Source organism: Arvicola amphibius, chromosome 12 (assembly GCF_903992535.2).
Source record: "Arvicola amphibius chromosome 12, mArvAmp1.2, whole genome shotgun sequence".
Lineage (NCBI taxonomy): Eukaryota > Metazoa > Chordata > Mammalia > Rodentia > Cricetidae > Arvicola > Arvicola amphibius.
In genome coordinates, this window is record NC_052058.2 from 82,731,056 (window position 1) to 82,875,234 (window position 144,179).

At 42.5% G+C, this 144,179-nt stretch overlaps 1 protein-coding gene and 1 pseudogene across 6 annotated transcripts; one reads left to right on the top strand and one right to left on the bottom strand.

The window, feature by feature from the left end:
• Positions 1-28,528: 28,528 nt before the first annotated feature.
• On the bottom strand, positions 28,529-99,033 carry LOC119827766 (NAD(P)H dehydrogenase [quinone] 1). 6 transcript variants are annotated; one of them, XM_038349629.2, is made up of 8 exons: positions 98,986-99,033; positions 66,248-66,357; positions 46,246-46,322; positions 41,480-41,644; positions 41,278-41,408; positions 38,627-38,740; positions 37,107-37,208; positions 33,618-34,871 (listed from the first exon to the last, which is right to left on the bottom strand). In XM_038349629.2, exons 1-8 carry the CDS (start codon positions 99,001-99,003, stop codon positions 34,566-34,568), a joined length of 1,023 nt encoding a protein of 340 aa, XP_038205557.1. In that variant the 5' UTR covers positions 99,004-99,033; the 3' UTR covers positions 33,618-34,565. The 6 variants fall into 6 exon arrangements, with proteins under 6 accessions (XP_038205556.1, XP_038205557.1, XP_038205558.1 ...); XM_038349630.2 differs by lacking the exon at positions 98,986-99,033 and adding an exon at positions 80,896-80,927; XM_038349628.2 differs by lacking the exons at positions 66,248-66,357; positions 98,986-99,033 and adding an exon at positions 28,529-28,599 and having other exon boundaries at positions 34,545-34,871; positions 46,246-46,405.
• LOC119799662 lies at positions 95,893-95,990 on the top strand (annotated as a pseudogene).
• Positions 99,034-144,179: the final 45,146 nt, after the last annotated feature.

A 144,179-nucleotide genomic window follows, 5' to 3' on the forward strand; every position in this document is an offset into this window, starting at 1 on the left:
GTGTGTGTGTGTGTGTGTGTGTGTGTGTGTGTGTGTGTGTGTGTGTGTGTGTGTGTGTGTGAATCTCCTGTGCCATTTTATTTTGGAAGCATGTGATCTACTTTTTGATTTTGATTTTGCAGGGGATTACAGTTAAGAGGTCGCATGAGTCTCAGAAGAGACCTTTTACTTTGGGTTTTGAAGCAGTTTGGGACTGTAACTGACCATGGGGACTTCTAAAGTTGGACTGAATATATTTTGTGAATTATGATACGGCTATAAGCCTTTGCAGGCCAGGGAGTGGAGTGTGGTGGTTTGAAAAAAAATGGCTCCCAAGGGAAGTGACACTGTTAGAAGGTGTGACCTTGTTAAAGGAAGTGTGTTACTGTGGGGATGGGCTTTGAGGTCTCTTCTGCTCAAGCTTCCTTCCTTGTTATTGAGCTTCTCTGGGTCTTTAAATTATATCATGGCTATCTTTTACTTTACAGCTAAAATCCACTTATTAGTGAGTATATATCATGTTTATGTTTTGGGGTCTGGCTTACCTCACTCAGCATGATCTTTTCTAGTTCCATCCATTTGCCTTCAAGTTTTATGGTGTCATTGTTATTAACAGCTGCATAATGTTCCATTGTGTAAATGTACCACATTTCTCTTTATCCATTCTTTGGTTGAGGAACATCTAGCTTGCTTCCCGGTTCTGGCTATTACAAATATAGCTGCTGTGAACATAGTTGAGCAAATGTCCTTGTAGTATGGTGGAGAGTCTTTGCATATATGCCCAGGAGTTCTATATTTGTGTCTTGATACCTTAAGATCGATTCCCAATTTTCTGAGAAACTATCATATTGATTTCCAAAGTGGCTGTACAAGTTTGCACTCCCACCAACAATGGAGGAGTTTTCCCCTTGCTCTACATCCTCATCAGCATCAGCTGTCACTTGTGTTTTTGATCTTAGATATTCTGATGAGTGTAAGATAGAATCTCAGAATCATTTTGATTTGCATTTCCCTGATGACTAAGGGTGTTGAACATTTTTTAAGTGAGTGTCAGCCATTTGAGATTCCTTTGCTGACAATTCTGTTTATATCTGTACTGCATTTTTAATTCAATTACCATGGCCTGTTGATATATAGTTTCTTGATCCTTTATATATTTTGAATATCAGCCCTCTGTCAGATGTGGGGCTAGTGAAGATCTTTTCCCAATCTGTAGAAATGATGCCTAATGATATTCTGCTATACTCATGTATTGGTGCCTAGCCCACTTGTCATCAGAGACTCTTCACCCAGCAACTGATGGAAACAGATGCAGAGACCCACAGCCAAACAATAGGTCAAGCTCAGACAATCCCACAACGAGGGGAGGGAAGAATTGTAGAAGCCAGAGGGCCAAGGACACCACAATAAAACACATAGAATCAACTAACCCGGCCTCATAGTGGCTCACTCTGAACAGACTGAACAGACAAGCAGGGAGCCTGCATGGGGTGGCATAAGCCCTCTGCTTATAAGTGACAGTTGAGTATCTTGGACTTCTTGTGGGACTCCTAACAGTGGAATCAGGGGCTGTCCCTGATTCTGTTGCTGCTTTTGGGATCCTTTTCTCCTACCAGAATGTCTTGTCCAGCCTTAATAGGAGAGGTGGTGCCTAGTCTCATTACAACTTGATACATAATGGCTGGTTGATGTCCATGAGAGGCCCTACCCTTTCCTGAAGAGACAAAGGAGGAGGAGTGGGTGTAAGGGGATGTGGGGGTCAAGGGATTGGGAGGAGAGGAGGGAGAAAAAACAGTGGTCAGGGTATAAAATAAAAAACATAAATAAATACCAAAAAGGTAGTGGATGACTACAAGGAAGCATCATCTTCTGAACACAGCAGGGTAACTGCACATATGAACTCACCGTGACTGGCAGCATGGGGCAAGCTCAAGCCAGACCAAATGCCAGGATGGAGAGGGGAACTGGGTACACAAGTCCACCCCAGTTATGGAGCCATGGGCAGTTGTTAGCTGATGGGGGGGTGGAAGTGCAGATAATTTTCTCTAAGAGTGTCATCCCTAGAGAGTGAACTACTTTCTAGTGGAAGACCACACATCCAAGAATATTTTGGCAGCACAAATTAAGAATTTTTTCCTACAAGGGAAACAGTGTTGAATGTATAAGGATGAGGGAATGGCCCTGGGAAGAGTTAGGGGAAGGAAGGAGAATATGACTAAAGCACGTTGTATGAAACTCTCAAAGAACTCATCAAAATCATTACTAGTCAGCATTACTGCATTTATTAATTTATGTGTGTCTGTGTGTATGCACACTGCAGTGTATGTGAAGATGACAGAGGGCAACCTGAGAGAGTCAGTTCTCTCCTTCCACCACGTGAATCCTGGGAACCAAGCTCAGGTTATCTGGCTTGGTCATAAGAACCTTTCCCCATTAAGCAATCTCACCCACCTTCCCCGCAAAATCTTAAAACTCATATGGAATCCACAAAAGAGACAAATGTCCACCACAACTCTGACCATAAAGAATAATGCTAGCGATACCACAATACCTGATCTTAAATGATAAAGTCTCAATAATAAAAATGGAATAGTAAAGGCAAAAAAAAAAAGACCCGTGGACCAAAATAATAGAATTAGAAGACCCAGAAGTAAAGCCACACAGGTATAGCCACCTAAATCTGTCAGATGAATATGTCAAAAGCATGCAGTGAAGGCAGCCTCTTTAACAAAGGGTGCTGGGAAAGTGGAATTTCCACACTTAGAGGAATAAAACTAGATCGATATCTTTTACCCTGCACAAAGAAATCAATATAGATCAAATATCTTAATGTAAAACCTGAAACTTTGAAATTGCTGGAGGAAAACACTTCAAGATGTAGGCATCCAAATACTTTCTATAAAGGACTCTAGTTCACACAATGGAATTTTATTTAGATGTAAGGAAATATGAAATCATGACATTTTCATGAATTGAATGGGGTCATTGTGGTAAGCAAAATAAGCCAGACCTGGAAAGAAAAAGCATCGCACGCTTTGTCTCATATGCAGAACCTTGATTTAAAAATTGTATATGTGTGTGAATGTGTGTGTGTGTGTGTGTGTGTGTGTGTGTGTGTGTGTGTGTGTATAATATGAAACTGGAATTAGAACATGAAAAGAAAGAATGGTTGGTACAAAATCAGGAAGAAACTAAAATAAAGATACTATGTGAAAATTAATTAAACTTGATATATTTTTAAAGAACTAATGTCAGAATACAATGCAATATTAATCATTGAAAGGCAAAATGTAAAATGATCTCATTACAAGCAGTTCAAAAGACAGGCCCTTGATAGGCAGATATACAAAGAGAGATTTATTTGTCCATATTATACAATAAATAATGCAATGTGTGTAAATTTCTCTCTTTGTTTGCTGGCTCTAGATGCTGTATTTAACTGTATGTTTGTACAATACACCTTCTCTTTCTTGGTTTATTTTAAGAGTGATTAATATCTCCATCTATTTAACTGAGAAATTTTTGTTGTTGTTTTTGTTTGTTTATTTGTTGTTTTTTTATGTTTGGAGGCTCTGTTGCTATGTGAGCATAGCTCATCATGGATGAACTTCTTCCTCCGGGGGCTCTTGCACTCCCCCTCCCTCTCTTTATCTCTTTATCTTTATATCATTTCATCAGACACTAAAATTGTTAGTCTAGCTATCTTTTATACACTGCACACCTGATGTATTTTTATGATTTGCTTGTTTGAGTCAGGATCTCACTATACAACCCAAGCTGGTTTCCACTGCCTCTGGCTTCCAACTGCTGGCATTATCTATAGATATTTTTAATTGAAGTTTTTTTTAATTTCCTGCCCTTGCCTTTGTATATTTTAATTTGTGCTCCTCTGAGGTCAAATTTTCAATCTCTTTTCAATTTTACTTGGATTTTTGGTTGGTTGGTTGGTTGGTTGGCTTTATTTTCTAACCTCAAAGGAGTGACTTGAACATTCAACCACACTCCCCTGGCCAGAGCTTAGCTGCGTGTCCACACCTAGCACAAGACACTGAGCACAGGCACTCTATTCAAATCTTTTTTGGTAAAGAGAGCAAAGAATTGCTATTGGGGTCTTGATGCATCCAAAGTCTCCCCCAGTGGGAAGCCCGGTCCAGAAACTCCTGCCACCATAAATCTAATCCTTGGTCCTGGATTTCTAGATGACCCTTTCCAACAGATCCAAAACATAAGTGACTCGTGATCCCATAACCACACACCAAAACACAATTAGTCCCTCCCTGTTTTTTCTACATCCAGTTTATAACACCAGAGTGCAAACAAGGCCATCACAACAGTTGTGTCCCTTTAGGGAGGGGAAACTGGTACCAACAGGGAAATCACTCATCCAGAGTTGTTCTCAGATGCTACTTCCTATAACCCCCGACCAGGCCATAGTCCTTGGTAAAGCCATTTGGCACATGCAGTACTGGTTCCCTGGAAGAAATGCTTCATTCAGCATCATTCCTGCCCATACATTTGCTCTCTGGGGTACTGTTTTGCCTGCTGTGCCCTGCTCATATCTACATCACATACGGGAGTTACAGTGATGCTATCAATCGAGCAGTGCAGATCTTTAGCCAACTCACTGCCCGGCCAGGACTCTGGTCAAAGAGTTTCTTGGTGAATTAGGTAGTAAATAAGTGTAGCATTTGCTGGACAAGCTTGTGTTGCTTTGAAAATAGAATTTCCTGAGGTGCTTAGCAGACTTTGAACCCTACTTGTTTTCATGAATTCCATATGCAGGTTTCCACAGCCAAGAATCTTGCCTAGACTTACAATTCATGCCGCAGGTCCTGCCTGTCCCTCCTCCCAGCTTCAGGATGGCTTGTGTGAGGTCACCAATAACACAAGCATGAGTAGGAAGATGAAATTCTTAGAATCTTAGCCACCGGAGTGGCTTGAGCTCTGTGACCTAAAAGGCTTAAAAGAAAGTCAAATAAACTTATCCGAACATATTTACCTCACTAGCTTCTCATTCTGTACATAGGAAATGTTACATTATTCTTCTGCAAGCTTCGACTAAAAGAAGACGTTGCAAATTATTTGGTCTGCCAAAGTAAGCTGAACTTTAACATGTCTGAGAGTAGTTTTTCTATGCCTTCAATGTTCCATGGGGATTTGGCTAGGTATAAAATTGTAGTGCCAATGGAACTCATTTTTTCTTTCCTTTATGACTTTAAAAGTTTTACTCCTTTTTTCTTCTGGCTTGAAATAGTGTTGAGAAATTTTAAGTTGACATTATTCTTTTTCTTTTCCTTTTAAGACTTACTAGAAGTTTCTCAATGTGGTTGTTTTTTTAAAATGTGGTTGGTATGCAACTAATGAAATTTCCCTTGTTTGGCCTATTTAAAATGTTTATATCTCAGATGCCAATCTTTTACTTCCTGGCTTTTGTGTGAACTTTGAAACTGAAGTATAATATATGTAGCCTAAAGCATATAAGAGTTAGGCACACAGCTCAGTGAACATTCTGATGTCCTCATCACCACCCCAGCTCAAGAGATTCCCAACATCCCAGCTTGCTGTGAGAATGTCTCTTGGTAATTTCAGAAGCTACACCCATAAATTCTTACCAACATGGCTGCCTACTCATGAGCCGAGCAAGGACAACACCAATAGACAAGACAAAGTGGACAGGGAAAGACCCCAAGGCAACAAACCTACCAAAGAACTACATGCCACCAAGGAATGCTAAGAATGGAAGAAATAATCTCCCCCAGCACAGAATGCAATAATTGGTTATCCAACACCAAATGGTGAGCTCTGAAAATATACACACAAGTAGCATTATACAGACTGAGCAGGTTATATTTTGAAATGTGTGTGTGTGTGTGTGTGTGTGTATTCATGTAACAGCAATTAATGAAAAAAGAGGTCATTATTTTGAAAGAGACCAAGGAGGAGTCTATGAAAAAGTTTGGGGGAGAAAAGGTAAGGGGAAATGGTGAAATACAGTATAATCTCAAAAACTAAAAGAAATCATAAAAAAAAAGATTCTCTCAAGATCGTAGAAGAGGAAATAATTTTAACTTCTATCATCATTTATTACTGTTTCTGTTATTGTATAAATAGAATAACACAGTATGTACCCTCTCAGATCTTTTTCACTTGGCATCATAGTGTGACAGACTCACTCATCTTGTGAGGGGAAACAGTTTATTCTTTCATAGCTGCTAAGCACTCCATCTTAGGACCATTCTCGCAATTTATTTTAGTTTCTCTTTTGATAGACATTTGAGAGGCTTCAGGTTAGGACCATTATAAACATCACAATAAGACTTTTCGTGTCTGCTAAATACACATATGTGTGCACTTAGATTGAGTACAAACCTAGGGGTGAAATTTCTGAGTTGCAATGTATGCATAGGATTAGCTCTAGTGGGTATTGTCAAACAACCTACTAAAGTGGCTGAATTCATTTAGAGTCTTGCCAACAATACATAAGGGTTAAATTGTAACAAGATGTTGAATTCTGCTAATTTTGCATGGTGGATATATGATGTTTATTGAATTATTGTTCAGTCCTATATGTTTGAAGACTCCAAACTTTTAGTAGAAGTAAAAATTTTGAAAGTGAAGGTAATCTCAGGAAGAATGTTCAATACAATAAGGTGAGATGACTTGACTGGCATGCCCCTCCCCCTGTTGTGGCAGGATGTATGTGAAGGGGAGGAAGTGAAAAGAGATACTATTTGGACTCAGGGTCCTTTGACTAAGAAAACATAGAAACTACGTGAGTAAGTTCAAGTTCTACTCAAGACTCCTCTGAGTTTCTTTGTAGGTGCTCTACACACGAAATTACCCTTTTAGCAGGGTCCTCCAATGGCCTACTTTCCACTCAAAGTCAAGAAGCATTTATGGGACCCCTAAGAGAAAAACCAAAAGGAATTCTGGGAGTGGGGGGAAAGCACAAGGGAGAGCAGATGAAAAGACTTCAAACAAAAGAGTGGTTCTTAATCCACTGTCTGGCTGTGCCTGGATAGGACAAGGAGTGGAATGAGGAGTCCTAGGGATCAGATGGCTGTCTAGCTCCGTGCCTTGAACCATAACAGGAATGTGGCTGTCCTAGGCGAAGGAAAACACCATTTTGTGTATATTAGTCTGGTGGTAGGCTTGTTTACAGTGCGCTTTGCAATCTGGTCAGAGCAGAGCCAATGGTTGTACTTAAATCAGCATTTCTGGGGTAAGCTCTGGGAATGCGTTCCACAAACAAGCTTCCTTGATGATGCTGGTGGGCAGCCAAGTTCGGGAACCACTAATATGTAATCTTTTGTATCCCTGACTTTTGGCCCATATACTTGAATAATTGAAAGTCACTAAACCATGGATACTTCTGGCTCTTTCTTGGAGGTCAAGAAAAGTTCATTCAGGGGGCTGTGGGTTCATCTGGACCTGCAGACAAGATGTGATTTGCCTGCATCTATGATGAGAGAGCTCTGCAGCATTCAGTCCCAGCTGGATAGGAATGAGCTGACCCAAGCCACCGGGCCCACCAAGAGACAGCACCTCTAACCCTCCAACTCTAGAACACAGCCTGTGTTCATTTGAAAGCTGCAGGAAGGCACTGCCTTTTCAACAGATAAGCATTTTGTTGGTCACTTTCAAGGGCTTTCCAGGAAAGCTGAAGAGAATACTGGATTAAAAAAATAATACTTAAAGGGGGAGGACTTGTTTGTTAAATTAGGTGTCCATCATTCGATGTTTCAGAGCATTCGATCTAGTATTACAAACATTCTGCCCCATCCAAGCAGGGCATTGTATTCTTTCTTTCCTGCTAGAAAATTCTCTCCAAACAAAATCACCTTTTCTGACATCAAACAATAATCACTCCTCATTCTTTTATTTGCTTTCTTTTCCCTGCATTTTTCTGAAGATTTGGAAAGTCTTTTGATCCAGCAAAAATCTGCATACAGTAGTTACCTGTGTGTTTCTTCCACATGGCATAATGTTTCAGGTACTGGGAACTTGGACATATAATAAAAGATTTAGTGTTGGCAAATATCCAGTGTGGTAAAGGTCATGATCAACTTTTAACAGCTTCGAAACCAAAATCCCAGCGAGGTTCTTCTGCCTGGCAACCCATGTAGCTGTGCGAGAGTCTCTCTCCCCAGGCAGGTCTTAGGGTGTGACATTTCCGTCTCTTGCCACGATGTGAGAGGTTTTTAAGTTGTATTCCCTGGAACCTTAGCATTCCTGCAGGAATCGACAAATGTTAAGATAAGGTTTGTTTATTTTGCTGAGCTATTACAAATCAAATTTCAATGAGGCAAATATTGATATCCATTAACTTGTGCGATCAGGTTCATTGGCTTTTGTGCCCTACAATGAAGTAAAAGTTCATCTATCAACCACATTTAAACTTTGTATAAATGCACTGATAACTGGATTTTTGTGTCTACCCCATTCAGCTCTAAAACCACCACCTTGTTAAGAAGTTCAACACCTCTGCATTTCAGCATCACTGGGAAGTCCTCAGCCTCGTTTACCAGATATAACAGCAGAACTGGGCACAGCTGCCTGACCCTCCTTTCTTTTTCATTTTTAATTTGCTTTATTTAGATTTATTTATTTTATGTGTGTCTTAGTGTTAGATTGATGTGAAGAGACACCATGACCACAGCAGCTCTTATAAAAGAAGCATTTAACTGGGACTTGCTTGTATTCAGAGATTTAGTCCGTTACTGTGAAGGCGGGAAGCATGGAAGTATGTAAGTAGACATGGCGCTGGACTGTGAGTTCTACATTTGGATCTGCAGGCAGCAGGAAGAGAGAGACACCAAACCTGGCTTGAACATTTGAAACCCCAAAGCCCACCCTCAGTGACACACTTCCTCCAGCAAGGCCACATCTACTCCAACAAGGACACACCTCCAAATCCCTCTCAAGTAGCACCACTCCCTAATGGCCATGCATTCAAGTACATGAGCCCACGGGGGGCCGTTCCTATTCAGACCACCACAACATGTATGAGCATTTTGCTCACATGTATGCCTGTGCACCACACACATGCCTGGAACCTTGAAGAGGTACATCAGTTGGGAGCTGCCATGTTGGTGCTGGAAACTGAACCCAGGTCCTCTGCAAGAACAACACATGCCCTTGACCACTGAGCCAACTCTCCAGCCTTGTCTTTCTTTTCTACATGTGGTATCTAGGGCCTTGTGGTTTCTGTTGTTTGGTCCTTCTCAGTTGCCATTGCTAATTCCTTCTCCCCTGTCATGTTGCACTACTACAGAGATTTCCATGTTACCTCCCTTTCTCTAAAACCATCGGACACAGTCATGTCATTAATATCACCCATATGCCGTTAAGTTCACAAATCACACCTCCGGGCCTGTCACTCACAGGAGCACCAGACTTAGACACCTAACCACCTGTCTGAAATCTTCCCTTGTTTGTTCACTAAACATCTTAACTCCTCAACCAGTGAGCGTCTTTACCTACAATTTCTCCCTTTGCCCCGACAGCCACTTTGTCTTCTTCAGCTGCTTCCTTAAAATCTTAACATGATCCTTGATGCATCTGTTTCATATTCTACAATCCAGTTCGCAGAACACTCCACGGGCTTTACTTGAAAATCCATCCAGAGCACAGTGCACTCTTTCCCCTGTTGAATCTCTCCCTCCCCCAGGTCACCATCACGGGTCTCCTCAGTTACTGCAAAAGACCACTGAGCGTGCTCACCACTACCTGCCCAATGCCCCTTTCCCCTGACCCCCACAGATTATCCCCAGGAGAAGAGCCAGAACAATCATGTTAAAAGGTAAGGTAACTCACATCCCTCTACTGTAGTGCTCAAAATGTCCTGTTTCTTGACACCTATAACCACCTTTCCACCTCCCTTCACCCACTCTGCATTAACCACACTGACCCCTGGCTGGTCCTCCATTGACACACCTGTTCCCACATTAGAACTTTGTACTGGAAGGCACCAAGTGGGTACAGAGGAAAGGCCTTTCTCTTCCCAGAAATCAACAAATTCAAGGCTCTGTTCAAAGTCAATTATTTATTGAGGCTTTCCCAAGCTATTCTATTGAAAACTGCAATTTCTTCTTCCCCCATATTCCTTATCTAGTTCACAAGAACATACCATCTTGGAACCCACATGAGGATAATGGATTGCTTCTGTCCCTCATTAGATGTATGCTTCATGAGAGCAGGGGGCATCATGTCATGAGCAAAGTCTCGTGTGTTAAACACCTACAAGGTGTCTGTCACATCATGAGTGATCTGCTGCTAACCAAATGCTTCTTGTTTCACGATGCCAGGCAAAGTGTTTGCCAGCTCTCACCAGCAAAACCGGTGCTCTGAACATATAACGTTCGCTTCTATCTGAAGCTCACTCCTGCTATATATGTCTAGTCATACGTATGAGAATATAGACACTTACACAGCCTTCCAATTTTCATCCACTTAAAGATGGGCACTATTATTTTAAACACAGTTCACTTAAATCAGGCCTATTTTTCAGTGTCATTCAGTACTTTCAAATCTGTCCTTATAAATTGTGATTTTTTTTTATCCAAAAGCAGCATGTATTTCAGGATAAATATGTAAATTCTGAAAATAGCCTGTGGCTTTACTAATTATTAGATGTGTGAAAATAATCATACCATTTTAAGTTATTCAGAAATTAATAACAATTTCAAATCAGTGACAGCTGACCACTGAAGCATTCAGAGGCCCACCAGACCACAGAAACATTATATAAACAATTTGACAATCAGTTTTGTCGTTTGCAGAAGTTGTGAAAGCTTATGGCGTATTTTAATGAGTGACACATTTTTCAAAATCCCTTATCATGATGGTGTGCAAACATCCTGGACAACTCAATAGCACTCTTGATGCTGTACCTTGGGGCTCCACTGACTGCAACTGATAAAACATTACACTTTGACATTTAGCAGATTGGAAAGGTATAAGTGCTTTTGTCTACAATTATAGCCGGTGATTGGAGAGCAAATGACAACTGAACTGCACATGCCAAGTGTGTGGAGCGAAGGTAAATAAAGGAATGAGCGCACCAGGAAAAGCGCAGTCAGCACCCATCATTATTCCTACTGAATAAAATGTTGTACTCCTCTGCCTTGCTTTCTCCATCCATACGAGCAAGGGGCTTGAGAGCCTTGGTTCTGCCATCTATGCGAACAAGGGGATCGAGCTAAGATGCTCGAAGCCCTTGTTTCTCCTCGAGAACACAAACAGAGAAAGCAGAGCACACAGCTAGGTAGGCATGCCCTTGGTGACATTATGTGCTTTAGGTTCTGGTCCCCAGGTTTCATTGAGATGCAGTAACCCCCTCCAAGTGGTATACTGAAGAATTTAATGCAAACTAAAACCTGAATGACCATTATTAATAGAATAAATGAAGTCAGATGAACAGACTTTCTCATCTATGTAGAGCCATCCTTCCTAGTTCATCTGTTTGTCTCGGAGACTAAATTAGAAATTAGGAATTTGACTGACAAGATGAAAATCAGCATTAATGATAAAGCATCATCCATGAGGGACAGTGAAGTGAGCCCAGTGCTGTCTCTTCACATGGGATAGTTTTGCCCCTGTGATCAACTGGCCTTTTGGACCTAAAAGCTCATCATCCTCTACTTACTTGAACATGATTTACTTTCTTAGAGGACTTTTTTTGTAATCTCTGCATAGAATGCTGCCATTCCATTAATAACCACTTCTCATGCATTTTCATTTTGATGTAATATGCAAGTTACCTTGTTAGTATACCTTAGCAATAAATATACTTTCTCCATGTGGGCTAACTTGATCATACCAAACCACAAGTGTATAAGTCATCTTTGCAAGAAGACCTCCCCTAGATATTTTTAATTATTTTTTTTATTTCTGAAATTACAATATAACCACATCATTTCCCCCTTCCCTTCCCTCTCTCTAAAACTTCCCATCCCTCTCAACCTTGTTCTCCTTCAAATTCATGGCCTTTTTTCTCATTAGTTGCTGTTACACCTTCATCAACAGTTACTGCCTGAAGATTGAGAACACATGTTGGGATGGGACCAACTTAGCTTCATTCATAAGCAGCTTCAGAAAAGTGAGTTAACTGCCTCCCATCCCGCTCATCACCTGGAACACAAGAATAATAACACATAATTGTAGGATTTGTTGAAAAGATAAATGAAATAATACGTACAAAGTTCAAAGATTTGGCCGAGTGTAAGGGCTCAACAACAAGCAGACATAGTGCATGACACGTTCAATGTTTTGCATTGCTTTTCCCGCAAGTTGGCCCTTGTCAAGGGGCACACGCACACCTCTGGATGACCGCCCTGAATCTCCAGGCACTGACTTTCTGTGCGCTGACTCCTATGCAAAGCCAAGGGCAGGTGCTCTCTCAAGGGCAATCCGCTCTCCTGAGCTTGAGCCCCACGAGCTGCACGCTCACAGGCTAATAACTACTTACAGCTTTTTGCTCTGCCTGTTCTGACGATGCACTTTGCTATTCCCTCGCGCTGCAAATGCTCCTCTCTTGAACCCATCAGTTCACAAAAACAAGTTCGGCATCCCCTTGTCATATCTAATATGTCAACCATACCATGCAATCCTGTTTTTGTTTAAGCTCATGAGAGTTTAAGAGTGTAGACGGCGCAAACTTCAGCCTTTTAACTCCAAGACCATTTTTCATTATATTTCTTTGTCAGAAGGATCTGTTTGTGTATAATTAAATGTGGCTTTCTTAAACCTTTGCAGTTGGTAGCTTAATGTATTTTTGTTTTATTTCAAGCACAAAGGCTATATTATGCTTTTGTTGGCATTCATGCTAGTTGGCATGCCAGCTACATAATTTTGTTCCCTGCAATATGTCAGCATTTGAGTGCCTTGGGCTCAACAGGTGGTATAAGATAAGGGTTCTGGCAAGTCAAATGGGTAATGCGGTTATTTCTTTTGTCAAATTATAATTAAAAACAGAGCCTGAGTAAAATGAGACTTACATTTCGCCAGTTTAAAGAGAGCTCGGCATGCAGCACCGATCAATGTCTGTAACAAAGGCCCATTAGGGAGGAAGCATACTGTCTGCATACACATACAACACCTTCTGATCCGAAGTCTCACTGCTTGCTGCAGTTTACCGCGTGACCCTGGGTTGGAAGCCCTGTGTCAGGAGGTTTCCATGTAGCTGCAACCAGGAGTATAAACTTCAAGCCATGCCCAGTATGTTAACAGGAAATTTAAGGGCGTGTATCCCCTGCCTTGCAGAACGAAAGAACTTAGAAAAGCTAAGAAACTCTGAATATTTTACTTAAATCATATGCTTTTAATTTTTCTCGATATGGGATCCTGGTCTCTGATGATAAGACAGGAAAGGAGGGTATACCTGCCATGAAGACATTAGAAAGATCCTTACTCCTCTTAAACATGGCTTTATGTCCGATGCTGGGCAATGCCCACAGTGTGTGGTGGCACTGAGGAGCATATACACTTGACTGTTTCTTTGAGAGTCCTCCCAAGTGGAAGCCACGCTGACAGGGGGTTGAATGTGCTGCGTAGGCACTTGCTCCCATATGTTGAGATCCCTCTGAAAGTGACACACCAGGCAGCATCCATACGCCTGCTCTGTTCACAGGAAGAAGTCATATGGCATGGTCCTCCTCCAAGCCAGAGGAACTGGGATTCTGGCTTAAGTCCACTGTGCTGGAATAAAGACATGCTAGAAAATGAATCCATCACGCCATCCTTTTTCTTCCAGAAGTATTGGATTCTAAAACAACAATCCATTTATTTGTGCCTCTATAGGAGGCTCATCTGAAGGATAATCTGAAGGCAATGCCAAAGAAAATATTCATCTCTCCATCTTGTCTGCTTGTCAGAATCATATGTGCTTGACACCAATAGATATGACACAAAATGTTTACTAAACGAAAATCATTTGAAGGGTGAAGCATGCCTCAATGGGAAGCATATAAACCCTTCATCTGACCTTTCTTTTCTGCCCCAAATAAGATAAAATTCAGCTAAGTCCCTCTTTAACTTTTTCTAAACATATAGATTTCCTAATGTCTACATACAAAAAGACTCAGGGAATCTTGTATGTAAATGCTTCTTAGTTCTAAGGTAAGGACTTACATGGTTGACAGACTAAAGCACTGCTATACTGTATGTTTATGTTGACTTTATTTATGCCTGTTGCCTGGCTACACATAGAAAAGGAAAAGATGTCATTCCCAAATAAAAATCCTAAAGTAATTAAATGGTGTATATATAATTTTTAAAATTTTACTTATTTATTTAATGTGTACTAGTGTTTTGCCTGCGTATACTCTGTGTCAGAATGTTAGATCCTCTATAACTGAAGTTAAAGACAGTTGTGAGCTGTCATATGGGTGCTAGGAATTGAACCCAAATCCTCCAGAAGAGCAGCCAGTGCTCTTAACTGCTGAGCTATCTCTCTGGCCCCCTGAGTATATTTTAAGGTTTTGAAAAATTGAGTATATGCCCTATGTTACATTTTACCTATGATTCTGGTCTTTGCAGTATGACTGTCAGGGTGAGCAAATGGGCAAATGATTCTCTGTTAATCTATCCATCTCTACCAATTAGTTTGGAGGGCAGGAGAGATGATGACTCAGCAGGTAAGAGCACTTGCTTGCAAGCATGCGAATTAGTGTTCCAATCCCAGCACCACATAAAAAGTCCAGGTGTGTTGGGGGCAGGAGAGATGCTCAGTGGGTAAGAGTACTTGTTGCTCTCTCAAAGGGCCTGGTTCAATTCCCAGAACCCACAAAATGGCTCACAACCATCCCTAATCCCAATTCCAGGGAATCCAACACCCTCTTCTGAACTCCATGAGCACCAGACACACACATGATACACAGACACACAGGCATGTAAAACACTCATACACATAGAAGAAAATAAAGAAATCTAAAAAGGTTTTAATGGATTTGGACTACACCAGAGGTGTGCAAATGACTGGGGGTAAAGCAGTATTTTTCTCCTTTTTCAAGTAAAATTCCTGCTATCTAAACCTAATCCACACTGTTAAATGGGCCATCTCACATCTCCCATTTGGACTCCCAACTCCTGGCTCTGGAAAGGAAGCTAGAAAACATCCAAGCTTTCACTATTTGGCCAACCAGTGCCGCCCCTCCGGGATCCTACCACTGTGTGACACCGGCATTTGTAGGACACAAAGTTCACCACCGTACATCCCATTCAGATGAAGTAACAGCAGTGTGGTATCCCTGCTTTAGAGATGAGGAAGCTGAACCTCAGCAAGATGAGGCCATCTTGCCTCTGATGAATTAGGGATAAACTGCAGAGCAGAACCTAGAAGCTCTCAGCCTCAACCCTCCGCAGAATGCTCTTTTCCATAGAGTATAGTCTAACCAGGCTTAGTGATTTTAATTTCTGCAAGACCCACAAAAAGTCCCTAGGGGTTTCATCAAAAGCATGAAGACAACGCTTTAGTGGAGTTAGTAGAGAAATGTGATTGCCAAATTCCATAGTTCACACTGAATCCTGGAAACGTGAACCTTTGTCATTTAGCATCACATCAAAGGTAGTTGCTAAGATTAGAAATGCTCATTATCCTTGCAGAACTTAAATCCAGATGTGGACATCAAGTATTTCATACTGGACATTAATCCTGCTCCAGTAGAGAGTGTATGGGGCCAAAGTACTCCTTCCCTTTTCTAAGACACTGAGTGAGAACAAAAGAGAAAAATCTGTCACTGTAAACTGTCAATTCTCTCCAAACATCTTTTTCAACAATACCATTCTAATTATAATTCTCACAAAGTATCTTTAAAAATTGCAATTATTCCAAGTTTGAGTGGAAAACTAATGTGTGAAAATTCTTCAAAACATTGGCAAAAAAAGAGAAAGGAATGTACTGTGGAGTGTTAAACATATTGTGAGCTGCACTAATTAAATCCTTTAAATACCAGTTTGAAATACAGATAGGTAAATAGAAGAGGAAACTTCGAAGTCAATGAAAACCAGCAGTTTTCACACTGTCCTGCCAGGACTCAGGGGGTTCCTGAGGTCCTCCTAGAGAGATGGCACCACCCCAACACTACTCCTGTCCTGACCATGTAGCATTCAGGTGAGACCTGAACATATGACATTGCAACAGTCCTTATTGCTGCACTCATGAGGTAGAGGGAGGTAGATCTGTGTGAGTATGAGACCCTGTCTAAAAAATAAAACAAGAAAGGACGGGGGGATCTTTAGAAGCTACACTTCAGACAAGGGGATAATATTCAGAATTTACAAAGAATTGTAGAAATTAAATACCAGGGAAATAAAACTTCCAATCACCAAATGGGAGAGAGAAAGAGAGAGAGAGAGAGAGAGAGAGAGAGAGAGAGAGAGAGAGAGAGAGAGAGAGAGAGAATAACAAATTGGCTGAAGAGACGGATATGTGAAGCCAGCTGCCTTTTTTGCAAAAACCAATGAAACCTAAAAACAAACTTCCCCATTTCTAATCATTCCTATAATCTACACCCCAACATTTCAGTCCTTCCTTACTCACTGAAAAATAATTCCCAGGCATCGTGCCAGGCATCTAGCTGTAAAACAGAGAGACACAGTCTAGGATTTCCAGTAAGTTCAATGATTCCCTTTATGTGATGGAGTGATCCTCCTTTGTATATGAATCTGAACAGGATGGTGGTGTAGAACAATTCTATATTCTGTCAATTATGTTTTAAATAAATGCTGATTGGCCATTAGCCAGGCAGGATGTATAGGTGGAACAACCAGACCAGAAGTAGAGGTGGGGCAATGAGAAGAGGAGTATTCTGGGAAGAAGGAAGTTCTTCCCTAAGTCTGCCCAGACCACCGAAGAAGTAAGATGTGACCTGCCCCGCTGAAAAAGGTACTGAGTCATGTGGCTAAGACAGATAATAATGGGTTAATATAAGTTATATGAGTTAGCAAGAAGCCTGAGCTAATGAGCCAATCAGTTTATAATATTATGGAGACCTCTGTGTGATTTTCTTTGGGGCTAAATGGCTGCAGGAACTGGGCAGGACAGAAACCCAACAAGCCTGCTCCTCATGTTACAGGATAGAATGTTGATGCCTAACTGGACAGGTGCTCCACGGTGTTCTCTCTGCATAGGCAATTACACTTTCAGGTCCTCACATTGAAACCTCCTCAAATAGCTACAGGTCATGAACTTTGCCTGTCAGAAGCCTGACACACAGCAATAAGAGATAACATTCTATACTTAACAAAACGGGGCAGGGTTCAAACAACTTTAGGGAATGCACAGGAGACTAACTGGGATGAATTGCTTAACTTAGCCTGGAAATAAGACCATTTTATCGTTGTTGATAGAATTTAATTCATTCGATTTAAACTCTTTGTGGCTTAACACAAATTGGTAATAGGTGGGGAGAGGACTAGCATAGTGGAAAGCTAATGTGGTTGAGATCATTACATTTCAAGGTAGGTAGTTTAACCAGTCAGGGTGGCTCATGCCTGCAATTCCAACATTTGGGGAACTAAGGCAGGAGGCTCTTCATGAGTTTGAAACCAGACTGGCTAGAGTAAGCTCCAGGTCAACATGAACAAGAGTGATGCCTTACTTCAAAAAAAAAAAAAGCTTTAATTTAATACTCCATCCCTAAGAAATAGATTTTATTGTCTGGATTTTATATACGAGAACATAAAAGCCAAGCGGTGGTGGTGCACGACTTTAATCCCAGTACTCGGGAGGCAGAGGCAGGCAGATCTCTGTGAGTTTGAGGCCAGCCTGGTTTACAAGAGCTAGTTCCAGGACAGACTCCAAAGCTGCAGAGAAATCCTGTCTCAAAAAACCAAATAATAATAATAATAATAATAATAATAATAATAATAATAATAATAAATAGCTAACCCAAGACCATACAGAGATCAAGTGGTTGCCCATGGTTAGCTGAATCTTATGCCAAATCTCTATCTCTTAGGACATTTTCTATCTGTCCTAGTTAAGGTTTCTATTGCTGTGAGGAGACACTGTGACCATAGCAACTCTTATAAAGGAAAACGTTTAATTGGGTGGCTCTCTTTCAGTTTCAGAGGTTAGCTCATTATCATCATGGTGGGGACATGGTGGCATACAGGCAGACACAGTGCCGGAAGGATGAGAGTCCTGCATCTTGTCCTACAGGCAACTGTAATTAGTGTCTGAGACACTGGGCATATCTTGAGCATGGGAGACTTCAAAGCCTGCCCCCACAGTGACATACTTCCTCCAACAAGGCCACACCTACTCCAACAAACCCATGCCTCTTGATAATGCCACTCCCTGTAGTGACATTTCTTTATATTTTAATAAATAAAGCTCACCTGAAGTTCAGAGAGTAAAACAGCCCCACTGGTCAGCCTTACAAACCAGGCAGTGGTGACACACACCTTTAATCCTAGTAGCCATACTAGTTTGTTATGGAGCCCAGGAGGTAGTGGTGCATGCCTTTAATCTCAGCCCTAGAGGAGACAGCTCTCAGACACAGTCTCATTCTGAGGCAAAATCGCCATTTCAGACTGAGGTAGAGGTAAGAGCTAGTGGCTGCCTGTTTTGCTATTCTGACCTGCAGGTTGAACCCCAATTTCTGTCTCTAGGTTTGTAGTGATGGGAGCGGCGGGCAGGCCTGCTTTTCATCCTGCCTGGCTCCCAGCCACCTGGCTTGCTTATGCCCCAAAATAACAACACACAAACTGTATTCATTTAAACACTGCCTGGCCCATTAGTTTCAGCCTCTTACTCACATCTTGACTAACCCTTATCTAATAATCTGTGTAGCACCATGAAGTGGTGTCTTACCAGAAAGGATTCAGCATGTCTGACCTGGCAGCTGGCTTCATCGCATCTGTCCCAGAGAGGAGAGGCATGGCGGTCTGACTAATTTCCCAGCATTCTGTTCTGTCTACTCCACCCACCTAAGGGCCAGCCTATCAAATGGGCCAAGGCAGTTTCTTTATTAACCAATGAAATCAACAGATAGATAGAAGACACACCTACATCATAGGTTTTTATTAATCGTGCTACAACTCCCTATCAGTTTATAGGGGCCGGTTACATTCAAGCTACCACACAGTCATTTAAGAGTGTGCAGCTATTTCTATATAAAACCCTAACGTTCCTGGCAAACATAGGTTCAGATTCTGTGCTATTCATGCCCCTCCAGCTTCTCTCACACTGTAACCATCATAGAAATTTTCTGAGATTTTTGTTAAAATGTAGATTATGATTCTGTAGGTCTAATATGAAGGCAAAAAGTAACTATTTCTAAAATGCTCCCAACTTGTGTTGGTGTGGCTAGTCCACAGAATATGCTCTGGGAAGGTAATACCTCAGACCACTCCACTGGATGTTATGGGTAAGAAAACTGAGAGTCATTGTAGGAATCAATTTACCAGAGAAAGAGCAAACAAGACCCAAAGTCCACTGCTCCTTGTACTTTCCTATAATCTCTATATCACATAAAATAAAACATTACAGAAGAATATGTAGTGTAACAAGTCTAGTGATAGATTTAAAAATTAGAAAAATGCTCACACTGATACAACTTTCTGCTTTTTATTTTTCAGAAAGAATCAAAATGTTAGGGATTTTTTTTTAAAACCTCAGTTACACATATTCTGGAAAAACATTTGAATTATATTAAGTTTATATGTAAGTTTCAGTTACTGCCAAACAAATAACTTACTATAGAACCATGTGTGAATTACAACAATTTTTAAAAACTGTTCTGGAGCCAGAAGAGATAACTTGATGACTAAGAAAACTTGTTGTTGTCATCACAGAAGACCCAGGTGCAGTTCACAGCACCTGCACAGTGGCTCACAACCAATTATCCAGTAGCTCCAGGGGACCTAAGGCCCCTCTCTGACCCCCACAGGCACAGGCATGCAGATGATATATATACATACATGCAGGCAAATAAGCATACATGTGAAATAAAATAGATACATTTTTATTTAAATATAAGAGCTTATACTTTTATTTTTTCATTTTACTTAAGAAACCACTTTAGTTATTAAAAAAAACTTCTTCAAAGGTTTAAGTCTTTCTTTCAACACAAATACTTCATAGACGTGAAAAAATAATTCACCAAGTCTTAAGTCCCAGAATAAGTAATGTAAGAAAATATAAGCCATTATTAATATGCATAGATAACAAATACATAAATGTAATTGCTTTCCAGATTTCAAGCACATTGCATATTAGGTCATAATTTTTCCATATTTTTTGAACCATAGAAGTAAATTTCCTTCCAAATTTATGCATGCCAGAACTAAATATAAATACCATTTGATATCCACAATAAGGAAAGGAAACTTGAAGAAAAAAATGAAATACCAACCATCAATAAGCCATGGGGATTATTTTACTGTTTTATATTAAATTGCCAAGTAGAGACAAAGTCTTAATTAGAACAATCATCTCATGGAGGTGTGATTCTTAGGCTGATGCAGTTTTAAGTGTTGGACAGCTCAATTTGTCTGAGATACAGCCAAGGCAAAGCTCATATTTCTTTATGGGGAAAAAAGCATAATTAACACTGTAACCACAGGCTAAATAAGTTATTGGCTTTTTTATCTCTTTTGTAAGCATTCATTAAAGTCGCCTTTAAGAAGTATCATAGCAAGCATCTTAAGTCCCTTTAAATTGCCAGTTACCAACATTATAGCACGTGAATTGTCCCAAGCTGACTGAAATCCTCTTACTGACTCTGAAACACCCTTTTGTTTGATTCACAGCTGGCCAGAAGGATGAACAGAATTTGGGACACAGCATGTTTCTATTAACGGACTTCATCATTCCTTCCATCTTCGTCTTGTATTTGCTATCCACTGCTTGTGGAAGGTGCTCTCCAGTAGAGTGGACGGTAGAAGACACCAGTGGTTCGGGTGGCAGAGCAAAGTCCCCAAGACAGGATGACTAAGCTTTTAATCCTAGAGCTCCCATAAGGTCTCCATCCATGGGCAAATTATTCCAACTCTCTCTTTGGCCACTATGGAGCGATAGCTTTTCCTGGGGAAGATGCCACACGCATGCCCAATCACACCAGAGAGGGAACTCACACCAGAACAAAGTATGGACACCACCAGCATGCTACTTGGTGAAACAATGAGTTTTATTGGGGTTACTTACAGGAGCAAAAAGGATTCAAAGACAACTGCCTCACCAAAACTCACCTCAGCATGCACACCAGTTCATAACAGCTGGAAGCACACTGCACAGCCTACAGGTGCCCTTTAGTGACTCTGGCCTAAACCTCTTCCAGGAAGCTCACTTCTTGCCGCTTCTTCCAGTCATCCCCCAGCTCTCTTTCCACTATATTGTTTCCATTTTTGGATCTTCTCATCTGACAGCAAGAGATTTGACACCCGCTACAGTTTGAAGCCGTTCTCCATTAACCCCAACATACAAGACAATGGTCCTTAAAATCCACAATGTCTAGGAATTTCACCCCATTTGCCCCTGTGGTTCACACACTGAACACCATGGCTATGGGAAAAGAGGAAAAAAAAAAAAAAAAAAAAAAAACAGCATATTAGGCTTGAGTCTCCTTCCACCCAGAGGTGAAGTAGATCCATGAGGCACCTGGATTAAGAGGTAGGATGACCACCACCTTGCCAACTGATGACCATCACCTCAATTTGACCAAAAATAGTATAATCAGATAAGAGCACACACAAAACTAAGATGAGCCCAGGTTTTATCTTCCTATCTCTAACCAGTGATCAGCCACAGGTATCAAGTAAATGCACACATTTATATTTTGAGATCCAACATTTGCTCTGAATTTTAGTGTTTCTCCCAAATTTATACTTGATCTCTTCTCAAAACTGAGATGGTGTCCTATGCCCCATCGAGTTTATTTTTATTGTTTCTGTCCATAACCCAGAGGAAAAAGAGACATTGTTCTAGATTTCTTCCTTTCTTACCTTGTACGCAATACACCACAGAATCAACCCCCAAGAGAGCTTCCAGCGTGTCCTGTGGCCAGCATATCACTGGCGTTCTGTTTCCAGTTCTAACTCTGCACCCAGAACTGTGCAAGGGGCTGAGGCTCTGTGCTGACAGTTTTCACCCCATTCCCTCGCCCTCCACCCTGGCACAGTGATGATCATATCTGCCCTTGGTTTGTGAACCTTGAAAGTTCCACAATGACTTGCCTTCGCTTCCAGGTAAGACAGAAACTTCATAAGATGCACATGACTGTATGCTCCTCCCCTCCCCCATTGTTTTGTGAAGCAATAGAACTGAACAAATTGTATATCACGCTGAAGCTTCCAAAATGTAACTCGATCAGTATTCTCCGCTAGTCAGTCCTTGAAGCCACCACCGTACTCCTTCCCAGCCTGCTCAAAGTGACTGTCATGCCCCATCCGTGACTTCAGCTATTACATCATCCACTGTTGCCTCTCCCATTGTCAAACAGTTCAAGACAAGGATAAGGACCTGTTGTTCTTTCCTTTATCTGATCACATAGCCCAGCACCTAGCTAAACAAGGTGTTTAATTGAAGTGAGTGAGTAGACACCGTTAAGTGGGAAATCTGGCCACGCCGCTCTGTGATACTTGCTGTGTCCTGACAATAAAGCTTCCACAGTCATGTGAAAGCCACAATGGTAGAGAGGGAGCCAGTATTCAAGATTTGGTCTTCTTCACTTGTCCCACACACTCTAATTTCTTTGACCCTCAATAGTATGGGCATTTGTTAGGCACTAAATAGTCGGTGAACTTTCATATATGCATTTAAATGTTTATGACCGAATGCAATGAAATGCATATTTAATGTGCATGTATGTGTGCATGTACATATAAATATATCGACAAGTATTTGGTGTCAGGTGGCATTATTATGCATCACGTAAGTATTTTCTAAATCCTCATTCCCTGTACCCTTCTTCCCTGCTACATGGATGCATGTGGTTCTTTTATATCTGATAGATATTCTGCTCTTACTGCTGGTTCACCCGTGTTTGATTTATACACCCCACCTCTCTGAAGCTGTACCTGGCGTTTCCTGAAGTATAAATTACAGTATCAAGACAGATTTTCCTCTCTTATCTAGATTCTAAATAGACGGGAAACTCACTGTCTCACACAAGGCTTAGCTGAGAAAATACACATTAACGTTTTACTGAATTCAGTCATTTAAGCTTGGTCCTTTTCCCAGGGAGGAATTATTGAGAAATAAGTCACCTCCTTTATTTAATTTTATTTCAAGAATGTTTGAAATGCCTTATATTTTAATTCTAAACGTATAAGGGTTTTTCCCCAAAGCACAGAGTATAGCTTAAATAATAACATCTAGAAGAAATTTATCATGTGAACTGAGGGATCTCAGACCCCATTTCCCCCCCTGCCCTTTCCCATTGCCTCCTCCTCAGACAAAGCACAAAAAGGAGGGGGCTCTGTCCCATTGACTTTCTTTTCCCATCATCCTCTCCTTCATCATCAGTCCAGCTCAGGAATCAGGACTCAGTAGATCAGAGTAACAAACTTTAACAAACGGAGTGTTTATGTCCTGAACATAGTATTGCTCGCAGATTCTCAGTCTAGGATATTCTAAGGCCTCCCTGGTTGTGAGAGGCCTGAGATGTGCAGTCTAAAAGGCAATGCCACAGAGACTGGCTTGGCGTGTTCTCCAGATGGAAACACTCAGTTGATGGATGTAGATGTGGACAGATTGACAGCTGACAATCTGTCAAGTTCAGAATACAAAGACTAAGAGTAGCAAGAAACAGGACTCGTGTGATGCTTTCTAGTTAATACAAATTAATAGAGCCTGTGAAGGTGATTGTGGCGGGGAGTACTGTGTCAATTTACTGTCAAGTTTCTCATGGAAATCCCTTGCAAATAAACTTTAATTGGGTTCTTACACATTTAGGCAGCTCCATCTGAAACATCTTTTGCAGTTAAGAAGCTCACTCACGCTTCTCAAAAAAAGTGACTGAAGAGTAACCTTTTAAAAAATAGCTCATGAATACAAATGGATTTTAATAGGGGTCTATTATCGCCTCAATGCCTGTACGTAACTCCATTAATATTAATGAGAGTTAGACATACGCATTTATGAGAGATGAATAGACTCTTAGTGTGTTTACTGCAGGATTGTTTTGCTTGTCCACAAAACCTGTGGTGTTGAACTTAGCCAGAGTTCCTAGCAACAAAGGAAGTGGATTTTGTTGTTTGTTTGTTTTATATTAAAAAGAAGAAGAAGAAGAGGAAGAAAAAGAAACTTTCTCTGATTTGTATTTCTTTTTTCCTCCAACTCTCTTAAGGATATAGCATTTTATTGAAACGGGAATTAAAAATAATATGAATTTCTTGGTTTGTAAATTTTTGCTTCGTTGTGTACAAATGATTAATTTGATAGAAATGAATATGCAGTGGTCTGTTTCATTCCTCTGGTGGATTAAGTTCCATCTCTGTCAGATGGTTTGCCCCATCTCAGGTCTGTGAGCCTTTACCTCCGAGTGTGTTCTGACTCTTGCAGAGTGTGCTGCGATCATCAGAAACTGGCTAGTGATTGACCTGTTTGGACTGCACATGAGTGGCATCTGTGGAAAGACAATGCAGTCTTGCTGTTCACCATTAAGCGCTGGACACTGTATTAGCTTATGGCTCAGCCGGTACAGAGGCTCCTGAGACACCGTTTCCTTTACAGCTTCAGCTTCTCCTTACCGTAATCTCCATTAGAAACGAAGCACTTTGGTCGAGAACAAAGATGTGCGCTTCATACCGCTTGTCAGCCCCATGCATGCAGTCATTGGTTATCCACTCACTAGGGCCTCATTTTCATTCACCCTTTCTTTCCTTTGACAGGCTGCCCATCTGAAGAATAACATCCATGAACATCAACAACACAGCTCCTCTTGGGAGAGAGAGGATCAATATGAGGGGAAAGTCGGATGAGCTAACCTCTTCCACTTACTTAAGTGACGCAGCCCACGACCACTAACAGAGCCTTTCTAAGACTGAGAATAGGGAGCACTCTTGTGGTTTTTTGCCAAACACCCAGACATGCTTTGTTTGGTAGGAAATGTTCACACCAGGGGGATTCTTGTTTTCTCCTCATCGCATTCCCGTGTGTCAATTGGAATTGAACTGGAGATTTCATAGAGAAGACAAAGATATCAAGGAAAGGCAGCTGCTACCTCTGCCACAGAGAGCAAAGCAGAAATAGTGTTAATCTGTGCATCTGGGAACAATGATGCTAGCAAAACATCACGTGGCCTGCAATGACGTAGAGGCTAATGAATGGTGCATGAGACGGAGGTTACTTTTTCAAATCGTTATCATACCCTTAGATCAATAAGCACATTTAGACAGTCTGATTAAAAACTGCCTGAAAGCAGAATCCATGATGGTTAGCAAAAAGATATATGATGAGTGTCCTTTTATACATCAACTGACCGTCAGAGTAACTCAGAGTAACATATTATCAAGGCAAACATGTTTTGTTCGGATAAGCAGTTCTAAGGTAATAGCTTTTAAAAGAGAAGAAAGAAGAAGCAAACAGCTAGGTATGTGTAGCAGTAGAGCGCTTGTCTTATCATGGGCAAGACTCCGGGCTTAATCCCAGCATGAAGATCTTAACTAGCGAATCAATAAATAAACCAGGTCTCTAAGGAACAAATGGATGTGACCAGTGAGCACACCTCTTATTAAAAGCACTTCAATGAAAATGTAAATCACCTATTACTCTTTGAAAATCTGAGATGTTTGTCTGGCACTGTACTATATGCCTTTCCCCAGTGAGCTATGTCTCCAATCATACATTACTCATTTTTAGAAAGCAGTTTTAGGGTTCAGGAAAAAGCTTAGTTCATGAAGTGCTTCCCTTATACATGTGAGGACCTGAGTTTGGAGCCCAAATCCACATGGACTCACATTTGTGATCGAAGCACTGAGGAGCAGGGAAGGGCAAGTCCCTGGCACCCCCTGGCCAGGCAGTCTAGCATACCAGGTGGGCTCCAAGCCAATGAAGGACCCTATCTTCAGGAAAAGGAAACGGTGATTGGACCTGAGGAACCTCAGGTCATCTTCTGGCTCCCCACACGTGAGCACGTGCTTAAACTGTGCACCTACACACAAGCACGCACCCATGCATACGCAAGAAACGACAAAGCACTTTCTAGTTTAAAGAAGTAGATAAAGAAATTCTGAGTCACAAAGAAGCTTGGAAACACTAATTACAAAATCTTTTTTTTTTTTTTTTTTTTGGTTTTTCGAGACAGGGTTTCCCTGTAGTTTGTAGAGCCTGTCCTGGAACTAGCTCTTGTAGACCAGGCTGGCCTCAAACTCAGAGATCTGCCTGCCTCTGCCTCCCGAGTGCTGGGATTAAAGGCGTGCGCCACCACCGCCCAGCAAAATCATTTTGAATAAAACTGATACATTTGGGTTTTTTTTCATAATATTGTCCATAAAACACATGAAAGTATAAGAGTATATATACAGGGGGCCTGAGGTTGAAATTACAAAGTCCAAGGATGGTACAGAAGAAGATTGGCTTTTCATTGGCAGTATTAATATAAGGACTCTGGGAGGCAGGCTATAGCAACCAGGATGTCCACTCAATGTTTCCAAGGTACTGGGAAGCACCATTATGGTCCTGGAAGAAGGTGTGGGCTCAGCTGGTTTGAAGCCTCCAGGCAGTATATGGGAGGTATCTGGAAACTGACCAAGATTAATACGATATAAAGGTCTGAGAAAGTTTTAGTAATGTTCCAGGAAAATGTAAGGCCAATGGAGAAACTGGCTACAGTCAGGATACTGGGGCAAGAACTAGAGCTGTGGAACACACAATTTGGTAGGGTTACTGTCGAGGAACAATATGATTTGTTCAAATCAGAAAAGGGGCCTTGGGAGAACCCATGATAGCCAATCTAGGATTCTTAGCATCCTGCAAGCTGCTTCAGTCAGCATCACTTCAGGCTCAGAGTAGCACTGGAACTACAGGGTTGGTAAGCAACTGGGTTGCCTTTCTTCTTCAGCACCACATGAGAGCCACATCCCTGCATTCCGGAGAGGCTATGGGATGCTCAGTGAAGTAGATGATGGGTGGAAGTGAGGGACCTTGACTGCCAGTCCTGGCTCTTAACATCCTCCTGCCTCTCTGCTGCTGACTGAAGAGAGGAGCTCAGAGGCCGTAGAGCAAGGTGGAGTTATAGGACATAGCCAGAGACCGTGCTGATGTAGAGGGCTTCCCATCCATAATGCTTACTGGACTATACAGAGGTGAAAAGTTAGTCTCTCCTCTTCTGCCTTTCGTATAGCAACCTTACTACTTCAACCTGGAAGTTCTATAGCAACCAATGGACACAGATGAAAATAGAGGTGAAAAATAGCACTCCAAATTCAATAGGTTCATGGGGTTATTCCAGTTCAAAATAAAATTATGTAAATGTGACTTTGAGTAGATTGATATGAATATAGCAAATATATCAAAAATCAATAGAAGTAAGAAAAACTATGGGACTCAATGAGATTATTTGATAAAATGAATAATATTGATGAAACATAAATACAGTTGATTAGAAAGAAAGAGAAGAGCCAGCGACCTTTGTGGGACCAGGCCCAGGCCAGTAACTCTGCCTGAGCAGGCCCAAGTTAGTGACCTCCACAAGAGCAGGTATGAGGGAGCAACCGCTGAGGGAACAGGCCTGAGACAGTGATCTCTGCAGGATCAGCCCTGTCCCATGGACAAACTGAATTCAAGAACACATCAGAACCATCATCCACCATGATCAAGTCGGCTTCATCCCAGAGATGTGGGGATGGTTCAACATATGAAAATCTGTCAATGTAATCCACCTTATAAACAAACTGAAAAAAAAAAACACCTGATCTTCTCATTGAATTCTGAAAAAGCCTTTGACAAAATACAACATCCCTTCATGATATAGGTCTTGGAGAAAGCAGGGTTACAATAAATATATCTAAACATAATAAAGGCAATATGCAGCAAACCAAGAGCCAACATCAAACTAAATGGAGAAAAAAATCAAAGTGACCCCACTGAAATTAGGAACAAAACAAGGTTGTCCACTCTCTTTATAGTTATTCAACATAGTACTTGAAGTTCTAGCTAGAACAATAAGACAACAAAAGGATATTAAGGAGATACAAATTGGTAAAGAAGAAGTCAAACTTTCACTATTTGCTGATGATATGATAGTTTACATAAATGAGCCCAAAAATTCTACTAGGGATATTATTATCGTGTTTTCTTTGCAGTTTTTGACTGTGAATGAGCTAACTACAGAGAGACATTTCACTGTACAGGCTGCTAAGCTAAACCAACATATCGTTTTAAAGGTATCTTGACTTCCAAATTTAAGTCTAAAGACATGTTACTTTGAAAAAGGGGTTCTGCTTTTGTTTCCATAGAGGATAGAAAGCTGTGGATTCCTTACCAGCTAATATGGTTTGATGGAACAAGACTCCCTGAAAGGTCTCCATGAACTCTAAAAGTATTTTGTCCAACAACAGCAGGAAGCAGTTTGGAAAAAAAACTATGCCCAAATTCCAAAAATGATTGTTTATAAATATTTATTTTCATTTTAAATGGGTAGGTTATAGATGGTTGGTGGTCACAGTCAATTTCTAAAATAAAAAGAAAGAAATATGGTATGGAGATAAATACTTTACATTAAAATAGATTTTGGTTTATTGATATAAATTTAAGGTTGGTTTTGTTACACTGTACATATAGTATTTTTGCCTCTGTGAGTGTACACACACACTTTTTTTAAAAAAAATTAAAAAGATTAATAAAGTACAAGGAAAAACTTTAAAATAGTTGAATGAATTAAAGAAGACAGCCCAGAAAATGTTAAGTTTAATAAAGAAAGATATTGAAAGAATGGGTTTTTGAAATTAATAGTTAAGCAAGTCAAGTGTAAAAAACAGTGAAAAGTTCCCCCAGTTAAGCTAGGTCTAATAGGAAAAGAAAGGTGCAGAGTTCAAGACTTAGACACTAATGTATAATAGTTTCCTGTAAATTGAAACACCCTAGAGAGAAGCTTGATAAGACTTCCAAAGTAAACAAACTTGTGGACCAGGAACTAAACAGCTCACAAGTTTCAGGAAGTTCCTAAAACGTACAAGATTCAAAAGGTTTTGTTTTGTTTTGGTTTGGTTTTTGGTTTTTGGTTTTTTGGGCTTTTTTGTTTTTGTTTCGGTTTTGGCTTTTTTTCCCACTAAGATTTTTAAAAGCAGTAAGAACTCCTACAGAGAAAAGATTCTCTGACCAGTAGAGCTGCCGACAACTTCTGCAAGACACTCCAGAGATGTGGGATTACACAGAAGGGCTGGGCTGGCATACAAGATGTGCATCTTGACCCAAGCCTGGAGTTTATGGACAGCAGGTAGGTAGAGCTCTTCAGATGTGTCAAAACATGGGATGTTCAAACCAAACTATGTTAATTTTAGGGATGGGAAGAGAGTTGGTATGCTGTGGGAACTCCTTCAGCCAATAGCCTTTAAGATACCAGTCCACTTGGGTGTAGTCTCTTTTACTATAAATGCAGGTGTAAAGTTTGCCTAGCCACTCACTCTCCCTCTCTTTCAGCTGCTGGATTCCATTCCTGTGCCCCACTTGTGCAAAGGACTGTTGATCTGTGAGTATACCCTGAAATAAAGAACCCTTTATTATACTTAATTCTGAACACGTGTGGAACTTTTTTTTATCATGTCCATCTATATCTGGTGCCCATGTGGGTCCTGACTCCATGACTTCTAGGACCAACTCAAAAGGTCTGCTGCCAGTGGTCCCCCACCCCCGCCCACCTAACTTGATTTCACCTACTAAGTAGTTTTTTGCCAAATACTCGCCACAATGGAGCTACTCCTCTAATGGGTCCACTGCTTGGCAACTTGGCAATTTCCTGGGCTCATGCAAGCTCCCCTCTGCCCCGCCACTTTTCCTGCCATATGGTGACATGTGCAGCTTCAGATTTGTGTTCCCAGCTTCCAGTTTGTGTTCCTGGCTCACAAGTTCTGGGTTCCTTGATATTCTGGCCACCAAAAAACTTTCTCTGTGTATTGAATTGCTCTTAACTTCTCAACTTAACTTCTCAAGCATATTTGCCAGTATTTAAGCAGGTGGCCATGCAGAACAAAGCAGGACTGTTCACACTGTCAGGTCTCTCGGCAAGGTACCCACAACCCTGTCACCTACTGGCCAATAAAGATTATTACACCCACAACAATTTTCTGAAATCTCATAATGGAGATAAGGTCATTTGATTAATAAAATCAATAAATTTGAAAGTTATATAATTGCCAACAATATCACCATCTGGAATCTAATAACCTTTATGCTTATACAATGGATGGTATTCTGCAAGGCTGATATGGTTTTTCTGACGCATCCATTTATTTGATACTGGGAAATACCTTTGTCTTTCATATTATATCCTTAAAAATGGTTTAATAACAGAGCCAAGAATGAAGCACTTTTAGAGATGATTCAGTCTTTACAGACTAATAATGAGCAGCTAGCTGACAGGATTTATACCATCACAAATTAATTATAGCTATCTATTGTTCAACTCCATCAAAAATCCCAGAAGGATACAATATTACCTAAGTAAACAGGAAGTGCATTGTAAACACCTCCCAAAGTACTAGAAATGACAGAGACATCTTGCTGCCTGGACAATCACCCAAAGTTCTTTTGTAACATTGGTTAATAAAAAAGCTACTTTGGCCTATGGCAGGGAAGAATATAGCTAGGTGGGAAATCCAAACAGAGGGAAAAAGAAGGTGGAGTGGGAGGCAGAGCACATAAGCCACAGGGCACGTGGCAATACACAGATTACTAAAGATAGCTTAATTTAAATATGTAGAGCTAACCAGTAAGAAGCCTGAGCCATCCACCAAACAGTTTGTGATTAATATTAAGCCTCAAAGTGGTTATTCTGGAACTGGTGGGCGGGAGAGAGATCTCCAATAACACTGGTCGAATACACCTGTTGCTTCTATTGTATCAGCACCCTGGGAGAGCCAAGTCCACCCTAATCTCTTATACTTGATTGCTCACACACCAGTCAGAATTACCCTTTCCAAACAAGCCTTAGCACCCCCTGGCTCTGAAGCCTGCAGGACTTCCTTACAGCTGCGGGGCCATAGCCCCATTTCTTCTGACCCCTGTCAGTCTCCATTTTAACCCTGCTCACTTCTAGTTCCTTGAACTTATCTGAACGATCCTGTCCCAGGGGGTTATTACAGACACCCCGGTGTCTGGAGTGTTCCTCCTGGTATCCAGGCTCACTTAGCACTTTATTTGACAAGCATGGACTTAGTGGGCAGCTTTCTCTATTGGCCTCTATGAAACAACTCTCTCAGCCCCAGTTCTGTCCCTTTCATTCTTTTCTCCACAGCCCATTGGTTGGGAATGTCAGAGTAAACACTGACCCCACCCCCAGGCATCCATTGACCCCACTTTCACTGTGTGCTGTAATTCCACTTTCTTTCCCAATGTTCTTAAGATAATGAAAGCAGGACAGAGATGGGTGCTTTCAATCCCAGCACTCGAGCAGAGGCAGATATGGACCTCTGAGTTCCAGGACAGCCTGGGCTACATAGTGAAACCCTCTCTCAAAACAAAACAAAACACAAGACTTTATTGTTCTTTGTGTTTCCACACGTGTGATAGCTTTCAAGCACATATGCATGGTACATGTGTGATCAAAGTATGGCTTTCAAGAGTAAGTTCTTTCTTTCCATCACTAAGAACCAGGGACAGATGATTCCATAGTCATTCAATATGAAGCAGCCCTCCTGGGTCAGCTCAAGCTACATCACCTTACCTACACCTGGCTACCACTTGTTACTGAATCTCTAAGATGATCTCTCTAGAGATTCCACTTCGACCAGTGTGATGCCAATTCTTGGTTGTCAACTTGACTACATCTGGAATTACCTAAAACTCAAGTGGGTATACCTGTGAGGGAAGGTTTTCTTAATTAAATCATTTAATATGTGAAGATACATCTTTTTCTGTTTGCTTGCTTATTTTGCTTTTGTTTATCAAGACAGGGTTTCTCTGTGTAGCCCTGGCTTCCTGAAACTTACTCTGTAGACCAGGCTGGCCTCCAACTCGGAGATACACCTGCCTCTGCCTCCTGAGTGTTGGCATTAAAGGTGTGCACCACCACCGCCCAGCTGGGAAGATACACTTTTAATCCAGATTTTTGAGGTGGGAAGATCCACATTTAAGCTGGCCACACTTTTGCTGGCAGCCTAGATAAAGGACGTGGAAGCGGGAAGCTCGCCGTCTTTGTCTGCTTGCCCTCACTCTCGCTAGCGGATTCATCGCTTCGCTGACATTAGAGCCGACTTCTGGAGAATTCTGCCATACACTGAAGACCAGCTGAGACATCCAACCTCATGGACTGAACAACTACTGGATTCTTGGTCCTGTTGTTAGACAGCCATTGTTGGATTAGCTGGACCACAGCCTGTAAACCATTCTAATAAATCCCATTTATCTACCTAGATTCGTTTTTAGGTTCTGTTCCTCCAGAGAACCCTGAATAGATCAACCTGGATGCCTGTATCACTGGTTCCAGTAAAGTGGGTTTATTGTTAAAACGGATTCAAAGCATCCAGCTCTAAAGTAGGTCTGCAGATTTTCTGTCCACCTAGCTTTGCATGCTTTCTTGCATTTGCCACAAGAGGGCGCACTATTGTAATCTCCTTGAATTGCACCCACAGTGGAAAGAGATGCACCTAAAGATGTATTTGTTTCCCAAGATGGCCTCAAACTCACTATAGCTCAGGATGACCACAGATTTCTGACCCTCCTGCCTCAGTCTCCTGAATGCTGGGATGATACTCAAAGCACCATCAACATGCCCTGCTTGCATTTCAAGAATTTAAATTGGGGGTAAGGGTAGGGGTGCAGCTAGGGAGATGGCTCAACATTCAAGAGCCCTTGCTGTTCTAGCCGAGAACCCAAATGGAGTTCAGTTGTGAGCACTACCTCAGGGCGTTTACAACCAGATGCCCCTAACTCCAGGAGTCATGACTCCATTCTAGTCTCCTTCGGCATGCACACTCGTGTGCATTCACACCTGAATAAAAATGAATCTTATGCCAAAATGGGGAACCGAGAATGTAGTTCAAGGGAAGAATGCTTGCTTCATATTTGTGAGAAAGCTATTCTTTAGCTACTCCCACAATACACACACACACACACACACACACACACCACACACACACAATTACTTGTCATAAATAATAAGACCTACAACTTTATCTCAATAATCATGAGATACAAATATTTTCTTAAAATGAGTGTGATCATCAGGGCTGGAGTGATAGTTTAGTAGCTAAAGAGCACTTTCTGCCCTTGTAAAGGCCTGAGTTTGGTTTCAGCACCCACTTCCAGTGGCTCACAACCACCTGTACCTCCAGCTCTGGGTGATTGAAGGCCCTCTTCTTGCCTCTGTGGATAGATGTACTCACAGGTCCACAAACCCTCAGGCACGCACACACACACACACACACACACACACACATAATGCACACAAATAAAAATAAAACCAGTCTTTAAAAATAAAAAGGCAATGTTATTGATTTCCCAATATTATAGAAAAAAAAAAACCCTTAAGACATTTGAATAGATCAAACTTTAATTTTGGTGGAAGGCTATAGTTTTTTGTTTTGTTTTGGCATTTAGGACTTGTTTTATGTGTATCAATGTTTTATTTGCATGTATGTCTGTGCACTGTGTATATTTGATGGCTGCAGAAGCCAGAAGAGAGCACTGGATCCTTAGAACTGGAGATAGAAACAGCTTTTAGCTTCCGTGTAGGTGTCAGCCGGCTGGAAGCTGAACCCAGGTCCTGGGCAAGAGCAACAAGTGCTCTTAACTGCCAGCAGAGCCAACTCTCCGGCTCAGTAGGGGGCTATTATTTTTAAGTATTTAAGAGATTAAAGGCATGCACCACCATGTCCTTGTGTGTTTTCATTTATTTCTGAGAAAAAAAAGTTGGAAAAATGGGACAGAGACCTGTTTCCGTGTTCCTTTCCTAGGACCTGTGTGTGCTGTGTACAAACAAGACAGAGACGAGCTGGAGAGAAATCCCCCGGGAGGCTCATCAGTCACTGCACAGTAATTGAAACCGGGATGCATTGTAAACAGACTTTAGCTTAAGCAAGACTTAAGCAAGTAGGTCCCTCAGCCTTTGTTTTCTTTGAGCAATTCCCCTCGGTTCTAAACCACAGAGAGGTAATTAAAAGAAACAAATCTCTGGAGCATTGGATGCCCTGTGGCCAGGGCTAGCCCTAAGAAAAGGATTATATTGCGTAGATGACCTAGAGACGTATCTTCCAGCTCCCATACACCCCCACCCCCAAATATCAAGCGACCTGTGGCACCTAATCTGATTTTGGTTACAGTGCAGTCACAGTCATACACTCACTGACAGAACTATGCAAGAACATTATGAAGTGAACCTACTTCTTTCCCTATCCTTGTGGAATAAAGGGGAAAACAAAAGTCAGGCAAGCTGTCAAAACGATAACTAGGTTAAACTTACATGTTAGGGGGAAAAAACGTCTTATTTTCCAGCTTTGATCTGGTTGTCAGTTGGAATGGATTTGCCCAAGTGATGGCCCACAGAAAGGCCAAATTTGTTCTTTTCCTGCTCCTCTTGAACCTCTTTTTTCAGTAAGAATCCTGCCTGGAAGTTGAGGTCAAACATGCTGTTTGGGGGAAAGTAGAGTGGCTTCTCCTCCCAGATTGTCTCCAGGCGCTTCTTCCACCCTTCCAGGATCTGCCTCCGAGCATCAGGTGGGGTGTGGCCAACGCCATAGGCCAGTTGTGGTTCCAAGACCTGGAAGCCACAGAAATGCAGGATGCCATTCTGCAAGAGACAGAACACAAGAGTTAAGTCGCAGGAGCAGTCTGGCAGACTGTACTGTAAACAAGCATCAGAAGTTGGTCTGGGAGCTGGAGAGATGGCTCAGTGGTTAAAGGGGCTGCCTGTTCTTCCAGAGGACCTGGGTTCAATTCTTAGCACCCACATAGCAGCTCACAACTGTCTGTAACTCCAAGATCTGACACCCTCATACAGACATACATGCAGGCAGAGCATCAGTGCACACAAAATAAAATAAATTGTATTTTAAAATGCACATAAATAAAATATATTAAAAAAATAAGTTGGTCTGGGAGCTAAGAACTGGCTCAACCATTAAGATTTGCTACTCTCTCAGAGAACCCAAGCTTGGTTCTCAGCACCCATGTGGAGTGCTCTGGGGGACTGGATGACCTTCTGTGGGTGCCTACATAAATGTAGCATACACACACACACACACACAGCAATAAAGTAAATAAGTAGAAATCTTAAAAAAAAAAGAAAAGAAAAATAAACAAAGCTGCCTGGGAGTTGGAGAGAGGGCTTGCTGGTTAAGAGCATGGGCTGCTCTTCCAGAAGACCTGGATTGGGTTGCCAGTACCCACACGATGGCAACACCTGGTCCAGGGGATCCAATGTCCTTTTCTGACCTCGAATGACACTGTATACACACGGTACAGAGATGCATGCAAATAAAACTCATAAAATAAAAATTAAAGTTTTAAAATTTGCTTTTTGTTTTTGAGACAGGGTTTCTCTGTGTTGCCCCAACTGTCCTGGAACTCACTCTACAGACCAGGCTGCCCTCAAACTCACAGAAATCTGCCTGCCTCTGCCTCCCAAGTGTTGGGATTAAAATTGTGCACCACCACCGCTCAGCTAAAGTTTTAAAAATATTTTGAACGGGTAATTTGGAACTGGAGAGATGGCTCAGAGGTTAAGAGCACTGGCTGCTCTTCCAGAGGTCTTAAGTTCAATTCCTAGCAACCACATGGTGGCTCACAACCATCTGCAGACATGCAGGCAGAACACTGTATAAATAATTTTTAAAAAATAATTAAAAAAAAACCAAACAAACAAAAAAGAATGATCTGGGCTTGCCAATTAGAGTCCAGTCAGACCTGAAGTGCCCTGGGGAATTGCCACAGTTCCTTCTCTCACCTTCTTTCCTCCCTCCCTTTCTGTCACCTCATTTAACCTCCTTGGTGGCGCTTTCCTTTGAATGAATAAAATCTTGAAACTGTGCCAACCTGGATCCTCTGCCAAAAGAGCCAGAAGTTCTATTACATTAGGGAGAGTGCTTGCTCCTTGGCAGTGGCTCGTGCCAGGGCATGTGGATGTGCATTTTCTGCCACTCAACATGGTGAGCTTAGTCTTTACGCCACACACCTCACTCACTGATTTCTCCAATCCCCTTCCCTCATTCTCAGGGTCCAGTGACCCCAAAGCCCACCTCCAAAGCAAGCTGAATGAACTCAGTTCTTAACCTGGACTAGGGAGCCAGATGTGCTGCCCCATGCCTTAAAGCCAGCACCCAACAGGCTGAGGCAGGAGAACTGCCACAAGTTCAAGTCACCCTGGGCTTGCATAATGAGACCCCCCCCCTTTTGAAGATTAATATTTTATTTTATGTGTTTTGGGGGTTTGCCTGAATGCATATGTGTGAGGGTATCGGATCCCCTGGAAGCGGAGTTGCAGACAGTTGTGAGCTGCTATGTGGGTGCTGAGAAATGAACCCCGGTCCTCTGAAAGAGAGGTCATTACTCTTAACCGCTGAGCCATCTCTCAGCCCACGACACACCACACTGCACCACCACCATTCCCTTTAAAAAGGAGGGAGGGGGAGACTGGGGAGATGACTCAGGTAGTAAAGGTACCAGCCTTGCAAGCCTGATGGAGTGAGGCAGAACCCAGAGCCCTTCCTCCTTCCCTCTCTTTTATAAAGGAAAAACAGAATGTTCTGGGGCTGCAGATACAATTGCAGGAAGACTGGGGAGTCCAAGGTTTTGACTCCACACGCTGAGGGCTGGTGCACTTTGCTTAGGAGAGACTGTTTGACCATGTACCCCAGCGGCCTGGGTCACAAGCTCCTGAAGGAAGAAGCCCTGGTGCTGCTGCATCATTGCCAGGCTTTCCTCCTCACTCCTCGGGTCTTCGGTTTTCGGTTACTGCCTGGAGGTTTGGACTCCGAGGAACGCTCAGCTAACTAACTCCCCTGGAAGTTCACCCACAACAAGGTACCTGAACTGGCCAGAGGGTGATGTTTATGTCCCCGTGGATACCCTGAAGAGAGAACATGGAGCCGCTACTCCCAGTGGTAAAGGAAAGCAAGGTCTTCTTATTCTGAAAGAGAAAACAAGTGTCACCCCCTCCTCTCCTGGGACCCAGTGAGTTAATGAGCGGGGCCCCAGGGAGATGGGCGAATCCGTCCGTCCTACTGTGCTATCATTTCAGACCAACTCCTCTGCAGCTTCAGCGTGACTCTGCACATGTTCCGACTGTGGCTGTGACCGGCATGCGGCTGTGGACAGCCACGACTGCAGCACAAATCACACACTCACTTCAAACATCAGGAGATGGCCTAGCATGGTAGTTGGCCCAGCATGGTGGCACATGGCTTTAATCCCAGCACTTGGGAACCACAGGCAGGAGGATCTGTGAGGCTGAGGCCAGCCTGATCTACAGAGTGAGTTCCAGGACAGCCAGGGCAACACAGAGAAACCCTGTCTCAAAAAAACAAAAGAACAAAAACATTGGTGGCACAAGCCATTAATCCCAACACTCAGGAAATGGAGGCAGGTGGGTCTCTGTGAGTTCCAGGCCAGGCCGGTCTGCAAAGAGAGACCCTGAGTCAGTTTTTAAAATTTAAATTTAAAAAAAAGTTACAAGATGTTTCTTGCTTCTATTTATCCTCCAAATAACAAAGAGGTTTTTTTTTTTTTGGTTTTTGTTTGTTTGTTTTTTAGTTGTTGTATTTTTTTTCCAGACAGAATCTCAAGTATCCCAGGCTGACCTAAAACTCTCTATGTAGCTGAGGATGACCTTGAACTCCTGATCTTCCAGCCTCTACTGCCCAAATGGGATTTTAAGTGTCTGACACCAAGTCATCAAAATTTCATTTTATTTTTCCTATGGAAAATCTCAAACATGAAGAGAAAAATATCACAGCGAGTGTCTACCAGACATCTTAAAGTCTAGTTCATCTGTCCTTCACTGCTCACTTTCCCTCTACATTCACTTTTTCATTTTTTTCTGGAATATTTTAAAACACAGTCCAAGGGCTGGTGAGGTAGCCTAGCTGGTGAAGGTGCTTGTCACCAAGAGTGACAACCCGAGTCTTAACCCCCAACCTGCAAGTTTACCTCCACATACACTCCTAGGCACTGTGTGCTCCTCCCACATAAACAAACAAACTAGGAGACCGGAGAGGTGGTTTGGGGGTTAAGAGCACTACTGCTCTCCAGTCAACCGAGGTTCAATTCCCAACACCCACATGGTGGCTCACAACTGTCTGTAACTCCAGTTCCAGGGGATCTGGTGCCCTTTTCTGGACTCCATGGGTGCTGCACACATGCAGTACACAGACACACAAGCAGGCAAAACACCTATATGCATGAAATAATAAATAAGTGTAAATAAAAATCAAATCCAAAACACGGAATCTTTTGATTTATAATAGCTGTACAATGCTCCCTGGTCTTAGAGTCAGGCTGTGTTCTCGGGGCAGCGTCTACCCAGGAAATGCCCAATGGTTAACCTACCCGGAACGGACCGCTGTCATACATGGTAGCATATGTGTAGGCGAATCCTGCCACGAGCACTCGATCAAACCAGCCTTTCAGAATGGCGGGCATTCCAAACCAATACATCGGAAACTGCAGGGCAGAAGACACCCAGGGTCAGCTCTATGCACTACCCTGCCGTCCCTTCCTCTCCTAGCTGGGAAGAGCTCAGGTGTTGAGCAACAGTGTCACCATCGAGCACCTTCACCCTTGTGATTCCCTCAGGAAACGTTAGCACATTTAGCAAACCAGGGATAACCAGGGGAAGTGCTTTGCTCCCTTAGTATGAACTACTTGGTGAGGCCAGGCTGCAGGATTGCTGAATGCCAAGAGTTTGAGGCCAACCCGGGTAGCATAGCACACAGACACACACACACACACACACACAGACACACAGAGAGAGAGAGAAAGAGAGAGAGAGAGAGAGAGAGAGAGAGAGAGAGAGAGAGAGAGAGAGAGAGAGACCTCCCCCACAGACACACACACTAAAACTGGATGTGGTAGTGAGCATCTGCTATCCTAAAACTCAGGAGGCTAAGGCAAGATACTGAGGATTCAGGGCAGCATGGGCTATATACCTAGACCACCTCAAAAAAGCAAGAGAAGAAGAAATATATCCTATCAATTCAGGGGGCTGAGGCTGAAAGATTGTGAGTTCAAGGCTAGCCCAGGCAGCATAGTGGTACTCAAAAATAGTCCCAGCATTCAGGAGGCAGAGGCAGGTTGATCTCTGAGTTTGAGGCCAGCCTGATCTACATATCTAGTTCTAGGTTAGCCATGACTATATAGGGAGACCCAATCTCAAAATATAAAATAAAATCAAAATCAAAATACACAACAACAACAAAATCAAAATAAAAAAAACACAGAACTAGAGAGAGAGTTTACATGTTAGCAGCACACACTTCGCCAGGCAGTGGTGACACATACCTTCAATCCCGGCACTGGGGAGGCAGAGACAGGTGGAACTCTGTGAGTTCAAAGGCCAGCCTGGTCTACAGAGTGAGTTTCAGGACAGCCAGAAGAACACAGAGAAATTCTGCCTCAAAATAAATTTTTTTTTTTAAAAAAAAAAAGTACATATTCTTTCAGATGAGCCAGACTCAGTTCCAGCACCCACATTGTTAAGTGGTTCAGAAATCTAACTCCAAGGGATCCAACACCCACTTCTGGTCTCCACAGGCACCTGCACCTACATACACATACTCACTCACAGACGCACAGCCTACATAATTTCAAAAAATTTTTCCTGATATGGTGGAACACACGTTTGAAACCAGCGCTCTGTGGGTTCTAGGACAGCTTGTTCAACATAATGACTCGAAACCAGTCAGGGCTACACAGAGAGACCCTGTCTCGAAACAAACAAAATACTAAAGAAAATTATATGGTAGTGCCTAACTCAATAAGAAAAGAGGAGATTCTGTCCTTGGCCCTGACTCTTTTTTTTTTCCTTCTAAAAACTACAGCTGCTGGCTGGGTGTGAATAAAGTCACATGCAGATAAGATCTGTTTCCATGGAATCCAACTGGTAGCAAAGTGCAAGCAGCTAGGACTGCAAGGCACCTTTGCCTCCACGAGCAATGACAGAAGATTTTCCCAAGAGCTTGCGTTAGCAGATGTCCTCCCAAGACGAGCCTCCCTTGTGCACACGGATCTACAATCCCATCATCTAGAACAAACAGACTCACTCAGAGTGTAGACCACTGGTCACTGTGACTAAGGTGTATCAGGGGCCCCATGAGAAAGTCTTATCTGGGTAACTGTTCAGTGGCAGAGCACATGCCTTGCACACTAGTCTGAGGCTCTGTCATCCATCCCCACACCCCAAAACTGCATATTATCTGCCCTCTGATCCCAATAAAAGCTGAGGAGAATCTGCTCAAGTCTTTACTCTCCTTGAAACATGGTTCAAAGCTCATGAACACATCCAGGAAGAAAGCCAGGACAGAGAAAGAATTTGTAGGGCTTAGAGACATGGCTCAGTCCATAAAGAGCTAGTCTAACAAGCATGAGTGCCTAAGTTCACTTCCCAAGCACCCCTGTGAAAAGCTGGGTGTGGTCTCACATGCAACTAATCCCAGTAACTGCGGCTGCTGGGATGCTGCACATGCGTAGAAATCACTGTTACTCTCAGATGGTCCGGGATACAAAAGGAGCAGAAGTACACACTTAAGAGAGCCCACAGGGAGAGTCCACTAACTAGGCACACTGGGGGAGAAAGGCCGGGACTTCTGTGTCATCCTTGGGACCATGTTCCTACATGAAAGTATAATTAACCCCAGTCTGGTCAGCAGATAGTCACCAGCCACCAAGCTTGATGACTTGAATTGGATCCCCCAGACTGCATTGTGGATAAAGAAAACCAACTCCTGATAGTTGCCCTCCAGGAGCAAAGGGCAAGTGTGCATGCACACACACACACACACACACACACACACACACACACACTGTAATTTAAATAAGTACACAAAGCACAGGAAGCTAAGCTGGGTACTATTTGTGAACTTATGCAGTGCCACCCTCTGACTGACATCATTTATTCAGAGGGAATGCTGAGAGCGGCAGTTCCAGGGCATTGGACAAACACCCCAGACATCACTTCCTTATGATTTCTGCCCTAGCCATACCTGAAATATCACGAGGTCTGCAGCTTCCAGCTTTTTCTGTTCAGCCACGATGTCTGGGCTCAGGCGGCCTTCCTTATAGGCTAGAGCTGCCTCTGAAGCATACTCAAAGTTTTCGGGGTCCTTTGGCTTACCTGTAGGGAGGAAAGAGGGGGCTGAGGCTGGGCCACAGAGTCCACTGTCAAGGGAGAGAGACAGTTCTTACCTGTGATGTCCTTTCTGGAAACGATGGGGTTAAAGTTCATAGCATAGAGGTCGGATTCATCCACCTCCCAGCCTTGCTTCTTCAGAGCCTCTACAGCAGCCTCCTTCATGGCATAGTTGAATGAAGTCTTCTCCTCATGGGCCAATACAACCAGGGCTCTTCTCACTGTTTCGGGAAAACACAGTGAGACGTGGAAGGGAAATTCAAGCAGGCTGAATGAGTCGCTCATCTATTATGCTTGGGACCAGACATGTTTCCACCGTAGTTTTTTTAGATTAGGGAATAGTGGCTAAGATTATCAATTAAACAGCTCTAATCTGAACATCTGAAGTTCAGCAGGTGAGGGTGCTCGCTGTCACGTCTGATGACCTAAGGCCAGGACCCCCAGGGTGGATGGAGAGAACCGGCCTCTGAGGTTATCTTCACCTCCGTATGGACTATGTACACACACACACACACACACACACACACACACACACTCCCAATAAGTGTAATTTATTCATTTTTAAAAATCTGAACTCCAGAGCCAGGCAGTGTTGACGCATGCCTTTAATCCCAGTGCTGGGGGGCAGAGGCAGGTGGATCTCTGTGAGTTTGAGGTCAACCTGATCTACAGAGCGAGTTCTAGGACAGCTAGGAGAGAAACCCTGTCTCAAAAAATAACATATATATATATATATATATATATATATATATATATATATATATATGAAGGTTTATTTGGTTCACACCACATGAACCACAGGCTAGCCATGCTGCCGCTCTCCCTACAGCCCGCTGTTAGTGGAAAACAAATGCCCTGAATGGTCCAGTCACTCTCAAGACTGAGTTACTGAGCACACATAAAACAAGTTCTATCAGCCATTTCTGTAACATCAGCATCTGGGAAGCTGAGGCAGGAGGACTGCCACAAGTTCCAGGAAAGCCTGGGCTACAATGTAAGACCCTGTCTCAAAAACAATATTCAAATGTTTCTGTTTCTTCCTCAATAACCCTCATTTCGTGTGTACACATAAATACACATGTTCTGTAAGATGGTAGGCTTTTTTTTATTTTATTTTTATTTTTTTATTTTTATTTGAGATGAGTCTCATAACCCAGGCTGGCCTTGAACTCAATACATAGTTGAATTTGAATTTCAGATTCTCCTACCTCTCCCTTGTAAATGCTGGCAATTGTTGGTGTGCACTACACGCCTTGCTGTAAGACTAGACAATAGAAGAGTTATTATTTATTTATTTAGTTTTGGGGGGTTGTTTGTTTGTTTTTGAGGCAGGGTTTGTTTGTGTAACCCTGGCTGTCCTGTAACTCGTTCTGTAGACCAGGCTGCCCTAGACCTCACAGAGATCTGTCTGCCTCTGCCTACCAAGTGCTGTGATTAAAGGCCTGCGCCACCACCTCCTGGCTAATTCATATTTTGAAAACCTGTGTGCTGGGTAGTTTTTGCCAACTTGACCCAAGCTAGATTACCTGGGAGGAGGAAACTTCAGATGCTGAAAAACTTCCTCCATCAGACTGGTCTGGGGATGTGTTTATGGGACATTTTCTTCATTAACGATAGATTTAGGAGCACCCAGCCCACTGTGGCTGGCCCCACCCCGTTTGGAAGCAGTTCAGGGCTGTGTTAGAAAGCAGGCCGAGCAATCCTATAAACAGCATTCCTCCAGAGCCTCTGCTTCAGCTCCTACCTCCAGGCTCCTGCCCTGCCCTCCCTCAGCGATGGACTGTTAGCGGGGAACTGGGAGTGGAAATTCACACTCTCCTCCCCAAGGCTTTAGGTCAGTGCTTTCTCACAGCAAGAGAAAGAAACTAGGACTGGAACTGGCATCAGAGTGGGCTCGTTGCTATGATGGACCTCACAGCGTTGTTTTGAGGACTCTGGAAGGATTTTGGAGCTTTGGGCTAGAAGAGCTATTGAGTGCTCAGAGCTTAATGAGCCTTTGTTGGGAGCGTGGAAGATAAAAACGCCCAGCACAGCGCAGATGGGGCCTGGCTTGTGACGTTTCAGAGGGAAGTTTGAGAGTTCCTTAAAGACCCTACAAGGTCAATAAGAACCAATTTTTAAAAAAAGACTCTAGAAGGGCTGTTTTGTGATGTTTTACATTGAGACTCTGTGGCTGAAGAACTGGCTGTGATTGACAGGGGTCCAGCATCACTGAAGTGAACCCTTTGCTTTCCCCGGCCGTCTAATCCTGGTCAGCTGCAGCTGAAAAATCGGCTGTGGTTAAAAAAGATGAACAGCACTGAAACGAAATCTCGGGATCAGCACTCAAAAGCTGTGGTCCCAGAACAGGGGAACAAGACTGCACCTCAAGCTGGCAGCTCGACTCGCTACTGCATTAGCGTCACCCAGGTGGGATTGGTTTTGAAGGCCTGAAGGAGTCATGGAGAGTAGCCAAGGCCTGGCACTGTGAGAGATCAGGGGAGGCCATTGAGCCGGGAGTCAAGCTACATGAGCTGCAGTGGCACAGGTAGAGAGGCAGGACTCCCGAACTCCCTGGAGTCCCAGATCTCGGTAGCGAAGCCGTTTACACTGTCGGATGTTGGTTCTGCTTCGGTCTGGTTAGCTCTGCCCCGATGCTTTTCCTCTCAGAATAGGAAGTATTTAACTGGTTTTTGATTTTACAGGAACCTACAGTTAAGAGACTTTGGCTATTTTAGGGAAACTTTGAACTTGTAAAATATTGAAAATAAGGAGTGTGGCTTTTTTAAAGGTGAACTGTCTTACTCTGTGACATGAGCATAAAATCTTGGGAACAAGAAATACAAAGTAGTGCCGTGTCAAGTGGACAAGGTGTTAATTGGAATTGCCGCCATCAGACTGGCCTGTGGCCAAGGGGCGTCATTTCCTTGGTTAATGATTGATTCACTGTCCTTGGTGTCACCCTTGGACAGGTGCCGCTGGGTTATTTAAGAAAGCAGGCTGAGAAAGTCATCACTGAGAGCAAGCCAGGAAACAGTTCTTCTGCTTGGGGTCCCGCCTCCAGGTTCCGGTCTCAGTTTCCGTCAGTGACAAACTGTGCTGAAACACACCCTTTCCTCCCCAAGTTGCTTTAGGTCGATGTTTTAGCACAGCAACAGAAAGCAAGATCAGACACCTGAATTAGAGCCATTGTCATCATTTTTCTATTTTATTTTTAGTTTTGTTAATCTCCTCTAATTTACAAATTAAATTTAGTCAGGCATGGTGGCACACAGCTGTAATCCCAGCACTGGGGAGAGAGGCAGGGGGATCAAGAATGTAAGGGCAGCCTAGACCAAAATGAGTTCGAATCCAGTCTGACCAAAATGAACAGATAGATGAACAAATAAACAAACGTTAAACTGCATCGCAGGCATGGGGGTATAATATGCATGCTCTCTGTCTGTCTGCAGTGCCAATGCAGGGGTCTTAAACATTTATCCCTTTTGCATAAAAGGAGAGCAGTTTACAAAGAGAAACTAGCAGACACAGCCTTACCAGCTCTTGGAAACTCTTCCCTGCTGGCTCTCCCAGCGGTTCATGGTAGAGCTTAGCGGACACTCCCAGACAGTCCCCTAGGAACTGCAATGGTACCGTGCCAACCTCAGCGTCGACCTCCTCTCCTGCCAGCTTTAAGCAAGGGAATATCCTGAGTGTATTTGTGGGGGCTGCAGTAGTTTTAGGGGGGGGGGTAAGTAACTACAAAAAGCTAGACTTCTGTCCCGACTGTGGAAATGCTGCCTAAACCTTAGAGCTGCCCAGACTCAGAGCCAGCCGCTGTGGGGAAGCACTTAGCCCCTGGGGCTAGTTGCTCAAGCAAGCAGCAGATGCTAGTTCGCTACTATACAAGTGGGGTGGTGACCTCCAAGGACCTCTTCCCATACTTACCCCCTGGGATGATGACAAAGTGGGGAGACTGTCACAAAAATAGACCAAATAGCAAATCAGATTTCCCCTTCCAGGATCACCATAGAACTGTCCAAGGCCAGTTTCCATGGGACAGGCTGGAGCTGGGACCCAGTTCTATTACACTGCTTCCCAGCTCCAGCCCAACCCCATCTCTATGTCTTATTTTCTTTCAGAACTTGACAGTCCCTTTTACTTTTGTTCGTTTTTTTTTAAGACAGAGCCTCTCTCTACTATGTAGCTCTGGTTGTCCTGGAACTCACTTAGTAGACCAGGCTGGCCTCCAACTTAAAGAGATCTGCCTGCCTCTGCCTCCTGAGTGCTGGAATTAAAGGGGTGCGCCAAGCCCAGCAGGAGTCCCTATAAATTGCCTCTGCATTTTTAAATGTTAGCACCTTATTTCCAAACGCTGAAATACTCTCTGGCCTAGGCTGGGGAATGTGCACAGAGCTCAGGGGGTAGAGAGCTCACCTAGTATGCACCATGTCCTGGTTTTAGTTCGGTTCCCAGTGCCATATAAACCAGGCGTAGCAATGCACACCTACAATCCTGGCACTCAGGTAATAGAGGCAAGAGGATCCTGAATTCGAGGCTGTCCTTTGCTATGCAGCGATTTTATGGCAAACCTGGGACACAGGAGGCCCTATCTCTAAATAGGCCAACTCTGTTAGGGAAGGGCCGTTGGAGTGGCTATGGCTCAAGCTCCCCTCGGGTGAGGCTGGGCTGCAGCATAATTTGCGCCTCCGGCTAGAAACAGAAACTCCCCTTCCAGAGACCAGCCAAGGCTCATTCGGGACCCTAATCACTTCACTTTTCCTCTTTGAGCAAGGAACAAAACTCACAGCAAGCCCCTGCATACTCCTGGGGATGAATCGGCTGGAGCCGGCGCTGCACTCACCTGCCATGGCTCCTGATGTTGAGGGCAGACTGTAGTACCAGATGCTGACAGGCTGAGCAGCTGGTTGCCTGTTCGACCTTGCAGAGTAACAGGAGAGATCTGTTGGACTGGGGCTGCTTCCCGGCTGAGCACTTGTTGGTTTCATATCCTGCCCAATCGGCCCTGCCCACTGTGTAAAGCAGCCAGCCAGAGAAGGCGGGGCTGGATTCCAGAGCCCTGAGGCTCTGTGGGGAGGATCCCAAGTTACTGGATGGGAGAAGCAGTTTAGGGCTGGAATAGGACTCCTGCATAGGGAAGTCAAAAGGGTTTCCTGAAAGCCAGGCAGTGAGAGGGGATTTGAGGACATGGGTACATATGGGGAAAATTGAACTGCCCTCTGCTGGAGACCTCCTGGGTACAAAATGGAAATTTCCAGCAGAAATTACCTGAGCTTTATTGGGCTTGCTCACATATCCGGCCTGTATGGATTCATCTTTACAATCTTTACTCAAGCCCTGAGAAGTAGCCTTTCCCTGCAAAGAGAAGGGTGAGGCAGGCAAAATCCTGGCTCAGATTTTGCCAAGTCACTGTGACTCTAGACTGAGTGCCTAGAGATTCACACAAAGATTTACATCAGAGCATAGAACAAAAAAGGTTTTAAATCTCCATAAGTAAGCATTGTGCTTGTGGGGCATGTAGCACAGGCCTTTAATCCCAGTAGAAAGAGTCAGAGGCAGGCAGATCTCTGTGAGTTCAAGGCCAAGCTGGTCTATGTAGTGAGTTTCAGGACAGTCAACACTACATAGTGAGACCCTATCTCCAAAACAAAACAAAACAAACAAAAAACCAAATTGGTAAACTCATCCTACAGAACAAAAAGGAAATAGACTGTCAGGAAGTCAAGTAAAGGGGCTGGAGAGATGACTCTGCTGTTAAGTGAACAGGCTGCTTTTTCAGAGAACCTTGGTTCCCAGCATCTAATGGGGCTGCCCACAGAGGACCCTTTGGTCCACAGCATCTCATGGGGATGCCCACAACCAGCTCCAGGGGACCCATCATCTTCATCTGACCTCAGTCAGGGAGGTAGGATCTGTTAAGTCTCAAACCTCATACCTAACAGATCCGACCTCCTGGCTAACTGAGGTTCCTATTTAACAAATCAAAGCAGACCTGGCCAGCAGGTTCTCCCAGAATCCTTCAGCCCCTACCTGTCAGAGGGTATGGCTGGCATACCCTGACCCCACCCTGAAAACTTCAGCCCAGGAGCTGCCTGCCTTTACCTCAAGCAGTTCTTCCCTATATAATCCAGACATCTGGGCTACACCAGTCCTTTTTACTCTACCCTCCTGGTCTCTTGGTCTCCCTGGTTTCCTGACTCTCCCATCCCTGTTCTCCTCAGAGGCCAGGCTCAGGATCCGGTTCATTCTGGACTTTCCCAGGAGCTTCCTCCTCTGCCTATGCTCTCCCTTTTATCTAAGTAAACCTCCTTCTCCCCAATACCTAGAAGCAGTCACATCGCCTTTTCTTTCTTTTTTTTTCTTTTTTTTTTCATGGTTTATTTTTTTATATTTAAAAATTTCCATCTCCTCCCTTCCTCCTCCCCCTTCCCTCTCCTCCTCCTCCCCCTTCCCTCCCCTCCTCCTCCCCCTTCTCTCCCCTCCTCCTCCCCCTTCCCTCCCCTCCCCTCCACCCATACCTCCCCTCCCTCCCTCTTCAGGCCAAGGAGCCATCAGGGTTCCCTACTCTATGTTAAGACCAAGGTCCTCCCAACTCCCCCCAGGTCCAGGAAGGTGATCGACCAAGCTGAGAAGGCTCCCACAGAGCCCGTCCATGCAGAAGAATCAGAGCCCAGCGCCATTGTCCTTTGCTTCTCAGTCAGCCCCCACTGTTGGCCACATTCAGAGAGACGGGTTTGGTCACATGATCCATCAGTCCCATTCCAACTGGAGTTGGTGATCTCCCATTAGTTCTGTCCCACTGTCTCCATGAGTGAACGCACCCCTCACATTCCTGACTTTCTTTCTCATGTTCTCTCTCCTTCTGCTCCTCATCAGGACCTTGGGAGCTCAGTCCAATGCTCCAATGTGGGGCTCAGTCATTTTCTTCATCTATCGCCAGGTGGAGGTTCCCTCACGGTCCTGACTTTCTTTCTCATGTTCTCTCTCCTTCTGCTCCTCGGGATCAACATAGTAAAAATGGCAATTCTACCAAAAGCAATCTATAGATTCAATGCAATCCCAATCAAGGTCTCATTAAAATTCTTCACAGAGATTGAGAGGACAATAATCAACTTTATATGGAAAAACAAGAAACCCAGGATAGCCAAAAAAATCTTATACAATAAAGGTACTTCTGGAGGCATTACCATCCCTGACTTCAAACTCTATTACAGAGCTACAGTATTGAAAACAGCTTGGTATTGGCATAAAAACAGAGAAGTTGACCAATGGAATCGTATAGAAGACCCGGATCTTAAACCACAAACCTATGAACACCTGATTTTTGATAAAGGAGCCAAAAGTACACAATGGAAGAAAGAGGGCATCTTCAACAAATGGTGCTGGCATAACTGGATGTCAACCTGTAGAAGAATGAAAGTAGATCCATATCTATCGCCTTTTCTTTCTATGTTTTATTCAGGATCTGGAGTCGCAGTCTTCCTCGGTGTTGAGGTCAGGCTATGCTCTACTCTAAGTCACTCCACAGTGGATAAGATGGTGGTTCATCAGGCAGTGGCCCTGCCTCATAGACTCCATCTTACAAGAACCTAGAAACTATTCCATCTGACCCACAATCCATCCAGATGGATGATTTACCAGACTAGAAATGATTTACTCCTGGGAATAGAAAGGACACATCTTTAGGTTTACTGGGGTGACTTAAAACTGGGAGGGTCACATGGGATAGCAGGCAAGGAGGTCCTTGTGCTCACAGATAGGCACTAGGGGAACCAGGAATGCTAAACACACATGGTTGTCTTTAAAGGGAGAAAAGGATAACCTGTTTTCTGCCCAGAAAGGTGGAAGCAGATGTGCTTAATAGCCTGATAATCTTTGGGCTATCTATGTGGCCAAGAGTACACCAGATCCTCCCCAGTCCCTTGTCTCAAACTTGTTTTCTCAGTTAATATACAGAACTCATCTTTACGGAAGATGTCATTTGTACTTAACAATGAGTTTTGATGTGGTCTTGTTTTCAACTTTGCTGTGCATATGAGATTGAGTGAATTATCACCAGGAAGCTTTTCACCAAATTGTTCTGTGCTTAATAATGCCTCAATTAAACTGCTTGGCATCAGACTTGAAGTTTGTTATTCTTCTGACTGTGGTGTTTGCAAAGACCGCCCCCCCCCCAACATGGGTGCATTAAAATCATATCAGGGAATCCAGGTCCAAGGACTTACCAGATATTCCCAGTTAAGGAAAGGGCATAACTCCTTCACGTGGACTGCATAAAGTGATGTCCCCTAAGACTGGAATGGCAGGAGGTGGGGCAAAGCTTAGTGGTAGAGCCCTCACCTAGCATGTGTGAGAACTTGGGATCAGTTCCTAGTAGTCTGAAACAGGCAAACCCTTAAACACACACACACACACACACACACACACACACACACTGCAATGGCATGACTACACACCAACCTATCATCTGATCATTGGTATGTGGCAAGAACAACTGAGGACTCCCCTATTCTGCCCTGTCCCTCACTATTGATACAGCCTCCTTGTCTGCCTGTCCATCCACCTGCCTGCCCCTCTGGACCTGGACCTGACCCACTGCTGTTCCCTGCTCCTGATCCATTTCTTGCTCTGGACTTGGTTCGGGCCTTTTCATCTCACAGCCAAATCCTGCAGCTTCATTCTCAAACCTGACTCCAGCACAGTATCGCCATAGCTCCCTCCAGACATCGGCCTCACTCCTTAGCTATGGAGCCACTTTCCCAGCACACTTGAAACCCTTGGACTCTGCAGTAGCTTCCTTTCCTTAACCTGTCTGGATGTGGAGAGATATGTAGCTACATTCACAGTGTGATGTGAGTTAATATTAGCAATCAAAATTGGAATAAAGCCAGGCAGTGGTGTTGTCTGAGTTTCTGTCCTGCCCAGTTCCCAGAATTGTTAAATTCTGATTTCTCAAATAAATTGTGATTTCCCAAAGAAATCACACAGAGGTCTACATTAGTTATAAACTGATTGGCCCATTAGCTCAGGCTTCTTATTAACTCTTATAGCTAATATTAACCCATTATTCTTGTCTATGCTAGCCACATGGCTCAGTACCATTTTCAACGAGGCAGTCACATCTTGCTTCTTCTGTGGCTGGGCCAGGACCACAGAGGGAGCTTTCCTCTTTCCAGAATTCTGTTCTCATTGACCTGCCTCTACTTCTTGTCTGGTTGTCCCACCTATACTTCCTGCCTGGCTAGTAGCCAATCAGCGTTTATTTAAAATATAATTGACAGAATACAGACCATTGTCCCACAGCACTTCCCCCTCTATTTTAAAAGAATTTTACACGAGTGTTCTTCCCAAACAAAGTACAGGGGGTAATTTATAGGGAGCCCATATTTGTTTCTATAGGGAGGCACTTTAGGGAGGGCACATCCCTGCACATGCCCAGTTTGTGCCATAAAGCTTCAGCTGGAATAAAAGGACACCTGTCATTAAAACAGGAACTCTGCTTGAAGGTTCCAGCTCTGCTTAGCTACTAACAGTGTAAAGCCAGTGAAGCTACATGAAACCTTGTTTCAAAACCAAAACCTAGGAGCTGGGGAGAGAGCTCCATCTGAAGAGGCTCTCTGCTTCCTGACTGTGGATGCAATGTGACTAACCACCTTCAACTTCTACTGCTGTGACTGCTCTGCCATTACAAGCACTACCCTCCAGCAGAGCTATAGTAACCTCCTGAAGTCACTATTGTCTCAGCAACAAGTAAATAACAAACACACCACATTGCAATGTTGGACATTGGGTTTTCCCCATGTCTTGAAACATTTAGTGGCTGAGGGCAATGCTTCGTGTTATCTCTCAGGTGTAAAGAAATGGCAGCATAAGGACCACAATTCTCATACTAAAGGGAATAAAAGATGGTATATTCTGGATCCATTTACAGTGAGCATGGCCTGGGAACCCAAATTTAGGTTACTCAAAATTCTGTATTTCAATGTAGAAGCAGTTTCACAGGGTTTCTGCAGTTTTACAGATCAAAGGAAGTCATAAGTCAAGGTAACTTTACAATACATTTGTGGATACACCAGAGCAGCAGGTGCATTGAGATGGGGGTGCAGAGTGGTATTTTATAGACTAAAGTGGTGACCTGATGATATTCTTAGAGCTCTTGAGTTGGCAGAAGCTAATGCTCTACTAAGTTAATAGCTTCAAGGGGGGTTTTATTTTTTATCATGAGATGTCAGTTCAGATAGAGTGGGAGCTGGGCAGTGGTGATACACACCTTTAATCCAGCATTCAGGAGGCAGAGGCATGCAGATCTCCAGAGTTCCAGGCCAACATGTTCTACTGGGTGACTTCCAGGGGAGCCAGGTATACCCAAAGAAACCCTGTGTGTTTTGAAAAGCCAAAGAAAGAAAGGAAGGAAGGAAAGAAGGAAGGAAGGAAGGAAGGAACTCAGATACTGATTATGACAAGAAACTAAGACTAGCCCAAGATAAAGTAGTTAGCCTCAGAACCTATCAAATTCCAGTCTCTCCACAGTCCTTAACTTTCACCTGGTAAGTCCGTCTCTGCAGACACAACACAGACTCCTTCCAGCAGGTTTATTGTTGAAGTTGTTGTTGTTGTTGTTGTTGTTCACAACTAGACAGCTTCTTTTCAGGCATTTTTGTTCACACAAAGTAAACTGTTTCCTTCAAAATACAAAGTAAATTAAACCAAGTGTGGGGAAGAACACCTGGAATACCAGCACAGAGAATGTAGAGGCAGGAGGATTCCTATGAGTTCAGTGTGAGATGGGGCTATATAGCAAGGACATTTAACAGCCACATGCTGCAAACATACATACACATAGGAACACACACATACATGTAGGAACACACACATACACATACTCATGATGAGGAACCTCCTTCAGCTAATGGCTTTTAAGAGACTGGACCAGGTTGGTGTGACCTTGGATACCAAAAAGCATGTGAATACCCACCCCAGCCTCTCTCAATGCCACCGTTCATCACACCTGGAAGTTGGATTCAGTTCCTGCTTCCTGTTGTGATCTGTGAGTTTCCCTTTAATAAAAAGCCCCTATTTATACTCTATTTAGACCTGGTGTGGGATTGCTTTATTCACATTCCCCCACAAAAGGCACGTTCCTCCTCTTCATCTGCCACCCAATGTGGGAACAATCCTGCAGTCCCAGAAACTTATGTTTCTGAGCAGGATATTATAAGTTATTATTAAAAAAAGAAAAGGTCACCAGCCATTCAGGCTGTCCAAGAACACAAAACAACTAGCAAACCTTCAAAGGTACCAACAGCCCAACATTTAAAATGGTTTACTGAGGAACCAATATGAGTTAAACAATGACCTTTAACAGAAGAGAAACTGCAAGCCTTAGAACAGCTGGTACAGGATCAACTAGATGCTCACTATATTGAGGAAACAACCAGCCCTTGTAATTCTCCTATATTTGTTGTTAAAAAGAAATCTGGAAAATGGAGAATGATGACAGATCTAAGAGCTGATGGGCCCTGTACAGTCTGGAATTCCTTTGCTTTCCCTATTGCCTACAGGATGGCCTCTCTTAGTGATTGATTTAAAAGATTGTTTCTTCACTGTACCCTTACAAGAAAAGGACAGAGAAAAATTTCCCTTCTCAGTGCCTACTTATAATAATTCTCAGCCTACTAAAAGATATCAATGGACTGTCCCCCCACAGGGAATGTTCAATAGCTCTACCCTGTGACAATACTTTGTAAGTCAGCCATTGGAAACAACACATAAACAATTTACCAAATCTATAATTTATTATTACATAGATGGCATTTTGCTATCTGATTCAAACACAGATACTTTAGAAAGAATGTTTGAAGAAGTAAGGAAAGATTTACCTAAATGGGGATTAGAAATTGCTCCTGAAAAAATACAAAGAGGAGATTCTCTCGATTACCTAAGGTACCCCTGCACAAATAATAACTTTCTAGAACGAATCACCAGTCAAAGAGAAATCTGACTTAAGGTACCATATCCTCTACAGGGTAATATTTCATTACCTAAATCACTTAAAAATCAAAGCTGGCTTTGGAGTTGGACAATGGTTATCCTTCTCTAAATTCAAACATGTTGTTAAAAGAAAAGTCCAGAGTTTCTGTCTCTGGTATGGGAAAGAAAGAAGAAAAAAATTAGAAAAAATTTTAGATCTCTCCACACCTATTTTTGTCACTATTGTACCTTTCATTGAATATATGACTACAGGAAGAAGCATGTTAGTTGTTGCCTGGGAGGGGCAATGTGTGCAGATCGGTGGATTACAAGAAGCACAAAGAAAGCTGTAGGGGTGGTGGGTGTGTTTATTATCTGTCTAACAGTTTCACAGGTACGTGTGCATGTCAAAACTCATTAGCTCCATGCTCCAAATATGGACAGTTTATTTGTGGTAATTACTCTTCAATAAAGCTGTTAAGAAGAGATTAACTAAAAATCCAGATTTTATCACTTCTAGATGTCAGAATAATTAATTTTTTTAAAAAACAGATTGCACCACAAAGTTTGTAGGGCAATTATAAAGTATTTCTATTTTTAAGCGACTTCACTCATAATCAGACTAGTCTTTGCACCTGAGTCGGGGAGCAGGTGACATAGCAGAAGGAAGCAATCACAAAAGCTTCAAGTGATGCTGATGTTGCCCAAACTGTTTTCAAGCTCTTTGAGTGAGAGGCAATGTTCTTTCTTTTTTTTTTTTTTCTTTTTTTTTTTTTTTTTTTTTTTTTTTTTTTTTTGGTTTTTCGAGACAGGGTTTCTCTGCAGCTTTTTTAGAGCCTGTCCTGGACCTAGCTCTTGTAGACCAGGCTGGCCTCGAACTCACAGAGATCCGCCTGCCTCTGCCTCCCGAGTGCTGGGATTAAAGGCGTGCGCCACCACCGCCCGGCTGAGAGGCAATGTTCTAAGCATATTAAATTCCCTCTTAAGTCTAACAGCAAACTGAGAAATGTGTTAGCCTAGATTTATGTCTGTGAAAACCGAGACACAAAATCACTCACTCATCTTGTCCGAGGTCAGGTGTCTACTAAGTATCGGATAGATAGTCTGTATGAGCTATGAAAAAGTAAAGATGGGAAAAGTGGAAGTAAATATTAAATGTAGGTTTCTGAACTCCTGGTCACGTGTCAGTTGTATTCTCAGAGAAACAGGTCTCTTAATGACCGCCTATTTCTTACTAAGTGGTAAGCTTATTAGAAATTGTTTATACTTTTGTAAATATTGGCCTGTTTAGTTTTTAGAATGTGTTCTACAGATAACAGCAGTTGGACTTAGAATGGGTGAGGAGAAATCTGTCCATGATACATGGTTTTTTTTGTTGTTGTTGTTTTTGTTTTTTCGAGACAGGGTTTCTCTGCAGCTTTAGAGCCTGTCCTGGAACTAGCTCTTGTAGACCAGGCTGGTCTCGAACTCACAGAGATCCGCCTGCCTCTGCCTCCCAAGTGCTGGGATTAAAGGCGTGCGCCACCACCGCCCAGCTGATACATGTTGTTTAAGTACTCAAATCTAAACCTAAATTCAACTAGAGTGGTCCCAGCTTTTCAAAATTTTCCATGTCTGTTGACTATTACAATTGCATCATAACTTTAAGCTTAACAAACACTAGTAAGTCTTTTGTGCTCAGAATATCCCAGCAGCACATGACTGCCAACTACCGTGCAGCAGGGAAAGTCACCAATAAGTCTAGTTCAATTAAAACTCCTTTCTGCCACCATTCACTGACACTCTACTCCCACTGACACATCCGAGTTTATGGGATGAAAGGTCTACATGCTATTTTGGCATTGGTGAAGTTACAAGGATCTTGGTTGAGGGGTGGTTGTCTAGGTTACCACTGAGTTCATCCCATGGGACAAAGAAGAGAACTTCTGGAAATAAGACCCCCTCAGACAGAAAAGTGAAATGTCAGGTGGAAAGGGGAGAGGCAGTGACCAACAGCTAGAGATCTGGGGCCAGGACTAGAAAGCAGGTAGAGGCTGGAGAGAGAAAGCAGAGAGACTTTGGGGGTCCCAAACAAAGGTAACAATCACAGGTCTAAAACAGCTAACACAATTACCACAATCCTAAAGCAGCCGCCTCTGCCCAGAAGTAAAATGGAGATCTGAGGGTCCTGGACACAAAGTGACCACTAAAGATCCGTAGAGCTGCTGACAGAGAAACATCAGCTACAGAGAGAAAATGAACAAAATAACAAGCTGTAGTAGAACAGACAGCTCCCATCAATGGGATGGGATGGATCCCCAAAGTGCGAGTCAGCCGGGAGACTCTGGGTCAGACTTTTTATGGGCTCTTTGGGCCCTCCAAGCTCTGGTCTTCTATGCTCCCTGACTGGTCCTTCCCAGGAGACTCCTGGCTGAGCATCCTGCCATTTACTCATAGTTGCAAAGCAGGATATAGGGGAGGAGTCCCAGCAAGTAACAGCCTTTCATAAAGGGGTCTCTTCCTGTTTAACTGATCAAATTCTCCTAACCCTCCTTCAAGGATGGGTGCACAGGGTTTTTGTTTATTAATATTCAGACCTTTTCCTCAGTCTGTCCGGTGACCAGACATCCTGCTGGGCTCTGTTCTTACATCTGCAATTGTCTTTCCGTCCCCACTTTACTTGGACACATTTCAGTGTAGTACCTTGGCCAGCATGGTTTTCTCTCAGCCTCTGCTGTGCATCTCACTGAAGTCCAAATGTAACTTCCATTTGTTCTGGTCACATCTTAGGTTGTGCACACCTAAGTCTTCACTGACAAACCATCAGTCTCCGCTATGGCAGTTCACAGCAACATTCAATATTCTGCCAAACTATCCGTCCAAAACCACTGCTGTGTTCTGCACAAGAAAGTCCAAGATGCCTTGCGAACAATATAGTGCTGGGCTTGTCCCACCGACCATGCTGTCTCCATGCAAAATTGCATTTCTTAACTAGTATCAGCTAATTATTTTCTAAGGTTAATTTTTTACAAACCCTGCTGTTATGAATTTTAATGTTATTTTTATCAAAAGAAGACAAAACGTTTAAGTTTCAAAGTCCTCATATACATCATCGATTGTTCAAAGAAAGCAGTGTGAGTGATGTTTCCATTAAATGCAGTTGATAACAACATAGATATATTATTTGATAATTAAGTTATCATATTGGAATGAGATCACCATACAGTGCGGGCTTCCTCCTGGACCCCAGATTAGGCACAAACTGCACCCAAACACCTGTTTGATCACAGAGAGATCATTTATTACGTGGAGAAGAGAATTTAAAGTGGCTGCTTTCTAACTTGGGCAGAAAAACAGCAGCAAATTGTCTTGCAGGCGTAATTTTTAAGAGGAGGAAAGGGGAGGTCTGTGTTAGAATGTGTTAGGATGTGGTGGTAAAGGAAATGAGGCATGAGGGAGAAAGGGAAGGGGAAAGGGAAAGGGGACAGGAAAGTACTGTCTCTGGGTAGAGAGGAGACAGGTGTGGTACATAGGCAAACTGTGGTTTACAAAGTAAACTCCACTGTGGTTTAGTGGAGTAAAGAAGGAGACTCCATGTTAGGACAAAGTGTTTAATTTTAATTAGGCATGTTAATTAAGGTAGCCAAAAGAGGCTTTTGATTGCTGGACCTCAATACTTTGATAGCCTCAGGAGGAGGAAGAGGCCAGATAAGGTGATAATACTTGGGGGCCAGCTTCAGGAATGTAGTCTAATGTTTTCTGCAAGGCAGAGGGAATGGGAGAGAAAGGTAAGGCCTGCAAGAGCCACATGTTCAAGTGGGCTAGTGTCCCTTAAATTTTCTTCCACTAAAATCTATTTAGGTAGCTATCTCATTATCAATGGCATTTTAGAATGAAAAGGCATATCTGAGCTTAATTTCTAATTTTTTAACTGTTGCTGAAAATATTTACAATTCTCTCATCAGACTGAAGGAAAATAAGAAATTTTAAAGAATATGAATACAAATTAACTTTTCCTACAATTGCTTCCATTTTGCCTCCCATACTTAACACTCCTGTAACTTGAGTTTGTTCTTACACTGGGCAATGATGTGATCTGACCTTCATTAAACATGGCACTAGTTTGCACAGAAGTCCTAAATTAACCACATTAGACCCTTGTAGTTCCTCTTTATTACATGGTAATTAAAAAGAAAAGCTAAACCTAAAATTGGTTTTCAAAAGCTCTTAGATCACATAAAAAACTAGACATCTGCCAGGCGGTGGTGGCGCACGCCTTTAATCCCAGCACTCGGGAGGCAGAGGCAGGCGGATCTCTGTGAGTTCGAGGCCAGCCTGGTCTACAAGAGCTAGTTCCAGGACAGGCTCCACAAAAGCTGCAGAGAAACCCTGTCTCGAAAAAACCAAAAAAAAAAAAAAGAAAAAAGAAAAACTAGACATCTCATTTAATATATATAAAACATATATCATACAAAATATATGTTTTAATATAAATATAAAATATAAGTCAAATTATGCAAACTTACATTACATTTGTTTATGTTGCATTTGTTTAACTATGTAAGGATGTGTTGCTGTTTTTCCTTGCCTGCCTCTGGCACCTGACTGATCTGACAAAAGTTGAATGTCCGTAGAAGGGCTGGTGGGGCTGGAGGGCAGAGAGAATTGTCGGTAGTATTATTTTAAGATGTGTTACTTTTGTTTATACTGCCTTTGTTTAACTCTGTGAAGCTGTGTGATACTTTGCCTGTCTGATAAAGATTTGAATGGCTAATAGCAAGGCAGGAGAAAGGATAGGTGGGACTGGCAGCCAGAGAGAATATACAGAAGGAGAAAAATGGGTGTAGGGAAGGAGAAGTAGTCAGAGAAGGAGGAGGACATTGGGGGGTCAGTCATCAAGCTACACACAATCCACGAGGTAAGAGTAAGATTTACAGAAGTATGGAAAAGGGAAAAGCCCAGAGACAAAAGGTAGACAGGATAATATAAGTTAAGTAAAAGAAGGCAAGAAACAAGCCAAGCTAAGGCCAGACGTTTGTAACTAAAAATAAGACTCCATGTGTGATTCATTTGGGAGCTGGGTGGTAGCTCCCTCCCCCACCTAAAAGGACCAAAAGAGTAATACATCATCTTACTACAGAGAATAAATATGAGGGGGACTCTAGGCTCAGGAGCAGAGAATGAGAGAGGAAAACGAAGGAGAAAAACAGGGAGAAACCCGGGGCGAGCCAGCCAGGAAGCAGCAGTCAATACAGAGCTAGCAGAGGAGTAGGATATACAGAATGAATGAAAGGTTAAAAAAAGCCCTGAGACAAAATATAGAAGAAGAGAAACAGTTTAAAGCAAGAGTAAGATAAGGCCAAGCATTCATAACTAATAACTGAGGAACCAAAGTTCCTCCGTTTTGTCCTCCGCCTCCATCTTATGTTGCATCTGTATAATTATAAGCAATTTCTTATAAGTGTAAGCTATTTCTCATAAAACATCCCAGTCCTCAGAAAGGGCTAGGGGCCTCTGGAAACTACAGATAACCACAGAATGTCCCCACCTGTCAGCCGATAAGAAAACTTGACAAGCAACAGGTAAGGTTCGAAAATAAAATTTGTGAATGTTCCCTAGACACGAGCCAATCAGGATTGAACCCACCACCCCACACTCTATTAATGTAACTTTTCTGGGTTTTGCCTTTAAATAACACCCTCTAGAAGGGCAGGGTACCTCCTCTGGCTGCTGCGCTGGCAAGGTCCCTGCTGGCTTGAAAATGTGCACACAATAAATCTTGCTTTTGCATTGCGAGGAGTCAGTCTCCCTGGTAGTCTTTTGGGGTCCCCACAGACTGGGCATAACAATAACAAGTCTCTATGTCATGATTTGGGAACAGGTTGGTGGTCCAAAGGAAAGCCTGCTACATGCTCTCCAGAGAGACATAACCATCGTGTTATCTTCTTTTTGTAGAAATGCAGAAAATCAAAATAACTGTCTGGCATAATAAGTAGCATGGTTATGAATAAGCAAAACCAATCATATGCCAAATATCATGTTTTAATTACCAAAATTCTATGCAATTGCCAAGTTACTCTAACTAACAAATAATGCCACAAAGGCATACATGATATTATTGAATGGTATTTTGTATGAGAGTCTGAAAAAGAGTAACTATATTTACTGTCTACATCTAGACTACTTTATTGAACATTACTTCTACAAATTCCAATGACTAAAGATACCATGCTAGAACTTGTATCATCAACCCGCATTCAAAAAGCATTGCCTATAACTTTATAAATCAGTCAGCAAGATGGCTTCTTATGTAGGATAACATCATACTCCAAGCCCTGTAACTTTGAGTCAAAGCTATATCCTAGATAGAACTAAGTTATGAAAACCTCAACCTTTTCCAGAAACAGAATACCTTGGAAAGTGGGAGCAATATCACTAGTATATATCCTTTGTCTTGCTGAACAATGCTGGTCAGTTATTTATATTTTATTTATTTATATTTATTAAATTTATTAATTCTTTTGAGAATTTCATACATGCATATATGTTTTGATTGTGTTCACCCTCTACTACTCCCAAACCCACTCTCTACCCTCCAACCCCTCCCAACTTTGTGTCCTCTGATCCACCAAGTCTAATTTGTGCTGCCTATATACTCCTGGGTATGGAGCCATCAACAGGAATATGATCTACCTACCAGAGGTTACACCCTTAAAAACCTGACTGTCCCTTAAAGCACAATTAATCAAACTCAAAGAGAGAAATTGGAATTGAATCTGAAAAGCAAAGCAGCCAGCCACTGGCTCTTACCTTGACCTCAGTTTGAAATGGTGATCCCACCTCCAGGAATCTCAGAATGAGACTGAGACTGAGAGCTGTCGCCTCTCATTTTATAATCCTCTCTAGTTCTGGGATTAAAGGTGTATACCACTACCACCTGGATTCTATGGCAAACTAGTGTGGCTCCTGGGATTAAAGGTATGTGTTATTGTGGCCTCATCTGTAACACTAGCTAGTGTGACTGTTTTACTCTCTGATCTTCAGGCAAGCTTTATTTATTAAAATATAAATGAAATATTACTAAGCCATTTACTGTCAATAATCCCACTGGGGGTGGGATTTCATCCCATGCTAGAACATCTATTGGCTTGATCTTATACAGATATTGTGCCAGCAGCCATGTCTGCTGGGAGCTCATGCACATAATGGTCCTGCTGTGCATGATTCACTTGTCCTCCCCAACTTCTAGTTTTCTAGACAGGTTTACTGTCCTATCTTCTGCAAGGGTCTCTGGCTTTAAGAAGATGGGGACAGTATGGATGTTTTATTTGTGACTGAGCACTCCACAGTATTTATTCTCTGAACTTCGACCAGTTGTGAACTTCTGTGCTAACCACCACCCACAGCACAAAGACATTCTTCTGGTGAGGTCTCAGAGCTACCCTAAGAGGCAGAGAGATGTGGATTTAAAGAGCCAAGACCCAATTTTTCCAGTCTAACTAAAATATTAAAATAATATTACAATCAATTTAATAAGTTTTTTCTTAAATAGTCAAAGATAAATATCTTAGTGTAGAAACAGTTTTAAGGAAAAAATACATTAAGTAAAAAAATCAATATTTGTACACAGAAAATTACCTTTCAGATAATTTGCTCGGGTTTCAAGATAAATTAATGAAATTCAAGCTCAGAGCACAGAAAAGAGGAACAATAAGAAAGTTCAAGGGCGGGAGAGATGGCTCAGTGGTTAAAAACACTTGCTCCTGGAAGAGAACCTGGGTTCAATTCCCAGCACCCACATGGCAACCAACAACTTTCTATAACTCCAGTTCCAGGGAATACAACACCCTCTTCTGGCTTCTGCAGGCCCTGTACACATGTGGTGCACAAACACACATGCAGACAAAACAATCATACACATGAAAAAACTTCAAATAAATTAAAGAAACCAAAATATTATATTTTAAAAATAAATTTCATAAATATGATACTCTCCCATAGTAAAAAATGTTTGATTGGTTATTTATTGATCACAGTAATAACAATGCATAGAATCAGACTGTATCTATGTCTCAACTACATATAAGTATATATATATAAATATGTATGTGTGTATGGGGGAAGAAACTACACATTCACAAGAAGTATGTTTTTGCCTACTGGCCTTCATTAAGGAAAATGTTTTCTCTGATCCTCCCACATTCTTATTCTCTGACTTTTAAATTTAGCCATCCCTGGTGGCTCATTAGTATTTTCTTCCCCTTCCCTGGTGATTATTAATGAGGAGCATCTTTTCATGTATCTATGGGCTGTTTCTGCATCTCTGGAATATCTCTGCGAAGTTTAGATCCCTTTACCACTCTTGTTCATTTATTTCTGTTTTTACTACAGCATGATGGGAATTCTTTACACCATCTGGATGCAAGATCTTTATGATACATATGATTCAAAATCATTTCTCCTTTCTGTGGACCATATTCTCATTTGGTTGGTGGCATATAATAAAACATAAAAGTTCTTGGTTACATAAAGCCTAAGCCATCTTTCTTCTTTTGTTTGTTGCCAGTGTTTTCAATGTCATATTGGAGACAATTTTGTCAAATCAAAGGTAATAAAGATTTATCACAATGTTTTCATTGAGGGTTTTTATGTTTAGGTTGCCTTGGTTAGAGTTGTTGGAAAAATAAACACAAGACATCTATTTTATCTTTCTAATTTCATTTTATGTTTATCCCCAAATGCATTCTGCCAATAATTCCTACATCACACTTCCTGGAATGAGCCTCACTTTGAAGCTCATCAACAAAATGAAACCCTTTGAAATCAGTAAATGCTTTAGTCAGTTCCCGTGTTCTATACAAAAGATAACTAAATACAAAACATGAATTTCCACAAAATCTGCTTTCTTCACGGAATAGAGGAAATGGAGGTGTATGAAAATTACTAGATGCTGAAGGTTAAGACCATTGACAAATTTGTGTGTGGCTTCATCTTGTTTCCCAACAAAGCAAATAATAAACTGGGGGAAGGGAATAGATCCGCTAAAAGAAATCAGACATAGGAGGAGTAAAGGAGTAAAGAAAATCTAACCGAAAGGGACTCTCTTGGGCCAGCCGGGTGAACAGAATTGAAAATGAGGACTCTTATTGATTCCCCGACTACCTGATTAGATGAATTTATTTAGGAAAAAGATAAATAAATATTTGCACAGAGAGGTTGCTATTCTCTCGGTGTCAAATATCCTTCAAAGGTCCATGTGTGGGCTGGAAAGGAGGCTGATGTGCATGCCTCTTGTGGAGGAACAGGGTTCAGTTCCCTGCGCCGACTCTGAGCAGCTCACAACCACCTGTAAGTCTATCCAACTCTATGGGACCCAATGCACTCTAGGGACTACACAGAAGACTACACTCACATACACCTATACACATTCTCATGTAAATATACACATAGTTAAAAACACAAAGACTTATTTTAGTGGGCCATGTGTTAAAGGTTTGGCCCTGCCTGTGGCACTCTAAGAGGAGATGCCTAGTGAGATGTCCTTTGGTTGTTGATAACAAGCCCTAGAAGGAGATTGTGGTAGCATGGGCTTTTTTCCATTCTCCTTTATTTCCCACCCAGGAAGACAGTGGCTTAGTTCTACCATAAATATTTTGAATACTGCCACAAGTCCAAAGGAACTGGTCAACACAGAAACCTTTGGACCTGCAAGATTGCGTCGTCCTTTCTTCTTTATAGACCAATTTCACTGGTCTATAAAGCCTAATGATACAGCAGTCTTTGAGAACAAGGAAACACGTTCTACATTCTAGGTGAAACGTTCTGTCATGGTGTCTAAAATACGATGCTTAGTTCTATAATTCAAACCTCAAATATTCAGAAAGGGAATATTTTGGTATTTTTCAACCCATTTTCATTCATCTATTATTTTGCTTCAATTCCTCTGTTTGGGAGAATAAAGAACTAAATTTCCATATAATCGTATTTGAAATATGTATCGTACTGTTTAGAACAGTTATGAATACCAAGTCTTCTCTCTTTAAAAGTATGTTTGCTATTTGGAAATAGAAGTAATTCTGAGCCAAGTGCACTTAGTAAAGTGGGCAATCAAGTTACATAATGTTTGCTAAAAAAGAAAGTAGTGGATGTGTTCATGTGTTGTTCCATCCACTTATTTAATAAACATTTCTCCCCTACCTGCCAGGCTCCACTGGAGCCTCTGGAGACACAGGGCAGGGCAGAACAAAGGTTCAAGTTCTCAGAATTCATAGTGAAAATTAGTAAGCATAATAAAACATCAGCTCAGCAGGCAACACCAAGTTCCAGTAGGGAAACTAACCACGTTTTGTGCTTACCCATCAACACGCCCAGCCGTCCAATACACTGTTAATGAGTTTCTCGGTAAGAAAGTCCTCACTACTGAAACCTCTCTCGATAAGTCGTGAGTATTTAGAAACACTGCTGTTGTCTATGTGGATAGAAATCACGTTGCTATTGAGATAGAAGTGCCAAGCCATAACCGTCTGGACATTCTTACCTCTTCCACAGAGTCCCAGGAGGTAGTCTCAAGTCGGGTCTAAATCACAATAAGAGCTGATTTTCTTGAATTTTATAGTTTTCTCAAAGGGTCACGAGGGAAAGTATAGTCTAACTTTTAAAGATTGTCTCAATCATGCCCTCCCTCTTCTCAATACAGCTGAGGGATTGGTTTTTTGGTTTTGTTTGTTTGTTTTGGTTTTGGGGGTTTTATTTTATTTTTTTATTTATTTATTTTTGTTGAGTTCTTTGGGTTAACTATTTATTTAATTTCCTGGAAGAGACTCCAATGCTGTAAGAAGTATTACAGCTTGTATTTGCCTGTCTACTGGGGCGTGGCCTTTTATACTATTTCCTGGGAAGCGGACCTGTGCCTTTTCTCTCTCATTCCCTTTGCTCTGTTCCCGCCGGCTGCTCTTGTGGATTTTGTGATTCAACTGGTCAAGTGGAGAATTTTGATTTGTGAGTTTACCCCTTAGTAAATGACTATTTATTTCTTGATTCTAAGCTAGTGTGGGATTTCTTTTAAGCGGGTTCCCCACAACACTCGTAGTGGATTCCCCGCAGCACTCCAACCTTCTGCTTATCCATTGGCTTTGTCACAAGTAAGTACAGACATAACTAGCAACAGGTACTTGGGCCAAATGATGCCATTATTTTGAGTTTTCTAAAACATACATTTTGCATATACTCCTCAACCAATTACTTGAGAACCAATTCTGCAGCTCTCCTTTGTTCAAAACCTAAGTATCCACCGGTTTCACTAGCATCTCAATTATTACCAGGAAGGTTTTACCTATTCCAAGTTGCATTCAGCAGAAATTCGGCCCCTGAGATTTTACAGCAGATGCAAACTTCAAAAGACTTTTTCAGAAGATGTTTGAACTATCCTTTGGTGTGAGTCCACACACGTTTATCTGTGCCTGTGTCCCTCAATGCCAGAGTAAGTGTCTTCACCATCAGTTTTGAAGTTCTACTGATCTGATATTTTTGAGAATATTTGTAACTCGTGTGGTCAGGAAAAAAAAAATGGCCTGAAAAAGTATTCATTATTGCATGTTAAGACCAGTGAAAATAAAACAAAACAAAATCCTCCTTTCCGTTCATGATTCCCTTTGCCATCTCTAGAGTCCTGGTTCTAATGGCAGTTATTTTAAGAAGTTATCTCCTGACACAAAGGCAGTCTCTTGGTTTTAGCTTCCTAATTTATCTAAGTTTGCACTCGAGATGGAGGAAATGAGATCAGACCAAGAGTGTTGGGGTCCACCCTCAATGAAACTCACACGTTCCAGGGTAGGAGCATAAGGATTATAATTATTAAGAAAAAAAGACAGAGATATGAGAGAAACACAGAACTGCATCGAGAGGGAAATTCAGTGAATACTGAACCGCCCTGCTTATTTTCCACGTGCTTATAAAGGGGAAGGGAAGCAACAGACTTTATTAACATGATATAAGGAATAGACCAAGTGTCCTGCAGGCAGTCATTCCCTGGGACCTCAAGCCAAACTCCTTGAAGGAACAGGGAATAACAAGATGAAGCAGATCCAGCTCTATATTCAAAATGCTCATTTTCCACACCCTAGGTCAGGATCGCTTGTTTGTAACCACATCTGTTGTCAACAACTTTGAAAGAGTAAAAATAAGCTCAAACTCTCTGACCTTTAGTCAAGGTGAAACAGGATCACATCTGTGGGCCCCCACACAAGAGAGCAAGAAGAAATTCCAGACATTTCACAGACAAGTGACGTCATCGGGGAGTACACAGTCTGAGCTTTTTTTAATTGTTATTTCAAGTAAAGTAGAGTCTTTTCTTCAACTATCATCAAAGTAGCTCTACTCCAGAGGAACGGCTCTAAAGCAGCAGTTCTCAACCTGTGGATCTCGATCCCCATTGGGGTCACATGTCAGATACCCTGCATATCATATATGTATAGTATGACTCATAACAATAGCAAAATTACAGTTGTGATGTAGCCACAAGATATGGTTGGGGGTCACCACAGCATGAGGGACTGCATTAAAGGGCCGCAGCACTGGAAAGGCTGAGAACCACTGCTCTGAAGATTCCCTTAGAATCTTGCACTTAGCCACTTAGTGTTTTTGTTTGTTTGACTTGGTTTGCATCCTTCTTTAAATAGAACAGGCACACAGAAAAAGACTGGAGAATATTAGTTGCATGGTTTATGCTGATTCCAATACTTTTGTCTCCCAAACAAAAATAAATCTCTTTCATATCCAATTCTCTTCTCCACCAAAGATACGGACTTCTTGGGAGGAAAAATGTTTTCTGAGGCTGGGAAAATGGTGCCATCAAGAAAGTACCTCCCACACAAGCTTGAGGATGCGAGGACGGATACCTGACATCCATGTAAAAGATGGTGCAGGCCGCAGTCCCGGAAGTTGGTGTGGGCCAGAGGCAGGCAGCCAGCTTCAGAGGACTGATGAGCTCCAGGTTCGGGGAAAGAACCTGTCACAAAAACGTAAGATGAAAATGCAGACCTGGAAGTTGTATCCCTATTGGCTCCTCCACTTTCATAGTACCGGACAGTGCTATACAAGATACCTGAGGACAAAAGTCAACATCGACCATATACAGCTGAGAACTCTGTGAGCTACAGTAACGAGCCTGGCAAGATACACCCACTGGTGCAATAGTGGCACAAACACCATGGTATTAATCACTCACTTTCTGATTAGATTTAAGTGTCGTTCCACAGGATGAACTCATAGCTAGCACACTATCAGGACAAGGACCTGTGGACAGACGTACTCCTATGATTTTTCTAAATGATCACAGTATTAAACTGACTCCTAATGACTCGCTATCCCCATAGATCAATGTTTTCATCAACCTTCATCTGAAAACACCTATTTGCAATCGATGGTGATTGACACAGAGACCCACAACTGGACAAAGTGCAGAGCATGAGAGAAGGCTGAATGCTGAGCCCTAAGAGAAGATACGGACAACCTCCACAGCCGCCAAGGCTCAGGGATCATTTTGGGAAAGAGGGCAGAAGGTGGTAGATGACCGTAAGGAAACACCTGGACACAGCAGGACAGCTGCACACGTGAGTGCACAGCAGTTGTGACAGCGTGTGCAACAGCTGTGCAAGCCCAACCCAGACTGAATCCTAGCATGCTTGGGCACACAGTCCCAGTAGCCATGGGGCATTTGGCAACTGCTAACTCCTAGGAAAGGAAGAGGGGATTTTCTCTAAGAGCTTAGGCCCTGGTAAGTCAACCACACTCAAGTTGAAGATCACACATCCAAGAGTATTTTAAGCCTGGATGGTTGGGGGGGGGCACACAAAGATGGGTGGGTAGGGAAAGGGACTGGATGTAGTTTAGGGATGCATACAATCAAAACACATTGTACAAAACTTGAAACTCTCAAAGAACAAATAAAATATGAGAAACAAATATAGAGACAGAGACATGTGATATTTACCTCTGACTGTCACATGTAAACGTGCAGGTCTTTACATGTGCACACACCCACACAAACATCTGCATACATCACACACACACATACACACACACACACACACACACACACAAAGCATGCACGCACATGTTTCCATGAGAAAGTCTGTAAAGGAAAATATAATTCTAGAGGGAAGCTAAGCAAAACGATCAGCAAGGTAGCAAAGCAGAAGGAACAGCCACGTATGTCCACATGCGCTTCAAGCCATGTCATCCCACAAAGCTATGAATGGCTTTGCATCCCACTTGAAATCCCAGGACAGGTATATCTGGGTGCATTTGCTTCAACCACAGTCCAACAAGCAACTGAACTGAAGCCATTTGAAAGCGAGGCTGGGCTTCCCCCGCACTAACAAAGGCGGGAGGGATGCATCTACATTAAATTGGTACCCACCATCGAGTATCTTCTGACATATTGCAACATGTCAGAAATCAGATTTTCTTCTTCCTGAAAACACAGAAATTACCAGTATCCTCGAATGACCATTTCATTTGATCTTTCCTCCCCTGTTTACCACCTGCCTTTACGCCTCAAGTGAACACAGAGAGTAGACAAGTGAATCTCCTCTGTAACTAGCTCTGAAGCAGAACTTGTCAGAGCAGGAAGAGGAAGGGCCCGACAGGAGATCAGTTGCTCAAGTTGCTCTGAACCTCTCAAGAGGTTCCATTGCTAAGCATTCGCTACCCTTTGCACACGTCTTAGCAGGCATGAGCAGCTGCTCAGCTTGGCTCAGGAATATGAACTGCTCACTCGGTGACGAGCATACAAGACCCAAAATGCAACTTTAAGTTCCACACCCTGTTCCTTACACAGTGTTTGGCTCTGAAAGACGGATGAGATGTGCTCACAACAATACAGCTTTTAGCCTTTCGTCTCCTCCACCACGACTGGGGAGAATTACCGTAAGTGGTGGGCACCTTGTCTTCAGTGCGGACAATTGATTTGACCTGACTGCCTCCAGGGGACTAATGGACTTTGTGGCCAAGTCCCCTGAGATAGAAAATATGTCAAATCAAATTGGGGCAGGTTAAAGAACAGTCCTGCTTTTCATTGGTGGCTCTGACGATAACACGTCTCCTAGTTGTTCAGAGAAAGCGATAAAAAAATGATCAATACCCAATCATTTTTAGAGTGTTTCCCTCAGTAAATCGATGCTTGTTTTGCTTTCCCCTGTCAAGCCTGGGTTTATGAACCTTGTAAGGTTTCCCTAAAAGTCCAGAATTACATACCTAGCTCTCTCAGCTTACTCCCTTTTAATTTATCCTCAGTCATTCAGTATATTGTGACTTGGACTGCATAAGTTTTGCATTGGATTTAGATAGTGAATTTCCAGTTCTTTGAGTTTACCCTGAAGTTTCTATTTGCAGCGAGAAATAAAACTATCATAGGAGAAAGGAATACCACAGGAAATAGTTCAAACAAAAGGGAAAATAATAAAGAAAAGCATGTCCAGATTTTTTTATTACTTAAAAAGTTTGGTTTTAGACTGAAAACGTATTTTCCTAATAAAACTGATAAATAGATCAAAAAAACTATTAGAACATAAAGAGTTCAATTAATTTATTCTGCAAGAGGAGAAAATAATGGGAGTTAGGATTTATCACCTCTTCTTAGATATCAGAAGTAGCCATGCACTCCCCAAGAAAAGATTTGCGTAAAAAGGGAAAGAAAAAGCCAGAGCATAATGGTATACACCTTTAATGTCAGCACTCGGGAGGCAGAGGCAAGTGGATCTCTTTGAGTTTGAGGCCACCCTCAAACTCATACATAGCAAGTTCCAGAACAGTCAGGGCTGCATAGTGAGACCCTGTCTCAATGAGCAAACAAACAAATAAAATAAATAGCTGAATAAACAAACAAATAAATAGGAAAAATGTAGTCTGTTGTCTCCTTCCACTTTGATGTGGGCTCTGGAGCCCACACTCAGGCCTTCAATGGCATGTCCTTTGCAGGCTGAGTCATCTCAGCCTCTGGGTCATGCTGTTTTAATGGTAGTTCCCACAAGACGCAGACATTCTACTGAAGGAAGTTGCCCAAATCTCTTCATTGGAAACCATGTAGAGGTGAGCTTTGGATCATAACCTCTTAATAGTCAAGCTTCTTCAAAGTGCACAACCAAATGATTGGTGGTCAGTCACAAATGCTGAGTGACCTTGCAGAAAGACCACTGCTAACTGATAGGAGAGAAAACTGAGGCCAGAGACATCTAATCCTGCTCCCCAGGGAGCTAAGGACACAGGGAGGAAGCAAGGTCAGTTCTAGCAAGCAGGAGCCCAGAGCACAGCACAGAGTCCCCTAATACACTGGGTTTGGGCATAAGAGAGAAACGCTCGTCCTATTTTGGCTAGTCTAGCTGGTCAAGAAGTGAGTTTGTAGTGTTCACCTATCTCTAGGGGTGAGGCTATAGGTCTGTAGGGCTACACCTGGCTTCTATATAGGTGTTAGGACCTTATGCATGTGCAGTAAATACTTTACCCACTAAGTTATCTCCCCAGCACCTCATCTATATCTATCTATATCCACACATCACATGAACCCCATCTATGTCTATCTACACAGCGCCTGGACCCCATCTATGTCTATCTCTACATAGAGCATGAACCCACAAACTGCTCCCCTCCCTATACATTTGCTGCAATATCTCTCTGAAACAATTTACAACTTCACTGATTGTTCTGGAAAGAATCAACAAGTATATACATGCTACGTGCTACACTGTATTCAAATGTCCTAAAAGAGCAAAGATATGACTTTTGTTTGAGATTTCAATGCCCTTCCAGTTAACAATGTTTTGTATGTGTCTTTAGCAATACCATCTGAGTGGAAGACAATGTGTGTAGTCTGCTGACGAGTTCCCAGGAAGCACAGGATCAGATGAAACAAACACTAAGCATACATTTAACCTTAAGGGGGATCTGAAAGTGTTTCTTTTTCTTTTCTTCTTTTTTATTGATTTTATTGAGCTATACATTTTTTTCTGCTCTCCTCCCTTTCTCTCCCTCCCCTTCAACTCTCTCCCATGGTTCCCATGCTCCCAATTTACTCAGGAGATCTTGTCTTTTTCTACTTCCCATGTAGATTAGATCCATGTATGTCTCTCTTAGGGTCCTCACTGTTGTCTAGGTTCTCTGGGATTGTGATTTGTAGGCTGGTTTTCTTTGCTTTATGTTTAAAAACCACTTATGAGTGAGTACATATGATAATTGTCTTTCTGGATCTGGGTTACCTCACTCAATATGATATTTTCTAGCTCCATTCACTTGCCTGCAAATTTCAAGATGTCATTATTTTTCTCTGCTGTGTAGTACTCCATTGTGTAACTGTACCACATTTTCCTTATGCATTCTTCAGCCCAAGGGCATTTAGGTTGCTGAAAGTGTTTTCTAAAATGAGCATTCATCCTATAAGCATGTTATGATCTTCATGAAATAACAATCACGGGATACATTTCAGAAATCTTAGTTCTGTGATTCCATTTTCACTTAACCCTGTGAGACACAGAACAGATTATTTCTAGTATTAGAGTATCAGGATTCAGTGAGTCATCTACATTAACATAGTAAAGGATCAAAACAAATATAAACCTCCCTCTTCCAGTTCCTAACCCACTCCTACTATGTGTCATCTGCAGTCATTGCTTACTATATTTTTATAGCCTTAGATATAAAAACACCAACCAGGCAGAGCAAGTGCACACTTAAATGCAAATTCAGTTAGGAGTAACAGTGGGGGGGGGGTGAATATGATCACAATACATTGTAGTGATATTTCATTTGTATTTTAATAAATAAAGCTTGCCTGAAGATCAGAGAGTAAAACAGCCCCCCTGGCCAGCCTTACAGACCAGACAGTGGTGACCCACATCTTTAATCCCAGCAGCCACGCTAGTTTGCCACAGAAACTGGGAGGTGCATCCCTTTAATCCCAGTGATGCACACCTTTAATCCCAGTCCTAGAGAAGAATACAAAATGGGAGGAGACCGCTCACAGACACAGTCTCATTCTGAGATTCCTGGAGGCGGGATTGCCATTTTCAGACTGAGGTCAAGGTAAAAGCCAATGGCTGGCTGTTTTGTTTTTCTGATCTTCAGGTTGAACCCCAATATCTGTCTCTGAGTTTTATTAACCATTCAACAATGTATTGTATAAAATTCTCAAAGAATTAATAAAATATTATTTTTTAACAAAAATTATTTGTTTCTATTGCTTCCTCTGTTTTGTACGCATAGTAACAACCTCTTAAGCCTCAATGGTAACATAGGCAAAAATAATATCTATCTCTATAGGAGCAGAATACACTAAATTAAGAATGAATATAGGTAGCGCATCACTAGATGACAAATGGTGATTCTCATTGTTGTGCAACAATGGCTAGTCTGGGATGATGCAGGCAGTTTTACTTCCTGTCCTAACCTTTGAATAATTCCTCTTATACAAGCTATATAAATCTTTATGTATACACAATCTGAGTTCCTTGTTAATTCTAAATAAAAACAAAATAATCTCTAACCTCAGACATGTAATTTTCTATTATCTAGTTCACAACTTACATAAGAGTTTGGTGTGTGGATCTCCTCAAATGAAAACATCTCCATTTGTGTTTCTCAAAAGCTCCCTCCAAGTCTCTTCTCAGACATTCCTGATGTGTTTATGTGAACTCTTGGGTCTCAGACCCTCCCAGACCTGGGACCTGCCCAAAGCCTACAACGTCTGTCTGCCTTGACAGGAGAGGCTTGAGAATAACCACATTGGACCTGCCCAAGGTGGCCTCCCTAAGCACAGAAACATCCTATTCCTAGCAGCTAATCCAACACCATTGTCCACATGTAACAATAATCAGGAGACAGACATGCAACTATTGTACCGTAGGGTAGTTGAGTTATAATAATAATCAATAATAATATAGCAATAACAATATCATCAAGTAGGTATATATGAGTTTAAAGGTTATGTTTTATTTAATTTTTATATCAACCTCTCAAACTGTGAGTACTGTAACTATTCTCATTTTACAATCAGCAAACCTTTGACTATCACTTAAGCTAACACGGCAAGATGCCAAGTGCTTTGTACAGTATTAACTCAATACTGCTCAGTGATGTAGGTAATGTTGTGGTACCCGTCTACTTTCCAAATAAGGAAACTAAGACAAACTGATTGAATTAAATAGGAAGTCATTCAGGTCATAAAATATATTGTCCCTAACACAGATCACCATGCCCCCTGAGGTCAGGTTTGAGAGCACTGGCTTCTCTTCCAGAGGACACATCTTCGGTTCTCAATACCCACATAGATGCTAATACTGGCCTATAATCCAATTCATGTTTCAGAGGATACCACACCCTCTTCTGGCCTCTATGGACACTGCACACAAGTGTGCACAGACATGCGTGCAATCAAAATACCTATACACATAAAATAAAAATAAACAAAATCTCAAAAAAATTAAATAAGTATTAAATAGAACAACTTTAAATGATACAACAAATGTCTTTAGCAAACAACTTTGTTTTCAAAAATCAAAGACCTAGACTATTAGGAAGAATAATCTGCTTTCATTATCAGTATGGCAGTTTGACTTTTAGGAATTGTGGGCGTGGCTCAGTGCTAACAAGCTCGCCTAGCTTGCACAGTGTCCTGGGTTTGACTCCCCAGGACCACAAAGGACTGGGGGGACTTTCTCAACTACCATAATCTCAATTCATGACCTACAGCTCATGCTTATTACGACCTTTGCAGTGCACTGTCCTAACTATCTTAAGATGCTAAATTATTAGGTTGTTAGTTCAAATGATTTATCAATTTATTTTCTCTCAGAAAAAATCTTTTTTTCCTTAATTTTTGCACTCATGGTTTTAATCGAAATAATAACTACAAGGGCCACTTCATGTTTCTTGGCAAGGTGATGGTGATATGTTGTGGTTTTTGTAGGCATCATAGTGACATATGCCCAATAGTCTCGTTAAATCCTTTATAAAAAGTATTTCAAACATTTTTTTCACTTTGTTTAAATGGGTATTGTCTTAAATTGTTCTTATATATCTTCAGGGGAAAAAATTCCTGTTTGGTAAAATTAATAAAATATCAAGAAAATTTTAAATGTTTAGAAAGGATCCTTTAAAAATTATTACATAATTCCATTTGTTCAGTCCTCTCAGTGGGATGAGCCTGCTCTTCACAAGACACATCTGCTCTACTGTGTGGATTGCACACAATCACACACTGACCTCTCTGGACCTCTGTCCTCATATCTGGAGATCATGTGTGTGTTGCTGGCCTCCTGTCCCCTTAAAGGCCAAAGTTGAACACTACATTATCTGAATAGTCGAGACCTTATTCTCGTTCCCCGACAACTCCAAGCTTCCACAGCCCCCTCAGTGCCTTTATGAACACAGACGTCATTTTAATAGGGGGAGAACTGAAGTGACAGGAAAGTGACCTGTGGGTGAACCCAAGAGGAGGTGAGGGCTGTCAGTTTTTAATTTGAAACTGGTGTCAGGACTGAGAAATGACTGCTATAATCACATCTATAGCTGAACTCCTATAAACTCTGCAAGCAGTCATGAGATGGCGTGGGCCATATGAAATTAACAATTCCCATGCAGGTCTCAGGGCACCTGGCTAAATCAACTGTATCATCAAAAAGTGTATAAATGCCTCTTGTTCATGTGGTGAGACAGTAGCCCTGAGACCACTGACACGCTCTGAAGAGACTGGCTGTCACGTTCAAATTACAGAGACAGAACATTTTTAAAGGAAACTCTATTTTAAAGAGTACATTCATCTTTATTAGTTCTTTGGAAATTTGTACAATGTATTTTGAGCATATTCACCACCATCCCTTCCCTATGTACTCAGTTTTGAGTCCCTTGTTTTTAAAACACATCAAGTCTAGTTAGACCTGCCCATATATACTCTTGGATGTGTGGACATCCACTAGAGCATGGTCAGTCTACCAAAGGACACATCCTTAAAGACCCCCCCCCCTCAAGCTATCAGTTGCCAATAGGTCCTCAGCTAGGGATGAGACTTCTCCCCACCTCTTCAAGGAATCAAAATAACTTATCATATAGTCCAAGAAGAAAAAAAATGTATCATTAAAGACAAGTGTGGCACCTCATTCCTGCAATCCCAGCACTGAGGAGGCAGGAGAATCCCTATGCGACACAGTGAGTTCCAACCCAGCTTCAGTTATAGAGTGAAGTCTTCTCTCTCACACAAAGAAAGGAAGAGAGGGAGGGAGAGAAAGGGGGGGGGATTTTTAGAAGCTATATTTCTTTTTGTCCAAAAATGTTTGTCATTTGTTTGTGATTTCTGTTTTAAAAAAATGTATCCCTGAGTCGATAATCTTTTACAACAATGACAGACAAGGCGTTAATATCTAGAAATTACAAAGAATTCCAGAAATTAAACACCGAGGGAGTAAAAGTGCCAATCCTCAAACAGGCAATGAACTGAAAAGTTAGTTTTAAAAAGGATCCAGGTGTTGGCGATGAATGCCTTTAATCCCAGAACTAAAGAGAAAGGTGGATCTTTGAATTCAAAGTTAGCCTGATCTGTAAAGGACATTCCAGGACAGCCAGGGCTACACAAAGAAACCCTGTCTCGAAAATACAAAAATGAAATAAAGTAAATAAGTATACATGGCCAATAACCACTTTTTAAAACATTCAATATCCTTAGCCCTCAGGGAAATGCAAATTAAAACTACTTTCAGACACTGACTCCCTTCAATCATAATGGCTGTCAACAACAAATTGGACAACAATGTTGGATGGGACAGGAGAGAAAGGTCCCCTCGTTCATTATTGGTGGGGGTGAAAAATTAATGCATCTACTGTGGAAATAAATTTAGAGGCTCCACCAAAATTTAAAACTATACCTACCTGAGACCAGCTAGTGCACTCCTGGGCAGATCCCAGAGAACTTTACCCCCACCACAGATATTAGTGTGTCCCCACACTCATCACGGATATTAGTGTGTCCCCACACCCACCACAGATATTAGTGTGTCCCCACACTCATCACAGATATTATTGTGTCCCCACACTCATCACAGATATTAGTGTGTCCCCACACTCATCACAGATATTAGTGTGTCCCCACACACTCATCACAGATATTAGTGTGTCCCCACACACTCATCACAGATATTAGTGTGTCCCCACACACTCATCACAGATATTAGTGTGTCCCCACACTCATCACAGATATTAGTGTGTCCCCACACACTCATCACAGATATTAGTGTGTCCCCACACTCATCACAGATATTAGTGTGTCCCCACACTCATCACAGATATTAGTGTGTCCCCACACTCATCACAGATATTAGTGTGTCCCCACACTCATCACAGATATTAGTGTGTCCCCACACTCATCACCTCTTTAGTCACTTTCGCAGAGAAATGAGACCAACTTAGTTGTCCAACAACAGATGACGTGAAAGTTATATGTGTATATATGCATTCCACTTGCTGTAAGAGGAGCAGGCCTGCTTGTCATCCAAGCCGCACGGCTCCCGGCCATCCGGCTAGCTTAAGCCCCAAAATAATCACACAGAAATTGTATTAATTAAATTACTGCCTGGCCCATCATATCTAGCCTCTTCTTGGCCAACTCTCACATCTTGATTTAACCCATTTCTAATAAATCTGTGTATCACCACGTGACTGTGGCTTACCGGCAAGATTCTAACCTACGTCCATCTCAGGCCAGAGATTCAGGCTTTCTTCCTCCCAGCATTCTGTTCTGTCATCCCCACCTACCTGAGTTCTGGCCTATCAACTAGGCCGAGGCAGTTTCTTTAATAACCAATGAAAACAACACAAATACAGAAGGGCCTCCTACACCACCACTCAACTCCAAAGAAAAATGAAGTTAAAATTTAGAGGCAAATAGATAGACTCACAGTGTATAACATTAAGTACAGTCACACACACACAATCTCAGAAAGAAGTAAACCACATGTTCTCTCTCATATGTAGAATCTAGTCAAAAATATATGCATATATGTAAATAAATAGGCATGTGGATACAGTATAGTATGAAGAAAAGAAAACACGAAAAACTAAAGATAAGGAGACCAGGGAGGACTGAATGCAGATAGTAAATATGAATTATGAAAGAAAGGATGCGAAGTTCATTGTCTCTCTAGTTATGATTATGTCAGGACTATTTGGTTTTATTGGTGGATGACTGCATAAGATAAATTTGATATAAAAACTGTAGATTTAATGTAAACTCCATAGTTTCTGCTCTGGATGACTATTCTCACCGTATGGAAGTTCTCTGAGTTACATACATAGACTTTCAGCCTGGTTAATTTTGGTGTATGGTGTTTTTATTTTCTTATAAGCTTTTCACAGTAAGGCTTTTTTTTTTCCAAAAGAAAGTGTGTAATTAAACTCAGTACTACCATGACATAATAGTCATCCAAAAAGCTACAACCTGGTGGACACTTTCATAAAATGCTTCTGCTAAGAATGTCTTCTACTCAGACCCTTAACACCTTTGCAATACTAGTCCACCCTAAACATTAAAAATAATACATGTAGAGCCGGGCGGTGGTGGCGCACGCCTTTAATCCCAGCACTCGGGAGGCAGAGGCAGGTGGATCTCTGAGTTCGAGGCCAGCCTGGTCTACAAGAGCTAGTTCCAGGACAGACTCTAGAAACTACAGGGAAACCCTGTCTCAAAAAACAACAAAAAAATAATAATAATACATGTACCCTAGACATAATTTCTAAAAAGTTCCTGTGGGAAAAAAAATACTAATTTGGGACTTGCCTACAAAAGAATAATTTAAATGTCCCCTGAAGCTGGCATAATATATTCATTAAAGGGTTACTCAATATCAAGTAATCAGCCCTGAAAACATATGTATGAGTTATATTATACAGACTGAGCAGGTTATATTTAGGAATATATATGTATATACATATATGCATGCAACCGCAATTAGTTAAAAAATAAAATAGTCCATGAATTTGAAAAAGAGCAAAGGGACATGTGTGAGGGTTTGGAGGAAGTAAAGGGGAAACTAATGCAATTAGATTATAATTTCAAAAACAAAAGCACTAATTGTTAAAGGCATCCTATATGTTTGTCCTAGTTTCATTTCCTATTGTTGTAATAAAAATACCCTGACAGCAGCAACCCAGTAGAAGAAGGGCTTATTTGGCTCACAATTGCAGGTTACAAATACACACACACACACACAAAACCAAGGAGCTGCGAGGGTGACTCAGTGGGAAAGGACACTTGCTGTGCAAACCTGAAGACCTGAGTTCAAACTCCCAGCATCCACAGAAAAAAGCAAGGCACAACCAGTGTGCGCAGAACCACAACACTGGAAGGCAGGAGGAGACAAGCAGCTTGCAGGAGTCTAGCCAGGGAGTTAGCCAGAGAGCCTAGCTGAAATAGTGAACTTGAGTTTCAGTAAGAGACCCTGTCTCAAGAAATTAAGGCAAAGAGTGATAGAGGAAGCAATGGACATCCTCCTGCAGCCTCTGCTAAACGTGAGTCCCTGCACACACGTGTGCACACATTTGCAAATGAATAAAGTATCCAGAAACACCAATTAATGTTGGAATGAGAACATTAGTATATGAAGATTTGTTGCTTTTCTTCCATAGATTTAGGAAAACAACACAACAAATTACTGATGCTGTTGTGATCATTTGTCCTGCACTGGTAAGAGAGAGACTTGTGTATAAAGGTTTGTGTATGTGCAGGTGTACATGTGTGCACATGTATATGGAGGTCACAGGTCAACATTGAGAGCCTTCCCCTACCATCCTCCAACTTATCTGGTGAGACAAGGCCCCTCACTAAAGCCTGGAGGTTAACAATTGGCTAGGCTGGCTGCCCAGTGGCTCCTAATTTTGCCTGACTCTGTGCACCCAGCTCTCTTTTCCACACTGTGTTGGGGATCTGAACTCAGGTCCACTTGCCTACGGGGTAGGCGCTCTATTGACCAAGCTCTCTCTCCAGTCCTTTTGGGCATGGTTCTGTACCCTTCGCTTGGCTTGACTCCTGGAGTCTTCGTCGTAACCCTGTTCCTATGATAGTAAGCACCTGATAGTAAGAACAGGCTATCAATTATCCTCATCTTGAAGGTCAAGGATCCTCAGGCACAGCAAGCTCAAGCAGCTTACCAAAGCCACTCGTGGAGTCAGGATTTTAAGTCAAGTCTACAAGAACGGTTGCCCTTAGCCACTCTTACCATCCTCCTGGGGCATGGACTTCTGCCATTTAACTGCCTTTGTAATGTTGATGGGCATGAGCAGGGCATCTACACCAAGATATTTTTAAGTAATGGCACATAAGATGGGTTGACAGTTGCTTATTTTCCATGGGAACAATGAAGGAACCCTTTTATTCACCACAGAACTCAGCCTTCAGAAACATGATAGACAACAGCATCTCCAAATTATTCTGCACTTTCTTGTGGTGGGTGACACATTTCCCTGCCTGGTAAAGGCCCACCAACCTGACATAAGAAAGAATTACATAAAGAAAAGAGCTTGGGCTATGGGGTCAGAGGACGAACCCCAGATCTGAAACTTGTCACCTGAGCAAACCTGTGCAGGTGGCATAACCTTAGTGAACCTTACCTTATTTATCCTCATGAAGGAAGAGATACCACCTGCTATTGTTTGAGACTCGAAGACACATTATGAATGGGGCCCCCACTAGCAGTCCCCAGGGAATGACTGCTCTCACCAAATCGAGAAGCAGTGTGACCTCAGGTTTCTTTGCTACCGTGTTTCTTTCATACTGGGGTGGGGGGGGGGGGGAGACTTCACATAACTTACGCTCTCCTCTTTCCCTGACCTATCCATGTGAGCTCTTATGTTCCTAAGAATTCCAGATGCTGGAAACAGATTCTTGCAGTAAAGTGTTTTAGACTTTCTCAAGGCTAAATCCTCTTGTTTTAGCATGTGTGGGTTCTTGGTTCACTGCCTACACACTGACTTACCGGTGCAGCACCCACATGGGCTTCTAGGTATACAGCTTAAGACACTTTCTCTGATAAGCCTTTGGAACCCCCACAGAGCTCTATGTTCTGGTCTCAAACTGCCCACTAGCATGTGTTTGATGGTTCTGTTGCCGTCTCCATGTTGTATAAAAACATTTAACTGAGTCTTTCTCTCCAAACTGAATATAATAACCTAGAAGAAACATAATTTGGCTTAATTCATTTTATGTCCTTATTAGCTATCACCATGCCACATAGAGGTACCATATGTGATTGCTGGGCACATGCCAAACTCATGGCTTCTAGCCAAACAAATGCAACACATTAACTCAGACTAAGACAATAGAATTCTATCAATGAATACAACTGCTGAGGAATGCATGAAAACCAACACAATCGGCAACGGAGGAGTAATTAATGGGAGCTATTAGTAAAATTAGGCTAAGGAGGAAAAAAAGGCATCTTTTTAAATGGAAACAAAGTTTTCATTATTCTGATCATGGTTTTCCCTCTCCCAACTCCTCCCCACTTCCCTGCTCCCTGCCCTCTCCCTCCCTCTCTCTCTCTCTCTCTCTCTCTCTCTCTCTCTCTCTATATATATATATATATATATATATATATATATATATACATTTAACTTATCACCTATATATACACATATGCCAAAAGAATCAGGCAAACAAACTAGAATGTAGAATAAGAAAAAATACAACACACACAAAAATGAAAAACATAAAAATAACAAAATCGGTGTCTTAGTTAGGGTATCTAATTGCTAGGAAGAGATACCATAGCCACAGCAACTCTAATAAAAGAAAGCATTTAATTGGGGCTGGCTTATAGTTCAGAGGTTTAGTCCATTATCATCATGGCAGGAAGCATGGCAGTTTGCAGACAGACATGGTGCTGGAGAAGGACCAGAGAGTTCTATGTTTTGATCCATAGGCAGCAGCAGGAAAGACTTCCATACTCTGTCTAGCTTGAGCATAAGAGACATCAAATCCTGCTTCCTCTGTAACACACTTTCTCCAAGGCCACAACTTCTAACAGTGACACTCCCTGTGGGCCAAGTATTCAAACACATGAGTGGGAGGGGCATACCTATTCAAACCACCACAATCCGAACCAAAATATACAAACAAAAGATCAGTAAGACAAAAGAAAGAACGAAAGAACGAAAGAACGAAAGAACGAAAGAACGAAAGAAAGAAAGAAAGAAAAGCAAGTCAAAACAAAGCAATGAGACATACCATTAAGTTCATTTTGTATTACCATCTACTGCTGGGCATGGTACATGGGACCTGCCCTTAATATGTCCAGTAATAATCCCATTGGAAAAAACAAATTTTTCTCTTGCAAGTGAATGTCAGTTGGTAGCTCGTGTCCACCTCCCCCTCTCAGTACTGGGACATCATCTGGCTTGAACCCATGCAGGCCTTATGAGTTGCCACAGTCTCTGTGAGTTCACATCAGTTTAGCTGTATCTGCAAGACATTGTTTCCTTGAACAAATCTTCCACCCCCTCTGACTCTTACCATCTTTCTGCCTCCTCTTCTGCATAGCCTCCTGAGTCTTGAGGGAAGAGGTTTGATAAAGTCAAAATCTCTCAGCTCTCTGCACATTGTCCCTTTCTGGGTCTCTGTGTTAGTTCCCATCTACTTCAGGAGAATGATTCTCTGATGATGGATGGGCAAGGCATTGATCCATGGGTATAGCAGAAAATGTTGGGGTGTTTCTTTATTGTTATGTTCCTTTAGCAGAACAATAGTATCTGGGTTTTCCATAGTTGAAAGAAGTATATTAGTTATTTTTCTATTTCATTATCCATTCATTAGTTGGTGCAAACTCATCTATTGCTGGTGGAAATCAAACTTGTACAGCCACTAGGGACACTATCGTGGTGGTTCTGCTAGAGGCTGGGAAGAGATTTTACCTCCAGATTCAGCTGTACAGCTACTTGGGCATATACTCAACTCTATTGATCCTTGCTGTTCCATGTTCATTGCTGCTTTATTAGCAATATTAGCCAGACATCAGAAAAGCCTAGATGTCACCCATCTATCACCTCTGCCAAAATGCACACCCTCTCAGTGATTATTATACACCATATCTACAAATCTACATTTTACTAAATTCTATACTTACAACAGAATCATAGGAAATTACTTTTAGTTTATGCTGGAAACAGCTATAAACTAGAAAACATGAAGATGGTGCCCAAGATCAAACTGTCAGAAATGACAGATTCAAATACACATTGGCCTTACTCCCAACCCAACCAAAGACCCCTGGGGTCTTGAGCTCCTAATGTCTCCATGGTGCTCTTTTTACACCCAGTACTCCACCTTCCAAACTGCCAAAGGCAGTCAAATAGATTGGATATGGCACATCAATACCTCCTTCTTGGCTACCATGATAATCACTTCATTTGCTTCTTACTTTTTCCCATCCCTCCTAAATCTGTTGACCTCTCTGTCCTCTCTATATCTCTCAAGCCAAAAAATAAAATTGACTTAAGTTTTAAAGTAGTTGGCTGTGAGGATGTGTCTCTTAGTAATTTTAGAAGCTACACCCATAAAGTCTTACCAACATGACTGTCCACACATGAACTAAACAACAACAATAAGTATGCCCATGGGAACAGAAGAAAAACCACTGGGCCTCACTTCTAAACAAAGAATTACAGGCAACTAAGGAATACTGAGAGCCAGAGAAATAGTCTTCCCCAAGGAAGAGCACGCCACTTGATTATCCACCTAGAGTTAGCTAAATTGTCAGACTTGAAAATGTACATATAAGTGACATTATAGAGACTAAGTAGGACACACTTAAGAGTACACATGCATATACACATGTAACATCAATTAATGAAAAAAAGAGGCCATGAATCTGAAAGGGAGCAAGGAAGGATATAGGGTTTAGACGAAAGCGAAGGGAAAAATCATGTAATTAAATTATAATATCAGAAGATAAAAGAAATAATTAAAAGGTAAATAAATGAAGTTGTAAAAACATTCAAAGAAAAAAATGGCTGACATGAAACAAGTAAAGAAGACCAAGGCCATAAGTTACTGTGGTCTGTAAAGAAGACCAAGGCCATAAGTTACTGTGGTCTGTAAAGAAGACCAAGGCCATAAGTTACTGTGGTCTGTAAAGAAGGGCGAAGAGCTGGGAAGGAAAGAAAGGGGGGAGAGAGGAAACAGAAACAGGAGGGGGGAGTTAATATCAAAAAATATAACCAAAGGAAACGTTACAGAGATAAAAGAAACTGAATTTACATTGGAAAGATGCACTGGGTATTTTGGAAGTCTCAGAACAACGGCCTTCAGTGTTTAGCAAAACATTCAAGACTTAAATAGGTGGAGTTAAAACCTTCGGGTCTTCGCACAAAAGGAAAGGCTAATTAATAATTATAAAAGCAATAGCATTTTCAAAGGGCACAAAGCAACTGAAAAATGATGACATTGCAAGCTGAAGAGTTTACATCAACCAAAGTGTAGCTCAAATATCAATAGTGTCAGGACACCTTAGAAATGGAAGACTTTCCGAAAGACTGAGCACACACTTCTCTCCTGGGTGATAGCTGAAAGGATGACGGCATTAAATCGAACGTGCCTGGGGTGTCTGTGACAGAAGGACAGATGTCCACAGCTGGGATATTTATCTCTGCAGAGCTACATCTATAAGGATGAGCCTCTGGACACAGTGTGGTAAAGTGGGTGGCTCTTATTCTCATCAAACAGGACAGAGCTAAGAACTCTTAACTTCCTGACTATGTGAGTCGGAAAATAACATTTAAAGACTATAGCTCACATAATTGCAAAAGGAAAGTCCGAGATGAACCTCTGGCACTGGAGCACTAAATCCTGACTACCTGGGGAAGTTTCACCTGGTAGGAAGATGCAACAAAGACAGTAACACCAGACTGAACATACTATAAATGGTAATCATGTCACGACAAAAAAAAAATGGAAGCCTAAGAATGTCAGTTGCAATATCAAATGTAAAATTAGTTCACTTAATAGGAAAAACATTTTGAAGTGAGCATATAAGTTAAAACCCAACTCAGTGGTGCAACTGAACTGTATTTCAAATGAGAGCAAAACCAACTCCAAGAAACTTTAGAATACTCTGTGTTCAAAGTCGGGATGGGGATACTGATGCAAACAGATCTAGGTCTGACAGGTATGTGTTGACATGGTTGTAATAGTCGGAAACTATTTGACATGTTTGTAATATTGAATGAAGGGACAACCTGCATCAGTGACCTTGATATTACAGGGACAGCACACTTGCTGAGGAAGAAAAACTGGGCAGAGCCACACTATCCAATGTCATCTAACAATAAAAAAGTAGACGCAGGTGACACAAATCACATGACAACATGGATGCATATTGAAAACTCCACTGAGAAACCGCATGTGGGAGTACACACTGTGAGATTCTGTTGGTATTAAATTCTAGATCCAACATCAGTAAAGCGAAAGGAGAGTGAGAGACGGGGATGCAGATGGGTTCGAGTAAATATACTAGAAGATGAAATACTGTATATATATTATATAGGTTATGATGTTCAACTCATTTGTTAATTATAACGCACAATTCAACTATAGGCAAACTATACCTCAGTAAAAAAAACTAAAGAAGAAAGAAGGGCCAGGCATAATTTACGTGTAACAATAATAGTGGGCGTTGCTACTTCATTACCAAGGATCCTTTGCACATCACCAGTACTGGTCTTCAGAGAACACTAAGAGCTTTTCCCTCCCCATTGGTAAGAAATTATCTGTAAAATTCTTTTGACTTTGACCTGATGACCTCCACAGCTATGGCCATGCTCCTTCTAGCCATCCTCAGAGGACCTGGTGAAATAAAGGGATGGTATCATGTGATAGGGTGGCATTGAGAGGCCTGAATCCACAACAACATGGTTTTTCTTCTACAAGGCTCTGTAATACAACTTGCACAGCTGTGCTGCGCTCTACAGCCAGATGTTCTGCAAGGTGAAGCTCTGGTTTTGCATGCATCTTCTTAGATTTCCAAAGAGAGAATGGGATGGGGAGGAAAGGAGCTTTCATCTGAAGAAAACTTCTATCAGAAAGCATGCATTAAAAAAAAACAATTTATGCCAGGCGTTAGTGGCACACACCTTTAATGCCAGCACTCAGAAAGCGGAGGCAGGCAGATCTCTGAGGTCAGCCTGGTCTACAAGAGCTAGTTCCAGGACAGACTCCAAAGCTATAGGCAAACACTCTCTCTCTCTCTCAAAAAAAAAAAAATCTACAGAGTCAAACGTCAATGCCTTCTATTTACTAGCAACTAAAACTTGATTTTGACGGGGTGAAGGGGGTGCTCAGTTTTTAAGAGCACCTATTGTTTTGCACGAGACCCGGGTTCATTACCAGCACCCACATGGCAGCCCACCTACAACTCCAGTTCCAGGGAATCCAGCACCCTCTTCTAACCACCTCAAACCCAGGCATTCTCAGAGCATTAGTACATACAAGCAGGCACGACACTCACACATGTAAAATAAAACTTACCAAATGTCTCTCTAAAAAGTTAATTTTGACAGGGACTAAAGAACTGGCTTGGTAGTTCAGAGCACTGGCTGCTACTCCAGGGAACCCAGGTTTGATTCTCAGCACCTACAAGATGGCTCACAATTGTCTGTAACTCCAATTCTAAAGTGCCCAACGCCCTCTTCTGGTCTCCACAGGCACTGCATACACATAGTGCACAGACACATACAGGTAAAATAACCATACCACACACATGAAATAAAAATAGACCATACATTTTCTTTTAAACTTAACTCTGAAAAGAATGGAAATCTGAAAAATGAACTACTACACCATATTGTCCAATCTGTTTTTTCTTGAAAATCATATTTTAAATATATATATGTATATGTATGTATATGCATTGTATTTATAAAACAATCAAGATTCTAATACCTATGTAAGCACTTGTTTCTAAAATATTTTGTTTATCAATTTTTTGCGAGCACTTGTACATGCATGTATACACACATACTTTTGGATAAAATTTGTAAAATAAGTCCTGTTTTAAGACACAGTTTCAACAATGAGAACCCTAAGAGAGACATACATGGATCTAATCTACATGGGAAGTAGAAAAAGACAAGGTCTCCTGATAAATTGTGAGCATGGGGACCATGAGAGAGGATTGAAGGGGAGGGGAGAGGCAGAGAGGGGAGCAGAGAAAAATGTAGAACTCAATAAAATCAATTTTTAAAAAGACATAGTCTCATGATATATTCCTAGTTTTAAAAAAGTAAGTCTTTTTAAAAGAATTCTTCGTGGCATGATCAACTCTTTTTGCATACCTTTAATAATAATAGATAAAATTTTCCAGTAGGCAAAAACCCCAAATAATTTAAAACCTATTTCAACTTTTATCCATATTTGAGCCTAATAACAGCACAATTTCAACATGTTTACTACAATCACAAGTGATTTTTCATATCAGAAGAGCAGATCCAACATTGTACAGCGCATCTGCAAAATAGTGAGCTAAAGCAAAATGAATAAATAAAAAAACACAGCCCCAAAACAGTAAGTGTTGAAATTGGGGGGCACTATGATTTATGCTTTCTAGTAAATCTATAATCAGAGGGATTATTTTCCTACTCCAAGATACTGTGCATTCTTTCAAGTCTCTACAAAGTGAACATTCGTCACTTATAGAAGATTCCATCCCTATCAGTTTTCTTCACAGTGGTTTAAGTTTGTAACTTCATAGAAGTATAATAGACTTTAGATAATAATGCCTTTCCTTGCAATTTCTTACATATAGATAAAGGTTGCCGCATCTAAGTAAGCCTGTTGGAACAGCAGGAAGGAATTAAACGGGAGGAGGAAGGGATCTGAACAGCACCACTGGCATTTATCCACTAGATGTCAGTCATGCAGTTAGCATCAATTTACATTCTTAATACCTCCGACCCAGCCAGAAAACGCAGGAACTAATGCCGCCCCCGAGTTTGAGCCTGGTGTGCCACAAAGAGGACTAGAGCTTCATGCCACATTATCTGATCTGGTGACTGGGAACTCTGCTTTGTTCTAATAAGTGCTAAAGCCGCCGAGCAATGCAAGCTTTCCCCAAGTGTCATGCTTGGGGCAGGACAGCTGTGCTAGGGAGACTGGAGGTGACTCCTGTCAGTTTCTAAGAGGGAGTATGCTACTGTTTCAGAGAAGCACTAAATTTGGAAAAGCAGAAGTGGAGAGCAGAATATTCCTTACATATGTGGGATATTTCAAAGAACATGCACTAAAAACAAATGTTGATTATATGAAGAATTAATTAGCTTGGGGGAATGGATATAAGAAGACAAAGCATATTGGTTGTTGTCACCAAAATCACGAATGAACTCTGCTCTTCAAATGCCTGGTGTACTTTTCTCAGTAAAACAGTGTGTACAGTTAACGTGAATCCTTAACGCTCTTAAGGATTCCCATTGTTGGGTAAGGTGAGTGGAGCTTAAGTGATAAATGGCTGTTCATCGTTTGTCAGGTAGATTCGCTCCGTCTGTTCACCCAGTTATCGGTAGATTAGTTCTGTCTGTTCACCCAAGTGCTTAGGTAGATTAACAGTCTGGCTCAATGTGTTCTTTGCCACCAGGGACTGTGTATGAACTCCTTGCCATGTGACCAATCTTGCCATAACTCCACACAAATCCCAAATTAATACGGGAGACAAAGTAAGAATAAGACCTATGAAGACTTTTGGGAAAGTCTTGGTTTCACCAAGAGTAAAACAAAGAAACCACATTAAATGTTCTCAGAGTTTTCTTCCACCTCCTTTAGTTTGCAATTTCATAATGTAACATAATATTCCCTAAGAAAATGAAAACCTGCTCTGCTGGCTAACTGAGACATACTAGTTCTTGAAGTAGGTGAATGTGCATTCTGTAGTGCTCATCAGTAACCCTGTCCCCTGCTTCCCCACAGGAATGGGTAGTCATGGTTGTGTCCTCTGATGCCTCCTGAGAGGCAAAGAGTTCTCCTTGTGTTGTCTCAGCCCCCAGCCTCAACTCAGCATTCTTCATCACAAGATTCTCTTTGAAAGAATAGGAATCAGAAGAATTATTGAGTTTCCCTGCCTATTTTCTGCTGTAGATGAACTCACAGGCAAGAGAAGGCTCATATTTACAGTGTATTCCCATTGTGGTGGGAGCCATGTGCCCCCTTCACTGGAATGGATCTGCTTCGCTGATAAAATCCCTAACACTGTACGCCACTGCTGAGAGTCAGAGAAGCAAGCCATCTGCCTATCACACATGCTAGGAGGACCAAGACATGAACCTGAAATTCTAAGATGCACGGTTGTAGCACTGGCCTCCGCCTGATGAGGACAGCTTCCAGCCACATCATTAGCCAGGTAAATTATGCTGCTCAGCACATGAGCATCAGCTCACTCAGTGCCAACCCTTGCACTGGGCATTAGACATAAACCCCTGAGAGGGGCAGGCAGAAGAAGCATGGTCTCAAAGAACTGAGGAACCTGCTAGAAAATAGGGCTAAACTAAAGCCTGTAAGAGTCTAATGGGAAATAAAATGACTGGGAAGACTGGGTAATCAGGTAGCACAAGTCAGCAGACAGGATGGTGACGGCAGAAATGGAAAATAACACTGGCTGAGCAAGAGTAAAGATTCTCCAAGCAACGTATTCTAGAAGGAGGAAGAGTTCCACGGGAACAACAGTGATGGAGTTCCAGAGTCCCGGATGCATGGCTAGGGAATGCTGGAGCATCCTCTTCCCAGACACCGCTTCCCAGTTCAGGGGCCCTGACAGAGCCTGAGGCATGGGTTGCTCAGATGGTATCCTTGATCTTACTGTTTCCCTTACTAGCTTGGGGTCTGGGTTCTCAAAAATCTTATCAAAGTGTGTTGCTAATTGAAAAATAAATAAATAAAAAGCAGAGTACTGGAAGGAAAGCAAGGCCCTCCTACTTTGGGACCCTTGGTGCTGGGGTCCCCAGGAAAAACTTTTAAACAGAAAAACCAGGAAGACGCCAAGCTACTGCTGGCGCTTCACACGGCTTCTAAAGGACAGCACAGTAATGGACTGTCAGAGGGAGAAGATTATTAAGCCCAGAAATTAGCTCTTTACTTTAAAGGCCTGTGCTGAGACTAAATGGCAAAACACAGGCCAGGTAATTGAAGCTTTTCAAAAAGAAGAACAAAGTATTCAGGAATATCGCAATGAGGAACAGACTTAACAAGCAGCGTTTGCCTAGCAAGTGAGGTTTTTTAAGTGGCTTTCACTTGTATTTTAGCACCTTGTAATAGACAGGGCAGACACAGGACTCTCTGTGATAGTCAGTGTCCACACGGAAGTCACAGTGAAGCGCTGAGACTTGTGGTGAGCTGCAGGCTTCTGGTGGGTCAAGCCGGCAAGACGATATCACAGCCCCTGAGGCCACCACGAAAGAGGCCAACATGAATGAGAAGAGCAACTGCTGCACCAGTGTGACCCCACGGGGGCATGTTGTATAGGTAGGAAACAAAAGAGCCAAGGAAAGCAACATTCCTCGATTCCCAGGTAGATTGCACTCCGGACCATAGAGCAAGCCCGCAGGGTGCTCCTCCAGGACACTGTAGTTTCTCTCAATACACTGTTAAAACAGAGGAGAGGGTGGAAAGCCTAAAACAGCCAAGAAAAACTCCAGCATTGAGCAGTCATTCCATTCAGTTCTCACGTTCACCCTTCTAGCCGTTTGAAGGATTTCTGTTGCACAGATAAAGAGGCCATGACCCTGGACAGGTACATAGGGTCCTCTGCCCACGGGAAGTGAGCAGATCTGGATCAGAAAACAAGTCTGTTTCTCTCAAACATTCATGATTGTTCTGAAACTACTCATATTTCTTCCCAGTATAACATTTATATTCTTCAGGACCTTGTCTACTGTTCTTGAGACTCACTATGCATTTTCTGAATCAGAACCACATTGTCTAGATCTGGAGATATATGAGGTTGCTTCCTTCCTGGTTATCTGAAAGGACAGTGGGAAAAATATTACAATATGTAATTCAAAAAGCAGAGGTATACAAGGGCACAGGCATTACATGAACAGAATTTAAATAGAAAAAGATTTGAGCAAGTCAGTCAAAGACTGAGAACTGGATAACTAAACTTTTAACGACCTGCAGATAAACTCGCATTTTTAAAAACATTTATTAAATATCTGGATAGTAAGTTGGCCACATTCCTCAATTGATTTGATTAACATTCTAAGGAAATATTGAGTCGTATTGACTATTTTAGAACATTTTGTATGAGGGATAAAGTGCACATAAGGAAAATACCACAACAGTAGGGACTGCCATAGAAAAGGTATAAGATATTAATTTTTCTTGAAACCAATCATATTTCCAGTCGAAATGACAAACTGCTAATTCCTTTTAACGGTGTCAATTTCTCTTGGAAAATCAAGTGAATATTTTACTGCTTATCCCATTTTGCCTTCCCCTGTGTTCAAGTGAACTCCCGGGAGACCAGCCGTGTCTTGGCATGAAACATAATTAGTGTTCATAGATAAAGGAGATTATGACCCAAGCCCTTTCACGCTCCAAACCCTCCATCCCAAAGCAACCTAAAGATTGTTCCCCATCCAGAAAACTGTCCATCCCTAGCCCCTCCCATTTCCTCAATACTCTGACCTCCCCGAGCTGGTCAGCCAGCCCCACACCCCATTCAACTCCGCGGTGCAAATCAAATGCATCCACGCTGGAGCTGTAATTCAATTCATCTTCTCCTTGGATTTCCTCTGCTCTGTGCCAGGGTCATTTGTAAGGACATCACTCACTCCAAACTGTTGCACCTGTGCTCCTATTCAAACACCCCTTCCTCCTGCCAACCCTCCGTCTCCGTCTCCTCCACCCTCCCAGGCATCCCCTGCCCTAATCACCTTTCTCCCATGCACAAAAGCTTCCTCTGCCAGGGAGGAAAGCTAGAATTCCCCCAAGCATTGGCAAGGAAATATTTAAATGTAATCAGATGGTCTTCCTTTGTTTTATTTTTTTCCTAAAGAAATTAATCTCTCTAAGGTATTCAAAGGATTCTTTTGCTCTTGAGAAAGCACCAGCCTGCGAGGTGTAAGCACTCACGGCTTGCGAAAGCTAAATATTTTCTTCTCCTCAGCAGCCCACACAGATACACGTGCCCGGTTTTCTCAGCCCTCTCTAATTGAATACTTTGCTTCGTTTGAATTATTTTAAACTTGGCTGTAAGAAAAAGTCGGGCTGGATACCCAACCCTCCAGCCGCTGGTGTGTGAGGCAGAATGGCTGGCAGCTGAAGCTAGGTTAACCAGCTTGGGAACTCAGTTCCCCTATCACAGCCAGTCTGCCACTCCTGGACTCTCTCCTATGCTCTTACCAGAAAACTGAGACACTGTCATTTACCTCCCTAAGTCCGTAAGGACTTTCAAAGTCAAGCTGGTCTTAAACTCTGCCCAGCATGAGGTTAGACCCATTACTGTGGCTTCTCTGAATTTCACCTGCATTATTTATAACGTATTAAGGTAATGCCAACCACATGGGGCACAACACCTGGCACCCACTTTTTTGGTGTGTTTTTTTTTAAACATCTTTAACAGTTGCTGATGTACCTCCTAAAGCATGCCAAAGGCGAGTGGTACATCAACCACGACCAACCCCATGGCCTCTGCCACCTCTTACCTAACACACCATGCCTGTATTTCTCCTGCTTCGAATCATTCTAGGTCTCTGGTACCAAGGACCCAAGAGCTTAGAGGAGATGTTCATGCTTAAACACCCCCACTCCTGCCTCACTCTTTCCGGAGAAACCCCATCAAAGACGCTATCCTCGGCTTTTCTGGCAGACACTGCCCACTGACCTGCCCCTGTGCTAACCCCCTACACTTCCCACTCCTAGGGTACTGCAGTGGTAGTAGTACAGCCGTCACTGCTATTGACCTCTGTGTGTGCTCACTCAGTCACAACTCAATAGATTAAAAGAGGACAATATTTAATTAATGTAAATGCCTCTCCTTCCCACATTGTCGTTTAAGTTAGTGAATGTCCACAAATCATAATTAGATACAGTGGGCAAAGACACAGGCGGGTCTGTGTCTATCAGAATAAAGAGGATGGAGACCCTGGGGGCGGACAAGGCTGGTGCACGCGGGCTTCAGCCAGCACCTCCTCTGCTGCTGGCGCCTGGGCCCTAAGAGTGCGCACTTGCAGTAGGTTCTCAGACGCTGCTGACGCTGGCTCCCTGGACAGTATTTTGAGAACTGCAGTTTGGAAGCATGGGGAAATGAACAGTTGGGGAAAATGACCCGCCCGTTAGAATATAAATAAATAAATAAATAAATAAATAAATAAATAAATAAATACCAAAGTTTGGAAATTTGGGGAAGTATCAACAAAGTCAGACTCTGCCTCACAAAAACGCAGTGCCTGGCTGGTGTCAACCTTGCTGTGTGGTGTGAAAACACCCTCTTGGCCTCTAAAGAAAGATGGCCCAGGATCCTCTAGGGTGTCGGTGTTTGGTTTTCATTGGTTTGTGTTTGGGTTACCTGTCCCTCTTCTCCATGTTTTCGTCTTACATGGCATGGCCAGCATTAGCTCTGACAATGTACTCACAGCCGCAGACTCTGTACCCTGCATTGGGAATTAACAGGCAATGCTGACTCAAGCTGGCATCTGACAATTAGGTTTTGCATTCAGGACGGCAGAAACAAGAACTCACCAGGCCACGGGTCTGGCCAGGCATTGGCAGGCCAGGCAGCAAGGTACCTCAGTGCCTGGAAAAAGGCGACTCCTCAGTGAGCTTCTCTAAGGTGGTGAGCAAAGGTTCTGGCCCCTTTCCTCCATCTCTTCAGAGATGCAGCCTGGATTTGTTCGGTCAAACCTAACCTTCTACTCTGCCGCTTTGATTCCCTTCTCTGTAAAAGGAGAGCAACTACAGCATGCATCTTTAGTTCTCTCTGGCTGGTTTGTCTAAGATTTGCCAGGTTTTCCCCCACGTAAATGTACAGTGAAGTTCTTCTTTTAATAACCACATCCATAGTGCCCCTCACGGGCTGAAGACATGGCTCTGCCGTTACAAGTATGAACGCCGCTTCCAGAGTATGGGAATTCAGTTCCTATGTCAGGTGGCTTACAACCATCTGTGATCCCAGCCTCTTCTGGGTCCTCCAAGCACTGTACACATGTGCGCATTCACACACGAGCGCGCGCGCACACACACACACACATACACCACGAATTAAAAGTAAAAGTTTAACAAAAATAGTGCCGCTCTTATCACATGTCAGCTCAGCATAGTTCAGAAAAAAAAAAAAAACAGATTTTTTTCCCCACATCACTCTGTGTGCAGCCTGGCTTCGGCCTGTGTTACCTGGCAGGCCTGTTGTTTCCTGCATGGTGCTGGGAGTGAACAGCAGGACCAGAGCATCTTTGTAAGAGGACCAAGACTCTGGGAGCAAGGCAGCCCCTGCCTAGAATTAACGGAGCTAGCAACCACAAGATCACAGCTGATGGTGAATTTCAGATAAACCGTGAATGAACTCTTCATGTCCACTGACCCCCAAAGCTTGGGATACAAATACAAATGAAAATATAAAATCAAATCCAATCCCCCATTTGGCTGAGACTCCGGTATCAAAGAATTCCTGTCTCCCTACCCTACAGGATCCCTGAAAGATCATCCACAGGCTCCTCGCCGGCTATCAGCGATGGGGGAGGGGTGAGACGGTGCAGAAGCATAGAAACTGACTCCCGCCTGAGACAGAAACAGACAAGCGTGGAAAGCCCCTTCCTTCTGCGGCGAGCAGCGGCTGCTGTTCCACACTGCAGTCAGGAAGCTTGTTAACTACGCGGCCCAACACCACTTTATAAATCATTAGCCACTTCCTGCGCATTAACGTTACCAAACAGCAAGGGACAACTTGCGAGCTATTATCCTGCGGCACAGAAACATTAGCTCGCAGTGCATTTGTACATTTCAATAAAGGGCGGCTCCTTCTGAGGACGGATTCTGAACCTCTTCATGAGCGCCGCCTTTTAAAATGATCTCTTCCTGCCTGTCCTGATTTAGCTTTCTTTTTCACTACGCACCGCCATGTAAGCCATGTCCAGTTTTTCTCCACTATCCCCCAGTTGATCAAAGGCATTTAAAAAAAATTGCCAAATGCTGAAGATAAAAAGGAGACACCTATTTATGAACCTTTTTTCAAATATTGGGGAACAGGGCTATATAGTGATGAGGCGAGCAGGCCTGCTTTTCGTCCTGCCTGGCTTCCGCATGGCTAGCTTAAAACCCGAAATAACAACACACACACTGTATTCATTTAAACACTACCTGGCCCATTAGTTTCAGCCTCTTACTGGCTAACTCTCACATTTTGATTAACACATATTTAGTAATATGTGTAGCACCACGACGGATGGCTTACCGGGAAGATTCTAGCCTAGGTCCATCTTGGGTGGGAGCTTCATTGCATCTGGCTCAGAGAGGAGAGGCATGGCATCTGCCCCAGAGAGGCAGAGGCATGGCGATTTATTAACTTCCCTTCCCAGCATTCTGTTCTGTCTGCTCCGCCCACCTAAGGGCTGGCCAATCAAATGGGCCAAGGCAGTTTCTTTATTAACCAATGAAATCAATACAAACAGAAGACTCTCCCACATCAGGGCTGCCAAGATGGCATAGAGGGTTAGAGCACTTGCTGCTCTTATGGAGGACCTGAGTTCAGTTCCCAGCACCTACTTGCCAGTTCATAACCATCTGTAACTACAGTTCAGGGTTCTCTGACACCCTCTTCTGTCCTCTCTAGGAACTTCATGTATGTGGGACAATTTGAATACACGCAAGCAAAACCGACATATTTAAAATAAAATATTTGAGAATCTTAGCGTTTTATTCAGGTCACTATTGCTATGAGGAAATACCATGACCAAAAGCAAGTTGGGGAGGAGAGGGTTTATTCTGCTTACACTTTCATATCACTGTTCCTTATTGAAGGAAGTCAGGACAAAGCACTTAAACAAACAGGATAGAAGCCGGCAAGCAGGAGCTGATGCAGTGGCCATAAAGGGATGCTGCTTACTGGCTTGCTCAGCCTACATTCTTATAGAGCCCAGGACCGCAATGGGCTGGACCCTCCTCCATCAATAACTAATTAAGAAAATGCCCAGAGCCAGATCTTACAGAGGCATTTTTCCCAATAACTCTAGCTTGTGTCAAGATGACATAAAATTATCCCTTGCATTCAGATAATTTGGAAAGCATTTGTGATTCTGTTTGGGCACCTGAGAGTTTGAGGTTGCAACTGAGCAACTGCAGCTCAACTTTGGGGTACGGTTAGAACTCTGCTATGGAGCCTGGACTGCTGGTTCTGGCTCCAAGGGAAGATACAGAAAAGGGGTCTCTGAGAAGAAAGGGAAAAGCAGACAGAAGAATGAATCAGCAGTCTACGCCTCCGTTCCTCATGATGCAGGACTGAAGGGCCCGCTGTGTGAGTCTCAAACACATGCCGACGTCAGGGCCAGACGAGTGAAGATGAAAATGCTTGTCCGAGGCTCATAGTAAATGCGATATGTATGAAAACCAAGAGGCAAATATGACATTTCACCTAAATGCCAAAAACGAATGGAAAAACGAAAGAGACAGAGACTCCAGAAAGGTGAACAACCGTTCTGGATGAAGTACTCAAAAGTGACAAAAGATGTCACTGAGAATAAGACATTCAGGCAAGCCCTGAGGCAGATGCCACTACAAAGCTCTTAAGGGGGAAGATTGGGGGGGGTACTCTGATATTTGGAGAAATGCTGGGCTCAACAGAGAGCTGCCTTGGGCACGTTTGTGCTACTGACGGGAAGCCTGCCATCATTGCCTTTGGCAAGTACTCATCAATCACCCGTTGCTTGCCTACTGTGGGGGCAGCAGCAACAAGAAGGGGTCATTTGGCTGTGGGAGCATATGCCTGTAATCCCAACATTCAGGAAGCTGGGCCAGGGGACTCTCACAGAGGCTACCCTGGGCTACTCAAGGAGAGATTGAGGAAAAAGGATGTCAGCTGACAAGGAAAGGACTAGCAGTCTGAAGCCCTGTGGACTACGGCATAGGTCTCACACTTGGCGTAAAAGCATTAAAATTTCCTTCCATGTCCAAGTCCAGAGCAGTGCAGAACATGAGGAAAACATGCGACCACCACTCAAGCTTGGCATTCACCCAGAAAGAAGGCACGCTGGGAAAAAGTCCATCAGTTAACACATGGCAGTGGTGGTTAAGGCATTTGCCAGAAGAGATTAGCATGTGTAAAGATATCATTGTGTGTTGCTGATAATAGTTCATGCATGAATTCTATTTTACCTAAGTAAAATGTATTGAGAGAAAAGCTGTTGTCGATATGGATCTGGAATCAGACTGTGAACTCCATCATTCTATAAAATGATGTCACAATAGTTTACAGAAGTGCCAACTGAATTCTCATTGGGTGAAAGAACACAGACCAGCCTTGAGTTTTCAAAAACAGGGCTCTTGCTCACCTCAGCAGCACAGACAGTAAAATACAGAGAAGATTAGCACGGCCCCGACACAAGAATGACAGACGAATTCATGAAGAGCTCCATATTGTTAACAAAGAAAGAAATGGGGAATAAGAAGTTAGAGGAAAACAAAACATAAGGAAAAAAATAATGAATCATTTAGACTAATGGTTCTCAACCTTCTTAATGCTGTGACCCTTTAATACAGTTCCTCATGTTGTGGTGACCCCCAACCATGAAATTATTTATTTTCATTGCTGTCTTAACTATAATTTTGCTACCTTTATGAATCTTAATGTAAATATCTGATATGCAGGATATCTGATACACAGCTCCTGTGAAAGGGTTGTTTGACGCCCCCCCCCCAGGAGTCGTGACACAGGTTGCAAACTGAGACAGAGACAGAGGAGGGATTGGGAGGCCCCCAAAACTGAGGCACTAGAGCAAAGGCCAGAAGCTGGGTGGCCCAAACTATGCTGAAGACAGGAAGAGGTCTTCTTGCCCTGGGTGCCTGCCAGCACCCAGGCATTACCCCAAACAAGTGATGTGTCTAGATTGTCACATAGTGTGCTGGCTGTGTTGAATGCTGCAGGCTTCACTGTGTTACAGTTTAGCACGCACCCTGTTATGCTGTGTTTGAGGGAAGTTGCACTATTGGGGTTTGCTGGTTGCTGTTTCTGAGGTACCAGGCATGCAAGTCCATTGCTGTTGAGCTATATCCCCAGCCCCCTTATGTTCCTTTCTAAGGGTTAGCTCATAGACATTTTATTTTCCATGCTCCTTTTAAATGTATCAATTAACAAGGGTCAGAAGACCTCTCCTTGACCAGGGAATCAAAGCAGACGCTTTGGATCCGACTATCACCATGTTGATCACAAGGTCAATATGAACCACTGATAAAGCTCTCACAGCATGAGTCGGCTTCAAATCATCTCAAGGTTAGAGCTATGTGTCTGTGGGGAGTTACAACAAACAAGAAGAACGGACATTCCTGCAGAGGAAACTCAAACTGAGGATAGACCGCAGAATTTTGGAGACGGCAGAGGCACTGACCCTGATCCCACTGTCAAAGCCCAGCACTGACTCCAGCATGGCAGCTCCAATGTGGCTGTCCTAACTCGTGATAGCCACACCCCAGCCAAACAGAGTGATCCACCAGCCGATGCCTTGCTCAGAATTTCAAAGTATTCTCAGCTCTGGTTGGTCTTCATGCCCTTCTCCCCTTAAGTGTTCTCTTCAACTGTAATCCCACAAAAACAAAACAAAAACGCCTTCCTAGACATGGCTCAGGAGACTTTCATCTAGAAATGTTAATATAATATTTGTGATACAAATATACATAACCCATGCCTGTTGCAACACTGTTCATTGGCTGTAAATCAAAATTCCATAAACGACCCATCAATAGTGGATTTGTTCCTCAAATCAGGGTTGCATCCATACACTAGAATACAAAGCAGCTATGAGAAGAATTGGTGCAAATAGATATGCCTACATGGCAAGATGACCTGTATAAAGTAGAATAAAAGAAGAAGTATATCATTACCCATACATTATTTTAATCATACATGTGTATGTGCCTGAATGGGAAGGGAATATATTTAATTATGTCTGCATTGAAATGATATACACAAAATGTTTAGTAGGTGATTTTTCACAGGCAATATAATAGGAAACTTCTCTTAAAGCATTTAGTAATTTTAAATTTTATTTTAAGTTTGCAACTGCAATGATTTTAAGTCGGATAACACAAGTACACAAATGTCATCCTGATGGATAACGTGCGAGCGTGTATGTTGATCAAATGGACCAGCACACATGTAACTAGAATCCTTGGGTGAGAAGAGAACAGTGAGACAGAAAAAAAATGTCCTGAGGAAACAAGAACTCAGAATTTTCTTCAGTTATCCACAGGGAATAAGACACAGATATTGGGCTGGAGAGATGGCCCAGTGGTTAAGAGCCCTGACGGCTCTTGCAGAGGACCCAGATTCAGTGGCTAGCACCCACATGGCAGCTCATAACTGCCTGTAACTCCAGTTTCAGGGGATCCAACACCTTCATACATGCTGACAAAACGTGAATGCCCATGGAATAAAAATAGATAAATAATTTTTAAAAGTACACAGATAAACAATATAAGATGTGGAGTAGCTACAAGACACTCTCCAGTGCACAGAGCATAAGCAAAGGCTGAAAAACAAGAGGCAGGAACTGTCATGAGAGATGCCAGAGGAGTGAGATATGTGTGCACAATACGCAGACAGTGATTGCGTTAGATGTACAGGGAAAGAAATGGAATTACTGCACAAATCTCAGAAACAGTGCAAGCCAGAAGCAAGTAATGTTTTTCAAGTGCTGGGATAAAAACCTGTGATAAAACCTGAATTATCTGCATAGCCAAAATATTTTTTCAGTAATCAAGTAGAAATATAAACTGTCTTGCTTAGTGTAGTGGTGCACACCTGTAATCCTAGCACTTGGGAGGCCAAGCCAGAACAGTTGTTGATGTAGTTCAAGGCCAGTCTTGGATACACAGTGAGACAGCAACCCAAAAGAAAAATACAAAATAAGTAGAAGAGAGAGGGGAGGGAAGAAGAACAGGAGGAGGGGGAGGAGGAGGAGGAGGAGGAGGAGGAGGAGGAGGAAGAAGAAGAAGAAGAAGAAGAAGAATACGAATACAGAAGAATGCAGAAGAAGAAGACGAAGAAGACTACGACTAAGAAGCATTAGATGTATTAGGCGGAGAGATACGGAGGAGAAGCGAACCCGAATAAGAAACGAATACAAAATAGACGAAAAAGTAAAACACCCAACTCTCTCAAAGTGAAAAACTGGGACAGACATTGTAAGGAAAGCATTAGAAACTCCTTCAGGTGAAAGGAATACCATACCAGATAGACAAGCAAAGAGTGCTTGATACAGAATAAAGAAAAATAAAACATTGTATTTTTAATTTCTCAAAAGGAAACTGCCTGTAAAAGTTAAAGTATAACCATATTCTGGGACTAAAAAAATATACATTCATAAAATGTATAAGAATGACACAAGGAGGTGAGAGAGGGATTTGTAAGTTACATCCTACCTTCCTTACACTGTCCATCAAGCAATGTGTTCCTACGTGAAGACAGGCTTCCAAGTTGCATATATTGAGATAACAAGATGACTCAGTGGGTAAGAGCACGTGCAGCCAAGCCTGATGACCTGAATCCCATGCCAAAATCCACAAGGTAGAACAGAGATGACTTCTGCAAATCGTCCTCTGACCTCCATAGGCCCTGGTGCACAGACAGCATGCACACACAATTAAATAAGTAATGATGCAATAAAGAGATTATTTTTTTTTGTTTTTGTTTTTTTGTTTTTCGAGACAGGGTTTCTCTATAGCTGAGATTCTTTTTAAAGAAATGAAGACTACGTTGTATCACCGAAAGAAAGGAAAGAACTCAGGGATGGAGGGGGAGGGAGAGAGACAGAGAGACAGAGAGAGACAGACGGGGGAGAAAGAAAGAAAGAGAGGAGGGGGAGAAAGTTCAGACCCACTCTCCTAGACTTGCATGGCTTCAGGAATTTGCATTAATCTACTCTGTGCCTTGGCTCCTTAATCTGCCCTCCTGGAAGACAGCAGTACTAATATCAGAGATCTTCTGAATATTTGATACTCAGAACAGCCCTGCTTTGTACTGTACTGTGGTCAGTGATTCCTATTTCAAAATGATATTTAATTTCATAAAAATTTTCCACATACACAATTTGAACTGGAGTTTTCATAAACACAACTATTCAAGCACTGCTCGTAGGACACACATTACCACATATACCTATGTTTTATGTACATATAAACTTGAATAATTTCAACCAGTAAGTGGCAGTGACTTCACATTTTGTATGAATCTCTGGATTTTTTTATTCTATTTTATTTTTAAAATACCTATATTATAATGAACTAACAAATGAAAACATCACATAGCTAGGTCAAGGTAGCCACTCAAACACAGTCTTGTCTGTCCCAAACTCCATGTGCCTCAGTGAGCTTCCACATAGTTAGAAAGGCCGCTCTGAAGCCATGGAACTTCACCTAAAATTTTATACTCTCAGCATCAATTGCATTTTATACATATCTATCATTCAAAAAGCTATGATAGAATGTAAGCAAGAAAACCAACTTTATATTCTCTTCCATGATTCATTTGTCCCTTAACTACATTCCATCCTTCCTTATTATCTAAGATCACCTTCCTTTGTCTCCTTTCTAAATGCTCTACTATGCCAATACTCCAGACTGTTTGCATACATTCAACAAACTATAGGTTAGTATCACATATAAAGTAGTGTGTTTCCTTTTCTTTTCGAGTTTTTAGAGTGAAAACATTTGATATTATACATTCTAAGTCCATCATTTATTTTTCTTTAGAGCTGAATAATATTCCATTTTATATGTATAACATATTTTTATTATTTGTTCATCTGTTTATGAGCATTTAGGTTGGTTCCAAGATGATTTTAAAATAAACATACGTTCATTAAAGATCATTAGGTAGTCCAAACAAAAACATATGGCAAAAGTAACCACCATAAACTAATATTGGAAAAAAATGAAAAAAATAGATATCTACTAATTATAAACATACTCAACAAACACGGAGTCAAAGGGACTTCCCTAAATATGATAATGAAAACTTACAAAAAATATACTAAAATATAAATCTAAGCATATGCTGAATACTATTAAATATTGATCAAATAAATCAAAGAGGACCTAAATAAGTGAATTATATTAGATACTGTTATAATGAAACCGTTTGAAGTTTAAAAATGTATTTATAGATCTATTGTAATCCCAGTGAAAATTTCAGACTGACTAGGCTGTGTTCTGTTTGTCTTTGTGGTTGACTTTTCCTTAATTTACATAAGCTAGCAGGGTTTGTAGTTCTGCGGTTTCTGATAAACCCATTGACCTGTTGTTCCAGCATGAGAACGGTAATGCTCTTCCGCACTCACTCTGTTCCTCCTGCCCCTTTTGCTGTCAGTTCTGTTTCTTTTGGAGGAGAATAACTGTTGTTAAGCTATTTTTAAAATACATATATGGAAAGGTGAAGGAATTAGAAGAGCCAAAATCATGTGGTGACAGAAATACAAGATTCAGAATTCATACTGCACAGTGCCAAGTCTTACTATAAAATGAGGGCAATGTAGACAATGAGGCCTTGATAAAAAAAATCCACATGACAACTCACACAGAAGTTCAGAGACCAACTCACATGGTGTCAGCATGCTCTCTTGAAAGGAACAGGCAACCCCATGATGCTGGAACAACTGAGCCTCCTCCTACAGAAGCCACACACCGCTTGACCTGTATCCTGTATGCAGTGTTTGGAGCATCTTTATTGACAGTCAACAAAAACTGATGCATCTGTGATCTGGTGAATGGATAAGCTATATTATCTTGGAGCACGAGAGAAAAGGACAAACTTGCTTCATACAAAAATGTGGATATGCTTTTGATTCATTTTACCATAGCAAAACTAAGGTGTCTTAAACCAGAGTCAACAGCTGTCAGCATGCTATGTAGAAACAGAACTGACAGCAAAAGGGGCAGGAGGAACAGAGTGAGTGCGGAAGAGCATTACCGTTCTCATGCTGGAACAACAGGTCAATGGGTTTATCAGAAACCGCAGAACTACAAACCCTGCTAGCTTATGTAAATTAAGGAAAAGTCAATGAGTATGACTAGAAAATGAGGTGAACCCAAGTGGAATAACTAGAATAAATTAATACCACCACCATTGCCAGGATGCCATGTACTTCCTGACAGAGACAGGAAGTGGAGGACATGCACAGGCCCAGTCTAGTTGAGGGAGCTCTACATTTTTCTTAGTTCCCACATTTTCCTTATCCATTCTTCAGTCGAGATGCATTTAGGTTGTTTCCAGGTTCTGGCTATGACAAACAAAGCTTCTATAAACATAGTTGAGCACATGTCCTTGTGGTACAATTGAGCATCCTTTGGATATATATCCAAAAGTGATATTGCTGGGTCTTAAGGGAGGTTGTTTTCTAATTTTCTGAGAAATAGCCTCACTGACATCCAAAGGGGTTGTACCAGCTTGCATTCCCGCCAGCAATGCAGAAGTGTTCCCTTTTCCCCACAACCTCTCCAGCATAAGTTGTCACCAGTGTTTTTGATCTTGGCCATTCTTACAGGTGTAAGATGGAATCCTACACAACTTTTTGCAAGCATTCTACAACACTAAAATTTCTTTGAAATAAAAATAGAAAGCACCTGATCAGACTCTCTGCTCAGTTGGACTCCCATGATCCCCAGATTTCCATACTGGGATAGGCATCATGCTTACCTGCTTTCTGCCTAGCTGCGGACATCATGTGCTTGTTCTAAACAGAGCTTGCCCGATTAAGTGATTCCTGACATTTTTCCTTTTAAGAATAAAGGAAGTATTTCCAATTCAAATGAATCGGTACAACAGGCAAATTCAAAGGGATCAATATGATCCTCCACCCTGTCCTTCGGAAATCACCTATGACTCAGAAGGATAGATAAGACCTTGGGGAATCCTCCAAGAGTTTCCTAAAATCAGACTTTTCTAATAGCATAAGTGCTTTGAGTATAGCTCTGTGTGTGTCTTCTCAAAAGGCTTTTTGCCCACTACATTAAGGAACACAAGCACGCTTCCTTGGAAAGTCACACAGTATTACTAGAGCACAGCATTCAGCACTAGTGGAGGCGCACAGTTCTGAGAAATGCAGTCCCTTTGAGACAATCCAAGGGGATGACTAGCATATTATACTCTACCTATCTGTACTTACAGAATAACACACAGGTCCCAGGCTTCGACTTCCTAGAAACATTCGTGATAATTCAACAGTGTAGCTGGAAACCCTTATGACTGTTAAAATTGCTCTAATGAATATTTTAGTGGACAAACACTCCGTGTCTTTTATTAGCGCAGAAACTTTCCTTAAAACTTTAATTACGTTGTTGTCCTTTTGTCCCATTGTTTTTGCTTCTTGAGACAGAATCTTATATGATCCTGGGCTGGTCTTGAACTCATGGATTCAAGTGGCCCTCTCTCTTCGGCTACCACAAGTGCTGAGATTACTGGTGTGTGCCACCACACTTGATGGTCAACATTTTGATGAAGTTATTGCTATAAACTTCTACCCTGCCCCCGCTACATTTGTTTTTGAACACGTAGGTGGGAGGTCTTACATTTATTTATTCATATTCAAGAGTTAACTCTGATCATATGGTACTAAGAAGGATTTTATTATAAATTTAATTCTAATTGTATTCATCTCAAGATTCAATTCTGTTTCCCTTCCCATATTGTTTGATGTCTGTCTAAATCAGGGCCTCTGCTCCCTGTGGTGGGAAATGTTCTAGTCTTTCCTCACACAATGAATGGCTCAGTCAACATCATCAGCACTTTTTGTGAATGACTTGCTTTAAACAAATACCCAGTGCTTGCTAAGACGGTTCATAGACTCTCAAATGTTGAATAGTTTATTTGAAATAAATGAGCATTAATCGCTTATTGGAAAACTTTTGAAGTCATTGATATATTTTCAGGAAAATAAAAGTTAAAGGTATTTCTAATACAGGAAATGGCTTTTCTCCTGGACCACAGCTGCCATGTAACTTCAAATTTAAACTCAGATACATCGACCCTAATGAAATAGCTTCCAAACTTGGAGACAGCATCTATTTAACAACCAAGTCTATTTCTTGCCTCCACGTTTTCTAATCAGATCCTAAAGTGTTTTGCAGGGATACAGAGGAACAATCTGATATTTGAAGGCAACATACAGACCTACAACGCCCCTTAGACGTGCATTTCCTGTGTAGAAAACCCTGACTTCTGCGCCACAGGTTCCAGTGGGAGTGTTGAGACACAACAACAATCCCTTGCTGTCAAACAGAATTTGATGTGGTTGTCATCTAGGAAATAAAAGCCAACTAATGGAATTAGCCCAAATGTGAGTGGAGGCCCTAGAGAGATGGTGCCCATAGGCACGCGTGTTGACACTGCAGTCCTGAAAGTTTTTAAAACACTATTGTCTTAGCTGAACTTGGATTTTCTCCTCTTACTAGAATAGCAAAGTCAGGCGTCAGCAGGCCTGCAGGGTAGACTCAGGGATCTTGCTAGGCGTATATTTAGAGCCACGTCTCCCCTGTGCTCTTCTTTATCTCTCCTCCTGCTCCTGGCTTTCATCAGTCAGTCAGCTAAGGTCAGACGCACCTCAGCGGCTCAGCACACCAGTCTTGCTACCATTACGTTTGGAGGTAGAAAATCTGAATCTTCGCAGTGCTGACCTTATTGTTTTCCGAGCTATTGATTCTGGCTATCAAGTCCCAACGGTTCACTGGGGTCAGACTCCAGGAGAAGAAAAAGGCAGAAGCTGGAGCCACACGCCTCCCCCTCTGCCCACTGCACTGGCTCCGCCATTAGTTAGATTTGGGTGTAATTAGAATGAATCACCGCGGGACAGAGCTCCCGTCTATTCTAGACTGCCACTCTTGATTCACCTAGATTTTTGGCCATTCATCAGTGCACACATCTGGTATGTAATGAGGAATGAACGGAGTGGAAAGGGGAGGTCAGTGAGACGCGAATGGGCCCTGGCTAGAAATGATTATGGAGTCACTGACACGCAAATAAATGGCATGTATCACAATCCACAACTCTCGGGGAGTGTAAATCTCACACTTGACATACCCTTTGGCAAGAGATAGACTTTATGAATCTTTTTCCCATCAGTAGAGCAGTTTTGTACAAGGATACCCTGTCCTGACATAATTCTCCACCTCCGATGCTTTCTTATCTATCAGAAATACGTTTGTCCTGTAATTTTAGACCTTCAATATAGTAATCGTTAAATCGCAATTGTTCTGGCATTGCGGGTAGTTTTTTCCTCCTCTGAGCTACTTTCTCTGCTGCCTGGGACTCTTTTCACGATGCTTTTTATTATTCATTGTTGTTCATGACGCTCTTATTACTATTCATGGTGCCTAGACACTGTGCCCGGTGATTTCCATAACAACCTCATCAACAATGCTGAGAGAGAACAGAGATATTGCTTCCATTCCAGGATGAGAAGGCTGCGACAAACTGAGAGGGAGGGATTTGCCCACTGCCAGGTGAAGAAGTCACACCTGAACCCAGAAACTAAGGCCCTGTCTGGGCTACCTGCTCAGAAACCAGTCCAGCAAAGAAGTGTGTGACCTACAACTACCCACAAGCCAGTGCTGCATCTAGCAGGGAATCACTCACTCTTCCAACCCTTTAGTAAGTTAGAGTAATAATATGAGCCTAAATAGTTCAAGACAATGAGATAGTTATAATAAAATACCTAATGATTATCACTCAACATGCCCCAGACACTATTGAAAATACTCTGCCCACCTTATGCAGCCCAAAGCCCAGAACTCATCAGGAGCTCAGTGCTCTCCCCTTTTTACAGCTAGGAAAAGCAAAGCACGGGAAACTACAGCTGCTTGGGCAGAGCCCACCTGCTATGACAGAGCACATCTGAGATGCCACAGGCATGCAGAGGGAAAGTAGGTCATGCTGACACCTGTGTCCCTTCATCTGAGAAAACCCAGGAGTGCCTCGTGACACAGATGGTACTTGATCTAGGTGTTGGGGTCTAAGGAGTTAGTAGGATAAGCAAAGGTATTAATGTAGGAAAATACAGGCAAAAAATACCAAAGAGTTGGAAGGCAAATTATTAGTAACTCAACTAATAAAGGCTCTGCTACACAGACATGTGTGTGGTGGCCTTGAATTGTTGCTTGTAAGCAGCGCAGTTGCCAACGCACCACAGAGACTAGCCTGCAATTCACCTATGACAACAGAGGCAAGGGCACTTCTCAAAGCACTTCTAATACATTCTCCCTGCGAGCCCCTGCCTCTGCTATATCCTGCAGTGTGATGCCGACCCAGTACCTTCAGGACGTTGTCAGGCAGGGCAGGCTCAGCCATTGTCACAGACTACATCAGTGAGTCCCAGCAAGAAACAATGGCATGGTCTAAAGTGGAGTGACTTGAGGATGATTTCTTTTCCCAGAAGCTGTGAGAACATGTGACCTGTATGTAGGTCACCTCTAGAGGTGAGGTGGCCATTACAGACTAGCATCACTAGAATTTTCTTTCCCTCCCTGGCATAAAAGCATGAGGAAGGGGAGAGCTAAAGAACCCCAAAGGTGACACACCCTGAGGGAAGATGACCTTGAAGGCAACACTGCTCTGCCTTCAGTTTGAGGAAACCTTGGAAAGAACCAACAGAATAAGATGAATTCTGGTTTATCTCCCACCTTTGGGTGTGGGTCTGGAAGGGCTATGCTAAGTGGGGGCCTGAGCATGTGAGCCCCAAAGTCATGTGAGTCAGCAAGCAGAGGGGTAACGGGTCCCATGCTGGTGAAAGGAAAGGCGACTAGGAAAGTGTTCATTGTAGGTAAGTAATCATTGCAAAATCTTCAATAATAAGTGGATAACTATAAAAATATGCTTCTGTTTTATGTTGTCTCTTGATCGTTGTGTAGGATTGCTTGCATTTAGCAAAAGCCATAGTAAATTACTCTTATGCTTCCAAAGTAAATCTATCTGCCAGGTATCAAAATAGTCAAGTAATTATGTTGCAACTCCTGATTCAGATAAAAGAAACTCTAGGGGTGGGGTGAAGCATTTAATATTGACTGCAAATGTTTTCTGATTAGATAGAGGATTTTGCATAATGTTTTTCATGCATTACTTCACCAAGCCTTAACTAGACGCTGCGGGTGATTTGTGAGGAGTAGGTGGGTTATCGGGGGTGGGAGTGGCAGAGAAGAAGGTGGAGGTAAAAGTCACCAGAAAGAGACAGGTGTGAAATAGCCAAAGGAGAAAATTAATAAAATTTATTTTTAAGTCCCACTTATAAAATACATTGAAACCAGTCAGAAAGCTTTGAAGAGTTCACCCAGAATGTCTACTCGATCTGAATCAAATTGCAGTCTGGGCAGCAGAAGTGCTCTATACTCTCCTGCAGGGGACATACAATCAAAACCGATGGACACCAAATTACTCTACAGCCATCACTTCCTTCCAGAAGAATTTTACAACGAGCTCTCACTGTTCCAGTTAACTCAAACCGACATTAGTCCTCTTTAAACTCGTGTAAAGACAGTTGGCTATGTACCAATGACGGCTAACAAAGATGGCACAGCCAGTTGCCTATGTACCAATGATGGCTAACAAAGATGGCGCAGACAGTTGCCTATGAACCAATGACAGCTAACAGTGATGGTGTAACTGAACCATGCTGTCAAAGGCCACCGTCCTTATACAAAATGTTACTGCAGATATTAAAAGTTAGTTTCATAATTTGGGTTATTTTAGAAAACAGATGCTGGCAGATCTCATGGGCGATTCTTTTGACTACAGTGACATTTCCCCTTCAGGTCACAGGCAGACTTCATCTTCCCTGGAAGAAGTCCCACACATGAGAAGCAGCAGCACAGAACTGGAGTTAGGAGTGAGACTGTGAAGTCAGACATTCTGAGTTTGAAATAGAATATGCCTTTCTCGTAGCTGTGTAACTTCGACTGCCCAGACTGTGGTCATCACTTTCCTGAGTGTATGGGACAGAAATAATAATAGGCAGCAGAGGCAAATTAGGAGGATTACCTGAGTTAATATGAGTGAAAGCCCTCCAGACAGCGTCTAGCTCATAGGAAGCATTACATGTGTTTGCTGATATGATGAACCATGAAACTCAGGAAGAATCGAATGCTATGAAAAAGTGTTTTTCTCTGACAAGACTTTTTTCTCAATGATGCATCAGTTTACCAACTAGGGTTTAGTTAATATGCAAAGGTCATTCATACAGTTAATTCTTGGCTTTAGAAAGTATATGAAGAAAATCAATAAATATGCAATTAAAAAGAAAAGGAATTAGAGGTTTCATATTTATGTTCCCATCTCTCTTTGGAGTCTTCTTGATACAGACTCATTGGTACTACAATCAATAAAAGACAGGATTTGAAGCTCAGTCCTCCCAAGAAATGGGCAGCAGGTGGGAGAAAGGTCATTTAAGTTTCCTACAATATAAAGACAGCTAAAGTCTAATGAAATAGTTAGCTGCATGAAGGTGATTGCAAAATTGCTTTAGTTATAACAAGCTGAAGGTTTTCTCTTTGGCATGAGACAAGTTCCCATCCCATCTGCATTCATGTGGTTTATACTGTCCTTAGCTAATGGGATATAGCACAGCTCCTAAACATTGCCACATCCAAGGTGTGCTTCACTCAGCATGAAGGTCTGAGACATCAAGGGTACCTTGAGCATCCTCCGATTTCAACGGCTTGTCAGACAAATTAGCACCTTCTCAACCAAGGGTAAAATTGAGCTGCACATTTCTCCCCCGTGAGGGAAAAAGAATGGAGGCGAAAATCACTCTAGTTAACACCTTCCTTTGTTAAGACAAATCCGGAAAGCCATACCAGCACTGCCTGGCTCTCCCTGACCTCCTGATTTTTAATTCATTAGTCTTAAATGATCCTTGACAGTCAAGATCTTTTGTCAACACCTATGTGCTTACAGCAGAAGACGACACTGTCTTTTATTAGCCAAGCTTGTTTCTCTTCGTGTTTGTTTGATCAGCTAGTCTTAAAGAAAAACTCACAGTAAGATGAAAATCAATAACAATCTGTTAATCAGATAGCTTCTTCTGTTATACAGGGTAAAGTTTTAAAAATCATTTCTACATGTTTAAAAAAAACCAGTTGAGCCCAGGTGGCAGGCTGAGCTACCTACGTGAGAGAGGAGAGCCTGTGGCAGCTTTAAAACTCCTCCAGAAAGAGGCTGCCTTAGAATAGATGGAAATTTTATTACTTTCATGACGCCTTCCTATTTCCTCCTATAAGGTGAAACAAAATACGCAAAAAGGAAAATGTTGTAGAAAGTCGTCTGTTCCAAACACAGTCTAGAAGAGCAGGTTTCGTCTTTCTGGAGCTGGATCTGACAGGACTAGCACTGTCCGTGAAAGCCTCACCAGCAGCACACCCCTGTCCTCACCCAAGGAGCTCTTTGTGTCTAAGCCAGCAGTAAATCCCTGGCTTTACGGTGACACCAGGATGCTTTAAACTGTTGTGAACAGAGACACTCAGCATCAGCTCTAAGAAAGCCCTGCTCCAGTGGAAACACAAACCACCAGAGCTGGCAGGAGAATGGGCCAAACTGAAGAGCTAGCGTGAAAAGAGACAGGAGAGAGATCCTGAAACCAGATGGCCAGAGGACATTTGTGACAGTATCTATTCTAATTCTAGCCCTGTGCTGATGAGTTTTGACAGAAGCTATAGTCACCTGAGAGAAGAAAACCTCAATTGACAAAATGCCTCCATAAAATGGGGCTGTAAGTAGACAAGCCTGAAGGGCATCTTCTTAATTAGAGACTAATGGAGAGGCCCCAGGCCATTGTGAGTGGGGCCATCCCTGGGTTGGCGGTCCTGGGTTCTATAGGAAAGCAGGCTGAGCAAGCCACGAAGAGCAAATCAGTAAGCAGCACCCCTCCATGGCCTCTGCATCAGCTCCTGCCTCCTGGTTCCTGGCTAGTTTGAGTTCCTTCCTTGGCTTCCCTCAGTGGGCTATGATTCAGGATATGTAAGCCAAATAAACCCTCTCCTCTCCAGTTGCTTTTTGGTCTTGGTGTTTCACCGCAGCAATAAGAGGCCTAAGACAACACCCTTCATTTCTTTCCATAGGATAGGTGCCGAGAGCTGAGTGTGATGTCATCCCCCCTGGTCACACTGTCACTGTCTCCTGGAACAGTGTCTTTATTCAGTAGCATTGCCTCTAATCAGCAGCAAGAGTGACATCAGAAGCAGCTGGATTATAGTGGGGCATGTGCCTCTTCAGTGCAGGAGTTGGAACGAAGAAGACAGCAGTGTCACAGCACAGAGATGTCCACCAAGTAGTGTGGGGACTCAGGCTTCCCAGTGGCAAGCAAGGCAAAAGACCACTTGCTTCCCAGCAGCCTCTGGGTCACCCTGATAAGCACTTTAAAGACACAGGTCACATTTACAGCTACTTCAAAGCCCAGACCCTATTCCATCTTCTTGCCCTCTTAGTAAACTTCTTATTGATTCATCCTATGAACCTAAACCAATTGTTATTCAGAAAACACAATATTAGAGACCACCTGAGCAATTGGCCTCACTATTCAGATACAAGTAACTGTGACACTCCTGATCTAAATGACTAAAAGATCCAAAGTGACTTACTGTGATACTCTTAAAAAGAAATCCTAACACATGGAGTAAAGACGGTAACTTGTAATTCAGGTGAATCCGGCATTTCCTTGATAACCACTTTATATTAGCGATTGTGATAAGGGTTTTCCACTTAGAAAATTCTCTTCTGGAGCTGGAGAGATGACTCAGCATTTAAGAATACTTGCAGAAAATGTTCTTGCAGAGAACCGTGGTTCGATTATCAAAACCCTTGTCTGGTTGGTCACAACTTCATGTAACTGCAGCCCCAGGGGATCTAAAGTTCCCTTTTGACCTCTGCAGGCACCTGCACTCATATGTACATGGACACACGTAGACACACGTACACACACAGACACATAAATAACAATAAAATAAAATGAAAGTATAAAGACATTCCATTTCACCACACTAACAGTGTGAACCAGCCTTATGTCACTCAGAAGGGCAAACCAAACCTGCTCAAGCCCAGTAACGCATCAAAACTCATACATATCACAGGTTATTGAGCTGAGGTCCCATCACTGTCCTGCTGAGGCCTTCTAACCAGGAGCCCAGATGTTCTCCTCTGTGTCCTCCTCAGAAACATGTAGAATAGTCCAGAGTGCACTCACTGTGAAGAAAGGGTCCCGGATCCAAATCCCAGTTTGAAACTCATTAGCCACAAGACCATAGTGAAGACCTAACCTCAGGAGCCTGAGTCCTCCTCACGGTAAAGCGGCAACAGCGCCTGGAAGGACCAAGGACAGCACTCTAACCGAAGGACTCAGCAGATGCCAAACATGGGAAAGTAAAAAAGCTGCTATACTTAAGGCATTACCACCGGTCTGTGCTAAGTAGATATTTGTGAAAGAAATGATCATGAATGAAATTACCTGGCATTTTCTAGGAGCTCAGCAAGTGACAATCATTGCTACAAAAAGGATTGAATTTTCTTTCCGTGTCATGTCTTCAAAATTATCATGTCCCTATAGTGAATAACTTAGGGATTTTCAACTGATGTTTTCTTTAGAAAAGAGTCTGAAATAGAAATGATTCATTCTCAACACTGAAAAGTAGAAGTCCAATTGAAGAAATTGTCCAGCCTTGTAGTGAGGTGGCGATGAGGGAGCTATTCTGGAACACGTGAGCCCAAATCGTATTCGAAATGCTGCTAACAAGAGAAGATTTGGGAAAAAAAAAACTGATTCCTAGATACTAGAAAAATAATTGGGAAAGAATAGCTGAAGCAATCGTCCTTCTAAATCATTTAACAGAGAAATGCAGGCTGATCATGACCAAGACGCTCATTATTCATTCATCAGCGTGACTTTCCCTGACCTTGTTACAGCCCGAGAATACAGTGGGAAGATGTAGTCCTCCTGCCCAGTTAGCCAATAACCAGCAGAGAGGCAAGAGTTCAGTGCAAATATAAGGCTGGCCTGAAGGATGTGGAACGGTACCCTCCAGTAGTCAGTGTTTACTGATTGTTAAGTGGGTAATTTCAAGAAAGCAAACTAGAAGCTGACTTGTTAACAGACAAGCAGAATTGAACCTAAGAAGCTAGAAGCCGAGAAGTCAGGGCTGTGCATGCAACTACACAGAAACCAAAAGCCAAAGACTGACACTGGCGGGGGGGGGGGGGGGGGGTCTCCTACTGGACAGACCTGAGCTTAACCATCTTAACAAAATACACACAGAGACACACATGAACATACACACAGATACACATACAAACATACACAGACACATATGCACACACAGAGACATACATGCGCACACAGAGACACACACATATATACACAGACACATACACAGAAACACACACATGCACAAATAGACATGCACACACAGAGATACACACAACACACAAACACATACACATTTCTCTAGGGAAGTTTGTTCTTTTAGCATTCACTGTCTCTTCCCATTGTACAAAAGTATAAAAATGTCAAACAAGAAAAGCATTAAAAATGAAAGTTTAACAAAAATGTCTCCACTTGTATCTGGTGTGGTAATATTTTGTTTGTGCTTTAACAAATAAAGTGTGCCTGGAGATCAGAGTGCAGAGCTAAGCCATTAGTTAGCCATATAGGCCAGGCAGTGATGATACACACCTTTAATCCCAGCAGGTGGGAGACAGAAGCAGTCGGGTCTCTGTGAATTCAAGTCCACCATAGGCTACACAAAACTGATCCGGTCTAAGAGAAACAGAGTCAGGCAGTGATGGCTCACATCTTTAATCCCAGTACTTGGGAGTCACACGCCTTTGATCCCAGCATTAGGAAAGACAGGAAGGGATACGACTGGACAGAGAGAGAAATATAAGGCGGGAGGAGACAGGGGCTCAGGATTCAGTCTGAGGGCTTGTAGACACAGGATACCCCATGTGGTCTGAGGATTTCATAGAGGTAAGAACTAGGGGCTGGCTGCTCTGCTTCTCTGATTTTTCAGATCTCACGCCCTAATATCTGACTCTGAGTTTTTATAATTAAAACCAATTAGAATTCATGCAACAATTCAGTAAACCATTGCTTTGAGAAATTTCAAACCAACAAGTCCAGAATTACCTTAAACCGGCCTGCTCTACTATTCTGGGCTGAGATGGACACAGAGTTCAACCCATGTTTATGTATAAAGGATGATGATCCTGTCCGCAAACTTCCTGAGGTATTTGTTAGAACTTATGTAAATATTAGCTTAATATAGGAACAAAATCTTTACAGTTCAAGGTTCCTAATCCTAACCCCTAACCCTAACCCTGACCCTAAAGTTTGAACATGGTTATTGGCTCAATCCCCAAATTCATAGCCAAAATGAAGTAAACCCTACTCTGTGGTTAAGACTGTTTTCTTGACACATGTGAAGTGTGTTGTGTCCAGGTCAGGAAATACATTTGTATTTTGAGGTCTCTACAGGAAGTGTCATTTGGGAGCCTGAGAGTTCTCCTAGTCCTCTGAGCCCACATCTAGCTGCTCCTCTGAAGTCTCCCTTGGTCATTTGGCAAAGACGTCACGGATCAGCCAGATAAAAGGCTCAAGTCAGCCTGTCTTGATCACTATTCTGTTGCTGTGAGGAGACACCATAACCACGGCAACTCTTATAAAACAATGCATTTAGTCAGGGTTTGCAGTTTCAGAGGTTTAGTCCATTATCATCATGGCAGGAAGCATGGCAGCAGGCAGATGAACATGGTAGTGGAGAACTAGCCGAAAGCTCTACATCTTGATTCACAGAGTGCAGGAAGACAATGCTGTGGGACAATGGTCTGTACCCTGTCACTTTAAAGACTTTGCTTTATTTTTTTAATGATTTATTTCTTTGTATGACTCTCTATACTCTTTTTCTTCTCTCTCCCAAGCCTATGTTCATTTTTTAAACATATAGTGTTTCATTTAGAGGTCTTTTATGTCTGAATTTGTCTTTATTACATATCTGTAATTATTTTCTGACCAGAAGTGCTTCTTAAAATGCTAAGCTCTTCTTATGAACATAAGCAGCGCCATTGCTAGGGGAAATTTGGCACTGCCTGCTTGCCCCACCCATTCCAGCATGGTGGAACTGTTTGCTGCCTCTGAGAGCCATGTTCACAGCCCCATTTTCAGGCACACAGCAGGTCTATTTGCCATTAAGCAGGTTGTAGCACTCTGTTCACAAACTCCATTTAAATGCTCCCTAGCCAGACCTCCAGAAAGAATCAGAGTTTGTGCTGGCAGCATGGCCCAGAAAGCAGGCATTTCAAAACTGCGGCTTTTTTTTTTCTGCTACCACTGAATCAGGAAAACTTCTCTTAAAGGAGCCACAGCATGCTGCCAGCAAGCAAAGCCCATTTGGGAAAATAAATGTGGCTAAACTTTATTTTTTAGTGTCTAGAATTCCTTTCCATGCCCTCTCAGGTTTTATGTGGATTTTAGTTGGCCACATTGGTGCCAATTTGTTATAGGGAAGGCTATTTGGTTGTTTCAGCTGCTCGGCAGCTGAGACCCTGAAATAATCACACAGAAACTACATTATTTAAATTACTGATTGGCCCATTAGCTGTAGATTCTTATTGGTTAACTCTTAAATCTTAATTTAACCCATTTCTAGTAATCTGTGTATTGCCACAAGGCTGTGGCTTACCTGGTAAAGCTCTGGCATCTGTGTCCGAAGGGGCTACATGGCTTCTCTCTGACTCTGCCTCTTTTTCTTGCAGCATTCAGTTTAGTTTTCCCTGCCTAGTTCTACTCTACCCTATCAGGCCAAGCCAGTTTCTTTATTAACCAAAGTATTCACAGCATACAGAGGGGAATCACACATCAAGACAAAGCAACACTGAGCCAGGCTTTTGAAACCTCAAAGAACACCCCCAGGGACACACTTCCTACAACAAGGCCACACCTAATCCAACAAAGCCACACCTCCTAGTCCTTCTCAAGTACTGACACTCCCTCATGACTAAGCCTCCAAATACGTGAGCCTATGTGGGCCATTCTTATTCAGACCACCACACAGCCTCAGGGATAAATATCCTCTACTGAAGAGTACCATATAACCAAGTGTTTAGAGAGCTAGCTATTCAGGAAGGTACAGAAGCCGACAGGGCTGCCATTTGCACAGGACACTAACTGCTAACAAGCAGTTCTCCTAAGTAAGGAAAGGTAAGAAGGCAATCCTGAAGCTTTGTAAGGAACTAATTAATTCACTTGTTGATTAAACACAGAAAAAATATTTTCTTAGCCTCAGGCAGAGAGTCTCAGAGCATAGTTAACTCTGACTAATGACTTCATCTGCATGTAACTTTTCCATACTATTATGAACTGGTTACATGACTAATTCATAATAGTCATCTGTGAAAGGCCTCAAGCAGAGATCCCACTTGTAATCCAGCCCCCTGCTGGGGTGAAAAGGGATGTGGGTGGGGCGGTCATCATCTGCTGACCCTGCTGATCTTTGGCAACTTCCTGTGGATCCGTTACCAGCAAGCTAATATAAATTGTTGCCTAACAAAGTCTAAGAAATGTTGGTGCACTTATAAATTTAAAGCTCAATTCAGTCTGTAGGGATCAAATAAGCTTACTTGGGTGCCGGGCATTTAGAGATGGCCAGCTACCTTCTTCACCTAATCTGCTTCCCTGCAATCCATCCTGGGTTAACCCCAATTAGGAAGAAGCACTTGTCCTTTCACGCAGGTGCTAATGAACAAGTCCCTCCAAATACAATGGGAAACTCACAGAAGTCATGCTATTTGGTCAGCAAGCCAATGAATAATCAGCTAAGCATTGCAGATGGCAGAACAGACCTTCAGACATTAACCCGGCATTCGCCAAGTCAGCGCGACCAGTGTAGTTTTGAAAGGGATAAATTGCTTGTCCAAGCTCTCTCTCCTGGAGAAAATTGACCTTAGCAACTTCTTTCCCTCCGCCCTAAGCCAGTCTTTCTCTCATTTCCCCTTATCTCTGCTGCCCCGCTGTCTTAGGCACCCCAGCCCTGCCCCTGCATAACAGCCAATACGGAGCAAGGAACAGGGCTTTGTAGGGTGCCGCACTGGAAAAAAAGCGGGTGTGTTCGCAAGAGCACCATCCTTCCTAGTGTGATAGACTGTCCCGTGATTCCTTCTGTCTGAATACATAGAAAATACACGTGTCTTTGCAAACACCCCATTTCTGTGAGTCTTATAAATGAAAGTATTTCTTTAAGGTAGGACTAAGAGACCTAACATGTTCATTGTTTTACCGATGTGTGGGAAAAGGGACTCAGAGCTGGGTAACAGTTTGCAGCATGGGATAGAATCGGGAACTGTATGGCTCTTTGCTTGGATAATGCCTCTATAACCATAACCAGGTCATTCAGGCAGCATAAAGTACAAGCACCAGTCCACTCACGCCTCTTCACGGTGGAGCCTGAGAGCAGTCCGAGGTTGAAGTGTGTTCCCAGTCTTGGCTTCCACTTTGGAAAGAATGTGGCTCTTTCCCGAAGGGTATAGGGACCACTCTCCTCAGCAAGCAGTGAAGTAAAGGAAATGAGAAGCCCTGGCTGGCAGTATGAAAAGTAAGTAAATGTTAAATTAAAATACGGCAGAGGGGTGGTGGTGATTCCAAACACAGAGAGCAAGAAATGCAAAGTTATAGGGTACATGGGTGTTCTCCGAGTCTCAGAGGAGACGGGCTCACAGAACAACACTGAGGTTCTAGAAAACACTAGAGACCCAAGGATAGAAAGGGGCCCATGAGACGCCTGCTCCCCGAGAGCCAGGAAACATTCCTTCACTCTTGCCTCCCACCGCTTACTCCTTCACACTCAGTATGGCAGACGGCTCTTCAAAGGTTCAAAGACTGAAGTACCAAGTGTTTGCCTTAGGTGTCAACACATTTGTGGAAGCCGTAAGAACGGGGCTGGGCACCCATGTCCAGAGGAGCTGCTGTCCTCCAGCTCCAAGACGCGGGCACCAGCAAAGGGGGAAGATTTCTCAGGGACTTATCTGTATGCTTTCCCAGCATTTCCTCTTTTCCCTCAAGCAGTTGCGGTTCTTCCGTGAAAGACAGCCTAGAAAAGGAAACCCATGAGAAAGCATACACCTTTCTAAATATGTCTGTCTTTAGGGAAGCCTACAAAACTAGCATTTGGACAACAGAGTTCAATTTTAAACAAATGAGTAAAATTTAGCCATTAGTTTCATATATGCCCCATGTTCAAGTAGTTCCAAGTGACTACAGTTTGGCTCTAGCAAATGTCTCACACATGTGACATTCCTGTGATCACACAAGCCACATAGGAAGGCCCTAAACTAGATCAGAGTCGAAACATTAGTGCTGAGCACAGGTAAGACTATCCAAGGCTTTCTCTGGTGAACCTCCAGCTTCTGTCTTGAAGGTGGGCAGAGAAAGGATATCTGTGCCTCCTTCTTCCCTCAGTGGTCTTAAAGCAACAAAAGTGAGGAACCAAAGTGTAAATCCCATCACTACAGAAACTATGGGATGCTGTGTACCCCCCAAATGAGAAAAGTCAGCAAGAACCTAGCAGGTGTGTGAGAAGATACTAAGAGAACACATCTGAGCCGAAATCCCAGGAGAAGTTTACAAGGGCTTGTTCTCAAAGCACACCTTAAAGCTAATGAGGGGATCCTTCAAGTCCTGGGTTTTAATCCCGAGCTTCTGATGGAGCAAACAGCCTAAGACCACGTTTGGCAGTGTGGAGATTCAGGGAGTCTGAAGATGAATAAGGGACAAAGAAAACACAGGTTTGCAGTCTTGGCCCAAGGGCATCTCAGAGCACGCAGCGATGAGGCAGTGACTGCAGAGACAGAGCCCTCTGCCACTGCGCCTCTACTTCACCGTGGAAAAATGCAGTCCCGAGAACCCAGTCGGCCCCATAAACTTCCGTCATTAGGACACTTCCTATAAGCCAATGAGGGTAGTGCCAGCCTGGGATAGAATCCCGAGACTGCTGCCCACAAAGCTGAAAAGAGCTGGCCCAGAAAGAACTCGTATCATTTAAATATCAATTCATAATAATGACAGGAGAAGCACAGAGCCACCCAGAGATGCTACAGAAAAACAAAGAAGACATAGGAAAACAAACTTTATTATAAGAAAATTCATCAGAAACATGTGGCCAGTAAAACTGAAACATCATCCAGCTCTATACAAGCACAATGAGGAGGCAGTGTAGGCAGCACCCCAGTTCAGTTCCTAGCACCCATGCCAGGTGGTTCACAGCCTCCTGGAACTCTAGCTCAGGGGATCTGATGCCCTCCACAGGTATGTACATACATGTGTCATGCACTCACAAAGAGACCCAGGCATGCACACACGCGCGTGCACACGCGTGTGCGCGCACATACACACACACACACACACAGAGTAAAAAAATGTTTTAATCTTTAACACAAAAATTAAAACCAGGGTAAAACAAAAGAAGTTTTTTTTAATAAGAATTAAAGTGGGGAACAGGTAGAGAGCAAAATGATGAGATGCTGGAGTTAGAGCTCGGAGGGTGTGGGGAAATCAGGTGAATGAAAGCCACGATTGAAACACGCAAAATGTGAACTATATAAAATAAGCCAGAGAGATAACAGAATCTTTTAAAAGTTTTTTTTTATTTTATTTGTATAAGTGTTTTTCCTGCAGGTGGTGTGCTTGGTGCCTATGTAGGTCAGAAGAAGGCATGGATCCCTAAGCTGCCACATGGGTGTCAGGAACTGAACCTGGGTCCCATGAAAGAGCAAGCACTCAACTACTGAGCTACCTTACCAGTCCCTGTCCAAGACAGGATATTTTTTAAGTGAGAAAACAAGATCTAGCAAAGCTTCAGTAGTAGAACACGTGCTTAGCACACAGAGGGTCTGCGTTTCCATGCCTGGGATGTGTGCGTGCGTGTGTGTGTGTGTGTGTGTGTGTGTGTGTGTGTGTGTGCAAGCTTATACAATGGAATATCACACAACCATCTGAAAACCATGTCCGGCTGAGAGCAGCAGCCTAGGTTCAGTCTTTGGCAGCAGAGCCACTAGCAAAACATTTGAGTACAACAAAATGGAAGTGAATGGCTGAAAAACAAGAGAAATAATAAAAATAAAAGGCAGAAAAGATAAGTTATTCATAACTGGTGCCAAAAGCGGGGATTGAACAGAAAGAAAGAGCAAAGAGACTAATTCAAACAAAGCTTACCTTATATATAAGAAAAACTATTAGTTAAGAACATCATTGTCTTATTGGTAAAAGCAGCAGCAGCAAGTAACTTTCCAAGCTTGTCTAGGGTATCAGATACGGTAGTTGCTGCTCATTCCCAGGGTCCTTTTGTGTGTTCTGACCAACTTCTAGTGGCCAACATCTGTCATGTTGTCTCCGTGACTGCGGGCATTGTTCCTAACACCAGAGACTGCTTACACTAAAGCAGGCCAAAATGCCAGAAGATGGGTGTTCATTATTATGAATGTATTTTATTATCATAGTGAATAGTATTTCTATGTTAATGAGCATGAATGTGATTAATATAAGGATTGGGAAGCAATCGCACACCTGGCACACACCCGGCTACACAAAGGAAGGTGGTACTGGCACTGTTAACAGGTTCTTAAGGAAGTGTGTAAGCTAACTGACTCTAGATCAATGACTGCTCATCTATGAGAACCTGCCAGGGAAGATCTTCGGACAAGGCTATGACAAGTCTGGGGAGGAAAGGGCTCCTTAGGACCAGGGATCCAGCAAGGACAGTGTCTCCATGCGTATAACTCCAGTCGTCTGGAAAAGTTATACAGAGATAGGAGCTTTGCACTGCCAGCTTCTGAACTGTGACCATGCTTGCTTCTAAAAAGGGCAGAAAGGAGAGTGTTCCCAAGGGACCAGGGGCTCTAGTACAGGCAACAATGGAGCAAAACAATCATGGTTCTATTGGTGTCCTGATGAACAAAGTATAATATGGTGACTGCTGTCATCAACAGTGAATGATATTCCTTAAAACTGATGAGATGGAGCTTTTTCAAGTGTTCTTATCACACACACACACACACACACAAAAAAAAAAAAAAGTATATGAGCTATTGCATATGATGGATCCATCTCACAATGCATCCAAATTTCAAAACATCATATTATACATTACACTAGTTGAATTTCTCTAATGAACATAACTGATAGAATGATATATCTCTCCTGGGATTTATTGGAGTCACTTATAGAATGTGGCGCGAGTAGTCCAACAATGGCTGTCTTATGAAAGAAGGGCCAAGAATCTGGTAGCTGTTCAGTTCATGATACCAGTGTCTCGGTAGTTACAGTCTAGTGCTGGAGTCTCAGGGAAATCCTAGAGAGCTGTTCTTCAGACTATGTCGGAATCCCAACAGCAAGTTCTAATTCCAGGGAAGGAATGCCTCTGCAGCAAGATGGATGAACTTGCCAGCAAGAGTGAGGGCAGGCAGGCACAGCAAACTTCCTTTCTTCTGTGTCCTTTCATGTGGGCTGCCATCAGAAGGTGTGGTTCAGACTTAAGGTAGGTCTTACCACCTCAACTGTTCCAGGCGACAAAATTCCTTATAGGTGTGCCCAGCTACTTGGGGTTTAATTTATTCCAAAACAATCAAGTTAACAACCATGATTAGCCATCAAAACATACCATCGACACACACAATTTCTTTCTATTTACGAAATAATCTTCAAAAAAGAAATAGTGAGTGCTAGAGAGATGCTCAGGGAATTAGAAGCACTTGGTGCTCTTCTAGAGGACCCAAGTTCAGTTCCCAGCACTTACACTTCGGCTCCAGGGCCTCCAGCACTGCTGGTCTCTTCAGACACCTGCAGTCCCATGCACATAACCAAATGCACACTTGTGCAGGTGAGCATACACACACACACACACACACACACACTTGAACAAAATGTAAAAATAAATAGTATGAAGGATCTTTTTATTGGAGCAAAGACAGATTCACAAAACATGAAGAGAAAACAGAAAGGCCAACAGCTACATATAGATGCCTGGTTCATTATAAAGTTAGCGTTCCTGGGCAGTATGAGAAGATGGTGTCTCTAACCCATGAGGCTGGGTCAACCAGGCATTTGTGTACAAAACATTTAAAAGTTGACAAAACAGCTAACAGTATGTTCTTAAACAGTAATTTCAAGTGGGTTGTAAATATTCAAAGGATGAAACTGTGAAGCATTTTAAATAAAATATAGATTTTTTTTAAGTAGGAAAGCTTAAAAAACAAACAGAAGAAAGAGAGCATGGGAATTCCAGTGTTAATGGAAATTGGGTAAATGATATAACTAAATAGAAAATATCTATTTAATCAGGTAATGATGGGTACATGCCTTTAATCCCAGCACTTGGAAAGCAGGGGGATCTCTTTGAGTTCGAGGCCATCCTGCTCTATAAGATCTAGTTTCAGGACAACCAGGGCAACAGAGCTATACAGAGAAACCCTATCTTGAAAAAAAAAAAAAAAACCAAAAAAACCCAAACCAACCAAACAAACAAACAAAAAAACTGATACTAAAGTTTGGAAAGATGTTTACAAAATCACAGTTTCAAAGGTCTGTATCCAGAATACTTAAATTAAAATTTAAAATCTGGAAGAAAGGGGCTCTGGAGATGGTTGGTGTTTCAGCAATGACCCTGCAATATGGTAAACTAAAGTCAGACCCACAGAATCCATGTAAAGGTCAAGCAGGCTGATGGCCACCAGCTGTCTCAGCTCTCTAGAGGCACAGATGCGATGCCTAACGCAAGCTGACTCACAAGACTTGCAGGAACTAGAGAGCTCTCTAGCTGCTAGAGAGACTGTACCTCAATAAATAAAGCAGAGTTATCAAGGAATATACTTGATGTCAACTTCAGGCCTCTTCAATAATGCTCACAACACGTGCACAGCCCCACCACTACCATAGGTACCCACATACATGTGTTCACACTCTCATACACACACCCAGACACGGACGCACAGACATGGACACACACGGACACCACACATACACATTAAATAAATAAATAGATAGATAAATGAAACTAAATCATTAAGAAAAATTACAGAGCCTCTAATAGAAAAATGAATACAACAAAGAGAAACTTCGTCAGGCCTCCTCCTCTCCCCCGCTAGATAGATAGATAGATAGATAGATAGATAGATAGATAGATAGATAGATAGGCAGACAGATAGTTAGATAATAGGTAGGTAGGTAGATCGATTGATAAACAGACAGATAGATAATAGATAGAGAAATAGAGAGATGATAGTTAAATGATAGAGAGAGATATGATAGTTAGATGATAGATAGATAGATAGATAGATAGATAGATAGATAGACAGACAGACATATATATATATATATATATATATATATATATATATATATATATATATATCAAGTTTCAATTCACATGAAAACTTCACAACTGGTTAGGGAACTGGGGTCTAAAGTCAGAATCAGATACCAATAAAAATTTAGCAGAATTGTTCAAATTTCTGGCAAACAAATCAGATGCAGGCAAGGCTAGCTTTCACACTTTTCTTGTGGGAGTCTAAGTGGGGGCATGAATTATATGAACTGTTTTAGTTGGTTTACCTTATTGTCAAAATTCCGTTCTTTTTTTTTTTTCAAGACAGGGTTTCTCTGTATATCTCTAGCTGTCCTGGAACTCAAAATTCCATTCTGAAGACATGTCTGAAACATGGGTCCACAGACTAACACTCACAAACCAAGTGCAGTCTACAACCTATATTGTTGTTAAGAGCTGTGTTGAAACTCAATCACATCCGTTGATTTAATTCTTGCATGAAGGCATTTTCTCACAGATTTGAAAAGTTGTGACAAAGACCTCATGACCTCCAAACCCTAAAATATGAAACTATCTTTTCAGACTGATGTAGTTATTGAAGGTGATTTTGTGTTTAAATAGTTGGGTTTAAAACAAAAAGCATCTCTCCTTGGGCTATAAAGACAGAAGAGCTCAAAGGCTGAGGTGGTTTGGGTGAGAATGGCTCCTGTAGACTCATGTGTTTGAATACGTCATCTCCAGTTGGTGAAACTATTTGGGAAGATTAGACGGGGTGGCCTTGTAAAAGATGTGTCACAGAGAACAGGCTTTGAGGTCTCAAAACCCATGCCATTCACGGTGTGCCCTCTGCCTCCTGATTTTGGTTGGAGATGTGAGCTCTCAGCTGTTCCTTCCTCCTGCCACCGTGCCTTTGCCCAATCCTCATGGACTGTAACCCTCTGGAACCATAAATCCAATTGAATGCTTTTTCTTAATAAGTTGCCTTGGTCATGTTGTTGTATCACAGAAGTAGAAAAATAACTAATACACAAGTTAATTTCCATCTTCACACATACACACACATAATACACACACCTCCAGCCTCCAGAGATTATGAAAATTCTACCAAGGTCAGAAGATAATTCACATGTGGAGCATTAAGACTAGGAACTTATTCTAAGGGTGAAACACTCTTAGTCTGTGACAAGAAAGCATAATTGATTACAGGAACCCTGAGGATATTCAGATAAGAAGCATCAGACTTTGTCTTGAAACCTACTGTTAGAGCAGGACACACATTGGTAAGCAGTTGTGTATCTGGGGAGATCATGGGATTTCACTAATACGGCCTCAGTAAGCATTAACAGAATGTGGTCTACTGCTGGGCTTGGGAGATTGGCAGCAAAAGATCACAGTTCCCTATTAATTAGGACCACCTACAGGGCTGGAAACCTTTTTGGATGATCAAAGACAAGGCACTCTTAACTCTGGAGATGTTGACAAGCTTTAGGCTTGTTAGCATCAAATAACTTCCCACCAGGCACTCGATGTAGACTCCTCTGTGCTCCACCACGGTTGGGTTTAGTACTTTGTGAAGTGCCAGGCCTTACATAAACAATAGAAATGCACCTATACCGTTTAGTAAGAAAATACTTTCGCGATGCTTCTTTCTGTTACAGCCGTTGTAAATGAAGATTCAAACATGCCACTCTGTATTCTAAAAAGGAAAGCAGGGTTTGCGTAGACATCACAGGAAGTCACCGCCCCTTGTCTGTGTCATGAGCAACTCAAATCATGGCCCTTACTATTCAACTTCAGGGAACTGAGGAAAATGTGCTGTGGGAATGATGAAACCTCATATTGGTTACTTCCTGGACAGCAGGGAGGAATCTAGATTATATAAACAATTTGGGTGGCACACAGGGAGAGCAGGTCCTTTAGATGAGACAAACCTTGGCTCAACTCCCCAATGCACTGCTTAGTACATCATGTGCCTTGGGACTGATTACTCCATCCATCAGTGTGCAAAATAAAGGTCTGGGTGTCAACTTTTAGGGTTGTTTGGGGGCATAAAGAAGAAAATGACCATAAGCCTTCATCTGTCCACCCCATTTGGATGCCTGGTACTTTATAGCTGTTACTACTGAGTTTTAAGGAAACCAAACATTAAATTCCACATTGCACAAGGCGTTGACAGAAAGGAGAAAAGAAGGAAGGAAAAAAGGAAGGGAAGGAGGGAGGGAGGAAGGTAAGTCAGCGCTCAAAAAATGTAAAATAGTAATATTAAAATGACTGTTTCTTTCAGCCTACCAAATACTGAGATCTAACAGTAAACCAAATTCATTTTAATAAACATCTGTGGAGCACTAACGTGCCAAATTCAGTACCATGGGGCTCTGAAGATGTACCCTAGGAGATGGAGAGAGATGCTCTTTCTGGCTTAAGGGCTGTCAGGATGAGCTTCACGTGACAGGATGTCCTGGCTCTGCCAGCACACGGTTGGTATGTGTCACTGCACGTATGACGTAACTTACTGCAAGGGAAGACAGCGATGCATGTGTTGCTTTCCAGTAAGTTAAGAGACCCTGCACAGCTACCGCTTAGTAATGGGGAAACTAGAGATGGGCAAAATGAAAAAGTGTAAGAAAAATGGGCAGCGAAACTTCACGTCCCCTTGGGTGAAGAAAGCGAGAGGCGACTGCTCCCTCCAGCCTTTCAGCTCAGGGACCCCAGGTCAAGTCAAGAAATAAAACTCAGGAATGAGGCCGTCCACGCCCTGGAGCCAGCCAAGCCATGTGGTCAGCCCAGCTTTTAGGGTGACAGCCCTTTTTGGAGAAATTGGCTGGAGAAAGAGGGGTGCTAAGGGAGCCACCTGAGAAGTTCTTGCTTAATACCTCATGCTAAATCTATGAGGATAGACACCTGAACATATCATAAGGAATCGCATTATTATCAAACTACCTAAAACTATGTATAATGCATCGAAGTCTGAATATACTTGTATAGTTTAATTCTAATTTCCCTATCTGGGCTGACAATGCTTGCTGCAAGAACCATAGACTATCTAACAAAAACCTCGACACCAGGCACAAAAAACTCCCTTTTGAGTTATTGGTCAAGGTTTTTCAAGAGACTCCCAAAACATGATAGGCTATTGCTGTTTCCCATGGTTTCTGACCTGAAGGCTTCCTCGCTGAGAAGTAGCTTTCATGGTACCAAAAGACCATGCAAGCTTTAAAAGGAGAGAAGCAACAAAAATCCAGCTAAGGATGCTTATGAACTTAAACAACAACCAGCATGGCACGCTACCCCTTAAGGATGCACTAGGGGCACATATACCTTGGTGGTAACCAGCAGGTCTCTAATTGGACTTAGGACCCATTCAACAAGAGGGAAAGCATGCCTGGTACTAGAGACAGTTAACTCCCTGGGGCTAGTGACCTCACTGGTCCTGGAGCACAACCTACAGCTACCACTTTACAAAACCAGTGTAATTCCTAACTGCAGTCTAAATATTGATCCTCAGACCCACAGGTGAGGACAGGTCTCACCCTCATCAAAGACATGTCTACTTGCAGTAGACAGGGACCATTACCGAAAACCACAACTGAACAAAATGCAAGTGACTGTGTGACGGCCAGCTCTAACTCATAGTACCTACAACACAACTCCTGCACCTAAGGCGCATTATGTGGACTGAGCAGGGTATGTGCGTATGTGTACATGTGTAATTGATTTAAAAGGTAGAGGCCATGAGTTTTTGAAAGAGAAAGGTAGGGTGCATAAGAAAGGCTGGAGATGGGGGAGGGAAAGGAGAAATGATGTAATTATATTCAATTTTTAAAAAAAGTAAAAATTCTCCATGGACCACAGAGTGCTTTGCTGGTTATTTGCAGTTTTTTTCTTCTTGTTTGTTTGTACTGTCTTACTGTGTAGCCCAGGCTGGCCTTGAATTTGAAATCCTCCTATCTCAGCCTCTGGAGCCTTGGAAATACAGGTGTGCATCACCAGAGCCAGCATAGTATTGTAGTTTTTAATGTTTCTTTAATATCCAACACAGCTTACACCGCTCTTTCATTGATCACCTGTACACATTTAGATAACATTCTTATAGAAAGTGAAGTCTTACGCTGAATTTAAATCAAAACATTTATCTTAATTTCAATTCTTCCAAAAGAAATGTACAACAAATTCTGTATTGCATGATGACTGGACATACGTGTACTACAAGTGTAATCTGAATATAAAAGACATCAAATATTTTCTTCTTTCCTTCCATGCTGAGTCCAATTAGCCAACATAAAAACTAAAAGAGTTTAGATTGTCTTCATTAAATTCTACAGTATCAACCCATATCACACTAGGTGTCCTCATGGATATATGTGTGTATTAGACATTTGAAAAGCTTTTTCTGAACTTACACAGTCTAACACAAAATTACTAGGAGACCATCCTTAAGTCACACTTTGGAAATACATTCTTTTTAGCAGTTGTAAACTATTCATAAAGGCTGGAAAAAAAAGTCCTGAAATTTGCATTGATGGATGTTTTCTTCTCCTCCGTCAGGAAACGATGTACTTGAAGCTCATTATAGATCTTCATAGGAGCTGGCCCGAGCGTGCCTTGGGCTTTGGGCTCATCAGCACATACCAAGTTCACTGCATAATTCATATCTCTTGTGTCACATTTAATGTATAACATGTACTTCCTGTTAATTATGAAAATAAAAACACATCATGTATTCTAAGAGCATAATTACAAAATGCTGCAAAACTTAGAAGTTTGGAACTGATTAGCTGGTTTCCCTTTAAAGCGTGTAAAACGGGCCCTACTGTCCCTGGCTTGCTCCAGCTCCCTCTAACAATGCTTCCCTTTTCCCTGTCACCTGACTCTGCAAAGTGACATGGAGACTCAGTGCCATAGGAAACAGGAAATAATAGAGACAGAGGAGTTACCAGCTTTATCATCTCAGAGCATTTAGACAAATAAATAAGATGACCTGAGACTCCCTAGGATACAACTGAGATTGTTTGCTGGATATGAAGACTGAAGGAATTTCTGATTAATGGTGATTTTTCTCTTTGAGAGATGTAATTTTTTAAAATGTTCACTTCATGGAAAAAAATATTCCGTGAAGTCCCTGATCTTCTTCAGCCTCCAGCAGTCAGAATCTCTCAGATAACATCTCCCTTTATGAAGAGGAAATGCACCGTGTGATTAAACTTATAAGCACTTAGTAATCATAATTTGACTACAGAGGACCTTGTAAGCATCCTGGAAGACTCATAAATCTTGAACTGCAAGTGAAGCAACAAACCCTGTTGCCATCTCAGCTTTCACGCCTGCAGACTGCAGGGGCTCCTGCTGCAGGACACCACACCTGCAGACTGCAGTGGTTCATGCTGCTGTAGGACACCACACCTGCAGACTGCAGCAGCTCCTGCTGGTTCAGGACACCACACCTGCAGACTGCAGTGGCTCCTGCTGTTTCAGGACACCACCACTCTCTGATTACTCAACAGGCATGTTTGAAATTAATTAGAATCATGATAAATAGTGTATATGTGTCATGGAGAGTTACTGTACATATTTTCCCCAGTTCACAGAAGAGAAACTAGAGACCTCGAAACTTAGGCGGATTAATTTGATTCATTTCAAAATATGAGCTCTTAGACCAGTTGTTCCCAAATACATCCATTTTTGTAGACACTGGAGAGATGGAGCTGAGTTTGTTATTATTACTTTTTTGTCACCAAAAACTTCACACAATCATGTACTTGGCTAATATATACTAGTAATCATGTTTATTCATTTATTGGTTATCTGAAGTGCCATCAAAAACTGACAATTACAGGAACTGGAGTGATGGCTCAGTGGGTAAGAATGCTTGTCATGCAAGAACTGGGGAGTTGAGTTTGAATTCTTAGCACCTACATAAATAAAAAGATGGCATGGTTGTTTATACCTGAGACATCAGCACTGGGGAGCAGGCACACCCCGAAAACTTGCTGGTGGGCCAGCCAACCTTGCCCTGTCTTTCAAAAACAATAATGTGGAAAGCAATTGAGGAAGATTGAAGATATTCTTCTCGGGCCCCCGCATGCACACCTACACTCTCATGTATAAAACACGCATGCACGCGCGCGCGCGCACACACACACACACACACACACACACACTAAAGAAAAAGGAAAACAACTAACATCATAAAAGTAAAAAGAATAATTTGAATTTGCCGAACTGGTAAATGGGCTTCATCTGGCTGTCAGCTTCCCCTAGGCTAGAATTCGGCATCCACCACACACACAAACTCAGTATATGAGTTCAGATACACTGTCAGTATCATCACATAAGTCCCCACGAGTGACATATGGGAACAGAAGAGCAGCCTGTTTCATAATGGAAGCATTCTGAATATTTTAATAACGACTTTCAGATCCACCTATGGACTCTGTCTTTCCTAATTAATGACATACTTAAATATGTCTAAGACAAAGGCACATGTTTATGCTTACATGTATCAAGTATATTTTAAAAAAGAAAATGCTTGAGATATTTTTAGAGAATCAATTTCCCAGGATGAACAAATTGTTTTAAATCCCTTGAGTTCTGCTTCTTTCATTTGACAAAGATTTCCCACAGGGATTTAATGAAGGTACAGTGCAGTGAGGTAGGTGTACCCCGCAAATGCTAATGCAGTATCATTATTTTTAGAGCATAGCTTTGCAAAATCGTGTGTGTGCTCCATACAAGATACCAGGAATGTGTTGAAGTGGTGTGGTTACATTCTCAAGGTAAGTGTACCTGTGTTCATCCGGTGCTTTTAAGAATTTACAACTGAGTGGGATGGCAAATAAAGATGCAGCCGAGCCAAGCTCCACAAGGGAAGTCACTGGTGCCCACAGTGATGGAGGCTTTGGGAGGCATGGAAAATGTCCACACATGCTAGAACCAAAAAAAAAAAAATGTAGCAACTCTGTTAAATGATGTCTGCATTATGAAATTAATTAGTCAGCGGAATTAGATATAGACCTTAAACAGCTCACCAGGTTTGCTTTGAAATGCTTAATTATCTCTTTGGCTCAGACAGTTTGTATTTTCAAGTTATTTTTAAGCCCCCAGCCGAGACTGTAACTGGCCAGGGCACTTGCTCAAGAGGTGGGTTTGAGTTGGAATTTTCTAGTTTGTCCTCAGAAAAAAACCCTCTCTTTCCCTTGCTCTTTCCTGAAAAGATTTATTTTGTATTTCCTTTCCTCTTTTCCTGAAAAGATGATGGCATAAGCACTGTGGGACAATCTTTTGTACACTGCGAAGATGTGCTGCTGTCATTGGTTTTCTAAAGAGTTCAGTGGCCAATAGCTAGACAGGACGAGGTTAAGTAAGACTTGTGCACAGGTGGAGAGATCTCTGGGATGAAGGAGGGTGGGATCATCAAGCCAGACGCAGAGGAAGCAGTATGTATACAAGATGAGGTAACAAGCCATGAGCCACGAGGCAGCGAGTAAATTAATATAAATGGATTAAAAGGTAATTAGAAACAAGCCTAAGCTATCAGCCGAGCATTTACAGTTAATAATAAGTCTCTGTGTGGTTATTTGGGAGCTGGCTGGTCGGACAGAAAAGTCCCGACTTACACACTTACAGCCTGTCTTTCCATGTGCATTAAGGCCAAGCCATGGGAGTAACTCCTGTAGAGGACACTGGAGCAGTGAGTGAAGTAGCTTCTGCCGTGGGCTTGAGGGACTTACACCACTTATCACTCATAGCCATTTTTCATTACCATTTGGGCTCTTTTTTTTGCTGTTCTTGTTGTTCTTCAATACTGAGGATTCTCCATTTAAAAAAAAAAAGATTGATCAGAAATAAGAGGAAATCATAAAAGAGAGGGATAAGAAATTCTTCCTAACCATAAGATGATAAAATACAGAAAACTGCCTTAACCTGCCTGGGAGGAGATGGCAGGAAGGATTTCCAGAAGACAGGGCACTGGGTTTGAGTCTTAAAAAAGAAGAATACCAGAAATGTGTGTGCACATGTGTGGGAATGTAAGCAGGAGCATGTGCACTTGTGTGCTAGAATTGGGACAGAGTGTGTGTAAGCAAAATGCACACAGAGACATGAAATAGCATAGAGATCTTGCTGTTTGGAGAACTAAAACCCCAGAAAGTGACTATATGTCCAACTGTGGATAGCTCTGTGTGGAATTTTGAAAACATAATCTTGTTGTAAACAGAGAAAAACACAGACACAGGCATCTAAACACCAGGTCCTACCTAGAGTCTCAGAGACAGTCAAATTCAAAACTCAAGAAAGAAAGAAAGAAAGAAAGAAAGAAAGAAAGAAAGAAAGCAAGCAAGCAAGCAAGCAAGCAAGCAGGGAGGGAGGGAAGGAGGGGGAGGGGAAGGAAGAAAGGGAAAGAGAGAAAGAAAGAAAGAAAGAAAGAAAGAAAGAAAGAAAGAAAGAAAGAGAGAGAGAGAGAGAGAGAGAGAAGAAGGAGAAGAAGAAGAAGAAGAAGAAGAAGAAGAAGAAGAAGAAGAAGAAGAAGAAGAAGAAGAAGAAGAAGAAGAAGAAGAAGAAGAGCTATTGTCCTCGATTAGGTTCTAAAGAAAACCACAAACAGAAGTTCTATGCAGAAATCCCCCTGTAATACTTCTCTCTTGGTTCTACCTCATTCAGTTCCAGCTCTAACCTCCTCATTCCTCAGTACGAACCATTGCCTTTGTCACCTTACTGATATGCCAGGAAATCCGAGTCCTCCTGAAAGCTTAATCGGAAACAGCACCTCACTGACCTGGAGGAAGCAGCTACTGCCTGCCACCAGCTTATCACAGTTGTTTCCCCATGGTGCTCCCTGGACGTGCTCCTTTCTAAGGACTCCCCCACGTCTCCTCCCAACAGCTCCCCATGTCACTGGGAGACAAGCTCTTCCTGGGCCCTGAGCTGGAACAGGACCCTCCTAACTCTGTACCCTCATCTCTGCCTGGCCTAGCCTTGCTCTTCCTCAGACACCCCAAGCACACTGATATACCACAGCTATCCTGCTGCACGGAAGATGCTTCTCAGGGTGCTCTTGTCCTCACTTCTGTCAAGTCTCCCCGAAATCTTATCTCCAAGGTCTTCTTGAACATTTTGTATAAAATAGCAACAAGCTGGTTGTGATGGCGGGCACCTGTAGTTCCAGCACTCAAAAGATAGAAGCAGAAGGATCAAAGTTCAAGATCAGCCTCAGCTACACAGACAGTTTGAGGATGACCTGGACTATGATATTTTGTTTCAAAAGCAAGCAAACTAAGTAAATAGCAGCTTTTCCTAGCTTCATTTCTGTTCCGGCAATGACACCCTAACAAAAAGCAATTTAGGGGAGAAGTTTAGCTGGCCATTCCAAGGTTTCAGTCCTTTACCCCAGGGAAGTCAAACATGCAGGAACGTCAAGCAGCTGCTTTCATCAGTCAATAGCAGAGAGAACTGAATGCAGGCATGCTTAGCTAGGGCTTAGCTACCTCTCCCTATGCTTACACAGTCCAAGATTGGGGTTAGCACTGTCCCAGCAGGCTAGGTCCTCTCACATAGTTAATTCCTATTTCCTACAATCCCCCTCGGGCCAAGCTGAGGGAGACAAATCCTCTCTTCCTTGATAACTCTAACTGGATTATATTGGCAATTAAAACTAACCACCATTAACTATCATACGGGGGGAGGGACAGCTGATTCTTCCTTTGAGAATTAATCTATTCCACTATGTATCTCCCATCAGCACTTGTCCATCCAGGTACGTGTATGAATATATCCATTCCTCTATCCATAACTTGTTTAACTAGCACCACTAGAGGACAAAGTGCCACACGGGCTGGCACCCGGTCTGTACCGTTTGCTGTGGTCTCCCTCGCTCTCCCTACAGTGTAACACTCAACACATTTTTGTGAGCAGCGAATGTTCTCTTAAGCCCCTTGCGATAGTCCGGGCTTCTTCTGCTTCTGGCTCCTCACACCCAGAGGGATAAGCACTCTGGGAGCAGATCCCAAGCCCCACTCATCTCTTCATTCATTTTCCTCTTCCTATTCCGCATGCCCAGAGCAGTTGCTGGCATATCTGACCATTGAAAAGAGGCCATTTACATTTACATTTACATTGATCCTTTTACAATTTTGAAACACAGGATAAAGCAGAACCAGCCAGGTTATTTACACACTGCTCCAAACACTGCCTCTCTGGTTCACCTTCTGTTCCAATGAGAAGGATAGAGTGACCAAGGCATTCGCACAAGAAACCCAAAGTAACCCAAAGCCGCCTGCTCTGCGCTGCCCCCCACGCAGTCCACCTATCACCTTGCCGTATGAGGCATGCCTCTCAAAGGGGCACCAGAGCAGAGTTCCTGTAAACATGGATGCCTTCTGAGACCTGGAGCTTAGACGTCCGTTAGGAATTCCTTATTTTTCCTTACACACATCTGTACTAAATCTTTTAATCTTAACACTGCATAAAACCTGGATGAAGGGGGATTCTTCTGCTTCAAATGGAACAAGACGGATTCCCATGCTGCTTTGTGGTGTCCGCAAGCCTCCTTATCGCCGGCCTCTTCAGTCGCGCTGTTTTCACAGAGCTGACCTTAACTTTTTAAAACTTAGCTTAGTTTTGTCTCTTTTCTTATCGTTATACATAATACTCGCTCTCGTGTTTTGCTTTGCTTTTTATTTTTTTTTCAGAAGTGCTTAGCAATCAATTCTTAAAGGTTTTCCTTCACAAAATAAAACACTTCTCAATCTTTGGCGTGGTTTCCTTGGATGCTGTTCCTCATTCACAGAGCCGTGGCAAGGCTCTTCCTAGTGGTCTTTTTCCCTCCGACATTTCTGTTTTCTAATGCTCGGCTGAGCAGCCGACTGCCTTCCCTGGGACCCGTGATTTACTGAGGGAGCCGACGCTTGTCAGCTTTATCGTTCTCTCGGTGGGCTGCCATTTGCGGTTATGTTTCCTTTCAAGGCCTGACACAGCACTTGGCATTGGAGGTGCAAGATGAATAAATGAAATGTAAATCTAAGGGAAATTACCTTTGAATGGCATATGGCACCCCTTCCCACAGCCAGTTCAAAGCTGCCTGTTCATTCACAAAGTCAGCGTCCCCAAGCTGCCGTTACTCAGACTCAGTTACAACATAAAGTTGTTACAAATGTAACATTTATCGAGTGGGTGCTGGAGCCTGGGCCACCCCTGCGCTCCTCATCTAAAGTAAAGAAACCTCGAGGGAATATCAGGTTCCTTAAAAGATTTTTTTAAAGAACTGCAGATCTCCATAGCAGAGAGCACCTGAATTTTCTAAGATCACCTAGGCAATCAGTCAGGATTTTGTTTGTTGAGTTTAACAGGAACAAAACAAATGCCTTGAATCTAAACAATACAGCTTCTGTGTCTTTTACAATTGTATATTCCTGAAGACATCTTTCTTGGTCATGATCGGTGTATGGATAAACCATTTCTATGCAATTTCAGGATGGAAATGGTTTTGACTCATCGACATATAGGAGCCCACACAGATTCCCTTCTAGTTTTCCGTGAGGAAGCCTCGGTTCAGGGCACACACAATGCTTTGCTGCCATTCATCAAGCACTACATTCAAGGCTCCTTATTTCCTCGGCAGCCCTTCTCAGAACCTCCGGATTGCTGAGGAAAAGATGAAAGTACAAACACGAAGGAATGCAGGAGCTACCTCTCTATAGATCTGCCCACCTCCACTCACCTTGTGATTAGCCAGAATAACATAGGTGCTACCAAAGACACGAGGACACACAATTGCACACAGACACTGTGCACAGAGGGATATGCCTCTGCAGCTCTGCTGCTACTTATGGGTGTGTCCGGGATGCAAGAATGATATAAAGTCCTCTCTAACTCTTCCTCTGTTACTGGAGACTGCTCGTTCATTTCAAGCCATGCAGACTCAAGCAATCTCACAAAACTGTATTAATTACAACACTGTTTGGCCTATTAGCTCAGGCTTCTTATTAAGTAATTCTTACATCTTAAATTAACAAATTTCTCTATTAATCTGTGTATTACGACAAGGTTGTGGCCTACTGGTAAGGTTCCAGTGTGTCCTTCTCCTTCAGTAGCAACATGGTGTCTCTATGACTACGCCTACTCTTTCTCTATATCTGTCTCCATTTTCCACCTAGCTTTACTCTGCTAAGCCATTGGCCGAACCAGCTTCTTTATTAACCAGTTGTAATAAAACATATTCACAGCATACAGAGGGGAATACCACAGAGTAAATCTCAGGAAGGAGAAATGACTCAGAGGTCGAAAATAGTCCAGTGCTCTTGCAGAGGACTCCAGCATTCACAACTCTGTTCACACGGTGGCTCTCCACAGCCTGTAACTCCAGGCCCAGGGACTTTGACCCCCTCTTCTGAACTCTGCTGGTTCCTGCACACACATGCTACACATGCATACTCTCAGGACTCACATGCACACTAAACAAACAAACAAACAAATAAAAACACTCATGAAATGAATAGACCCCAGGCTTCAAGCTTTCACTGTTTCACAGTAGGGAATTAATTAGAACTCGATGTCATATTTCTGCTTATTGATCGGCAATACTACTTTTGCTTAAGGAAAATGGTGTTCATTTCACATTTGTAATAATTGTTATAGTTTGAAGGTGCACCCCGGTATCATGCGTTGGAATCTTAATTCCTCCAGATGGCAGCATTAGGAAGCAGGCCCTCGTAGGTGGCATTTGGGTCACAGAAGGAATAAATACCTCTGGCATATAAGTGAGTCCTTGTCCTCGGAGGGCTGCATTTATTAACTCAAGAGCAGGTGGTTCTAAAGCAGTAGTTCTCAACCTGTGGGTCATCACCCCTTTGGGGTCGCGTATCAGATAGCCCGCATATCAGGTATTTACATGGCAATGTATAACAGTAGCAAAACTACAGCTATGAAGTAGCAATTGGAAGTTTTATGGCTGGGGGTCACTACAGCACGAGGAACCATATCAAAGGGCCACAGCGCTGGGAAGGTTGAGAAGCACTGTTTTAAAGGGAGGCTTGCCCTCACGCTCTCCTCTCTGCTTTCCTCCCTGGGTTTAAGCAGCACAAAGCTTTCGCCAGCACCATACGTTTAGGTTTTCCAGAATCCAAAATCACAAGCCAAAGGAAACCTCTGTTCCTTATCAATTACCTAGTCTCTAACGTGCCATTTTACCAAGAGAAAAAGTAACCAGATTATACTAAGGCAAACTGTGCTTTGCACTGACATTGTGGCAAACTTACAAAGTTAATTTAAAACAGATAATATGTAACAAACAGACAAAAACCCTAAAGTTGCTTGAGAAGAGTTAATGGCAACGTTGTGTATTAGCTTAAGCAAACATAATCTTTTCTTGGGGGGGGGAGGGGGAAGGGAGACAGCCTTTGTGGTTTCTCGAAAGTTCCTGCTAACTTGAAGTCATGTTTGCATGTAACAAATGGTTCTTTTTACGGAAAACAAAGGTGTCATCCACGTAACCGTGAAAGGGATGCTCTGGCTGTGGCTGGCTGGCAGTGTGGTGGGACACGATTCAGGTACCCACCCATCGAGGAGCAGTAGCGAAAGGAGGAGCCTCTGGCACCTCACAGTGAGGTGCCTCACACTGCCCAGGAGTAGGCGACAGCAGACCATTGGAAACCAGCAGTCTTAGGACAGACCTAGAAAGGTGAGTGAGGAATTGCAGACAAAATGGTGCTGACCTTTGGGGATAGGGAAGAACAGCAGCACCTACACAGCTTCTAATTCCCTCCCCCCGGCCTTCCCCCCCCCCCCCCATTTCCTAACTTGGCCACCTCTGCATGTGCGAGCCCCTCCGTCAGAGTTTCACTCTATTGCTAGCCTTGGCTGCACACATGGGCCCGGAAACACTTTTGGCTAGCCTCAAATACTAAACCCCACTCCCCTGGAGGTGCAAAGGTGATTGATAACGACCCTTTGTCCTTCCTGTGTCTTCCTCTGTTCCTTTACCCTTCTAATGGGAGGCATCCTATTCCCTAGCATCCGAACTGTGCATCCCATTCCCAACACCACCCCTACAAAATTCTACAAAGCTGCCATAGACTTCACTTAACAAGCCAAAAAGATTTAATATAAATTCATCTAGGCTGCAAGACCCAAAAATGAGACAGAAATTGATGAGGTTTTGGAGACTATGAAGTGGGTTTACCCAAGGTCTAAAGTTTGGAGGCAGAGAACAGAACTTGGAAGTGGGACTGAGCACTAATGGAAAGGGAGCAAGAGCAGAATTTTAACCGAGTCAGAAGGTTTGTTGAGAGCCCTAGACATCACTTAGTCTTTTTTCTTACCTGGGACTGTTTTTAGAATAAAATTTGACCACCTGGGGCTATTTGAAGGAGCTCTACACCTCCACATATCCACACATACGTACCGGCTACTAATTGGAAGCGTTATTGGAGAACTCTTTAAAATTCTTTCCAAAATTAATGAGCGCATATAGTAGATAAACATGCTCGGAGGGAGGCGAGAGGCACCGGGAGACATCTGCGAGCTCCTACAAACGCAGCTGGTAAACAAGTCCACGACATGCATAAGAATGGTGCTGGGATTAGAGTTGTGAGCACACCTCAGAGGAGCTTCAAACCCCAGAGCAAAGCTGCAGAATTTTGCCACACACCTTCAGTTCCTATTGTGAGTACTTTGAATAGTTTCTATTTGATTCTATATTAAACCAAGTCCTTGTGCCTGAACAAAAAAAAAAATCCATTTCGTTTTCTCTTTAATTATGCATTGTGACTGCTGAATATAATAACCTCGTCCTTTAAAAAAAGTGGGGGGAGGAATGCAGTGTTTTCTCTCCTGGTCCACCACTGAGGTTTTGATAAATCTTCATGTCGGAAACGAATGCCTTCGATACTGTGCCAGCACCCCAACTACCTCCGGGTTGCCAATGGGCTTTATGGATAGGATGCAGGAGGAGAGCAAGGAGACCTTGAACTCATTAAATGTTTTATGAGTGGTTCCCATTTCCAGGAAAAGTACAAATTCGTTTTCCAGACCCCCATTCTCTCTCTACACGTCTGTAATGAAAGAGGCATGGATTCTTTTATCTCATGCAGATCTGTGTTTCATAGAAGATAGAGAAACCAGAAGACAGTTTGTAACAACTCATGCAACTGCTTCCAATATTAAGTTACACTATAAAGTAAATGTGTGCTTTGATCAGAAACCATCCCGAACAAATGCGACCGAAAAATTAATATACCAGCTCAACTCTGAGCACCGGGTATGTGGACGTGCGGCAAAGCAGCCTTTTCTGCTTCTAGTGCTTGGTGCTTTGTTTTTCATTGAAGAACTAGGACCGGCTTCTGTTGGTTTCAGCTACCTCTTAGTTCCAGGCTTACCCCGTTGTAATACATAAAAATGTCCATCTCCTGTATACCCAGCAAAGATGACAAAGACGTAGGGCGCAATCGGGAGAACATAGCACCCAGGAGGAAGCAAGGTTATGGAGCCCAGCAGAGCCAGACAGTAATGACAGAAAGGATAGCTTCAAGATGTAACTTTGGCCCCAAGCCATAAAACAGGAAGGAAAACTCATCTCCCACAACTCAGACTACACAGTCCACTTCTAAAATGCATGGTCAAGTTCTTCGCCGGTCTTTAAGGATTTGCGGACATGGTGCTTTCGTGACTAATACATGGCTTGTATAATTAAAATTGCTTTCTGAAAGCCCTTTGAATCTCCGAGCACAAGGAAAGATCCTTTACGGAGGCCTGCGTCGGAGCAATTGGGTAGAATAAGGCTGCACCTGAGCACATAGATCATTTGTTTTATGATTTACTTAATTCGCCATAATATTTACACCACTACTTACTCCCAAACAATATTGATCAGTGCTTTCCCAAAGCAGGCTACCCGGGTCTGGATCGAACCTGTCTCTGCCGGTAACAGTTTCTCTGGGAGACCATTCTGTTTAAAATGGTTCATAGGCCATCTAGTTATTTGTTCATTGTTAGGCATGGTGGGAGAGACCACAATAGCTAAGCAGTCTCAGCTGGCTGCTGGAAGGAAGACTGGATCTGGCATTATTAAAAGGATGGGTTGTATATTCTATGCCCTATGGAAAATAGTTTGACAATACATCTTGACCCAGAACTTATTAAAAAATCCATTACCTTTTTAATTCAGGCTTATAATGCCCTTTGGAATTTCAATTTAGGCATCTCTTACCAAAATAATAGGTAGCTGATTACTGAACATGGGAAATTCAGCCTCTCATATTGACAACTCTCTTACAGGAGGTTTTTAATTTATTATTGACAAATTCATGTTCTTGGAGGCAGACAGGCAGACAGGCAAAGGGGGAAGGAGGGAGGGAGGGAGAGAAAGAGGTGTAGAGAGAGACATTTCTTTTCCTTCCGAATAAACCTTCTATCAGCTCTGCCTTCCTCTGTTCATCTTTCCATGGTGCACAAACTCTATTTCCAGGGCCATTCATCTTTGCCCACCATCCCCTAGCTCAGCCCAGAAGGCCACCCATAGAAGTTGCACCTGGAGGCCCCTTACTTTGCAGAGTGTGCGCACTGAGACCGGAAGGCAGGCAGCAGCCTAGCTCGGATCATTCCAGTGCCAATGGTAAGGGCCTCATGCAGCTGAGACAGAGTCTCAGCCTCCCCTCCAGCAGCACCTGTGCTGGGTGGAAACCAGGCGGCTCCTCCCTGCTCTTGACACAACATGCACAAGTGCCCCATTGTAAAGGTCAGCCAGCGCCCTAGTTTGACAGGGTTTCCTACAGACTTACATAGGCGTTTGCATTCAAGTGAGACTAGCTCAGGAAGATATCAGTGGTCTCTCTGCCCCCAGCCTTCTGGAAGGAAACTATCAAATAGGCCTCTGCCTGTGCCTGTAAGCACGGCTCCCTGCTTCTTCTGCAATCTTCTTACTCCGGTACTTTAAGTTCCTTCTGCAGTACACTAACGCTAAGGACAGCTCTCTAGGTTGCAGTAAACAGGCCACATAGCGCCTTCCGTCCTCCATCGCTGAGGAGGTGGAGAGTAAACACAGTCTGCTGAGGTCTTTTCTGCTGTGAGATTCTCTTACAGTCCTCGAACATGATTAGCCAGCTGCCGTGATTGCTGTGTGCTTTCATCCTTGTTCTGCTGTGGAAGTGGAGCTGGCGGAGAAGCGACCCAGCCGAGAAACGCGGTGTGGTTACAGGCTCGACCCAGCCGAGAAACGCGGTGTGGTTACAGGCTCGGGTGCCTGGTTGTACTCTTTTGATCCACAGGGTTTTTAGATGCATCCATTTAGCCGACATATAACACAGACTTTGATTCCGCCTGAAACTCTTCAAAGGTCTTCTATCACAAATTTATTGTTAGTGAAGAAAACATCAAAACTGCAAGTCCTGCTGGGCAGTGGTGGCGCACGTCTTTAATTCCAGCACACGGGAAGCAGAGGCAGGCGCATCTCTGAGTTCGAGGCCAGCCTGGTCTACAGCTTGAGTTCCAAAACAGGCAGCTCTACATAGAGAAACTCTGTCTGGAAAAAACAAAACAAAAACAAAAAGCAAAACAGCAGGCCCACCCATCTCTATAGAAGCCTAGTGAATACACAAATTATTATTTAAATATATATAGCTACTGTGGTGGGGGAATACTAGAGAAATCAGCTCTGTGTCGCATGGGTACATAGAACTCATTCATTTCTGGTGTTTTGTGAATGGTCAAGCTTCCTTGCTCCAGGTTTAGCCCCAGCTTTCCCTGGAGGGCTAAGACTGTCCATGTGATTTCCATTTAGCCTGAGTGCCCCAGGGGCAGGATCGATGTCTTTTGGGGAGGGAAGAGTGCTTCAAACTCTTAGCACTTAGCCTGCATTAGCTTCTGTTAACTATTTATCATTAAAGCAGCTGAACAACAGAAGTGCCCTTTGCCATAAGCAGCTTTCCTCCTCTGGTGCCCCTACCCTATGCTCTCTTTCTTGAAGAATGTGATTTTCGGGACCTTCATCTTGGGTCTGCCTAGGCACGCCTAAGAACTGAAGCCCAGTCCCCAGGACCCACTTAAAGGTGAATAGGGAGAATAGACTCCCTGCCCCTCAAAAATTGCCCTCTGACTGCCAAGTGTGTGCTGTGGCATGCACACACACACCTAAACATACACGAAGGTAATTCATTTTAAATTATATGTTTTATTAACTAGAATGAGGTTTTTCACACTCGTCAGCCTCTCCTGATCTTCCTCTTTTCTGGCAGCCTTCATTGCTATCAACAGGCACCTCGTGCCCCTTTAGAAATAAATGATGCCTGGGGTGGGCGGCTGTTTTTCCCAGTGTGAACCTCAAGAAGGCAGGAGTGAGAGAATGTGAGGTGGGTGATGAAGAACAGAGGTAAAACCAGCCAAAGCTGCGATTTGAAGAAGCCACTCACAGGCGGACAATGGAAGAGAGAGAGAAACTTAACGAGGACAGAGCCAACCCGAGTGGATGACGAGGGAGGTGCCCGCCACTGAGCCGTGGAGACTAGGGAGGGAGCTGGCCTTTCTCATCAAGTTACATATGTGAACTGGTGGGGCAGGGTAGGCGTGTTCTATGGACACAGACTTTAACGTGGCTCTTTGAAGATTCACAGAGCTCACACAACGGTAAGTAACTGACACTGGGCACAAGGCTTTAAAAAGCCAGTGTTTTCCTACGTATGATGGTGCACACTGGTAATCCCAGCACTCAGGAGATGAAGGCAGGAGGATCCTGAGTTTGAGACCTGTCTAGATTGCATGGAATGACCCATTTCAACCCTCCACCACTCCCCCCAAAAAATAAACCGAAAAAGAGAATTCTTATTTACCCAAAGCAGTCATGAAGGCTGATCAAACTCAATGTTTGCATGGCGGACAGCCATGAGAGCAAGACCACACTCACAGGTATGGACAAGGACTATCTGGACAAGAAAACAAAACCTGGAAGGCAGATTAGTGCATTTTTACAAAGCTTTTGGCAGTGCAGTATCTCCTCACACCCCATGAAAACACCTTCACAGCAGAAACGGCACCTTAGTCTGGCCGCACAACAGTGCAGGGTCTCCTGGAGCCATGGCTCAAGAGCATCAGCCCATTCCTGTGGAACTTAAAAATCTAAAGATGAGTGTCAGTCACTCACCTTTGTGTCAGCTCTGCGACTCTCGAAAGAGCCACAGTAAATTCTCCATCCACAGGTGAGAGAGCAGCAGCAGCAGCCTCATGGGGCATTCTTACCGCCAGTAGCTTTGCCTGGCACTTCATGTATGACACGCTATTCATCTGCCCGGAACAGGTGTTTTTATTACCTCTAGTTCTCAGGTAAAGAGATGAGCCTTCAGAGATGTGGCTTAAGTATCTTGTCCACATTCATGCAGCTTGCAAGGAGCAGAACTGGGGTTCAAAGCCGAGTTTGTTGGCTATAGAGTATGTGATCTTACCAATTATACATTTGTTTTCATTTTTTTTTCAAGACAGGGTTTCTTTATGTAGCTTTGAAGTCTGTCCTGGAACTCGCTTTGCAGACCAGATTAGCCTCCAACTCAGAGATCTTCCTGCCTCTGCCTCCCAAATGCTAGGATTAAAGGCATGTGCCACCACTGCATCTGAGAGACTGCTAATGCATATAAGGTTAAGTCAACCGATAAACAAACATGACTGATGAGTTCAATTTGGGAACTTTTTTATCCACGTCTTTGGGTCAGCCTCGATTACCAGAACTATAGGGGGATAATATAAAATAAGAGAAGCAAGTTAACTCAAATAATGATGTTACATTCAGCTTCCATCCAATCACCTAAGGTTTTATCAAGCATTCTCTATATTTTGTGTCCAGTGTATTTCATAGTTCCCAAAACCATCCTACTACACAACTTACATGACGTCTCAGTCACAGAAAGGAAAACATTGGGGCAAACTTTCCAGGAAGGTAAATGACACTAGGGAGTAAATGAAGTCGACTCCAGGCCCTGTCATGGTGACCCTAATGAAAATCAATGCTAATAAGCTCCGCCTGTGTGGGCTTAGGTTGGTTTGCCAGGCATTGCAGAAGCATGACCTCACAACAACTTTACCCAGCCGAGCTCGCAACCCCATGTTTTGGATACAGGATTTTGTCCGCAATCAAACGGACAGTAAGGTGGTGGAGGGGTTGGGACTAGCAACTGCCAGGGACCCTGTCTCTAACTGCTAAGTGGTAGCGCATGTGACGGGCTTTGACACTGCCTCTTCTGGGACCTATCCCTTACCATTCATCAGTTGAACTGAGTCTCCATCTCCTAATCTATAAGATGAGGATGCTGCAGCATTGCAGCGCTGCTGTGAGGAATGGATTGAAAGATGCAGACAAGGCCTTTGATGCCTGGGAAATGTTCAGGGGCTTCCAGGGGTGGGGAGAGGATGCGGAGAGGGGACGTCCACTATTTATCTGATGTTTGTTGTAGCCCTGCACCATACTAGGTATTTTACAAATGCTACTTACTTACTGTTCCAGTAACTCCAGAAAAATCAGTTTAATTGCTCTCATCTTAGAGAAGACACATTTGGAGGATCTAGGCAATCAACCCAGAGTATGAATGAGAAGCCTGATCCACACCCTAAACTCCCAGACTCAAGTTCACTTTCTTTCCCAATACTGCTAAGGCTAATGCTGACCTCCCCATTACTGTTGGAAGGCAAGGCAGAGTGGTGATGTCACTCACCTTAATAACCTGACCGTGCACAGGCTATCTCAGTATAAGCGTGGCGATTTCCTCACCATTCACTATCAGAGGCTGCTGGGATTTCAACACACATTGGAGCCTTTACACAAATATGTGCAAGTAAACACCTCTGATATTAAAAACAGTGTCTCCTTCCAGGGCAAAGGGCAGAAAGAGAGCAATAGTGTGTTCCTAAAAACGAGGACAGTGATGTGGGATTCCTCTCCGTATGCTGTGAATACCACTGGTTAATAAAGAAGCTGCTTTGGGCCTATTGCAACACAGAATAGGGCAAGGCAGGAATTCCAATCAGATAGATGTAGATGTAGAGAGAGTCAGCAGAATCAATGAGATGCCATCTAGCTGCTGTAGGAGATAGATGCTGGACAGTACCTTACCGGTAGGCCACAACCATGTGGCAATACACAGAATAATAGAAATGGGTTAATTTAAGATATAAGAGCTAGCCAATAAAAAGCATGAGTTACTAGGCCAAGCGGTGTTGTAATAATATAGTTTCTGTGTGATTATTTTGGGTCTGGGCAGCTGGGAACGATCGAGCAGTCACTACCAACAGGACAGGGGGGGCTTACTGCCGGATATAAAATATGTGCTCTCTTGTCTGAGGCTCCTCACCCACATTACCACGCACTGAGTGTGCAGGAATTGTCTAGCCTGCTGTGCATTGCTGCATGGGAACTAGGGAACCAGCCCAATGAAAACAATAGGAACTTGTGACTGCCCTGTTGTGAATACCAAACTATGCTGTGAGTCCCCCTTGACAGGCACCATCAGTGCTGGACTACAGGCTGAGCCCAGAAGACCAGAGTCCTGAAAGGACAGTAGGCTTATCTGTTAGCTTGCAAGGATGGCAAACATCAGGTACTTTATGGTGTAGGGGGTTCTTCTGTCTATGTGTTGCTTTCATTGGTTGAATAAAAAAACTGCCTTGACCTTTTGATAGGGCAGCACTTAGGTAGGCATAGTAGACAGAACTGAATTCTGGGAAGAAAGAGAGACAGAGAGCCACCATGGAGCTGCCAGGTCAGACATGCTAAATCTTTCCCAGTAAGCCATGACCTCATGGTGACATACAGATTATTAGAAATGGGTTGAATCAAGACGTGAGAGTTAGCCAATAAGAGGCTAGAACTAATGGGTTTAAATGAATACAGTTTCTATGTGGTTATTTCCTCCTGTTACACTTTAGAGTTCTTAAACGCCTTTCGCTGCTCTAGCACACACACCAGAAATGTGCACTCATTGAAACCAGAGCCCTGGCAACGTCTAAGGCATCACCTGTTCACAGGCATACAGGTAAGGCTATGGGACAGAAAGAGCTGTGAAAAGGGAGGCCAAGACCACAGTGGAGAGAGACCGCACAAGGTCAGCTTGGGCCATAGAAGGCACCAACTCAAAGAGAAAGTACTCAATTAATGTTTGTTAAGTCAGTGGAAGAAATTTAAGTATATACTATTTCCTCAAAGGCACCAATGACCAGAAACTGGGCTAGCCCCATCTCCGTCACTACATGATTACCTCCACTCTGTTCGATTGCCCTCACATGACTAAAATTCACCTCTAAATGACTATTTTTTGATCATC

Excerpts from the sequence above, each read along its gene's own strand:
- LOC119827766 (XM_038349629.2), bottom strand. Across the intron at positions 41,409-41,479 it reads TTCCAGAAAGGACATCACAG|GTAAGCCAAAGGACCCCGAA; the intron begins GTAAGAACTGTC and ends TCCTCCCTACAG. Across the intron at positions 38,741-41,277 it reads CAGACCTCGTGATATTTCAG|TTTCCGATGTATTGGTTTGG; the intron begins GTATGGCTAGGG and ends TCTGCCCTGCAG.